The 107060-nt window shown below is 37.7% G+C and overlaps 15 protein-coding genes and 4 long non-coding RNA genes across 37 annotated transcripts; 14 read left to right on the top strand and 5 right to left on the bottom strand.

Moving 5' to 3' along the window:
- Nucleotides 1–5683: 5683 nt before the first annotated feature.
- LOC113714291 (TMV resistance protein N-like) lies at nt 5684–8085 on the top strand. Its single transcript, XM_072069625.1, has 2 exons — nt 5684–6252; nt 7335–8085. The coding sequence occupies exons 1-2, from the start codon at nt 5684–5686 to the stop codon at nt 8083–8085; spliced, it is 1320 nt and encodes a 439-aa protein (XP_071925726.1).
- A 1964-nt stretch (nt 8086–10049) lies between these two features.
- Nucleotides 10050–14809, top strand: LOC113714491 (SUN domain-containing protein 4-like). 9 transcript variants are annotated; one of them, XM_072069183.1, is made up of 7 exons: nt 10051–10502; nt 10647–10741; nt 11495–11547; nt 11626–11860; nt 12644–13932; nt 14025–14110; nt 14491–14809. In XM_072069183.1, exons 4-7 carry the CDS (start codon nt 11683–11685, stop codon nt 14720–14722), a joined length of 1785 nt encoding a protein of 594 aa, XP_071925284.1. In that variant the 5' UTR covers nt 10051–10502; nt 10647–10741; nt 11495–11547; nt 11626–11682; the 3' UTR covers nt 14723–14809. The 9 variants fall into 9 exon arrangements, with proteins under 9 accessions (XP_027094148.2, XP_027094151.2, XP_027094149.2 ...); XM_027238347.2 differs by having other exon boundaries at nt 10050–10741; nt 11664–11860; XM_027238350.2 differs by having other exon boundaries at nt 10050–10741; nt 11667–11860.
- A 566-nt stretch (nt 14810–15375) lies between these two features.
- On the bottom strand, nt 15376–18231 carry LOC113715142 (uncharacterized). 8 transcript variants are annotated; one of them, XM_027239354.2, is made up of 5 exons: nt 17881–18231; nt 17183–17266; nt 16861–16988; nt 16562–16759; nt 15376–16154 (listed from the first exon to the last, which is right to left on the bottom strand). In XM_027239354.2, exons 1-5 carry the CDS (start codon nt 17891–17893, stop codon nt 15783–15785), a joined length of 795 nt encoding a protein of 264 aa, XP_027095155.2. In that variant the 5' UTR covers nt 17894–18231; the 3' UTR covers nt 15376–15782. The 8 variants fall into 8 exon arrangements, with proteins under 8 accessions (XP_027095155.2, XP_027095159.2, XP_027095158.2 ...); XM_027239358.2 differs by having other exon boundaries at nt 17946–18220; XM_027239357.2 differs by having other exon boundaries at nt 17183–17269; nt 17946–18087.
- A 2573-nt stretch (nt 18232–20804) lies between these two features.
- Nucleotides 20805–22843, top strand: LOC113715134 (berberine bridge enzyme-like D-2). Its single transcript, XM_027239332.2, has one exon. The coding sequence runs from the start codon at nt 20988–20990 to the stop codon at nt 22755–22757; it is 1770 nt and encodes a 589-aa protein (XP_027095133.1). The 5' UTR covers nt 20805–20987; the 3' UTR covers nt 22758–22843.
- A 1384-nt stretch (nt 22844–24227) lies between these two features.
- LOC113715133 (uncharacterized) lies at nt 24228–32130 on the top strand. The gene is made up of 8 exons (XM_027239329.2): nt 24228–24570; nt 26766–26877; nt 27716–27906; nt 28001–28095; nt 28167–28589; nt 29357–29465; nt 30346–30994; nt 31696–32130. The coding sequence occupies exons 1-8, from the start codon at nt 24436–24438 to the stop codon at nt 31815–31817; spliced, it is 1836 nt and encodes a 611-aa protein (XP_027095130.1). The 5' UTR covers nt 24228–24435; the 3' UTR covers nt 31818–32130.
- A 1422-nt stretch (nt 32131–33552) lies between these two features.
- LOC113715118 (sucrose-phosphate synthase 4-like) lies at nt 33553–40804 on the top strand. Its single transcript, XM_072069354.1, has 15 exons — nt 33553–33701; nt 34112–34503; nt 34908–34997; nt 35544–35764; nt 35982–36045; nt 36321–36520; nt 36718–37198; nt 37735–37863; nt 38045–38176; nt 38272–38448; nt 38745–38798; nt 38908–38970; nt 39212–40030; nt 40122–40249; nt 40353–40804. Exons 2-15 carry the CDS (start codon nt 34228–34230, stop codon nt 40618–40620), a joined length of 3102 nt encoding a protein of 1033 aa, XP_071925455.1. The 5' UTR covers nt 33553–33701; nt 34112–34227; the 3' UTR covers nt 40621–40804.
- LOC113715119 (uncharacterized) lies at nt 35838–36349 on the bottom strand. Its single transcript, XR_003453841.2, has 2 exons — nt 36209–36349; nt 35838–36116 (listed from the first exon to the last, which is right to left on the bottom strand). It is a non-coding gene; the product is annotated as an uncharacterized lncRNA (long non-coding RNA).
- Nucleotides 40805–40991: 187 nt separating the features above from the next.
- On the bottom strand, nt 40992–49491 carry LOC113715120 (uncharacterized). The gene is made up of 11 exons (XM_072069355.1): nt 49333–49491; nt 49127–49186; nt 48833–48919; nt 47461–47594; nt 45923–45981; nt 45735–45789; nt 45600–45650; nt 44434–44473; nt 43665–43774; nt 41989–42036; nt 40992–41660 (listed from the first exon to the last, which is right to left on the bottom strand). Exons 2-11 carry the CDS (start codon nt 49173–49175, stop codon nt 41469–41471), a joined length of 825 nt encoding a protein of 274 aa, XP_071925456.1. The 5' UTR covers nt 49176–49186; nt 49333–49491; the 3' UTR covers nt 40992–41468.
- LOC140016124 (uncharacterized) lies at nt 42405–43533 on the top strand. The gene is made up of 2 exons (XR_011822464.1): nt 42405–42787; nt 43067–43533. It is a non-coding gene; the product is annotated as an uncharacterized lncRNA (long non-coding RNA).
- Nucleotides 49492–52459: 2968 nt separating the features above from the next.
- On the top strand, nt 52460–60421 carry LOC113713181 (glycerophosphodiester phosphodiesterase GDPD4-like). 2 transcript variants are annotated; one of them, XM_027236825.2, is made up of 9 exons: nt 52460–52930; nt 55290–55376; nt 55978–56075; nt 57289–57349; nt 57816–57896; nt 58147–58239; nt 58796–58885; nt 59537–59664; nt 59894–60421. In XM_027236825.2, exons 1-9 carry the CDS (start codon nt 52718–52720, stop codon nt 60060–60062), a joined length of 1020 nt encoding a protein of 339 aa, XP_027092626.1. In that variant the 5' UTR covers nt 52460–52717; the 3' UTR covers nt 60063–60421. The 2 variants fall into 2 exon arrangements, with proteins under 2 accessions (XP_027092626.1, XP_027092627.1); XM_027236826.2 differs by lacking the exon at nt 58147–58239.
- Nucleotides 60422–60641: 220 nt separating this feature from the next.
- LOC113713183 (uncharacterized) lies at nt 60642–65565 on the top strand. Its single transcript, XM_027236829.2, has 5 exons — nt 60642–61320; nt 61570–61640; nt 62324–62429; nt 63550–63682; nt 65092–65565. Exons 1-5 carry the CDS (start codon nt 61217–61219, stop codon nt 65254–65256), a joined length of 579 nt encoding a protein of 192 aa, XP_027092630.1. The 5' UTR covers nt 60642–61216; the 3' UTR covers nt 65257–65565.
- A 982-nt stretch (nt 65566–66547) lies between these two features.
- Nucleotides 66548–70076, top strand: LOC113713182 (RING-H2 finger protein ATL7). Its single transcript, XM_027236828.2, has 3 exons — nt 66548–67329; nt 67511–67596; nt 69367–70076. Exons 1-3 carry the CDS (start codon nt 67018–67020, stop codon nt 69755–69757), a joined length of 789 nt encoding a protein of 262 aa, XP_027092629.2. The 5' UTR covers nt 66548–67017; the 3' UTR covers nt 69758–70076.
- Nucleotides 70077–70691: 615 nt separating this feature from the next.
- On the top strand, nt 70692–72624 carry LOC113713195 (phytolongin Phyl1.1). 2 transcript variants are annotated; one of them, XM_027236853.2, is made up of 2 exons: nt 70692–71007; nt 71158–72624. In XM_027236853.2, the coding sequence occupies exon 2, from the start codon at nt 71415–71417 to the stop codon at nt 72258–72260; it is 846 nt and encodes a 281-aa protein (XP_027092654.1). In that variant the 5' UTR covers nt 70692–71007; nt 71158–71414; the 3' UTR covers nt 72261–72624. The 2 variants fall into 2 exon arrangements, with proteins under 2 accessions (XP_027092654.1, XP_027092653.1); XM_027236852.2 differs by having other exon boundaries at nt 71164–72624.
- A 2629-nt stretch (nt 72625–75253) lies between these two features.
- LOC113713266 (single-stranded DNA-binding protein WHY2, mitochondrial-like) lies at nt 75254–80338 on the bottom strand. 2 transcript variants are annotated; one of them, XM_027236946.2, is made up of 8 exons: nt 80140–80338; nt 78985–79097; nt 78763–78860; nt 78578–78670; nt 77957–78051; nt 77777–77850; nt 76504–76592; nt 75254–75681 (listed from the first exon to the last, which is right to left on the bottom strand). In XM_027236946.2, exons 1-8 carry the CDS (start codon nt 80187–80189, stop codon nt 75565–75567), a joined length of 729 nt encoding a protein of 242 aa, XP_027092747.2. In that variant the 5' UTR covers nt 80190–80338; the 3' UTR covers nt 75254–75564. The 2 variants fall into 2 exon arrangements, with proteins under 2 accessions (XP_027092747.2, XP_071925622.1); XM_072069521.1 differs by having other exon boundaries at nt 75469–75681; nt 76470–76592.
- A 63-nt stretch (nt 80339–80401) lies between these two features.
- On the top strand, nt 80402–81936 carry LOC140016148 (uncharacterized). Its single transcript, XR_011822503.1, has 2 exons — nt 80402–80534; nt 81206–81936. It is a non-coding gene; the product is annotated as an uncharacterized lncRNA (long non-coding RNA).
- A 248-nt stretch (nt 81937–82184) lies between these two features.
- On the bottom strand, nt 82185–86211 carry LOC113713826 (protein NRT1/ PTR FAMILY 4.4-like). Its single transcript, XM_027237615.2, has 5 exons — nt 85792–86211; nt 85157–85374; nt 84557–85006; nt 83930–84072; nt 82185–83509 (listed from the first exon to the last, which is right to left on the bottom strand). Exons 1-5 carry the CDS (start codon nt 85970–85972, stop codon nt 82690–82692), a joined length of 1812 nt encoding a protein of 603 aa, XP_027093416.1. The 5' UTR covers nt 85973–86211; the 3' UTR covers nt 82185–82689.
- Nucleotides 86212–95527: 9316 nt separating this feature from the next.
- Nucleotides 95528–97346, top strand: LOC113713201 (GDSL esterase/lipase At1g71250). The gene is made up of 4 exons (XM_027236861.2): nt 95528–95930; nt 96140–96270; nt 96369–96870; nt 96986–97346. The coding sequence occupies exons 1-4, from the start codon at nt 95648–95650 to the stop codon at nt 97210–97212; spliced, it is 1143 nt and encodes a 380-aa protein (XP_027092662.1). The 5' UTR covers nt 95528–95647; the 3' UTR covers nt 97213–97346.
- A 4856-nt stretch (nt 97347–102202) lies between these two features.
- On the top strand, nt 102203–106075 carry LOC113714907 (DNA repair RAD52-like protein 1, mitochondrial). Its single transcript, XM_027239044.2, has 4 exons — nt 102203–102713; nt 103699–103736; nt 103833–103927; nt 105656–106075. The coding sequence occupies exons 1-4, from the start codon at nt 102334–102336 to the stop codon at nt 105797–105799; spliced, it is 657 nt and encodes a 218-aa protein (XP_027094845.2). The 5' UTR covers nt 102203–102333; the 3' UTR covers nt 105800–106075.
- On the top strand, nt 104212–104978 carry LOC140016102 (uncharacterized). The gene is made up of 2 exons (XR_011822444.1): nt 104212–104350; nt 104882–104978. It is a non-coding gene; the product is annotated as an uncharacterized lncRNA (long non-coding RNA).
- Nucleotides 106076–107060: the final 985 nt, after the last annotated feature.

Genomic DNA, 107060 nt, shown 5'->3' on the forward strand with positions numbered 1-107060 from the left:
CCGCCAGTTAAACTTCCATTTTTATTGACCACGTCGAATCATCCACTCACCATGCTCCACGTGGCAGCCAACACGTCAACCCTTGCCACCAGCTCCGACCATCGGACCATCATCTCTCAGGTGAGTTTTATCAATCAAAAAAAATTCTTCTTAACCTTTTTATGTTGCCCCTGCACTCCTCGAAATCCTAGACCCTTTTTTTTAATATTATTTAAGCACTGAAAATCCTTCTTGTTAGTAAGTACCAGTAGGAGTACATTTCTTCTTTACCACTTTGGTATTCTTGTCGGGGTAATACTTTCATAATACAGCTAATGTGTCTCTCATCAGCCTTCTTGACTTGAGAACATGGCGGGATTTCAGGTGGCTTTTGTCTTTTGCCTTTCTTTTCGGAAACCTTTCTTTTCATATGATAAAAAAAAACCTAGCAGCCAACGATTTGCTTGCTCTGCCAATAAATGGAACTAAATTCATGGGTTTTAGCCAATGTTTTTAAACTCGGACCGGTCAGTGAACCGGAGAGGTGGCCGGTTCGCGGTTCGACCGGTCCGACCGGTCCAACAGGCCGGTTCAAAGGTTCACTGTTTTTTTTTTTTTTAAATGTTAAGTACTAAGCAGGTTTCATTCTACACTTGAACTTTACCAACATAACTTAATTTAAGTTATGATAATAATAAATTTTCTAAAAGTTATACATAAAACATGGAATGATAAATATAATTAAAATATCATAATTCACCATAAGTTTTCATAAATTCATTATAAACATAAATAGATACAATCCAAATGTTCACCAATTATCACAAATAAAAACACAAAAAATAAATAAATTAAATATTGAAATTCTTTTACAACCCTTAAAAAAATCCATAAAAGAGTTCAAATTAAGACAAACTATTTGAATAGCAAACTTTTATCAGTGGCATGATAAGCAACCACACCACCTTCACAATTTCATCAACTTAAGCTGAAAAAGTTAAAATTTTATTATAAAAATATAAATCTAATTGCTCAAACTAAAAAAAACTAAAAATTTTTGAAAAACAAATATACAGTTAAACACATAAAAAATTAATTGCTACTAAACATTACTAATTAACATGTTATATTAAATTCAATGATCCTATACCATTAATTATTTTAAATTCAATTATCAATAGCTTCGATTATGTGCCAACTACCATATTTTTGACCAGCCCAATGTTATTATTTGTAATTCCTACCCAATTCCTACACGGATGTGCACTACTTTTGCAAAAATTCATCCTTAATTAATCGAATAAAAATAAAACAAAAATGAGGGAAACATATGAAAATTGAGGGGAAAAAGAAGAAAATGCAAAAAATCAACTAAAGATAATAATATAGAAAAAAAAACCTTGAAAAGAAAAAAATTAAACTTACTAAGATGTTGGAAAACAAGAAAAGTTGAAATTTTCAACTTGTTTACAATTTGCTAAAGATAATAACCTGATAATAATGGTGAAGACTTGAGAAAATTTTGTTGTGGATATTTGGGTTAAAAATGGTTAAGAAGAAAAAATTGAAAAAAAAAAGAGAAGAACTTGATGTTTTAATATATTTTTTAGTCAAGTAAAATTCTCAACAAACTTAATTATAGTCTAGTGGTGAGATTGTTATATCCAAACTTGGAGACCCATGTTCGAATCTTAACTACACCATTCTTGATATTTTGTTGAAAAATTTAAAAAACCGCCGGTTCACGGTTCGCACGGTTCGTCCGGTTCGTCCGGATTTCAACGGTTCTCCATGAACTTCCGGCTTTAGCATTAGACCGGACCGGTGACATGGCCGGTTCGCGGTCCAACCGGTCGAACCGGCCGGTCCGGTCCGGTTCTGAAAACATTGGTTTTAGCAGTATGAAGAAACGTTTTGCAAAATGTAATGAGTGCATTTGTTTGTTTTGCGACGGACCAAAATTGTGTACAACCAGCGGCAAAGTGGTAAAAAAATTGCTCCTTTCTAGGCTTGGACAGCAGCGGCTCCTCTGTCCGTTTCCTCTGCAAAAATTGCCGTTACTTCCATAACTAAAATTCAATCCACCATCTATTGTTGGGACCTTTTTCTGGGCAAAAATAATGAGTACCTTCCTAGATCTATCATTATTGTTTTTCTCTTTTTTTTTCCCTTTTTTGGCCAGCATTTAGGAAAAGCACTACTACTACTGCTACTTTCACTGGCTGTATACTTCCCATTTTATTGCACTTGCGTTGCGAGGCTTTTAACCGATTTTGGGGGCGGGGGGTAAAACTTTTATTCACTATTCAATTCTTTTTCAAAACAGTAACACACAAGCTAGGCGTCACCGCAGTGTACGTTCTTGACTTGTCAACAAGTGACACACAAGCTAGTAGCAATAAATGGAGGTGAATGAATAAAGACCTAGACACGACTCAAGACTCAGAATATAGTTGGACAATAACTAACGACTTAAAAGAAAGTAAGACAATTAACTTGAATGCTGAAATTTTGAAAATCCTAGAAAAACTCTGCCCGAAACCCAATTTTCTGGAATTTGTTGAGCTGCTGGTCCGTGGTCTTTTTAGTAAGGGTTTTGGAGTATTTTGGGTGGCCTTAGGCTGCTCAAATAATGGGCAATCTATTACCCAAAACTTAGCTCAATCGGGTGTCATAATTGCTCCAACGGTTTTAGGAAAATTCAAGAATTCAAGATTCGGAAATTGAAAAGTTTGATCTGATTCGGACACTTGGGGTTGCCAAAGGATTGGAAATCTTGGAGTTTGGTCAGATTTGGGAGTCCCAAGTGGTTCAAATTCGAAATTTTGGGGCTGGTCAAGAATTGAAGGTTGTTCAGATTTGGAAGTCCAAGTTTGAATCAGATTTGGTGGCTTGAAGGCTGACCAAAACTAGGGCTGTTCAGATTTGGAAGTTCAAGTTTGAATCAGATTTGGTAAAACTTGGAGGCTGGTCAAGAATTGGAAACTAGAGCCGTCTTTCTTCAATTTTTTTTGACTTCTGTTGGGGTGTTTTCACACAATAGCCAGCCAGTTTAGACCACAATCTCACAGCAATTAATGTAAACAACTTGGACAGATTTGGTTTCAAAATCAAAGTTCCATGAAAACAAGAACACGGTTGATGGTTTATTTCATGTTTCAAGACTGCCAAGATTAACCTCTGGTGATCCAAGAAGCTCAAGACTTCCCCAATAAGGTTTTGATGTTCGAGTTTTGCAAAGCAACAACACAAAGGTTCAAGAAACAAGTGCAAACAGATTCGGCATCCCAGCAAATTAATTCTAGCAACGACTCAAGGGAATGACAATAAGGTATGGAACACAATAGATTTTTGGATTTAAACAGAACATAAACACAAGACAAAACTGGACAGAAATTTTCGGACAACAACTAAACAACAAAGACAGATTTGTAACAAGGAAACAACCAAGACAGATTTCGGACTTGACAAACCCGAGCACTTGAGCTACGAATTTAGAAGACTAAAACAAATCTAAAAACAATAAAAAGGGATATACGTGATACCTCTAACCAACTCTGATCCCAGTTGATACGAGACGCGGAAGCTACTTCGGATCTAGAGGAACACGTTGACGATTTGATGGAGTTGAACCCGAACTTGGACCACTCAAGAACAGATTCAACGGTAAAGGACGCCACAATCAAATATGTGTTCTTGATTGATATGTCAAGAACAGCCTAGGATCAACTCTAGGATGTTCAACTTAGCTTTCACAACCTAAGGGAATTTGCGAGGGTACTTAACTGCGGCTCAGCCCGTCGTTTGGAACTTGAACACTTGCATCTTCAATTGTAAGCAGCATTTTAGTAGTCGTGCAGCATTTTAGTAGTCGTGCAAGGATATTCCAACTCAATTCCTTCAATGGCCGGTTTCCCTTGGACTTAGACGGCACGGACCAAGGTTTGGAGGGACTCCTTGAATTTCTTAACTCGTGCTCGTGTCACTGGACCTTGGGGCACCTTCACAGGGTGTACTTGAACACTTTGGGTCTCGTGCTCAACCGCATCATCTAGTATAGAGTAGGAATATATGTAATATAAAATCTATCGTATTCAACCAAAAAAAAAAGAAGAACTAGCAAACGTCCAATAATTTCCTTAACAAGAAATTACTAGGAAAGCACCGATCAAGGAATTTGCTGCAACTGCAACCCATAATTCCCTAGCGAGCTAGAGATGAAAGATAGTTCACCAGATTTGCGCTCATTCCACAGCATGCAAACCTCTCACAAGTCGCAATATGATAGTTATTGGATCTTAAGAAAACAAAAAAAAAATTAAAACATGATGTTTATGTAGGAGAAATAATAATATAATAAAAAGTGAGATAAAGAGTAACATAGGGTATGTGACAGAAGATCCGTTGCAAGGTTTTTGCAACGTTTAAACCAGTTGGTTTCTTCTTGTACGGTTGTTTCGTCACTGCCCAATTGATAGGGTTCATTACTGTTGCTAAGGGTGTGAATCGAAATAGAAATCGGTAATTCGGAACTTTGAAATTGGAATTTTTTGAAATTTTGATGTCAGAATTTTCCACCGATTTCGATTTCGAATTCACTAATTCTGATTTCACCGAATTCTTGAATATAAAAATTATTATTATTATTATATTACATATATATATAAAAATATTATATATATGTGTGCAAACGAAATTGAAATCGAAATAGGAATTTCGATTTCACCGAATTCATGAATATAAATATTATTATTATAATATAAATATTATATTATATTATATATATATATATATGGAAAAATAGATTTGAAATCAAAATAAGAATTCCGATTTCCGATTTCGATTTCAATTTCGAATTGTAAATTCGAAATTGGAATTTTTTATTTGAAAAATCCCATTACCGAATTCCTGTCGTAAATTATGTGCTATGCCAAAATTAATTTGACTAGACAATTTACACGCACGATCGAGGACCGTACCAAGGATGAAGCTACATGTATGCACAACAACACGGCTTGAACACGGTATAACCTTTTTTTTTTTTTTTGATAATGAAAACGGAGCTTCGTTAAAGTAAATCTGCTTTTGCAGCGTACATAATCTTCTTTGGGAAGTTTACAAACCAGACGTGGCTTTCCTCAATTGACAGAGACAAATGAGACAATAAATGAGTAGGAACACTGTCCTTTCTTCTTACATGTGAAACGCGTATGTAGCAAAAATCCTTCAGCATATCTCTAATGCCTCTGATCAAGTTACCTAACACCAATAAGTCAAGACTTGTACTATTGATTCTCTGGACAATACCCAAGGCATCCCCTTCTAGGGTGAGATGAGAAATACCAAAATCTTTGGCAAATTGTAAAGCTTTAAGAAAAGTCAAGCATTCCACATGCTCTGCATTAAGGGCCTCCAAAACTCTTTCAGCCATTAAAGCTTCCACTTGTCCTTGATGGTCTCTCACCACAACTCCAATTCCAGCCCCAGTATCAGAGAAGGTCTCTCACCACAACTCCAATTCCAGCCCCAGTATCAGAGAAGGCTCCATCAACATTTATTTTCAAAATACCTTCTTCAGGAGCTACCCACTTGGTCGAACACGGTATAACTAAAGATCTCTTCCACCTGACCCTGATTTTATGACTTCTTGTGTTGCATTTCAAAATACCACTATCTTTCACGACCGCTAATGCACCGATAGATGATGGATGCAGTAAACGATAGAGAGAGCGAGATTGCACTGTTGGTCTCTAGCGCCTCAAATCATCATGATAATAGCTGGATTGACATCCCATCATCATCATCTTCATCGACCCCAACATGGACTTACGACGTCTCTCTAAGTTTCAGAGGCGAAGATACTCGCAGAAGTTTTGTAGCCCATCTCTTCCGAGCTCTTCGCAGCAAAGGCATCTATACTTACAAAGATGATCAGAGATTGGAGAAGGGCAAGTCGATTTCACCCGAACGCTTGCAAGCAATCCAAGAATCGTTGTTTTCAATCGTAATATTCTCCAAGGGCTATGCATCCTCGACGTGGTGCTTGGAGGAACTTGTAAAGATCACCGAATGTCACGAGATCATTGGACAATCTGTGTTGCCAATATTCTACGACGTCGATCCGTCAGACGTACGCAAGCAGAGGAATAGCTTCGCCGATGCTTTTGCCAAACACGAGAGAGACCATAGCCCGGAGAAGGTGCAGAAGTGGAAGGAAGCTATGTCTCAAGCAGCCGGCATATCAGGCTGGCACTCTTGTGATTTCGCAGATGAGTAAGTACTACCACCCAGCTTCATGGTTGCCCACTTGCCTTGCCTAGCTAGCACGTGTATGATTTTTTAATTACACAAGTTATACTAAAAAGACTTGTAATTTACTTAGTTGAAATAATAAATTGATTAACATAATAAACCAATATTTTGAGAACCAAAACATTTTCTATTTTTTTGCAAAAGAAAAAAAAAGTGTCCTAGGAAGCCTTACTAACACAACGCAACGTTCTATCTTTGGATATATGTTTAATTGATCAATGCATATATAGGAGGTGACAAACAAATAAGTGTAACGCAAATCGTTAAATTGAAATCCCGTTTGCCAAGTGAGTTTTTTTTGTGTTTATTTAAAACTTTACTGTAGTTTACTTTAGAAGTTGTAGAAAAAAATTTTGAAGTGCGTAAAGTTTCGGATATTTTGAAGTTTTCTGTATAGTTTAAAAACTTTGATAAGTTTTTGAAAGTTACTATAATTAAAGTTTTTAAAAAAACTTGTGGCAGACAAAATTGTCCAAAAACTTGTTTGACAAACAAGGCCTAAAGTATGCGATAAGTTTAAATACGTATCATTACAAGAAAGCGTTCTGGTAGTATAGTAAAAAAACTTCTTTATCAACTTAAGAACGGGAACTCATCAACTGGGAGCAAATTATATATTTTTACAAGTATTAGAGAACCAAATACTACTTAATTACCTACCTATTGAGATGAAGAGTTAAGCTATATTATGTATTTGAGACATAGTATTTGGCCTGTTTTTGTTTTTTTTTTTTGAATAAGCTCAACTCCTCAAAGCTGTGTTGCGGTCGTACCGGTGCCGTTACTTTCTGGTTTCAGCTTGTTATAGATTGAAAAAATATTTCGTAGTGAAGGACAGTTCTCAGACCTACAAAATCATTTTGCTATGCATTAACTTGGATGTTAGTGTTACTTAACGGTCGCTTCGATGGTGTGATATCCACCATGTATATTGTGATTGTATAAGACTAATAGCACGTTTGTTTGCAGTAATAACTAATACTTACTCAAGTCGTATTACTAATTAATGTCGTGCTTGGACATTTTGATGGATCAATCAACAGCGATGAGTTCATCGAGAAATTTGTTCAAGACCTGCATAGTCGGTTGCACCAGTTTGAACAACCACCTGGCGAACATAATCTGGTGGGAGTAGGATCTCATACGGAGGAAGTCATTTCGTTGATGGATTTGAGAAGTCCCGAAGTCCGCATAGTGGGACTCCACGGGAAGGTGGGAATAGGCAAGACAACTGTTGCCAGAGCCCTTTTTGACAGATTATCTGACAAGTATGAAGCTGCTTGTTTTCTGGATGATGTTGGCCAAATTTCCCAGAAACACGGAGTGGATTATTTACAAGAAATCCTACTCTCCGAGATGCTCAAGCTAAGAAATGTCAAGATAAGAAGCACGAGCGAAGGGCTGAGTATGATGGCTCGCCGGTTTCGATACCTGAGGACCCTAATCGTTCTTGATGCTGTGGACCATGCAAACCAGTTGGAGGCCTTGGCGGGAAAACGCAACTGGTTTGGTGGCGGGAGTAGAATTGTCATAACAGCAAGAGATGAAGAGTTGCTGTCTAAATATGGAGCTGATGGTACGTATAAGGTGTACGGATTGTCCTACAACCAAGCTAAACAGCTCTTCAGTCTCCACGCATTTGGGAACAGAACTCCTGGAGCTTTCAGAAAGAGCTTGGGTGGTCCAATTTGTAGTATTTGCAGACTTCCCTCGTCTATTAAGGTCTGGGCTTCTTTGGTCCGCGGTCGAGATATAGCCTGGAGGGAGGTTTTTGCAACGTTCAAACCAAACTGATATGGGTCATTACTGTTGCCACAATAGTCGCCAAGGGGTTCGCTAGTGGACCTGGTTTTCCCGACTTTCCTGGATTTCCACCATTTCCTAAGAATCCCTAAGGCGATTGCAGGAGCTCCCTAGTTTCCACCATTACTTTTCAAACTGAACTGCGCAACTCTTATGTAACATATTTGTTGATTGATTGTTTTGCATCGCAGAGTTTGGCCGTCTTTTTGGTGTTTGTTTATTTGGATTTTGGTGCAACAGTCATTGGTACTACTAACTAAATTGCTTCTGGAATTCGTTGTATCAAGAATTCAGCAGTAGCAAGAATGTCCGTTTTCTGAAACTCATTGTTTTGTCGCTCTCTATCTGAATGACTACCCCCCCTCCCCTACCGCGGGGGAAGAGAAGAAAAGAAAAGAGAAACAAAGAGTTTGGATTTGGAATAGGTAATTCTGCAGAGAACTGTTTATAAACTATCCACTGTACTCCAACATCATTTTGTGCACATTATCCACTAAATACCAAGACGATCATCTGTCCATAGACATGCGTCAAGAATTCATGATACGCCGTTCAAGAAAAGGCAGGCAATTCAATCAAGTTAAATAACTTATCCACGATGCTATTATATAATATTTTCCAAAAAAAAAAAAAATTTTGAATTGATTCACAAGTTACTGAGATTTGCAATGACCTGGACCAATGCCAAGTTGATGAGTTGAAGAAAGATCTGACGTGACAAAGCCATATAATGGAGCGATATAATTAATTAAGACTAGCATGAATCAGGTTATTTTTTTTGTTGGGAAGGTAGTTTTCAAGCCATTTAATTAAGGTTTTTTTTTTTTTTAGAGAATAAGTGAAGAGGTATCAAGTTCTTAATCTCTCATTTATATTTTCTCTTCTTGTATCAAATCCGATTCATCTGCATTATTATTATTATTATTTTTTGTACTTAGAAATTGCTCCCCATCTCCCCACGTTGACTTGCTGGAATCCAGCTCAGCTCAGCTCCCAACAAGACGCAAAACAACACGCATTTGAATTTGCTGAATTGGTTCAGATTTATTTATGACTCAGCTGTGTCTGCCGTCATCGTGGAGTGCGACGTCTGCCGGACGGCCCACAAAAGCCAACACGTGGATCTTTACAGTTTACACCGCCAGTTAAACTTCCATTTTTATTGACCACGTCGGATCATCCACTCACCATGCTCCACGTGGCAGCCAACACGTCAACCCTTGCCACCACCTCCGACCATTGGACCATCATCATCATCATCTTTCAGGTGAGTTTTATCAAAAAAAAAAAAAAAATTCTTCTTAACCTTTTTATGCTGCCCCTGCAGGCCTGCACTCCTCGGAATCCTAGACCCTTTTTTTTTTTAAATTTTATTTAAGCACTGAAAATCCTTCCTGTTAGTAAGTACCAGTAGGAGTACATTTCTTCTTTACCACTTTGGTATTACTCACTCGCCGGGGTAATACTTTCAGAATACAGCTAATGTGTCTCTCATGAGCCTTCTTGACTTGAGAACATGGCGGGATTTCAGGTGGCTTTTGTCTTTTGCCTTTCTTTTCGGAATTCTTTCTTTTCATATGATTAAAAAAAAACCTAGCAGCCAACGATTTGCTTGCTCTGCCAATAAATGGAACTAAATTCATGGGTTTTAGCAGTATGAAGAAACGTTTTGCAAAATGTAATGAGGGCATTTGTTTGTTTTGCAACGACCAAAATTGTGTACAACCAGCGGCAAAGTGGTAGAAAAATTGCTCCTTTCTAGGCTTGGACAGCAGCGGCTCCTCTGTCCGTTTCCTCTGCAAAAATTGCCATTACTTCCATGACTAAAATTCAATCCAGCATCTATTGTTGGGGCCTTTTACCGGGCAAAAATAAAGAGCACCTTCCTAGATCTATCATTATTGTTTTCCTCTCTTTTTTTTTTCTCCTTTTTTGGCCAGCATTTAGGAAAAGCACTACTACTACTGCTACTTTCACTGGCTGTATGCTTCCCATTTTATTGCACTTGCGTGGCGAGGCTTTTAACCGATTTTGGGGGTAAAACTTTTATTCGCTATTCAATTCTTTTTCAAAAAAGTCTCCCTTCAAGAATCATCCGAGAGAGAGAGAGAGATCCCACTAGACTAGAGTTTAAAAAAATGCACAGAAGAAGCGACAATCGGCGCTGGCCAGCACACAAAACCGTTATACACTCTTTTCCCTTCCAGGTTAAGATTAAACAAAGAAGAGAAGAAGAATAAGATTAAACCATCACCAGCGGATGGTGGTATAAATGCGAAAGATAGAATTTTTTTTTTTAACAAGATTACTGCGGGACTAGTGGTAGCATTTCTATAAGCTTAAGCTAAGGCTTTGCCCCTCCAAATTCGTGGGATTTTGATTCCCCCTTTATTTCACCGACAATTCAGGTGATTATACTTCTTATCAATTTGCTCTTCTTGGACCAATGAGTTCCGCTTTCCAATGTTCGCTCTTTATTGGGAATGCTTATTTTTTATTGATCCAATTACGGAATTGGATTTCTTCAAGAAATTTTCTCTTTTTTCTTCTAGCTAATCACACCAGATAAAGATCTCTGCTTCATGCCGTCTGGTGTGCTGATCGATTAGTTTCCGTTTCTTATTCAGTTCTGGAAGAGAATTGAGAGGTCTGATAAGATCTGGGATTTTTCTGCTCATTTAAATTCTGGTGCATTCAATTGTTTTGAATTTGTGGTCGTTTGAGTTGTTGCGAAACTCTGCCATCAGCATCTGGTGAAATTTCGTTTCTTTCTTGTATGTAAAGTGTGACTATACTTGACTTCACTCCTACGGTTATGTTTCCCCCTTTTGATTTCCACTTTCTCTTTTATTTTTTGTTCTTTCACTTTCTCAGACACAAACCGTTGGCTTTTACATCAACGTTGTTCTTTAGCCTCAAGCCAAGATGAATCCATATGGTTTTCTTACCTGAGTCATGTGCTTCTGCATATTCAATCATGTTGAGAGTATAAAAGTTCATTTCTTTTCCTACTACTGCAACGATCATGTGCTTTACAGTGTATAGATAGCATTTCATCCGTTACATTAGTATGTTAAAGAATAATTCTTGTGAAATCAAAGCTCCATGATTTATTTGGCATGCGCGATCTTACGCGCTCTTGCTTCTCTTACCTGGCCATTGATGCTCTTTTTTATTCAATCTCACAATTAGACTACATGTTTAGCGTTTGACTGCTTGGTGGAATTGGAGGGTTTAACACAGGCAGTTCTGATTGATACTTATAAGTAGTTGATGTAACGTCTTTTCACTTTGTTGGAGTCATCTTAACTTGTTAGTTGTATGGATGCATAGTATCTGTTACTTAAAGGCTGCCTTTTGTTTGACTTTTTAATTGGTTGACGTTGCTCTTTTCTATCAGCTATGATGGCAAAGTGACTCATGTGATCTGGACATTAAGCTTAGTAAATACAGGTGCTTTTGCTTCTATTAGAGTTGACAAATGTATTTGCATTATGGAATTAAGGGAAAGATCTTTTCTTTCTTGTGTAGGTGCTATTGCATCTGTAGCTTATATTCGTAATCTGCAGCAGATAAGATTGATGTGCAATGCAGAGATCACGTAGAGCTCTTCTACAACGAAGAGCTTTGGAAAGGGCTATTTGTGGGAGGAATCGCTTGTGCAAGGTTTCTGTTTCTGTTTCTGTTTCTGTTTCTGCCGTAGTTGTTCTCTGGGGACTCGTGTTCTTTTTGAACATATGGTTTGGGCAAAGTGATAATTATAAAGGTTAGTTATGATCAGACTTTCTGTTTAAAAATTTCTTCTCTCTCTTTCTTTTTCATTCAATCAAGGGAAAGTTTTTCTATCAATTTCCAAGGGAGAGCAGTTGTAGGGCTCTCAAGAATATGTAATCTCGGTGGTTTATCACCATGGCTCTGGTTATAGAATTTTGACACAGCCATGGTGATCTCCATTTTCATGATTCATGATCAATCTTGTTCCTTAGACCTTGTCTCCTAGTTATTTGCCTGTTTTTGAGTTTGCAGTGATTAGCCTGTGTGAATAAACATTCAATTGCATCAGTAGACTAATCCTTTTCCTTTATATTAAGGGGCGGCAATTCCCGGGTAAAAGTGATGTACTATTGTTGCATCGTGTGTTAGAGTTCTTGTTAATGCCTGAATAAATTGTTGGGAGATGTTGGTTCATCCCTCTTCCCTGTGTTCATCAACAAGTTCTTTCATACTGCTCTCCTCTCCTTAACTAAAATGAACCATCTTGTTTTCTGGTTTGAGTGAGTCAAAGAGATTCTAGTAACCTAAACAGACGCAACACAAGGACAAAGCTAGGGAATCCGTGTTTTAAAGAGGAGGAATATCCTGTAACAAAATTGAGATAGCATAAATTGGTTTGTATGAAAATTGCACTTGCCTATGCGGTTGGGGGCTTAAGTTCTGGTCCCGCAGATCACTGTTTCCAGTTATATGGTTTTTGCCTGCTCGCTTTACTAGCTGCTACCTCTAATCTCTTTACTCGTTGTGTTTAACTTGTTCCTTTTGGTGGGTGTAGATGGATCCACAGATTTTCCTGTTAGTGTAAGAATCTGGGATGGTGACAAAAGAGAACCTGATGTGGGGCAAAGTTCTGCTTCACCTGATGGCAGGAGTTCGTTAACGGAAACTCCTTCTGTGGACTCTACTGAGGCTTCATGTTCAGAAGCAGGTGGAACTGAAAATGTAAATGGTAAATTAGAAGATTTGTCGAATGATGCGAGTCCAGATTCACGTTTTCAGGAGCAAGGGTTGGGTGGAAAATCAGATATTGCCACAACTTCAGTAAGAGAAGATTCAATATCAGATAGATTTTCTCTTGCAGTACCTTTAGGACTTGATGAATTCAAAAACAGAGCAATCAGTTCCAGGAGTAGATACATGAGCAGCCATGCTGGGAGCATTAAACATAGAGTTGAGCCTGGAGGGGCCGAGCACAACTATGCTTCCTCATCAAAAGGAGCTAAGGTCTTAGCATCCAACAAGGATGCCTATGGTGCTTCTAATATCTTAAGCAAAGACAAGGACAAGTACCTTCGAAATCCATGCTCTGCTGAGGAAAAATTTGTTGTAATCGAACTCTCAGAAGAAACATTGGTTGACACAGTTGAAATAGCAAATTTTGAGCATCACTCATCCAATTTAAAAGAATTTGAGTTGCTAGGAAGTCAAGTTTATCCAACTGATACATGGACTAAACTCGGAAATTTTACTGCTGGAAACACAAAGCATGCTCACAGTTTTGTTCTTCCAGAGCCAAAATGGGTTAGATACCTAAAATTGAATTTGCTCAGTCATTATGGTTCAGAGTTTTACTGTACGCTCAGTGTTTTCGAAGTGTATGGCATGGATGCTGTTGAGAGGATGCTTGAGGATCTAATATCTGTTCAAGATAAGGTGATTGTGTCTGATGAATCACTTAGCCGAGAGACGCATATGCCCCATCGTCCAGTACCAGCTGAAGGTGACAGTTATCATAACGTTGATAGTGAAGTGGAACCTGAACTTGCTGTTGGGCACTCTGACACGAAACGAGTGGTAACAACAATTGATGTTCCAGATCCTGTTGAAGAAATTCGTCAGCATCAGGTTAACAGGATGCCCGGGGACAGTGTTCTCAAGATTCTTATGCAAAAAGTACGCACACTGGATTTGAATTTATCAGTTCTAGAGAGATATCTTGAGGAGCTCAATTTCAGATACAACAAGATCTTTAGAGAATTTGATAGAGAAATGGGAGAAAAAAATGTACTTCTGGAGAACATAAAATCAGACATAAGGGGTTTGCAGGACAGCAAAGAGGCTATGGTTGGTTTTTTTTTTTTTTTTTTTTTAATTCTTTCTTCTCTTTATGCGTGATTTTAATTGTTGGTAGATATTGACATTTATAAATCTTGCAGAGTAAAGAGGTCAATGATCTTGTGGCTTGGAAATCTTTTGTTTCCATGCAGCTGGATGATATAGTCAGAAGTAATGCTGTCCTCAGGTGGCTTTCTTTCCTTCAGAGTGGGTATTTTGTTTGCACTTACATGGTTCTGTGGTTAGTTGTCTTTGTCATGCAGTAGGTTTCTCATTCTATAACATGATTGTGTAGTACATTTGCATCAAAGTTCTATGGGTGTTAGACTTGGTCCGAGAAAATCAGTTGACATTCTAATAACAATGATTCAGGACAGAGAGTGAGAGATTTGAATGGTTTAGTCGTAAGCATTGGGAACTGAATCATCTGTATGCCTTCTTCACTCTCTGTCAGTGGTGTTGTGCTCAACTTCTCAGACTTCTGTCTGTGGACTGTCAATAAATGTTCTTCTACTCTTTTATACGTGCCATTTTTGGCTGTGATTCTAAGTGTGCATGTGATTGTAGGTTGGAGGTGGAAAAAGTCCGGAGGAATCAAGTACATATGGAGAACAAGGGCATTGTTATTTTTCTTGTATGCTTAACTTTTGGGTTCTTTGCACTTGTGAGGCTGCTGTTTGTAGATATGGCGTTGAGCATGTATAGGTCGCAGAATTCCGGGAAATTTTGGTCATTAGGTTCTTCCTGGTTTCTTCTACTACTGAGCTGCAGCATTACCATTATCATTCTGTCGTTGTAATCCATATAAAGCACCACCTAATTTTTTTCTAAAGAGTGTATATATTAATTATGACACCTCATGCCTGAAGGAAATATTTATTTGTTACGAGATTTGCCCCCAATTTGTTCTTTCGTTGTCTAAGCATCCAAGAATAATGATAAGGAACATAATAGTATCATTTTCTGGAACAAATTGTCAGGAAATCCGCATGTAACTGAGGGCAAGAGGCTTAATTAGTGGAATAGATTCTCACTTTCCAAGTGGACCAGAGAGACAATTATATCATTTTACTGTTTTCATGCATTTTATTTTTCAGATTATAAATTATATTTGACGTGGGATCATAAAATTCTGAGCACCGATTTGTCGCATAGCAAATTAACAAGAAACAGGCAATTGTTTAATGAGTAATCACAGGCGAAATTGCAGAAAATTTTCTGGCACTAAGACTTCACATGTACTAACTAGTGTATGTTGACAAAAAGGGTTCACGGAAGAATGCTTTGAAGATGATTGAAAATCATTCTCAGATAAGACGGTTGCCTTGTAGGACTTTTGTGCATCTCACCCGGTTGAAGATTAGCTGCCTCCACAAACCAATTGAAAAGCAGGGGAAGACTATAAACACCATGACAAATCAAAGTACCCAAAAAAAAAAAAAAAAAAAAAGATGTTGCAAGGTATCCTGAACCCATCATTATTAAAACTTGGCTTCTGTCTTTATGGGAAACAAATATATTGTTTCGCTTACGCTACAACAGGCCTAAACCGCCGGCAGGACATGATACATCATAAAGAGCAAGGCCAAATTTGAAAAACTAAACCAGGCCTAGGTTCTTTGATCCATAACATACTTATCAGTAAATTAAGGTTCAGTGGATCAAAGACAAGAAATCTATTTGCCTTGTATACAATGGGATGGTACACAGGGTCCATCAGTTCCCAGAAAAACGCAGAACCCTGATAGTGCAATAATCATCTCTGATTATTGCAGGAAATAAATAGCCTTTTCCTGCATCCTCAACTCTGATTTCAAACTAACCTTTGGGTCCACCCACTCCGAAGGAATTTCAGGCTATCAAAAGTCCTCTCGCATATCTGCCTTCCTCTTGGCCTGCATGGCAAGTCGAGCATCTCTCTCCCGCTCAAATTCCCGGTAATCAGTACGTTGCAAGAAAGATACCTTATCCAAATACTGATTCGAACTCTTTTTGTACGTTTCAAGCTCTTCTTCCAATCCTTTATTTTCTTCCTTGAACTCTCCCCAATCTTTCTTTGTCTTGTCAAGCACGCTGAGCTTTTGCTTCTTTTTTATTTGTTCAAGAACAGCATCAACAGCAGAAGCAGGGCCAGTTGAGGCTTTGCCTTTATCAAATGCTTCTTTTGAGCTGCTATCAACGAGTTTCTTGAATTCAATCTCTTCACCAGCAAAGTCTCGAAATTCAGTAACCTGCAGATGCAACGGAGTCTTCATAAAGAATGGCAGTACATAAGCTAAGAATTTGACAGAAGAACCATAACTCTGACAATACAGCTACTCTATTAAAGAGCCAATTCAGTCCACTCCAGTCCAGGATAACTGAAACCCAGAAATGTGATAGAGCTAAATCTTCAACCAGAATTTAGCCAAAAAGCAGCACTACCCAGATTGAGTTTACAGTATACAGTAATCAAGAAAAATCTTAGAAAAGATGATCAATGACACCCATCGTGAGGGTACAGAGCTCGGTCAATTAGTTGTAATCAGTGTAGATAAACATGAGCAAAGCATAACATTTTCCCCGCACACATAGCAAGAATCCTCAAAGACAGAAAACTCCACCCAGTAAAGCATTGTGAACAAAATAATCAGTGTACCTCCACTTTCCCTCGGCTCAAAGCTGCTGCTGCTGCTGCTGCTGCTGCAGCATCTTTAACTGCTGAGAGAGCGGCAGCAGCAAGCTTTTTTGCATCATCACTACTACCATTTTGAGCTACAATAGGACGCTTCCCTGGTGCACCTTCTGCAGCTGATGATGTCTTCTTTGGTGCCAATCCAAGGACTTTCATCCAATTCTGGAATACCAAAAGCAAAATAACTGTATTTGGCTCCCAAGAGTTATGGTATATAATTTTTTGAAAAAAAAAAAAAAAAGGATCCTCAGATCGGATGAGACCTGTGAAGAAGGCTTTGGAGAAATTTTGTTAATACTTGAGCTCTGGTATTTAAAGGTGGATTTGAGAGCCTTCCCAGACAGTCCTTTATTCATCTGCTGCCAGACAGCATCTACCCTAGCTTTCCTTTCTGCTACGGAAACACATTTGTTTTTTAACATTTTGCATCAGACAAGGTCAATACCCCCATTTTGGCCAGTCAAAGGAGAACAGTGGAGGGAAAAAAAGAGAGAAAAAGCGGGCAGGGAATAAAAGGGGATTCCGCACAGAAGATTGGTTTATACAGAAACTTGGCATTGATGGAAAGGCATACAAGTCTCTTACCAGCTTCTTCTTCAGGCAGTGTGTGTGATGGAGGAGGAACAGGTGCAACATCTTGATTCGACTCCACTTTCATACCATCCATTACTTCTAGATTAACAGGCAGACAATAATTTCCATAAATAAGGATACCAAATTGCCACAACATGTTATACGAAATCCAATACGCAGATAAATTACAAGAACTAAAGAACGTGAGCTATAAACAATGTATCCAGCTAGTAGATCGAAATTGAATCTGTACATTAACATATTCACACACACATAAACAAGAAAAAATGGAAATCCAAACGAAAGTGGGGATCTTTGCAATATTAAACAACAAGCTACATATAAACAACAAGAAAGTGGGGGGAGAGTATTTGGGGGATAGTTTCTAATTCTTGTATCCAACTCAAAGACATATAGTACATAAATATTTTTTGATCATTGCGGCGGGCTCACTACTCGGCTGTTGGCCCTTTTTTTTTTTTCGTAATTTATCAGAAGCATCCCATCGTCAATGGGTATAGCAACTAATTCGAGTTTAACAGAAGGCACAAAAGATTAATTGAAGAATATAAAAAAAAAAGGCACCAAGAATTAATTGTAAATCCATCTTTCGATAATCCCACAGGAAGGAACGATACATTAAGTTGAGAACTTCTCTTCTAAAGAACAATTTTAGAGAACGAACAAAATAAATAAATAAATAAACTTACGAAAATTTTTCATGGGCTACCGGAGACCAATGGAGAGAGATGTGGAGAGGGTTATCGGCTTTTACCTTCGGAGTTTGGAGAGGGTTCGGTGACTGGTGGGCAGTGATAAGGGTGGTGGGGATCTTGGGTTACGGAATTTGGCTGGTTTGGAGATTTCTTCTGACAGCTCCTTTCCTTGTTTTTTTTGTATTATTTCGCTTTTATTTTTTATTCCCTCCTTCTGAGTTTTGTGAAGGGGTTTGTTATTTATGGGTAGCGTGAAGAATTGTGCTGTGAAAAGAATCTGTCAGCCACCGGGGAGATATGGTAGGACGCAGCCGGAGGACTTAGCAGCTGCTTCTTCTTCTTCTTCTTCTTCTTCTGTGTCTTCTATATATTTTTTTTTAATATTTTTTTTCCCCTGTACAGAAATTGGGTTACTTTACTTAGCAGCTGCAGAGGAGGAGGAGCACAAGGAGTCCTCTTTGTGTTGGATGATCCATATATTTTCTGTCTTCTGTTTCTTGCCCGTTTATAGTGAATAAGGCAATCTAGCCCACACCCACTTTCCAGCCCAAGCCTGCTTTTTAAATGATGTCTGGAGAAGCTAAAAAATATTACCATGGGTAGGTTCCATTGGCCAGGCTGCAAAAACAAACCGAGCAGTTGGATTGGATTGGATTGGATTGGATGCTGACCATTAGGTGCGTTCGATACATAAAATTGAAGTCAGAATTCATTAAATTATTTTGTTATTAAGTATTAAATTTAATATATTTAAATATATGTATATCACATCCAGTGATAAATGAATAATTTATTACTTAATTTTGAGAGCAAGTTTTGTTTAGAAAATTCAGTGTCACTTTATTAATTCAGATGTTTAATTTTTTATTATCAAAAGGTCTGAATATGTTAAGATCTGAATCTATTAAACTTAAGTGTCTTATCCGCAAACTCTGATTATAAAAATCATTCATGGCATTAGCGGTCGTGGAAGATGACGGTAGCATTTGAAATGCCACACAAGATCTCAAGTTATACCAACACAACAAGTATTTGACCATAAGTTAATATTACATCATTATTTATTATTATTCCACAAGTGTAAGCGGGCGGAATCCGCGCGCCCAGGCTGGGGATAACAGAGAGTTTGTTTGGACAAGCCAAATTTGGTTTGCTTAATTTATTTTCACAAATCCCAATCACCTTTTTACAATGTTTTAAAACCCGGACCGTTAATCGAACCGGTGAAGTGAAAGGGTCGAGGTTCAACCGGTCGGACCGGTTCAACCTCGGTTCAATGAATTTTTTAAAAAATAATTTATATAAATATATATGTGCACAAAATAAGACATGTAATGGATAATTTAATACTTTATATGATGAAAAGTTTACTATTTTTGAATAACTTGGATTTTTAAAAATAAGTTTTTTAAATTATAAGTTAAAACAAATAAATTTCATCTCAATTTCAATTATATCTACCAAAAAAATCTTAAATATAATCCAAAAATATCACAATATTTGAAATTATACAAAATTCACGTCTATGAGAATTTAGACATTGTGAACTTAAATTTTAATTTACATTTTGGAATTTAAATTTACAATTTAAAAAAGAAAATTTGGAGTTCGAAGAAAATCAAGAGAATTGAAAATAGAAATGCAAATTTGATAAGATACAAAAAATTAGATAAAAGTGAGTGGTTGTGGTATTAAATAAATTGGGTTAAAGAAAAATAATTCTTTTTTAACTTTTTTAAATTTAATGGACAAAAACAAAATTAAAATATGGAAGAAAACATCAATAAATTAAAAATAAAGAGGTTTGATTAAAAAATGAGTGGCAAAAGAAAAGATGATAGAGAGAGAGTGTGTGTGTGTGTGTTGAAAATTAAAAAGAAAGAGTCATGAAAGGATGATATTTTGTGAAAAAAATGGAACAAAAGAAATATGAGTGTTTGTTTTATATAAATAAGTTATCAAAAAAAACTAATAAGATGTGATAGTGCAACGGTTACTACATTGGTCTTCTATTACAAAGGTCTTGAGTTCGAATCTTGATAACTACATTTTGCAAAAAAAAAAAAAAAAAAAGGAAAACTCAAAAACCGGAAATAACCGGTTCAAATCCGGTTCAGCAGTTTAGCGGTCCGACCGGTTTTTGACCGGTTTCTTGACAAAGTCAAACCTGACATTGAACCGGACCGGAGCCATGGCCGGTTCGCGGTTCAACCGGTCGAACCGGCCGGTCCGGTCCGGTTTTCAAAACACTGCCTTTTTATCTTCCCAATCACCTTTTTATCTCACATACATCACATCACAAAAAGTGCTACAGTAAATATCTCAAATAAATCATCCAAATAAACTCTTATCCAAACAAACTCAGAGTGTTGTCGTGAGAATTTTGGATGCTATTTTCCATTGCGTGTATTGTTTAGTGCGTATTTCCATTGAACGTTACATGGCAAACGGATCTTCTGTCTCATATTCTGTGCCACTCTCTGTCTCACTTTTTATTATATTGCTATTTCTCATTCATAAACATCATGTTTTAGTTCTTTTTTGCTTCCTTATGATCCAATAACTATTAATTAAGTAAAAAATAAATACAATACCTTCAAAAAAGCAATATATAATAGAAAATTAAAAAATACAGCAGAAAATTCATAAAAAATCTCATTTTTTATGCATTTTGATTTTTTGAGTTTGTTAAATTTTGTGTATTACTCAATTAATAGTTATTGGATCATAAGGAAGCAAAAAAGAACTAAAACATGATGTTTATGAATGAAAAATAGCAATATAATAAAAAGTGGGACAGAAAGTGACACACGGTGCGAGACAGAAGATCCGTTGCGACATTACATGGTATGTATAAAAAAACTTCCTTGCTTCTAGAGGGCTGAGGGACTGTTTTTCAAGAATAGTACAAGTAGGATTATCATCTTCCACGTACGTACTAATTGTGGTGTAATTGAATAGTCAATGTGCGTCCTCTTCATGCTTGCGTCCTTGTTCCATGACCGACCGGAGATTCGCTTTCATACAAATATTAACAAAGCAGTCTTGATCATTAAGTAAAACTAGCTAGCGTGCTCCAGTATGCTGGTTGGTTAATTACCATGAAGAAGCTGATGAATATGGTGGTTTTTGATGAACCACTAACATTTGTTATCCTGCGTCTACTTATTAGCATCATCCTCATCACGTCATTTGCCGTCCACCCTTCCTTGTGTACTGCTACTGCTACCGCTACTGATCATGAAGACATGAAGAACAGCACCAGCAGCAACAGTACTCGTAGCAGCTGGATTCTTGCTACTTGTTTAGCTGATTATGGGGTCAACAATTTCACCCTCTTCCCAAGTTATCATCATCATCTTGGTCAAGACGCCAAGCTTTATTACACCTTCCTCGATTTCTCCATAAGCAACCTTAGGTTCGCCCAACCCTCCGTACCTAAGCCCGCTGCAATTATCATGCCCCAGACCAAAGACCAACTAGTCAACACCCTCCTGTGCTGTAGGGGCAACTTAGGAGGAGGATCTTTTGAGATCAGGGTCAGGTCCGGGGGACACAGCTACGAGGGCACTTCCTCAGTTGCTACTGATGGCTCTCCCTTCGTCATCATCGACCTCATGAATCTGAACCGGATTTCTGTGGATTTGGAGTCCCAAACGGCGTGGGTGGGAGGAGGTGCCACCCTGGGCCAAACTTACTATGCTATTTCCGAGGCCAGCAGAGATCGTGGCTTCTCAGCTGGGTCTTGCCCGACGGTGGGGGTTGGAGGGCACATCTCAGGAGGGGGTTTCGGTTTCCTGTCCAGGAAATACGGGGTGGCAGCTGATAACGTGGAGGATGCGCTGCTGGTGGATGCAGCTGGACGGGTTTTGGACAGGGAAGCCATGGGAGAGGAAGTGTTCTGGGCCATTCGGGGAGGCGGTGGAGGGATTTGGGGGATCATTTACGCCTGGAAGATCAAGTTAGTCGAGGTCCCTCGAACCGTGACGGCTTTCACATTGTCCCGACCTGGCACCAAAAACTACGTGGGGAGGCTTGTGGAGAAGTGGCAGCACGTTGCACCAAAGCTGAGTGATGATTTTTACCTATCAGTTTCCCTAGCTTCGGATTCGTCGGAAGGGCTTCCGCCAACTATCCAAGTATCAGCGACATTTGATGGGCTTTTCCTGGGTACTAAAAGGGAAGCTTTGTCCGCATTGATCAAGGTTTTTCCGGAGCTACGTCTCCGAGAAGGAGACTGCAAGGAAATGAGCTGGATCGAGTCCGTAATTTATTTCTCTGGGTTGGAGCCCGCCGGAAACAGCAGCACCGTGGAAGCCCCTCAGCTGAGAGATCGTTACTCGCCAAACAAATCATTTTTTAAGGCTAAATCAGACTACGTGAGGGCCCCGATTTCCAGCACCGGAATAAGGACAGCCCTTGACATGCTACAGAAAGAACCAAAAGGGTACGTGATCTTAGATCCTTATGGGGGATTCATGGAAAGGACCAGCAGCGAATCCATCGCTTTCCCTCACAGACGTGGCAACCTTTTCTCCATCCAATACATGGTGGACTGGGAGGAAAAGGACGACCACGGGAGCAACGGGTACATCCACTGGATAAGAGGATTCTACAGTGCAATGGCGCCTTTTGTTTCCTCCGCTCCCAGAGCCGCCTACGTCAATTACCTGGATCTTGACCTCGGAGTCATGAACACCAGCAACAACGACAAAGAAACTGCAGATGGCGCCGTGGAAAGGGCCAGAGCTTGGGGTGAGAAGTATTTCTTGGGTAACTATGATAGGCTAGTGAAAGCGAAAACTCGCATTGATCCCCTCAACGTCTTTAGGAATCAACAGGGCATTCCTCCATTGCCCGCTGCCAATTGACTATCCAAGACTGCTGCCATGTATAAATAATGATACAGAGTGCATTAACAACACGATTAATTAATAATGTGTTTCTGCTGGATTAATTTTGTCCTTATTCCCTACCTATCTATCTATCTCATCGCTTCTTTGCTTTTTCAATTATCTTTTCTTTTGTATTTCACACATATTACATCACCAAATATGCTATAGCCAAAAATTTTAAAAAAAATGAAAGAAATAGTTTAACTTTGAGGAGATATTTTCAGATTTTGTGACGTCTACTTGTATTTCTCATTCAAGACATAATTGTTTATGATAATTGTAGATACTACGTGACTAAAAATTGTAAATTTAATAAATTTCAATTTATTAAGTGCTGAATTAGAAACGGACAATTTCAAACATGCAAGATTTTTTTAATTAAATATTGAATTAAGTTATCAAACAACGCCTAATTATCAAATAGGAGTTTTTGGCTAAAATAATCTATTTTTCAAAAAATAATCCCAAAATAACGCTCTTTCAGTTTTTATTCCCTTATGAATCTAGTTATTGCCATGTAGACTCCCCATCAAAGGAAAAAAATAACTTACAAATCTTTTGTTTATATATTACACATTTTTTCTTTATTTCGTGCCTTAAGGACATTCTGTAAACAAATTAAAAAAGGAAAGTGGATCCATAATTAGTGTTTTAAAATTGTTGATCACCCTCCAAATTTTTTCCTGCCATTATTCCTCCCCAGCTTTGTTCTTGATTATTATATCACAAGTTCCTTTCTTTTTTTTTTTCTTCTTACTTGCAATTATATATATGGTAGTCTCCTAACTTTGTAAATTTTAAGAAGTTTTGCAAAAACTCAAATTGTTTGAAGTACGAGTAAACATTTCAAGATACATAATAATCATATAGTTTACGTGAACTATAAAAATTTCACTGTAAGGGGAAAGAAAATTTGAAAAAAATTCTCTTGCATTTTTTGACTTATCAAAAGAGAATACATTCCAAAAAAATAGGAGAGAGAAAATATAACTAGATCAGTGTTAGTATCAAAATTAACACGCTATATGAGCCAATCTAATTTGAGAAATACTAATTAACTCAATAATAGATAGAGAAATATTTTTATTTATCTTTAAGATTCTACATAAGTAGCAAAATTTGAACTATTGAAAGGTTATTAAAAATCTATTTATGTGGATTGTATCTCTTAATATAAGATGGAAATGTGAATACTTTCCATACTCAAAGTCCACATGACAACAAGTAGGTTAACAAGGGAATATATTTTGAAAGTGCATTAGTTTGGGATAAGGTTATTGTGGAAATAAACTCCATCAAATAGGATCAATTTATTAAATACTAAATTAAACTATCAAATAGGTCAAATTTATTAAATATTAAATTAAGCTATCAGCCACCGGCCAGTTCCTTTGCATCCTTAGCCGTAACCCCGTGACATGCTTCGATAAACCAAAGGTTTTGATGCTCCGATAGTACTTTACTTTTAACAGCATAAGTACAAGAAGAGTCTCCAAAACTCAGGACAGGAAGCAATCGCCTCATCCACCGCCTCTGCATTCCAGAACTTTCTTTCGCCCCTCTAACATCGTACCATCTTAGACGACAGCAGGCAGCGGCACACTCATTCGTCCATCCAAGGTAGCGGAGACCCCAGAAGAGGAAAGAGAAAGAAATGTTCAAGAAGGCAGCGGAAGTGAAGTCACAACAGCGTCTATCTGGCGCCGACCGGAAGAAGCTAAGGCGAACTGTTGCAGCCCGCTTTCCCAATGCCTCCGATGCCGATATCGATTCCTTACTTCCTCCTAAGGTACTAAATGGATAGATTACTTCATGATGAGTGAGTTTTATGGACCATGATCAAGGATGGATGAGGGAAATGTTGCAAAATTTATGATGACTACTTGCGCAAAATAATTGTCGCATTTCACCAAATGCTGCCTTTGCTTTAAGGGTTTTCTTATCATCAGTTGGGCTGTGGAATTTGAGGATGATAGGTGGTTCAAGATTGCATTTTTTTTTCTTCTTTTCTTTGTTTGCACCACCACCCTCGGTGCTTTCACTAATTGGAAGAGGAAGAAAGAAGAAAAGGAATTCTGATGGCTAGTCTTTTTTGTTTTTTGGCTTGTGGAAACTAAAATTGTATTAATCACTTATAAATTACCATGAATCTTCTTTTGGTTCATCGATATATCATGGCTCGCTCAGGCTATGTAGCGATGACTACTGCAAAATCTCATGGTGAAAAGTGATGTTCTTCTTTGTTCTGTCAGTCTAAATAGAGTAAAAAGCAGCTTCTTGATGATTACTATGCGGCTTAAATGTTCTGTAATTGTTTATGGCTCATTCGAACAAACGTGTATCTTAATAAACTGGTTACTGAGTACTCCTTTTTCTGTCATCTGGATGCCAAAAATGTGTGTGTGTGTGTGTTTTTTTTGGATTTTGTGTTAGGTTTAAACTCGGATGAGGAATCCAATGGGGTTCGCGTATGAGGTTTTGCTGTTGAAAGCTTCTGCCTGATAGGATCGCTTTGGTTGCTTTGAGGATAAGAAGAGCAATTGTTGCATAACAGATTTAGAAAGTTCATTTATTTTCCACTAAATTGCTAATTTCCAAATGTGTAGAAGTTAAATTTGGGGATTTTAACTTTTTATACCCTGGATGCAGAATTTCTTTCGAAATGAGAATTTGTTGCCTGAGAGCGAGCTAGAATGAAGTTGCTAAACCTTATAGAGGGCATACCTGTTGGAAAATCCTGTTACTCTCTGCAACTCTGCTCATTTAGTTTTCCTTTATTGTGCAGAGAATAGGACTATATGCTGCACTTCACTGTATAAGGTCTTGTGTCTGGTGAGATAAGAGCCCTAATAGGACTAGATAGAATGACAAAAGTAAAATCTCGCACCATTTGGAGGATTTTTCTTAACAGGCTGTTGATGGGACCTGGGCTTTGGAATCATGACATCACCGAAATATATTTTCTTTTCCTAAATGGAAGTATGCCTAAGTTAGGCTCACAAGTCTTACTGAATAAACATATTGCTGGTTTTTCCAAGCTCATATATCCATGCAACGCCCTATTTTGGAATTCCTAAAACGATACATTCTGATGTGTTGTGCTGATTCTTGATGAATAAAGTATCAAGTAGTTATTTTGCCCGTCATATGTTTAACTCCGCTTGACCTGATTCGAATTATGACTTGTCTGGAAATTTAGGATTATAAATGAATTCAAGTACCATTTTGCTACTGAACTACTATGAGCCATCTGAACTTCAACTTCTATTTGTTTTTTGGTGGTGCAAACAAGTGTAGAGTTCCCCTTTCTCCTTCTAATATTAGATCAACAGCTTTCCTGTTCTGCCTTCATTAACTTATAGGATTTTATTCTCTCGCGTAAAGTCTTTTTGGTTCTTGAGAATGATGACCGTCCATAATCATATGGCAATGTCCCTCCTGCCTTCAACTACTCATTCGACTTTTCTCTCTCACCTCAGTCTTTTTGGTCCATGAGAATGGTGACAGCCCATGTTTGCATCTGCATTTGGCATGCCATATAAAAAAGAGAGGCCTTGTACAACTTAATTGTGCTCTTCCATCTGCGGTTTATCAATGATTAATAATCTATAAATGGCGAATCTCTAGTCTTGGTTTTAGTACTCAAGCGGATTTTGTTTAGGTACTTCATTTGTATTCTTCAGGTTTCAACTTTTTCAAAATCTGTGGTGCTCTATGCATTATCGATGTTTGTGACCATTTGAAGTTCTAGGCCAGATAGTCGTGCAACTTGTATTTGTCTGCATAAGATGCTTTGTATTTCAACCTTTTCAAGGTGCCAAAATTGCTTGATGTGTTGTTGTTTTCCTGATAGTCTCTCAGCTTTGGTGCTTGTTTAGCAAGTTATCTGACAATTGGAAGAAAAATTCTTTCTATTTGCCTATCCAGGAAGTTTTGATATTTCTGTTATCAATTTTAACTGAATCTATTGCTGTTGTAAATCAGGCAGAGATAACTGTTTCCAAGTATCCAAATCGAATTCTTGTATATTGTGTGGAGGGTGCCCATCCCATGTTTTTCGATATTGATGGGCGTGGCACAGAAATATTGCCCACAGGTACTTATTATGGAAAATCTGGCGCGTATTAAACTCTATCGTGTGCTTCTGTTCTTGAAGATGCTTAAACTAATTATGACCTTCATTTGTTTTTCTTAATTCATGTTGGCATTATCCATAGATTTTTTTAAGTAGTTACCTTTAGGTTACAAACAGTAATTAAATGTATGTTTTCAGTAGGAGACGAGAAAATCAGTATGTAGTGAACATTCCTTTATAGATCAAGTGTTGTTGTTCCCTGCTAGTGTTAATATATGTGGCAACAATTCATTTGACTCTCGTTCAACAAAGCTCACAGTTCAGGACAACACTTTCTCCTTATGTGAGGTGCAGTTGCCATTTCAGGATCAATACTATCTTTCATTTAGTACATATGACTGATCTAGCAAATACTTATGTTTTGTGAACCTTATTTTCTCAATGAATTTGTTGGTGTTATTTTACGTAGTTCTTTCGGGTGATTAGTCTTGTAGGGATGGAATATCACGTTCCAAGAAAGATGGTATTGTACAATACGTAAAAGGTCAGATGGGTTGGCTGTTTATTCTTTTCTAAACCACCACTAACGGGCATAACTTAAGATTTGGTCTGACAGAGTACAAATATTTTTGTGCTTGATTTGTTCTTTTTTCTCTCTCTTTTCATTTTATGTCACCCCACGCATATCAGGTGGCAATTTTGTCAGTTGTGCTTGATCTGTTTCTGTGTGCTTTAGGTTGAAATTTTTTGTGGCAATTTCTCAGTTGTGCTTGATCTGTTTCTGTGTGCTTTAGGTTGAAATTTTTTGCATTTTGGCCCTTTACATCAAGCTAACGTTTTCTGTATATAACCTTCGCAGTTTATGCTCTTTGGAAGGTCCCAGAACTTTTGCCTGCATTTTGGCTGAAAGGGGGTGAAGTTTCTCGGTATGTACTTGGGGGGGCAGATTTGATGTTCCCTGGCGTTTACATACCTGCTGAAGGTCTTCCAAATTTTTTAGCCGGGGAGCCATGGGCAGTGAAAGTTCCTGGCAATCCTGCTCCAATAGCTGTAGGCTCTTCGAACTTTGGCTGTCTTGTCATTCAGATCAATTGAATTGTCTAGAAGTTTTGTGTTTTATTGACACGGAATCAATTTTAATTAGGTTGGATTGACCATGATGAGTGCCACTGAAGCTTCAAAAGCTGGTTTACGTGGAAAGGCCTTAAAAATTAGTCATTACTATGGAGACACACTTTGGTAAGACTTGGAACTCGACAGGATTTCTGTTGATCAAGAATAAGATACATAATTTCTCCTCTCATCTGCAGGGAATCAGTAGAAAATCCTTATGTTCCAAATGCTGGTTTTTTTGAAGATGTTGTCTTCGAGGATCCTGCTTTTGTATCGGCTTGTGAGGCTTCGGATTCATGTGAAGGTGATGTTTCAGTTGATGATGGAAATGCAGTCAACAATGAAGAAATTGGAGATGTGGTGGATGTTAAAGATGATCAGTCCGCTGGTGCTGCTTCTACAGCTCTAACTGATGAGGCAAATGAAATTACTGAGCAGTTAGTCTCGGGTCTGGGTGATTTGAAGATGAATGAAACTGATGCAACAGATGAATTGAATGCTGTGGACCAACATTCATTATCTATTGAGGATGTTGATGCATTACTGGACAAGTGCCTTTTGCAGGCCTTGCACACAACAGTCAAGGAGAATGACCTTCCCATGTCTGGAAGTTCTTTATGGTATGATAACCACATTCTTTAGATTTCTGGATGTTGAATACATGATTATTTTATTTTCCCTCTTGATTATAAAAGCCATCATATGCAGAAAAAAACTGTTCCTATATCTAATATGACATCATGTTTCTTGCTTTAAACTGTTATTTATTTATGTCATCATGTTGGTTTGGAAACAGTCCCTGTGCCTGAAGAGTGGACAAATGCAAATTTTTGGATAAATGCTACTGAACTTTGTCTGATAGTATGACAATGTAGGTTGTTTGACTTGAAGCAACATAGTTGGTTCCAGTATGGCTTGTTGGACTGGTTTTATGTAATTTTAATTTTTTAGGTTGTAAATCTCATACAGCAAGCCCATCTATGGAAAAACCTCTTTTCTTCATTAGGGATCCGAAGATCTTTAAGCTTCTTGTAGTTAAAATGAGTAATTTTAAGTGTTTGAAATCGTTTAAGCTTCTTGTAGTCAAATGAAATAAGCTTGTTCCCTGGATTTTTGAAAACTGCTAAGTTAGCTTTATGTGTACCAAATTGGGGAAGTCATAATGGCTTTTGCTCTCAGAGAAGTACTATGCTAACTTGGACAACAAGTAGCCAGAAAAGGCTCAAGCATGCTTGTCAGTGATAAAATGTTATGATGGTTCATTTTTCCCCACTCATTCCAAGGCAGCAATTTCTTAGTGTTTGTTTAGACATTGTTCTAATCGCTTCTGACTTTCAATTTACGGCTTTGTCTGTAATGGTTTTGCTGATTGTTTGTTGTGGTATAGGTCAGGTCATGTGCTACCTTGCAGGCCTTCAGGTGTTACATTAGATATAAAGAAATCCTCTTACAAGAAACTGTCAAAGTGGCTACAAGCTAAAGCCTCTGCAGGACTTGTAAGTTTTGTCATTCTATGAACTTTTTCCCTCGGATTAACAATGTGCAGCTTGTTCCGTAATGTTGTCAATTTTTAATTGCCAATAGTGATGGTGGTTTTTGATGGTTACAGTATGATACTATATCAGAACAGTTTACTTAGAAAGGACTGAAGGCTTATCTACCTCCAACTTCTTATTCGTTTTACTGAAAATTTTAATTCCCTTTTTCTGAATATCTCTTATCAAGGAAAAGAAAAACAATGAGGTTGAGAATCCCTCGAGCAAAATATGCTGGCTGTTATAAGCAACAACCTTCAGTACCTCTGAAAACAACCTGTAAGATGTGTTTGGAAACACTATTTGGCAATTCCGAAGAAAAGAAAGGCATTTGACTCTATACAAAATGAACTTCAGTGGCATAAATTATATCTCAATGCAAAAATCCAGTATTCTGCTCCTTTAACTTAGAAAGTTGTAAATATTAGCACATTGCATGAAGTTTTCCTCTCTTACTGTTGCTAATGTCACAAAGTTTAATTTGCAAGTAAGCTGTCATGGTTCTTAGGGAAACTTATGACTAGGAGAAAGCTAGACAAATTATTGTAAGGCTTCCTGAAGGACAGGTGATTATTCGGTAATTACTAGACTTGCACATATAGCAGACATCTGAATTGAAGCCTTTACTATGCTCGATAATGAGGTTTGTATTTGCTCTACACTTGCACATATAGCGGTCATCTGAATTGAAGCCTTTACGACGCTCTATAATGAGGTCTGTGTTTGCGCTGCAGCTTACATATAGCTGTTCTTGTTCATATGGAATAGGCTTCACAGCTTACAAGTACTTGTTCTTGCTTATTTCTTGATACACTTGCTGTAATTTTGTCAAATTGGACAGATTTCAGTAAAAGAAGATAAACATAAAAAGGAGGTGACATTGTTTTCGGTTAATCGTAGTCATCCAGACTATGAATCCTTCAGGCCTGAGAAAAAGAAAGCAGTGAAGGGCGGACAATCAACTGTGACACAAGGTATCCATGACGGGCAGGCACCTAAAGTATTTGAACTGTCTGAGGTTTACAAACCAAGTGTTCATGTGAACCCTATTTTTATCTCTGTTGGTGTGGAGCTGGGGAAATTTTTTAGTGCTCCTGAAGCCTCTGATATTGTCTTCCAGTATGTTGAAAAACAAAGTCTTGTCAAGCCAACAGACAGATCCATGGTGACTTTAGATGCAACTCTTTGTGATGCTTTATACAAAGGGGCCATAAAGAAAGGATCAACCTATCCAACAGAAATTCATAAGAAAGATTTAGGATCAACTTTTATTAGTCGGATGCAAGCCCATCACAGAGTAACAAGGGGCAGTGAAACTGTCATTCGCAAAGGTGGTTTAAAGCCAATTCAGATAATGACTGAACGGAGGCAGGGGAACAAGAAAGTTACGAAACTTTCAGGATTAGAATCGTTTTTAATAGATGCTGAGGCATTATCTTCAGAGCTGCAGAAGAAGTTTGCTTGTAGTACCACTGTGGCAGAACTCCCTGGTAGGTCATCCTATTAAGCTTTAAGCTTCTACTAGCAATTCTTGGTTATTATTTGCTCGAGTAACCTGAGAGAAGAAAAAGAGAGAAAAAAAATCTGTCATGGTCATCATGCTAGATTTTTCTGTGATGGAGTTGTTGATGTTAATTTTTTGTGGTTTACCAGCTTATACTTCAAGATGCATCTCCTTGGTGGTTTTATGATAACGCTAATCATGGGTTTCAGTTATTCTTGTTTATTCATCTCATGTTTTGGTGTTAAGTGTTTTTAGATGGACGTTAGATACAACTTCAAGGTCAATGATTTTGTGCTTTTTCTTTCTAACTTGAAATCTTCTCTCCTTATCTGATCGTGATGGCGAAGACATTCTCTATAGCTTAGTCCCAGGGAAAAAATCTGGAGGGTAGACTATAGCTTTGTTTGCCAATGGGGGATGACTAAGGCATTTGCTCATGTACCATGCTGTTAGGGTTACTGCCCTCTTCATTTTAATACCTAGCTGACAATTCATGTCTGCTTAACGCTTTCACATCTATTTTGGTGATGCCTTGCACTTTTCATTTTTGTTTGGGGGAATGACTAAGGCATTTGCTCATGTACCATGCTGTTAGGTTGATGCCTTTTCATTTTAGTACCATGCTGTTAGGGTATCTGCTTAAGTTGACCATTTCTTACACACTCTCTCCATTCTTTAATTTTATAGGAAAGAAGGGACTCGAAGTTTTGGTTCAAGGGGGTGTGATTGATGATCTTGCGAAACACCTGATTGAGCAATACAGAATACCTAAGAGATATATCGAAGTTCTTGATAAAACAAAGAAATGAGATTGCAGGTTAGTTTTCAAAAGTTTTCAGGGATGGAAGATTTTGGAGCAGCATGACACTTTTGTAATTCAAGTTTCGCGGGCGACATGGTTTGCATCTGGCGAGATTTGGCACTTTTGTAAATTCCTTAATTAAAATGATGGGTTGATTACAGTAACCCTTCAAGGTTTAGCCCTGGGTTAATTTTGTCCTCATTTTTATGTTGTCTCCATAATCCCCACGAAAGGGGAGAAAAAAAAGTAAAAAATAAAAAGACAAAGCTGTTTGATCATGTAACAAAAGTCAATCAACGGAGGATGTGTTTAATGGTTAATGTTGAGGCTCCATAACTTTTTAAAGAAACAATTTAAAGTACAATACACACTCTTATATAATCCTCTTAGCACTTGCACCGTTGCATTCCTAAAGATGCTAGAACTTGAGCACTTATAATATGTGTTGTGTTGTGTTGTGATATAACAAGAAGTGGAAAAGTAGGCCGGATCGCATGCTTGGGGGTCCATATATCTCAATAATTTGACCTTGTGGAATCTATTCTATTACTTGCTGAAGCATATCTCAAGAATCTATACCTCGTGTGTCCATGAATTTGTATGTATACGTATTATTACACCATCGTGATCATGATGACACATCGTTGAATTGAATTAACCTTTTGTTAAGCTCAACTAGGTCTATATATGTAGTGACTGTCATAGATCACAAGTGGGATACATGTGTGCGTATTGTTGTTGTTGTTTGTTCTTTTAGGGGGAGAGGTTAGAATTCTGAAACAAGATAGAAAGAATTGAATGGCCACAAATGTGACAAGAGTCTTAACCAATTGGATATTCCCACAAATATCCCCTTCCTTCACTGCATGTTTCCTGACATTTTCTTACGAAAGTAAAAATTTCGGCAAATAAACTTAGGTCCCCGAGCTATCTTCAAAAGCCGGCAACTTTTGAAGACGCTCAGGACACTTATCTACCCAGACCTTTCCCCCCCAAGACCGATGTGGGATTGAAACCCCGACAAGGGCCAAGCCTCCACGGGCTGTTGCTGCTAAGAAGTAACTACCCCCACAAACCCGAGCTAGACGACCCAGTGGAATGTTTCTTCACTGCATGTTTCTGCTCTCTCTTTTTGCTTTTCCCCTACGTGTTATGTACGTTATATTTGTATATGGTTCCAAGTGGTAATGGCTGTTGAATTTGATGCCTTTGTTCTTGACGTTGCCTTCCCAAATCCCCATGTCCGTTCACCACTTACCTTTCTCTTGATCATATATATATATAAAAGAAAATGGTCTTGGAGGCTTTTCCCTTTCTCCTTTGCAAGATTCTTTTCTTGGTTTATGTCTTCAACAATCCTAGTATTGTTCCCCGATGCATGTTTGATTCTTGCGGGAATCTGATACCAGGAAAATGTTTAGTTTATTCGATCTCTGGAGGCAGACGAGTTGAAAAGTTTTCTTCTAGCAGCTGTCAGCAGGACTTCCAATTACCTTTTTGCTAGCAGTTGTCATGTTGCTAACGCTGATCAATTTTTGTTGTTAATAACTCCAAATAATGAGAAAGATGAACTGTAAATGAATTTGATAGATTTCATACCATTCAACCACACGAACCACATTGAACAAGGCGTGCGTGCAAAATTGAAAGATATTCTTCTTCGGTTCGGGGTATATTCCCAGTTTATTTCGGAGGCGAACATGAGTATAAACCACATAAACATGACTCAATAAGAAAAGGAGAAGACACCCAATCCCATAAATATATTCAAGTGAATGTTGGAGTTCCTTCCAAGCTGCGTGTAACTGAGAATGAAAGCTTACGAAACCAATCGAAACCAAAGCCTCCACCCCCCTTTGCCTAGGCCGCACTAGAAAAAACCTCCGTCCTTGTACGTAGCTAGCTGCTATAATAATAATAGCCTGCCTGCCAGCTCGTTTTGTTTTTTGTTTTTTTTTGGGTTGTAGAGATACTTCTAGTTCTAGTTAGTCTGTATTAGGTATAGTATCTCAGATTAAAATAAACAAACAAATATAATCTCGTATGCCTTTAAAAGGCCAGCCGCTGCTTCTTCTTCTTCTTCCATTCTAAGTCGGTTTCGAACCAATCAATATTCATATTCTTCAAAAAAAAAAAAAAAAACAGAATTCCCGACGCTTTAATTAGCTCCTTTCCACCTGCATCATACTACAGTTGGTTTTATTTATCCATATTCTGCACAAAAGCATGCTTAGATAGATCATCTATGCACATGCGGTTTTGTGTACGTACATGTGATCGATGCAAGTTTAATAATTGCAGGTTTTGTTTCTTTACTTCACTCCCACTCTCTCTCTAGTCTACACACAAGCTCCCCATTCGTACATAAATTTTGTATAAGAAACAAAGCAGAAAGTAGAAGAAATTCAGACAGAGAAATGGCCGGGAATGAATGGCTAAACGGGTATTTGGAGGCGATATTGGATGCGGGAAGTGGGAGAAATAGTGATGGCTCGAGAGAGGAAGAGAAGATCAAGAATCACAAATCCACGAGTCCTAGTTTGAGGAAGAGGTTTGATGAGAAGTTGAAGTTTGAGAAGTTTGAGGCTTGGAAAGAGAAGGAAGCTGGGAAGCTGTTTAGTCCCACCAAGTACTTTGTAGAAGAAGTCGTGAACAGCTTTGATGAGTCTGACCTCTACAGGACTTGGATCAAGGTCTCTCTCTCTCTCTCTCTCTTCTTCTTCCTCTATCACTCTCGCCCTTACCAACCAACCACACACACACACACACACACACAGAAGGAAAGAAACTGACAATTAATCCCAGCTTCGAAGACTTCCTTGTATACAAGTGTTTTCGAGTTTTTTATGCAGTTACTGTTGGCAGCTGCATGATGAGACGTGTGAAAAAGGAATATAAACAAGAAACGTAAAACGAAAGCTCAAGTCCCAAGTTAACCATGAAATTTCAACTTGAAATCATCATGCATGCGAAGTTGATAACAACTGAAATGAAGCTGAACAAGTAATGAAACATTTTACATGATGATAATATTCAAGAAAGACAGAATTGGTAGTCGAGAGTTGAATGAACTTGGATGGAATGTGGTTGCATGCAGGTAGTGGCGACAAGGAATTCTCGCGAACGCAACAACAGGCTCGAGAATATGTGCTGGCGAATTTGGCATCTTGCCCGCAAAAAGAAACAGGTCCCTCTCCAATCTCTCACACTACTTTAACAGTTAACACACAGACTACTTGGATATACACACTCTCACACATGTGTAATTTTCACAAGACATCCATAATCCCTACATACGGTTCGAAGGTGACAATAAAACCATGTAGACGACTTTGCAGTTTTACACGGCAATTCAGCAGATTAAGCTTGACAACTTTTTCTCCATGCACGATTTTGATGCCGCAGAAGAAATTGTAACAGCGCATGCAATCGCCATTTGGGAATCCTAATCCTTAATGGCGAAAGATAATCAACTACTGTACCATGAACAATGGCTCTCTCTAATGCACAAAAGTAGCAAATTAATCTGAGAAACAGAAAACGTGATAGCTACTATTAACAATTTCTGACAGACAAAAGGATATCACCCCTTTTCTTCCCAGTAATGGCCTCCCCTCCATTTATCTTTTTAATATCATTTGTATATGAAATCTAGCGAAGGGCAATACAAGAACTCAGAATTGGTAACACTTGTGCTCAAGACTAGATTGTCAGACTTACATATTACCTGCAGATAGCTTGGGATGATGCACAGAAACTAGTAAAACGTAGACTCGAGCGTGAAAAAGGTCGAAGTGATGCAGCTGATGACCTCTCAGAAATTTCCGAAGGTGAGAAGGAGAAAGGCGATTTAGCTCAAACAGATTTCCCTACTCACATTTCAAGGATCAACTCTGATACTCAGATATGGTCAGAGGAAGATAAATCACGACAACTGTACATCGTATTGATTAGGTATTTTTGTGCTCTGATTCCATATATTGATGCAAGCGGAAAAGGCCAAACAAGAAATTGTTCACAGAAAGCATTGATAAGTAACAGGATAAGCACAACACCTGTTGCTATTTTCAGGCCTCTCTTGACAACCAAATTAACAAAATTCTCAAACTGGACAGAACTTGGAGTAATTTATCAGCTGAGTTTTATGCACTGTTGACTGTTTACCATGCAGCCTTCATGGGTTGGTGCGTGGAGAAAACATGGAACTTGGCCGAGACTCTGACACTGGCGGTCAGGTAGTAAACGTTTAACAATTTCCTTTGCTACACGCAAGTTTAAAATCAGTCTTCATCTTCATTCTCCACTGCTGAAATTGAACAATAGGGAATGGAGGAAATGATAACATGTATACTAAAGACTCAACAATATCAAGGCCTTAAGATCTAATGAGAAGCAGACCTGAGAGACTGTAAACCACTTTAGTCAATGATTCCAGAGCAAGTTTCCATGCACGGCACACTAATTGTTCTTACTAACGCATCTGATATGTGAATTTTATGAAAATACTCAGGTGAAATATGTCGTGGAACTTGCCCGAGCACTTGCAAGTACAAAAGGAATATATCGAGTAGATCTCCTGACTCGACAAATCACATCCCCAGAAGTTGACTCCAGCTACGGAGAGCCAATTGAGATGCTATCATGCCCGTCTGATGGTTTTGGTAGCTGTGGTGCCTACATAGTCCGAATCCCCTGTGGACCTCGTGAAAAGTAATACACATTATCTTCGTCTGAAATAGAACACACATATTTTTGCCTTCTTATGCTAATTAAAATTATCTCACAAATTGTTACAGTTAGCATTCACCCTTGCTGCTGCACTGCTGCATCGTCCTTTTACACTCCAATCCTGTTAAGATATTCCAAAATTGGCAAATTGATTGTATTCCCTTTGCTATGTACCACAGATACATTCTAAAAGAATCACTCTGGCCTTACATACCTGAATTTGTAGACGGAGCATTGGGCCACATTGTCAACATGGCAAGAGCTATTGGTGACCAGGTAAATGCTGGAAAACCAACATGGCCTTATGTGATCCACGGCCACTATGCCGATGCAGGAGAGGTAGCTGCACGATTGTCTGGAGCTTTGAATGTGCCGATGGTATTAACAGGTCATTCTTTGGGTAGGAACAAGTTTGAACAATTACTCAAGCAAGGAAGACTCTCCAGGGAGGACATTAATACCACCTACAAGATCATGAGGAGAATTGAAGCTGAAGAGTTGGGGCTGGATGCTGCAGATATGGTGGTGACTAGCACAAGACAAGAAATTGAAGAGCAGTGGGGTTTGTATGATGGGTTTGACATCCAGTTGGAGAGGAAACTAAGGGTTCGTAGACGTAGAGGAGTTAGCTGTCTGGGACGATATATGCCGAGAATGGTGGTAAGTCAAATCTCTAATTGCTATTGTTTGTTTATTTGACTCAAATGTTGAGTTCTATCTAACAATGAAACGAACAAGTTCAGAACATCTAAAAGTCACACTTACTTACCTCAAAATGCAACAGCATTCTACAGCTTGTCAATGTTTTTTAGCGCAGCTGGCAGTCCTTGTCTTTTTTAGAGACACTAGTCTATTTTTTTAAGATTTCTGCAGTCAACATAAGTAGAAATCTCATAGCATTACAAACAGTAGCTCTGGATTTCAACTGTTGCATGTTCTTATCTCTATGCAGCATTAATCAGTTTGAGAACATGAGTTGAAGAGTATATAAACTACATTAATATCTGATGAACCACTTTTTAAAGTAAGCATCCATTATGCATTGCAGTCCTAGAAGAATATTCAGTTAGATCACATTGTCTGAAACATGTATACCTGCATCATCTTGGCAACCAATTTTCTTTGGCATTGCGTCTCCCTTTTGGCACACCTGTTACTAGTGAAAAGCTTGTTTCTTGATCATTATGTGGAAATAGGTAATACCACCAGGCATGGATTTCAGCAGTGTTACGACTCCAGATTCATTAGACAGTGATGGAGATCTGAATTCATTGATTGGACCTGACAGAACTCAGAAAAAACCTATGCCTCCTATTTGGTCTGAGGTTAGACACTCCTCTCTTTTGCACTGTAAACATGTTGGAAAAGATTCTCTTTTGTATGACAGATTTCCTTTCATATACATGTTGTTGGACCGAGTTCAGATTACACCAATAGTGAAACTTAAAATCCTTAACATCTCTAAATTTTTTATCTAATGTGATGTTTTGACTTCCCTGAATCCAGGTAATGCGGTTTTTTACAAACCCTCACAAGCCCATGATACTTGCATTGTCTCGTCCAGATCCCAAGAAAAATGTTACTACCTTAGTCAAGGCTTTTGGAGAATGTCAGCCCCTACGGGAACTAGCCAATTTGGTAATCCTGCATTTTACTCACCTCCAGCCAACATATTATTATGCTCTATCGGAGTGTATGATGATGCTAATATGACTTCCACAATGTCATTATAGACACTCATACTGGGGAACAGAGAAGATCTTGAAGAAATGTCCAACAGCAGCTCAGCTGTCCTAACAGCAGTACTTAAGCTCATCGATAAGTATGATTTGTATGGTCAAGTGGCATATCCAAAGCATCACAAGCAACCAGAAGTTCCTCAGATATATAGTCTGGCAGCAAAAACAAAGGTAAATCACTCACCAAATGTCAGTGAAATAAGTTAACTAACATAGTCAGGTATTAGGCCCAGTAAGCACTGTAAGGATTTAATTATCCACAGTCAAACTGCAATTATTCAGCCACTTCACTAGTTCTACTGGTCCAGCCGAAGAGTTAGTGTCTACCAACACTTGACTGTCATGAAGGCATCATCCACTTGAGAATATCTTAGAAGGGAAAGATAACAAGCCAAATTAATTTTCAACAGCCCATTGTGAACTGCTACAAGTAACACTTTCTTGACAACTGATTTCTCTTTCTGAAGGGAGTATTCATCAATCCAGCTCTTGTGGAACCATTCGGTCTGACTCTTATTGAGGTAAGTTAACACTTGCTGGTTTCTGAAATACAGTCTGCTATAATCATCCATACCTTTCAAGGCATGTTTGACCATGTGACCTTTGTAAGAAATCCGTTTTTGTTTGCAGGCAGCAGCTTATGGTTTACCTGTTGTTGCCACAAAAAATGGTGGGCCTGTAGATATTCTCAAGGTGAATTTCAACTGTACTTAGGTCTCAAGTGTAAATCCATACAACATGGACACCCAACTAGAATATATTCTCCTGCTAAATCACCGTGACTCTTAGCAAAATGAAATCTTGCCATCTGTCCTGTTCAAAGATGAACTTTATGTTAGGTCCTTATCAACAACACCAAATGGTAACATAGAAAATACACCCTGGTAGGTTTCTTTGACCAATTAGATTGATATGAGCAATGTCTTTCTTTCAGGCACTTAACAATGGCCTACTTATCGACCCCCATGACCAGAAAGCAATAGCAGATGCTCTTCTGAAGCTTGTAGCAGACAAGAACCTCTGGCTTGAATGCCGGAAAAGTGGACTAAAGAATATCCATCGCTTCTCATGGCCAGAGCACTGCCGTAATTACCTTTTCTATGTTGAGCACTGTCGCAGTCGTCATCCTACCAATCGTCTTGAGGTTGTGCCAGCAACTGAAGAACCTATGAGTGAATCGCTAAGGGGTGTTGAAGATCTTTCTTTGAAATTCTCTGTTGATGGAGAACTTGATGCAGCGGCAAGACAGCAGGATCTTATTGAAACACTAACACGAAAGGCTACCTTAAATGGCAAACCCATCATAAACTACTGTCCAGGGAGAAGAGAAGGGCTTTATGTTGTAGCGACTGATTGTTACAACAACGTGGGAATTGCTACAGAAACCTTACCTCTAGTAATCAAGAATCTAATGCAAGTTATGCATCCAAGATCAAGCCAGATAGGTTTTGTACTCTTGACAGGCTTAACTTTATCGGAGATGATAGAAGCATTTAAAAGTTCCCAGATAAAGTTAGAAGATTTTGATGCACTGGTCTGTAGCAGTGGCAGTGAAATTTATTACCCATGGAGAGATATGTTGGCAGATGAAGACTATGAAGCTCACATTGACTACAGGTGGCCTGGTGAGCATGTGAAATCTATCGTGATGAGGCTTGCCAAGCTAGAAAATGGAGCTGACAATGACATTGAACCATGCAAAAGTGCATGCAACCCCCGATGCTACTCATATACAGTTAGACCAGGATCAGAGGTAAGATTCCTTAACTACTCTGTGTGAAGATGAAAGATTTACATCCCGGGTTATCACAGCAGATATAATCATTTAAATTATCATGTCACAGACTAGGAAAATTGATGAAATACGGCAGAGGTTGCGCATGAGAGGCTTTCGCTGCAACCTCGTTTATACACATGCAGCAGCCAGGTTAATTGTGCTACCACTTTTTGCATCAAGAACTCATGCACTGAGGTCAGTCCTTATCATTCTGGTACTATCTGTGAACTAATAAATACAGATGAAACTAAAGAAGAAGAAGAAGAATCCTAAGTGCATTGTTGCCATGTCAATACAGGTACCTATCAGTTAGGTGGGGCATTGATATGTCAAAAATGTTTGTGTTTCTTGGGGAAAGAGGGGACACAGATTATGAGGATCTGCTTGTAGGCCTCCACAAGACTGTGATCCTGAAAGGTTCAGTGGAATATGGCAGTGAGATGCTTCTACATACCGAAGATAGTTTCAGAAGGGATGATGCAGCGCCCCAGGAGAGCGCCAACATATTCAGAGCAGAGGGATATGAAATCCCTGATATCTCCAAAGCTCTGGAGACATTGAAATGACTTCAAAATTGAACCTTTTCTAAGTTTTATTACTTTAACCTTTTATTTTTAGGGGTTGGGGGTTTGCCATGGCTAGTTTATGTCTGTGGCAATACTTTGTTAGATAAACAAATAACACGTGTAGTTTGTCGTATAAGAAAGCTGTATCTCATCATCAAATCAAGCACTTCATATGCTTAATGAATCCATTGAGTACCCTTACACGTAATTGATATCAGTAGAATATCCAAGACAAACGAATGTGCTCTAACTCAATTATGCACGTACGGGTCAAAAGCAGTGACAGCATGCAAAATAAATCATATAAAAATTACTTCTCAGTGAAGGCATATGTGATGATTTTTTCCTCATTGACTGATCAACTCTTAACCGTTGCAAATGTAAAAGTAATGACTCATGATTAAATAGCAATACATCGTACTTATTCAAATAGTAATTCATAAACTAGTAAAACCAAACAGATACTAGAAAAAGAAATTGCTGTTGTCATCTGATCAATGCATGGCAACTTCATCATGGTATGTCCTGCTGCTATTCCTAAACAATTTGCAGCTTTTTATTCACAACATGTTCAATGACTATGGAAGAAAGAGCATTTGATAAGTTTGTAGCCAGCATTTTTTCTAAGCCTCTCCATAAGCACCCAGTTCTACCCTGTATTCTTCTCCACAAGAACACTTGACAGGATGTGAAATTTCTTGGATAACAGAATAAAAAAATTGATGCTCAGTGTATTGCACTAGAGAAAATATGTCTAGCCATTCTACAATGCAAGTGATTATTATACAACATGCACCAATTTTAACAGATTACTTAATTTAGGAGGTTAGCAACATTCCTGAATTAACTTAAGGGCTAGCAGATATAACAGTGAACTGTAACTCTAAAACCATTGCGAATAGTTGCCGAATTCTTTCTACCTTTAAGGTCATTATCTGAAGTTGCAGAGCCTGTAAAAACTCGGCTTCCCCAGATTTGTCTGATAAAAGCACTTGAAGTTCCTCATCCAACAATTCAATATTCATTTCCCGAAGTTCTGGCTGAAATTACACATCCACCATTGAAACCTTTAACAGCTATTGTTAGACAGCCTATAGAAACTCAATATATAATCACGAGGTCAAATATTGTTCCCAATATGGTACTTTCCGCAGCTTTACAGCTGCATTATGAAACTACTAACCTGTGAACAGAATTTGCCAAGACAGGAATCCATTTTCAGAAAGAAATAACAGAAAACAATAATTTCCAGAAATGAGCTATTTGGACCACAAGATCTTTTAGAAGCTGCTGGAATCAATTTAATGCATATTACGTGCTAAAAAAAATTAGTCGAGAAAAAGTTACAGAGAATGCATAGTGACTCACCTTATATTCATTTAACTTCCCCTTTACTAGCTCCATAGCATGCTTTATCTGCAGCACAATAGCTTACATTTGAATTGCGGAATTTAATACAAAATACAGTAAGGATAATCTAATCATTATATGCTAGTCACAATCTAACACCTTATGTAAGAACTGTAAGTCTGTCAACATAGTTATGGTTTTCTCCTTAAAATGGGAGCAGGGATAATTCATTTCAGTATTGCAGTGTCTGGAAAAAAATCCATTTTCTGAATGTGCAAATGGACTACCATGTAGAAGCAAAAATAATCCACAACAAAAAGTCAACAGACACATCATGGAAGGATTATAATCCACTTTCAGTACCAAAAGGATAAAGGTAAAGACAGCAAGAAAATAAAACAACAGGAAGAATTGTAGTAGACATACAAAGACAGACATCTCTACATAAACCTGTTCCACAACAAAAAGGTAACCACTAAACTAGTAAGAGTGAGTAATAAAATGACATAGAATGATACAAAATAGGACAATTTTTATTTTCTTTTTGGGAGAATAAGGAATATGGCAAGGAGAAGAAACAAAATTCAAAAGGAGGGCATAAGTTTGAGCAAAATGGGGAATTAAGTACCATTTCCATAATTAAATAGCAATAAATTAATGCTAAATTACCCAGTACCCCTCCTTCTTTTCCTTTTGTTACCTTCCCAACTAATTTCCCAACGAACTAATTTTTCAAACACCAAGCAGATGTGAATGGCAGGGTGGCTTGCAATGCTACTCTGCACCGCTGCCACTACCTACTGCCAACTTTCTGATGGTAAAAATTCTTGAAATTTACTCTCTCTCCACTCGAATTTTTCAATAGGATGTGATTCCAGTATTCAATTTAACCAAAAGTGGATAATTTCCCTCAAATGGTGAATTATCAGCAGCTCTGATAATTTTTTTATTACATTCAAATCAAGTTCAAGTCATAGAAATCTGTATGACGGTACTGTTATCTAGTCTAGGCTTCTATCAATTTCCTTTTTCATCTCTAAATTGAGAGTTTACTAATCCCGTTTCCTCAAAATCCTAATCTTTTGGGTTCCAAAAGATACCTATCCTGAAGGAAATCAATTAGTTTCACCCATGTCGACCTTGAGTAGATTTTATGCCGAGATCGGATGCTGGGAGTAGTTTCAGTGACAACGTATTTGGCAGCGTGAGAAGTGCCACTCTCATATCATGTACACTTACAGGTAGGCCAGCAACGAATCTGGAAGCAAAGAACATGTGTGTCCTTATGCTATTTAACACTTTTGGTAGGCTCGGCTACAATGAAATGAGCAAGTGCATGAGGTTCCTCCATCTGATTTGATTAAGTGCTTGTGGTCCTTGTATTAAGCGGAAGAAGGCATCTGTGTTCTGATGATTTAGTTTGTGACTGTGAAATTGGTGGAGAGAGGGGAAGGACTTATGGATAATATCATAGATCATGTAATATTTTTAGATTAAATAAAATGTATTCAACTCCCCAATCTTGAATTTATCTAAACACCTGCCCTACTTATGAATTTTAAATCCTTCTCTAACCATATTCCCAATTCTTCCTTTTCTTTTTAAGCATAATACTCCATAGATGAAACAAATTTATAACAAAGCTAAAAGAACTAGTTACAGCCTTACTTGTATCCAAAATTACATATATTCACCTTGCTATTCTCCAAAACAAGATTGTATTTCATCTGCACCATCTGGTCTAACTCAGCTTTTGCAGCATCAAACTTCATCAGTAGGCTTTTCATTATGTTTCCCTGAGACTCTGAAGATCACCGAGCTCTTATTATAGTACATAAGAAGAAATTTTACATCATCCAGGGTAGACATGGTATTTGTCTACTGCTTCAAGTAAGATTAAGTTCAAGAAGGTGAAACATAAGACCTTGGCTATCCAAAAGTAATTGAAGAAGAAGTTCCATGATAGAATATTTTTTGTACCAGTACTCTTTGCTTTTTCATATTGTTTTCATGCTTGACTGAACCAATCCTTTCGACTGCATTCTACTTGATGAAAAATATGTGCATATCAAAGTGTCAAAGCAAATTCATGTTGCTTCCGCAATAATTCTGTCAATCTAGCAGTGTATAATTCAGCTGCGGTACCAGATGCTTAGTCTCTATTGTGCCACAAACATATTCACCTCTCAATGTAAATTATCTCTTCTACATTTTCTATGTTCACCAGGATCATATATTAGTCATTAAGGATTGCCTCTTAATAACCAATTCAACGAATTCCAAGATATCTGCTTCTAATATATTGAAGTGGCATGTCTCAGCAATATGTATTCTTACTTTAGATGATAATTCTCTAAGGTAGACCATTTTGATCTGCAAAAGAAAACATTCTGTATCCATCTAATGCATATGTAAAGAAAGAGAACATGATATTAAAACTTACACACCATCCATTAGGCTTACCTTCAGTCTCACAAATTTCCCGGGTGATGTTATTTCCCACCTGTGTATTTAAGTTATTAATGAAGTAAGAAGGGCCTGATCCGAAAAGGAATAATGATAACATAGGACAAAAGTGCAAATGACATTGAAGTTGTTTTAGAAGACTAGCTAATGCATCTTTCACAAGACATGAGTAGAGAAGAGCACAAATTAATTCAAAATAAACCTTCTGAAACAAAAACCAACATATACTTGTTTTTCCTGGAAAGTAAAATATCACTTAAGACCACCAAATCAAAAGGCCTCAATCAAAACCTCGAAGGATCAATTATTGATAAGCATGCAAGGATCAATCATTGATAGAAATTTATATTTTAGAGAATCATAGAAATTGTTAAGAGAATCATAAAATTATTTTATAGAAGCTTGCACTTTAGTGAATTAGATTCCTCTATACAGGATCTTACATTGACAGGAATTGCACAGTTCTGTTACCTAAAGCCTGGGTGCTGAGAAACAATGTGGAAATCCAACATCCTTAATTTTGACAGCAGCTATCCTCAGATTTGGACAAATAACTACCTTTTCTAGCTCCAAATTTTCAACAATGGACAAAGAAATGGCAAAATGTAATCAACAAGGAGAAATTCCTGAATTGAAATAAGCAAGCTGACTTCCTTTTTAAAAATGCTCTAGTTACTAGAATGTCTTTGACTGTAAAGTCCAAATTGTCACCAATGCACCCAGTTGAAAGTCCATTTTAAGGTCAATGAAATGTTAAACTTTCAATATTTGCTTTAGAGTATCACTTTACACATCGAATCAGTCTGCCCATGAGTGAGCTTTGCAAACCATTAAAATTGTTATATGCATGCATCTGCACAAAGTGTTTGTTGTTCCATCCATTTGATTGTCTTCCTTTTACTTTTAGACATCCCAAAGCATTAGCTGATTCATAAAGCAGGAAGAGATGGTCCAGAGATATCGTGGCCTTCACATATAGGGACTTTTACTTCTATAAGAGTGTCGTCCTGTTAGTGACAATTCAGAGGCATGCAGCTAATCGTGTCTTGCTCCATTTCATTCAAGTTTCATTCAGCTGAAACACATCCTTAAAAAGTAAAAACGGACCCAAAATGGGCTACAGGTGACAACTAACAACAAGATGAATGAGTTCCAGAAATTACCAAACCATTCTCTGTATCAAGAAAGCTGCACTTGTTAGCAATTATCCAGCCCTATATAGGAAAAGTATTCAATCAGGGATCAGAATAATAAATACAGCATGCCAACTCTGGATGACATATGCAGAGGTGTCAAACCTGTTGATCTTTGAGTTCTGTAATAATATCATCAGCAACCTTTGTGTAATATGAGCTGTCATGAAAACTAAATTCATTCAAAATCATGTTTCCTTTGTACACTATGATCTGTTATCATAATCAAATTGATCTAGAACTTTATAAAATTAACCACCCGCGCTTTATAAAAAAGAACTCTTTAAAATTACCTTTTCTCAAGCAATTTTGTTGACTGGGTGACTCTTTCATGTTGCATCAGGTCCAGTGTCTGTAAAAAACACCATGAAGCTATCAAAAGGATATAATAATTAAATTTGCTCAAATACCTTATATTGAAGATTGCTTGTTTTATTCTGTATATAATAACTTTTAATGTCTAGGCTGACAAGGTAATCATTTGGTGATTATCTAGAAATAGTATTAGGAAAAGGCAAGGTTCCTCTAGTCTGTGTAGTATCTGGTCAGGAATAAGACTTGCTTTCATGTGAGAGAAAAGTTAGTTAAAATAATTCTACTCTGTATCTTCAAACTACTATTTTTGTGTTGCATCCAAGGTACTAGTACTAAAATTTGCTCTTAAGGTTATAGTGGCAATAAATTTGATTTAATCTCAACTACCTGGTCAAATCAGGAATATGCAAAGCCAGATTATCATGTGCAGTAATATAAACAAAACTACAGAAATTGTCCCACATAAACAAAATAATTAGGTACAACCTATTTGCTTAAACATTAGTCATCTGTTTCGAATTGGCCTCAAAGTTGAACAGTAAAATACTTTGGGGCAAAACAAACTCTTAAAAATTCTAGCTCAATCTTTTACTTAATACTACTACAAGCACAACTTGACAAATTATCTTCCGTCACCCATTGTGTTGTCTATCATGACAAAATCAATTCCTTCTAAAGTGAAGAGAATTGACCAAGTAGATCCATCCTCATAACGTTCCCCACCTTTTCACTAGCCGCTTCTTTCTAATTAACAGTTTCTGCCTACAACATATGATAGAATAAGAAACACTACATATTCAAAGGTATCATTATAAAGGACACAGCCATATTCTTCACAGTGAACTTCACTATGTACATGCATGTTGCGTGCAAGGATATAGTATCCAGACTTTTGACTGCATCTAACAGGTTGATTTTAAGGGCAGGTATATCACTAGTCATAGGAGTAAGCATTTTCCAGAAAACAAATATAATGGCATAATTTTATTACTCCCAATGAATTTCCTATAAAAAAACAAGGTTTGGAAAGGGGATACACATAAAATGAAAGAACTACTAAATGATCAACCAGGCTGATATCCAAGAGACCAATTTGCTATGAAAACAGAAAATTAGCTAAGTGGTAGTTTGGAACAGAATATAGAGAAAGTGATTTTGGATCTTAAGAGGAACGAAAGGTACAAGGAAATAAAGGGTGTCAATTTAAAAACATGACAGATCCATTTGTAATGGAATAGCAAGGCAACGTATTACACTGCATCCTGCTATCTCCAAATCAACTAACATCATCACCATTGGTTCATCACAGAAATAGGGGTGCCAGAAAGCAGCAACATTCTCAAGCATGGAGTACTGTTTTATTTTATTCTTTAATCAGGTAGCCTGTACCCTTTTACCTTTTTTTTCCCTTTTTATATTTGATGGCAGGGGGTCTTTAAACAGGAGGGCTATACACAGATTTTAGCACCACTTCAACCTAATAAGCTCAGCATACATGCCACAAGAGATAACTAACCTGGTTCAGTGTAGATGAATCTAGTTCCAGTGAAGTTATTTTCCTCTGCTTTTCCAGAATCTGGGAACAGATTAGTCCCTTCTCCTTCATTATGCGATCTTTTTCCTCTTTAACTCGCTTTGTCTCATTTTTCACTGCAGTAAGTAGTCAAAGAGTCAATTGAGAAAGAAAATTTTTGTGGTGCCTTACATAATCTCCAAGATTAACAGGAACTAAAATATTATAAAATAATAGACAGAATTTTAAGCTCGCTGTGATACTGATATAAGAATAAATTATATCCAGAACCAACTTCATTTCTATCAGAATCTGGAACAGAAACAGAAACTAGTATCTCCACAACCCGCAATGCATGTAAAGAAAATGCATAATTAGAATCACGTAGCTCCCATCAGATGCGGATACACGTTCTACTATTTTAAAAACAAAAAATCTAATGGAAAATACTGGAAGCCGTCATTCTATCTAAGTTTGAAAAAAGTAAAGTGAACTTCGCCCAGAAGTTATAGCAGAAGAGTTAGCAACAAGTTGAGAAATTTAATTAAAAAGAAGGACGCAATAAAAAAGTAAATCAGTAGATTTGCCTGTTCGTGTAACTTCTGAAAACCTTGAATATCTTACTTTAGACATTATACAAAGTTCCATTCGAACTCAATTCACTAGCCCCTCCATGGTCTTTGGTTACGTTCTTTTTATTGATGCTAATTTTTCCAGACTAGGACCTCAGATGTCTTTTACCAAAGTTGAAATTTACGAGCAAAAGTTCATTAATGATGTAGCCATTTAAATCTCTTTTTTTCCCCAGTTTTTCGTTTTGCCATGTTTATCATGACTTGTGAGGCATCCTGGAGAAGATGAGCACTGAGGCCCATCCTATGAAGCTAAAAGTATATGGTGCACCTACAACCCTCAAACGGATACATGTTAGACACAACTAGAGTCAATGCAACCCAACCAATAGGAGGATTCATTACCTCAATGATAGTGTGAGCGTAACTTGAGCTGCTATAGTTTAGTATCAATAATCAATGTAGACTCAAGTAACTACATTGGTCCCGAACAGCCTCTAGTAACAATACTATGAATAACTAATAAAAGAGACAACAAGCATGAGCAGATCTTTTACTGCAATTAAAAAAAAAAATCTTGCTGCAATACAAGCACTTGTGCAACATAAGTACGATTTACGAATCCTAATTTTGTGGCAGCTATTCGATTTTGCCCACCAGTACCACTTCAAACAATACGAACTTGACAAAATACTGAAAGTTGGCCAAAAAAAAAATTTCATCCAATATGTTTCTTCAAAAATTTATGAGCTTCTTCTACAGAGTGAAGAGGAAGACAAGGCCAGAGACAGAGACAGAGTTACCAAAATCGAGGTCTCTTTCGAGATTCCGAATAGTAGTGAGGTGGATTTGCTGTTGTGCCGATAGCTTAGCCGCTTGATCTTCCACCTCTGAAGTTGTTAAATCCAGAAATTACGTAACGATAACTAAAGAAGTAACATTTACGCATCCAAATTTGCAATCAACACAACATCGCAATGAAAGTTGATTTAGCTTCATACAGTAGTCCGAAATTTGGGAATGATTGAAAATTTCTGGAGGAAAGTCAGAGTAAAAAAAAAAAGTTAATTAAAAAGAAAACACAGTAGGAAGAGAACCGGTCATTTGAGTGCGTAGAGTCCTCATATACTGCAAATAATCCTCCATTTTTTCGATGCCTGATACAATCGAATCCATACAACCAAAAAAATAAAGTGAGGAAAGTGTGGAGGGAGTAAAAATAGAAAGTTTAATTATGGATAAGAATCTGTAAGCTTTTCAATCTGGAATCAAAGACGAAATTAATCGGGCGTAAGACAGTTACCAGAGAGGAATGGGTGAACTCTTGGAATTATGAAGCGAATAAAGGAAAGCACAAAGAAGGAATTCTGTAGCTCTGCAAGGGTTGTCTGTGTCTGTGTGAGAGAGAATGAGACTGAATTTGGAGGGAAAAAAAGGGCAGAGGAAGTTGGTTCAAGTTGGTTCCGTTGTGAGACACTGGTGCATGCTAGTGAGATAATGCTCAGCTTGTATTGGTCATTTTTTTTAACAAGTTTTTCAAATAAATACAATGTTATAATAATATATAATAATTCAAAAAACATCTCATCCATAAAATATATAAAAAATTTTAAAAACTTTTATAATAAAAAATTTTCATATACATTGTTACAATAAAATTTTTTAATAACACCCTCAAAAATAACTAAATCCAAACGAATATATAAATCAACGGCCAACATGAGATTTATACTGGTATACCATCCTACTGGTTTCGAATCTTCTGTCCCCAAATTAATCTCTATCCCCTCTGTCCTTTCTTTGTATAACTGTCACGTGTCTCTAACTTTTTGATAACCCAAACTTTTTGTCCATTTTTGTATTAGGAAATAGTGAATAGTTAATTGTATTACGAAAACCTCAATCACTTCAGGATTCAGTTTTATGAATATCTATAAGTTATGATAAATCACATCTTGAATATCTTTATGGCAAATTTGGACTAGTTAAATCAAGAAAGGGAAAAATAATTAAATGGTAAATCACTCCATTACTATTAAGTAATTAATTTTAAAGCATCGCATTTACATAATTATGAGATGTAAAGAAATTAGAAAGAGCTAAATAAGTTGATATAAACACACACATAGTTTTGGTTATTAAAAAGTTAGAAACACGTGACAGCTATACAAAGAATGCACAAATAGCATAGAAACTAATTTAGGGATAGAAGATTCAAAACCCACACTACCATTAGGCATTAGCATGGGCAGATGGAGGAGTTTCTGGCTTTCATTTCCCCCCCTCCCCCCCTCCCCCTCAAATTTTTGACACCATATTCTCCGATTTGTTAGGTGGTCAATACTCATATGGTTAATACAAATTATGAAATTATGGAAAGTAACGAGGTCTACTAATGAATTAATTAATGGAGCTCAAAAAAATCTTGTTTAAACTTGACTTAAATGTTATAGTAGTAGTATTACTTAGCTTGAGAAAAGTCAATCAATTGAGAAAATTAGTGAGTAGAGACGAGACGTGTGTGAAGTACTACATTGCTATGGATTGTGTGAATGAATTTGCATTGTGCTACGAGCATTGCCAATTTGCCATAGTTTATTTCGGAGATGATTTGTTCAAAATTTAGCATGATAGATTGAGATTCTATTTCCAAATTTTGTCAAAGTAACAATAATGTTTCCATCAATGTTTTGAAAATCAGATCGGATCGATTGAATCATAAATCCGTCATGTCTTTGGTCCGATTCAATTAAAAATTCAAAAAAATAAATTGAACTAGTCAATAATCGATTGAATCGATAAAAATCGGGAGGTTCAAATAATTTTTATTAAATACTTATTTTAAAGTAAGTATTTTGATATTATTCAAAATTCTTAATACTAAAATAAATAAAAAATTATTAAACATTTGAATCAAAGTTGAATCGATTGAACCGAAAGGTTTTCCAATTCACTTAAATGCTTTTTCCTCTTTGGATGCACTTCTACATGCCCAATAGCCATAGCAAGATATAAGACCTTTTGATAAGAAATAATTTGCTTGGCTGTGAGATACTACTATGTCTAACAGTAGCATAATTTGCCAAAAAAAAAGTTGCATACTACGCATCAAAAACACAATTTTAATCACGTTTTTATTTTGCATACTAGGGGGGAATGCCCGCGCATCGCGCGAATGTTTGGTGCTTATAGTTAAAGAAGATTTTACGGTAGTTCAAGCGAATATAAAAAAACTCACGCACATTGAATAGCAAAATGAAGTAACAAAATATCTAATGTATACTGGAAAATGAAGAAGGAAATTATGCATGCTATCTTACTCAGTTCAGATATTTTGAAACAAACATTTGTATATGAGTTTTTTATTAACAAGACTAAATGAACTTTAAACAGATACCCAAACGATTCAGAGAATGACAAACAAACAAAATGATTATCTACTTAAAGATGCATCTACACAATATTCTTGTTGATGAAAATAGCCAACTATGGAGGAGGCTTTTTTATCAAAGTAGCCAACATTCTTTTTGATCGAAACCTATTCCAACAAAACCACACCGTTTAAATTGTATATAACAACCAACTTTGTAGGGAAACAATAATATCAACATTAAATTGCACTAAAAGAGTATCCAATTTTGGAATGAAAGCATTTAGCTAACAATAGAAATTACGATTTTACAAAGCAAATCATACCTTTAAAAAAAAAGAATGAAACCTCACCTCAAGTTGAACTATCAAGAATAACTTCATTAGAGAACCATATTGAAATCTAAAGTACAATAACAATTCAAATAAGTATTTACCGCAAGATGAAAGGAACGTAACAGAAGAATGTGAAGGGACAAACATTTGAAGAATTGAAGTTGAAACTAATGCTCAATCATAAATTCCTTAATAAACCACATTGTCCTTGCTTTAATTGAAATGAAAATGACGTTTGAAGTTCTTCAAGTTATAATAGCAAAGTAATAGTAATAATTTTGATTCAAACCAAAATGAATGTCTCTGCAAGGATATTTAAGTAATTACACCAATAAAGAAGCAATTATGGATTGTATCAATTGTAGACAAGATGACCAAATAATCTCACATTCTCAAATTACCCACACCTTTGAACAAATCATTACTGCATCTTTTAGAATACAAGAACATTTTAGTAAATACAATAATGCACATGCTATCTAAAGTAGTACCCAATACTATAACTACATTTAAAACCGCCTCACAATCCCAAAATACCCCTACTCTTGCAGTTGAAATTCAAAGTCATTCTTTAATCAAAACTCATTCTTATATAGTATAAGGATATCATATCAAAAAAAATATTAAACTCTTAGGAAGTGTTATTCTAAATAATTTTTTTTAAATATATATCCAAACACAATATGACCTTTTGGTAAATAAAAAACAATTTCCTTGGCCATGCGGTAGCACTCTGTCCAGCAGCAGTTCACTTGCAATTAGCCGCAGCTCCCCCAAACCCCCCCAATCCAAAAAAAAGGGAGGAAAGAAAAAGTTGGAGCAAAATTCGACTAGAAAGACGTTATAGTGTGGCCCAAGCATATATAATTTGGTTTTGTTGTTAATTTAGGCCCTCATCACGTTTGCATATGAGTGCAATATTGGAAACGATTACTAGTAATAATAATGAGGAGTGAGCAGTAGTGCGGTAGCAGAAGTAGATTATGGCGATCTCAGCATCCTCATCAAGATGGAATAGGCAGCGTCCGCAGCTGCTGCTAGGAGTCCGGAGGACTCATCGCAGATGGCCCCCCTTCCTCCCCTTCCCCTCCACCATCAGAAGAAACATCGTCTTCCGATGGCTGCTCATTGCCCTAGCATTTATCGCCATCTTACCGCCTCTTTTCTTCCATTTCAAGCTCCGACGCTTCCATCAGGTAACCGCGTCCTTCATTTTCACTAGCATTTGTTTTCAAGATCCAAACTTTGACCAACTCTATCTCTCTCTCTCTCTTTTCAATGGCAAGATGTTTCGGTTAGTCGCATTTTTATTTCTGGAAGATTAAGCAAATCAAATTGATAATTGATCTGGAAAAAATTGGTGCTTTGCGAAAAAGAAACAAGAGGGAAAAAAAAAAGTTACTGTAGTTTTTAGGAGCACTATATGTTGCTTTGTACTACTATCAATTACTAAGCAGAGCATCATAATCTGATCACATGCATCTCCAAAAACTAATTCTTGGTATCATCAGACAATTATTATTACCTATTATTTTTGTGGTGGTTGTTTTTGTACTGGAGTTCATAAGGCACAACAATAATTATGGAAGGATACGTCTTACTGTTGTTGATTCTCCACCTTGAATAATAGATTTAAAGTAGTACCAAATGCGAAGCATTTGTCATTATGTTAAAGTCCTTGATTGTGTTGTATTGAAGCTAACACTAAAAGGCAAAAGGACTATGTTAATATTGGTCTTCGATTCCAAAATTTCACCACTTCTTTGCATTAACTAAATCTGCAGACTAAATTTGCTCTTGGAAATATAACTCGTGAATTTTTTTTTAACAGACAGTTGAGTAAATTCTTATGGCATCATCTTTATAAGAGATGAGATTGTAAAAGACAGACTTGGCTAGGGGCTGTTTTATATAATTACTTAAAATTAATGTATTAAGTGCTTTTTTCTATTAAGCTTGTGTATTATTAAGAACCACCTAATTTGTATACAAAATTTTTAAGTGAAAGTTGTATCACTTAATTGGCTGAATTGTTGAACAACTATAATAAATTCATCCAAAAAAATTATTGCACGCACTCTTAGACCCACACACACTCTCTCACATGTGACGCCCCGAAAGAATGAGTGTGAGAACCCGAAAATTTTTATATATTTTCTAGACATTATTTTATTTTCTTGTCTATAATTTTGTACCTTTCTTCAATATATTAATTTTCTATGCATTTTTATAAAGGAATATAGTTTTCAAATCATTTCCTTGATACAAGTTAGTCCACGTTAAGTTTGAGATTTATATTGTAATCTATTTGAGGTCTGTAGTGAACGACTGAATCCCGACGAGAGTTGGGCAGACGGTCCGCTAAACTCTTTGATTCGCCTTAGGGGAAGGTGTCCACGTTAAGTTTGAGATTTATATTGTAATCTATTTGAGGACTGTAGTGAACGACTGAGTCCCGGCGAGAGCTGGACAGGCGGTCTGTTAAACCCTTTGGTTCGCCTTGGGGGAAGGTGGGGTCATCACAGGTGGTATTAGAGTTTAGGTTTCAAATCTCTGTAGTGTATCCTAGACTTGAAGTTTCGGATGCCGGACTGTGGGTTTGATTTGAAATATCAGTGATTCTTGTAGGACTGAAAGGCGGACAAGTAGGTGTTATTGACTCTTAGTGTTTGCTTGGAACGCTTGAGTGATTCTTGCGGGATGTCTTGACTTGATTGGTACAAGATGGAATGTCGAGGACGACATTCTTTTAAGGAGGGGAGTTTGTGACGCCCCGAAAGAATGAGTGTGAGAACCCGAAAATTTTTATATATTTTCTAGACATTATTTTATTTTCTTGTCCATAATTTTGTATCTTTCTTCAATATATTAATTTTCTATACATTTTTATAAAGGAATATAGTTTTCAAATCATTTTCTTGATACAAGTTAGTCCACGTTAAGTTTGAGATTTATATTGTAATCTATTTGAGGACTGTAGTGAACGACTGAGTCTCGGCGAGAGTTGGGCATGCGGTCCGCTAAACCCTTTGGTTCGTCTTAGGGGAAGGTGGGGCCGTCACATCACACACCGACACTCTCTCTCCTGCCTCCGCACACTTTCACACATATTAAATACTCTCTCTATTTAATGGACGCACTTCACACATACACACACTCTCTCTCTCTCTCACACACACACTCTTTCTCCTACATGTACTTTTTTCAGTAACGCACACTTTGAAACGTAATCTCTCCATCAAATACACACTCTCTTATACACACACAAAATACACTTTCTATATTTGCAAGCAGTTTATTGGGTTCAAAAAGTCATATTAAAGAAATTGATAAAATATAGACTTAAAAGCATAATATTACTATTCAACCATATAATACACATGAAATAAAATATTTCAATTTGGCCTTCGCATTTAGCTGGTTAGCAAACAGATTTGGCGTTGTGGATTCAGCAAATTAAGACTTTAGTAATTGAGTTTCAGTCTTTAGATATCAGACTTCAGTTATGTTGATGGTTACTATTGTTGGTCTTTACTGTTGACCTCCTTTATGCAGATGCAATTTCGCAGGTGCCGTTGGCTTAGAAATCCTCCTCTTGTATGTGCTCATGGTGGTGACTCCTCCAAGGCCTTCCCTAATACAGTAAGCATAACTCCACCCCCATCTAATCACAATTTTTCCATGGTCCCAAGAAGTTGGTGTCTATATAATGTTTAGACAATATGACCATCTCCATTTTATCCCCTAATTTGGTCAATATGAAAGGAATTCTTGTGCTGATCCAAATGACAAACATTGTGGATGAAAAATAAGGAAGGAAGAAGAGGAGGTTTTTTATTGTATAACCTAGTAGCTGTAGTCGGAATCATGTCTCACTCCAAACTGCTGGAAACCTGCACTCTTCTGTAGCACGTAAAAATTGCCATACCATAGAAGCCAGCATTATGTGCCTTTTCCTAACCATGTCGCAGGACACCTCCAAAAAATGTTTCCTTTTGTTATTATTCATTTTCAATTTATCAGAAACTTCCAAAATGCGATATGGCGTTTTTCCTCCTTTTAATTAATTCAGTACATTATTTATTTTTGGCTTTCTATTTGAATTAGATTCAGAGAAGGTCTTGAATTGTGTGCTTCACATATAAGGACAAGAGAGGAGAAAATATATGGATTTCAAATTGAAAAAAGAGACAAAAAGAGATTTGTGTTTTGAGCTTGAGTCTTTATTTTTATCTTTGATTAGATGGATGCATATCAAACTGCTCTTCGTTCTCAAGTCGATTGCATTGAAATTGATGTCTCTCGTTCTTTGGATGGGGGATTGTTTGCTCTTCATGACAGGTATCTATGAGCTTTGATTCTTTGAAAATGGTTAAACTGTTCTCAATTTCATGGTGGATGTATGTTTGAATTCATTGGTGATCACTATGTTGCTATTTCCTCAATTCATAGATTTTCTGGTTACCTGTTTCAGGCAGATTTATTGTATGGCACATCTTTTAGCATTAGGTATTAGTTTTTATTTTCCTTCTTTGGTAAGCTACGGAATGATAACATGAAGAAATGAAATGGTACAACTCTCTGAGACAGGACTTAGTACATTTGCATGGTAATAAAGAAGATGCTGGAAGGAACTTCTATCACAGTTCTGTTCATGGTGTAGGATATGTTCTCCCAGATTTTGATAAGCTCTGCTTACAACAGTTTTTTTTTTTCTTTTAAGGTGGATAGACAATTCTGTGGGGTCAAAGGCGAATGTGAAAACCCAAACTAATTCATGATCATTAAAATAAACATGCATGGTTCTGAGCTACTTAAAAGGTTTCACTCGGAATGATGAATAGGTACTTGAAGAAAAGTTGAAGTTATATCATTATCGAAGAAAGAAAAGTTGAAGACATTATCATTGAAAATTTTAAGAAAAGTTGAAGATATATCATCATTGAAGAAAAAAATATCGTGGCAAAGTCTATTAGCATTTCAAATTGCTTTTTGGCTTACTAACAGGGCAAAGTGCATTTGCATGTGTTACTTCTTCTTGCACTGTTGTTAACAGTATTCTCATTTTCATTTTATGAATCTGAGAATCAAAACATCGGAATAGTAGGTTTCTTATGTTCTAGCATACTGGGCACATGCTGCTAAATAAGAAGTCTTTCATTTTAAGCAGTTTGAAAGGTTAAAAAAATCCCTCCCCAGCTTTCTTACTGATTTATTAGTGTTGAATCTGTTTCTTATATACTTTGATGTTTTGGACCAGAAGCTTAGATAGAGAGAGATGCAAGTTGCAAACTCAGAAAGGATTGGTTATTTTCACTGGAAAAATGCATCAAAATGGTAGAACGTAGATGAACTATTTATTACCACTGATGCTAGCAGCTATATTCTTTCTGTCACATGTGAATGGACAGAAGAATTTGCGGATACATGAGTTGTTTTTACTGTGATTTAACAATAACAGATTGGGTAATTATTTGGGATCATCTATTTATCCACATCCTAGTTTTTTCACTCAAAACTGTATGGGAAGTTGATTCTCACATATTACAGGCAGGGATTTGCAGCGAATATTGGGGAACAGTACATCTAGAGTTGGATACTTGAGTACCAAAGAGGTGTGAAATGTTCTTTTTGATTAATTTAAAATTTTCTAATATCAATAAGAATTTACAGTCTCTGGGTATTTTTTTATCGTCAAAACATACTTGCATTCTCATTCTTTTGGGTTCTTTGGAATTGAACCTTTGTGATATCTTTGGAATTTATGATGATTTGGAACTTCAAATTACCATACTGTATCTGCTGCAAGCTTACATAGTTTGAGCATGGTTTCAAATGTTTGCTTGTTTTTACTAATTACTTGCTCTAATAACGAGGTGTTTGGAATATAACTTCTCTCTGTCTAACATGTTTCTTCAGAATTCCTTACCATGTACAAAATGTTTGAAGTTTGTGATAGATATGTAGAAGCTCACTTTCCAACTCTGAGATTGCATGTTTCCTTTCCAATTTGTATTTGTCAGTCAAGATGCCAAGCGACTGCATATACAAACCAGATCATGTTTTAGTTTGTGATTGTAGATTCAAGAACTGGTTCCGAACCAGCATCTTGCAATGAAGTTTCATGATCTATCCATTCCTACAATTGAAGATGCATTGAAGGTAATATGAAAATTTGCTTCTCCTCCTGCCGCTCTCTCTCTCTCTATCCCCTTTCTTTTTCTGCTATGAAGTTTGGGAAGTAGTTCAGGAAGAGGAAATGTTTCCATTTTCTCAGCTGCTATTAAAGAGGAAAAATTTTGCTACCTAGTATGGCTACTGTCATTACAATCAGTTGGACGTCATAAGACTCTTGCTAATCAGAGGAGAGTCCTGGAATATCTTCATAAGTTTGGCTTCTTATGATCTTTAGTTTGTATCTGGATCGGTCCGAGAAGTAATTCTTGATGCAAAAGTTGGGCCTCCATCATACGAAAAAGGACTGGCACAGGATATTATTTCTCTGGTATGTTTAATATCAAAACATGCATAATATGTTATTCGTGATGCTTGATATAGTTCTGATAGAGTATGTTCATTTTTGCTGGTAATATTACCTAGATATAGTAGCTGAAATTGCGAGTTATAGCAGTTGCTAAGCAGTTGGAATTGTTGGTGTTGGGGCATTCTGCGGCGTTTGAACAGAAATAGATCATTAAATGAATGTATGTGGTCTGAAGACCATCTGCCTTTGGCATTCAGGCAACATGGTTTTTGGCTGTTATTTCCTTTTGCACTATCGACATGATGAGATATTACTGAAATTATGAAATTGGTTTCTTATGCATCAAGCAAGACTTTCACTGACCGGTCTTGACTAAAGCTAAGTTTACTGCAAATAGCTAAATTAAGATATTTTGCTGTCCTAGGGACTGGAAACATGAAACAAATTCTTCCATTCTTTCAGCAAACTTGAGATTGCATCCCGTTACATTCATGTCATTTCGTTTAAATATATTGTTTTTTATTGCAAACATGTCTTTTGTTGATCTTTCCTCTGCAATTGTGTTAACATTCTGCAGCTGGAAAAGACAGTGTGTAAAAGTTGCCTTGTATGGGCCAAAAGTGACACTCTAGCAAGGGACTTGATCAAGCTATCATCTGATGTTACGGTATAAGCTCGTTTAACTGATTTACTTTTTCAATTTTCTTTGTTTAATTTCATAAGTTTAATGGAGACTGCTTTCGTGCAATTGGTGGAACTAACAACCATACATTTTTACTGAGACTAACAAACCAATCAAAAGGGTACCCAGTCTAATAGTTTCCTGCTCTTCTTTCTGATCTTCAATGCTTACTGGCCCCTTTTCTTGTTTCTATAGCTTACCGCCTTTCGCTGTCCTGGCTGTGAATGAACTTTTAATCCCTCATTCTGATATTTCCAGTTACCTGTTGAAGTTGGGTATGACCATGCGAAAGTGTAATGACATTCTATGTTGCCTGACTTGCCCGTTCCTGCCAAACACACATAATTTTGCAAACCCTAACCAGGCTGTTGCCTTGCTAGTTCCCATCTAAAATTCCCATTGATGTCTCAGAGAATATCTATATGCAGTGGTTTGGGAGTGGGGTGCTTTTAGGCAAAAGATTATCTCATATTGTCCTTACTAGTACAGAGAATTCGGCGCTTTTGCTCTTGAAGCACTTCTTCTTAAGGCTAAAAAGCTAAGCACGTTTTGCTGTGGTTATAATTACGTAGAGTCCACAATACATGTTGTGCTGAATGATGAAAATTGGGATCATGATATACGGTGGTTTGACAGGTGGGCTACATTGTGATGATCAACCCGTCAACTGGAACTAGAATGAACTTACTGAGGATGAGGGGCGCTGAAGTGGTTGGCGTTTACCACCCTTTGGTTGATGAGAAGCTTGTAAAAATTCTGCATGGGTATGTTTAGCTACAGCGGATAGTTGGCATCTTTACCTTTTGATTTCTTTTTTTTACTGCAGATTCGGATGCGGCTAGTCTCAAAGTTCGCAGAGGTCGATTTTTGTGGGATTAGTCATAATTATGTGACCTTAGATATACTTGTTCTGTTGTATGTGCGTGCTGGTCCTGTCCTTGTGAAAATGTTGGAAGACTCTTTGAATGTACTAATACCTACTTATTGTAACAGGAGGAAAAAGAAGGTTTACGCATGGACAGTGGATGATGAGATCTCCATGCAAAAAATGTTATTTGAGCACGTTGATGCAGTGGTTACTAGCAATCCCACATTGTTTCAGAGAGTTATGCAGAACATGAGAACAGAGTGTCTCGAGGAAGGGTTTTCTTTGTCATCCTGAAAGTCGCAATAGCTGAATGCATGTACTCTGCGTGTTGCAGATGTGTAACTCTTATTATGCAGACATGGATGCAGAGTATAAAGAGAGACCGAAGTAGGAAGTCATCTGCACAAAAATGCTAGTAGGAGTTGTTGAATCATTTTTTTCGTACCTGCTGAACCACGTTAGGTTGTGAATTCCCTGAAGCAGGTTACAGGAGGAGGTTTGCCATCCTAAGTTGTTGCGAACTTGGGACTGGTGATGCCTCCTCCTCGCATGAACACGAACTTTTAAATTTTTGAGTGTGGCGTGATCCAAATGAAACTTGTGGGTAGACATACAAATAATACATTTTCTTGATAAGAAGTTTGTCGAAAGAATGTGAGGGGAGAGCAACAAATGATGAATGATGATGGGATGAAAACGTGATTATGTTGACAGAATGCTAACCAACTGCAGAAAAAGAATTGTTGTTGGTCCATTCAGTGTTAGAATCGGTGAGGTGCTCGCCGCTCACTCACGGCGTCGTTTAGTTGATTCTGTGTGTCCGCTAAGTTCTTCTCTTCCTTTCCTTGCCTTTCCTGCAAGCTACGTTTCGCCCGCGGTGGAGGTTTGGTTGCTGCTGTTGCTGCGGTGGAGGTCTTGATTCTTGAATTGGAATGCTCCCTGACTCCTCTGTCGACTCAAAAACTGATTGATTCCCCAAAAAAAAAACAACAAACAACAAAATCTCAGCTTTTCTTAGCTCCAACATCACACGCACTGCCTCTCTCTCTCTTCCCCCCCAGCAGCCTAAACATTTCTGGGATTTCAGACACATTAATAATAGAAACTCCATCCTCTATATATATATATATATATGTATGTATATTCCCCACCCAAATTGTTCCCACAAATCTCCATAGAAACTTTTATTTGTTCATTTCATGCGGCTTTCTGATTCATCCTCGGGATCTGCCAAACTCGATATAAATTCATAACCTCATCCTCTGCCATTTCTGATTTGTAATCTCTTCTTCCCTGCTCAAGCCTACACCCCCACACACTTGTATCTCTCTCTCTCTCTCTCTCTCTAACTATGTGTATTATATACTGAAAAGAAGAAGAAGAAGAAGTAATACTAGTTAGTTGTACATCTACTAATCATTTTAAAACCATAAAAGAAAAAAAAAATTATGGTGAGCGACACCAGCACCAACATCTTCAAGCGATTCAGAATCGGATTGCTTCCTTGGTTCCGTAAAAAGCTACTCGATCCTCTCCTCCACATTCTCCGCATGTAATTCCACTTTTCCATTTCTATTTCCCATCTGTTTTTTTCCTCAAAGAGCCTACCTTGCATAGCTTTTCTTTCTTTTTACTAATCCATTGCTCTAATGAATCGATTGTGCGTGTGCACCAAAAAAAAAAAAAAAAAAGAGAATAATCCCGTTTTGCAATCAATTAGAGTAGTAGTTTTGTGTTTTCCTTTCCTTTTCTGTTGGTTGGAGTAGTAATAATTGGCTGTTACCTGGTGTTTATGTATTAGGGGAGCAGAGCCTAAGCAATTGGCCTTCTCCGCCGCACTAGGCATTACCCTTGGTGTCTTTCCCATCTGCGGTATGTTTCCTCACCTCCTCCTACCCTACTTGTTTGCTCACTTTAATTTTGATTCATCCTGCTCCAACATGATTTTTTTTCAAGGGATGATCATGTATTACCTGCATCCCCCTTTACAATCAATACTCGAAGCCTTTAATTGTCCTTATATACTGCATCATGTATCTCATTGTTGCGGCCATCAAAACATCAAGGATCTCCACCACACAGCATGTTCTCTGGTTCACAGTTCCTTGCTTCTTCCCTTCCCACTTTTACTCGAAGTAATTATCCTCCGGAGGACCCTCAAACTTTCAACGTTTCAAAATTTCGCTGTTGAGCAAGCTAGTGAATGAAAAATTTTGCATCTTCCTGGAATGTATATGGTTTGTTTGCTGCTGCGGTTTAATCCGACCACATTACCTTGTGCACGTGCTGTTTTTATATTCCATAATCTCAAACTGGATTTTCTGCATTTCTTTCCTTTTCGGCATTGCTCTCTTTTTAAATATAGTTTATTCGTAATACTCGAGAGCACTTTCTTCTTAGTGAGGAACTTGGTTGCATTTTTGACTGATTCGCATGTGTTTTAATTCGTTTCATGTGCCCTGCCATGACTTCTGCTGTTGTCTATGTTAGAGAATAGGTAAATTTTCATTCCTCGGGTTAGCAACTCAATTCTTGGATTTAATCTTCTTTTGCAGGAGTCACTTTTTTCCTTTGTGGATTGGCTATCGCATTACTCAGATCCTCATGTCATGCGCCAACTGTAATGCTGGCTAATTTTGTTGCTACTCCAATCGAGCTGAGGTTTAATTATTCTTTTCTACTTGAGTAATTTTTTATTTCACCCCCTTGCACTATATGGATTGAAGAATATACAGATTCCCTGCCCCCTTTGCCCTTTCCTGTTTAATGTATTTTCGCAGGAGGCCTGTGGATTATGCAGTGTATTTTTTATTTATTGTTTTTTAGATTTCCCATTTTTTAAATCTTCCTGGACTGAACCATGTAACTTCCTATTCAAATTTCACATCCTTTCTGATGAATTTGCTGCGATTGCCTGTGTGCCCAGTTTCTGGTAATGTGCTAGATTGACTTGAATAGCATTTTAGGTGGCAGAATCATGTTATTGAACTTTGTCTTGTTTAATGCATTTTTGGGACTATTGCATGCACTGATGATACCTCTGTTTTCTTTAACTGTCAGACATCTAAATTACATGTATTTGAGCAGAATTGTGCTTGACCCAAAAATAGAACACGACTCAGCAGGAGTGACTTAATCTTTACTATCTTTATGTTTTGCCATTCTTCAAAAACAGTCACTTTTGCCTTTCTTTTTTAGTTTCTTTTCTAAATGGCTGCTTTTTCCTACAAATATGTATCTCATAAGTTTGAGATGTTGTGCCCTTTTGAAGTTGAAAGCAACAATTAGTAAGTAACTTCATGCAGATTAGCCCTTGTAGATAATTTTTAAAAAAGGAGCAAAGGAGATTCAGAGGACTGGAAAGAAGAACAAGGATGGGAATAAAAGCTAGAGAAATTGTGAAAACTATAGAATCCTAAGAGGGTCATTTGGAAGGAGATAATTGAGTCATTTTGGCAATGGTAAGAAATGGCAGAGAAGCTTTATTCAACTCCATCAAAAAATCATAGCAAAAATTTGCAAAGATGAGCATGACTTGGAAGACTCCAAGCACTTCTTGACAGGGGATTGCATAACGCATTCATTGTGTATGTTGACAACATAAGGACTTAATACGTATGGACCTTACTAATCTAAAAGCTGAAATAAATAATGGAGTACTGCAGGTGCTGTTAAGAATCTTTTCATCAAATACATTATGGATCCCTAACATTTAGTTTAGAGTTAGCCATTTACCATACTTTCTGTGATCTCTTGACAGTCACCTTTCTGTGTTTTGCAGTCTGATAATTTTTTTCTTGCGCTTTGGTGAATTCATCACTGGAGGACCTCACTTTCCTCTAACTTCTGATGCATTGAAGAAGGTCTTGACTGGTCAAGCTTCAAGAGAAATCTTGCGGGGCATCTTCAATGCGGTGGGTAACTGACTCGGCATTTCCAAGCTCATCTTTTATGTCAGCTTGTGGATATGTTGTTTGTGTATGTAGTCTGTTCATTTTATCTGCCTAGCTTTATCTATCTGTGTATGTTGGGTTATGGATTGATAAATAGATACAAATAAGTGGAAGTTTTTCTTAGCCTCTTCCTTTGCCCCATATTTTGATGGTAGTACATATGGTTAATGTCCTTCGTTAGGCATCTGTTTGAAAGCCCTCCAATTTTGACAAGTGCAACGACCTCTACCAAGTGAAAAAGTGGGGTCTAAATTTAAGGTGCCGGCATTTCCTATTATTAGCCTTAATCTCTGATCATTGATAGGAAGTGGTGCTTCAGTCTAGTGGTACATGTGCCTAATCAGGCGCACGTAATTTCTTCACTGGACCTTTCTTAGACAAAGCAAGAATTTCTCACATGTTTGACTGCTGAGCTAGTTGGAGATACATCAAGTAAGACGACCTCATGTAATTCTTCTTTTCCAACATATTCAAAGTTTAGTTGAAGAAACCAATTGCTTTTGAGCTAGGCCCTTTTCTCATGATTGATCATTGAACTTTCTAAATTTGTTCCATGTCCTTGTTAGTGATCTATGTATCAAGGGAAAAATCACAAGGAGTAAACAAGAAAAGTACTAAGAAATTGCTGTCTCACACTATGCAAAGAAATTGCACTTTTATTTGCAATGGCTTAGGCTTTTCATTGTAACATCACGCTCTTTAACAAATGGTGTGTGCAATAGATAATAGTTCTGTCCCAGAAAGTTCCATTTGGATCACATCTTTGATCGGTCTTGACTCATCTGAGAGTGCCAAATACCTGGGGGCTGGTTTAGTCGATATTTTATAAACCCAAGACTTGAGACTTTTCTGAATGGGCTCCCCATCACCTTCTCTTTTGAGGAACGTTGACCTCGGTTCTCTTGAGGTATCTCTTAAAGAGTGTCTGGCTTGACATCATGCTAAAGTACTTGATTCATTTTAAAAGCTGAATCAAGTGCTTTGCATTGTTGTCGTTTTTTGGCCAATATTCAAGCGCACTTTGTATGCAGGCTGAAGACTGAAATTGGTGGAGCCAAAAAAGGGGGTGGTTTCGCACTGATAGGAGGATTATTGATGTTTCTAGTGGGAGTATTGCCAGTGTTATGTGGACATCTTATGCCCTGGGCAATCCAAATCGATAACCTTATCCAAACAAACTTAGCTCTTAGATTAGCTAATCTTTTTTTTTTTGCGATCAAAGCTGATGCAAAAATTGAATACTGAAAGGCCAAGAAAATTTGTTTGCTCAGACTTGTGATCGAGTCTGATGATATTATTGTTATTGTGTTGCTGCATTGCTCACATTGCTTACAGTTTCTATATCGTTGTACCGGTGATGATTGTTTCAGCTGTTAGGCTGGCTTGTGGCCGCGCCCTTCATCTTGGGGACCCTCTATGTATTGTTCTTGCCATGCTTTGCCTTCTTGGTGCGCAAATTCAGCGGTGTTCCTACCAGCCCGAAGCTACCTCTCCATTCCAATACAGAAGCCAGGCTTAAGGTAAGGGATGTATGACGGTATCAAGGCAGAAGATAAAGTTGCTGACTGCAAGGAGTGGTGCATCGGCAACTCCAGTCGCGGTGTTGTACATACAACTAGGAATTTAACCTCTTTGTGCACTAGTATTACTACTGATTGTAGCTGTTAAATTATGTATTTTGTTAAAAAAGCATTTGTGCAGGTAAACACACAGTTTACTTTTTCAAGAAAAAAAAAACGCGCACACACACACACAGTTTACTGTTGATGAAGAGGCGAATTAATAATAATTAATGTTTAAACAAAACAAACTTTCTCAAAGAAGTTTGGATAAGGTTGACTGTATCTAGCTTTTTGCTTTTGGCTTTTTGCTTTTATAAATATGCTCCTACTACTGTTAGCTAAGAAGGAAGGTTCAAAGGGGCGGGGGGAATAAATACCAAACCCAAAAAGAAAAACAAAAATAAAAATGATTTTGGTTCCACAGAATTATATATTATTATTATGTTGACTCTTCTTGGGTTGTTTGTCCTCCAGCTTCGCCTCCGCATCATCAATACTGATACGTGCATTTTCCAAGCGAATATTGCTAATGATAGAAATGTAGAACTAACTCACTCCATATGACAAAAGCTTGAAAGTGATTGGCATGCCAAAGCATTAGCTGCCCAACAAAATTATTACTCCATTGCTTTTCTTTTTCCGAAAAGAAAAAAACACTTGCACAATTAAGCAAACAAAATATGCTGAGCCCCAGAGAAAGCAACACACTACCGACACTACTGAGTGTGTTTGGATTACACGTTATTTTTACTTTATCTACATGTACTGATTTGCTTGTATCATTAACATATTTTTCAATCACCTATATATTTCACTTGCATTACATTAAAAAAATATTATAATATTTTTTCATAAAATTATCTCAAATAATTTACTATCCAAACACACTCACTCCATGACGGGTATGAATAATTGAATACCTTTTGTGTTGTGGAATACTGGAGCCAACCCCCCTCCCCCCCCCCCCCCCCCCCTAGTATAATCTGATCCATAACATAACATAACAGATAAGTTTGTGACTGTAGCAATTGTTTATTAAACTAGTTGTTTGGACAGCCATTTTTTGTCAGAAAATTATGTCATTTTTTGCGATCACATTTTCTTACATACTTCAAATCGTTACAGTAATTTTTCTACAAAAAAAATCCTAGAAAATACAATCCAAACACACAAGTGGCTAATAAGTTTGCTGATTTGTTTAGGTAAATTGGAGACTCCATGCAAGCCAAAACAGGCATGTAGATGCAGTTGGCACTTGTACCATACCATCTATCCATCCATCCATCATAAATTCATAACCCCCTCCTCCCCTTACTCGGTTGTCTGGTGTGCAACAAAGTCAAACAAGAAAAAGGCCGGCGTAATTCGTTTTGTACTTTTTGCGGACACACAGTACAGACTAGAGGGAGGAGTTGGCTGCTAAGAAATAGTACGGTGTCGTAACACAGCAGAGAACCGTTGGTACCCAGATCTGTTTCTATCATCAGCTCCACCGCTCACCCCTCCTCCCATCTTCGCTTTACCTGCAAACTAAACACACACACACACACACTCTCTCTCTAATATAGCACAGAAAGCATTTGGTCCCCCGGGAAGGGGCATAGGGGCACAGTGGGTGTAACCGACTCACTAAATTCAGCATTCTACTATTGACAATATGTGAACGAGAGGTTGGATTTCCAAACCAAGAACCAGGGAAATTGGTTGCTGATACAGCTCATAGTAGTAATTATTATGTCTCACAGTGGACGAGGTGGCGGCATAGGTGGAGGTGGTAAGACTAGTATTAGTAGATATTCAGACCCACAAGAAACAGCTACATCTGCTGCTGCTGCTGCTGTCGTCGGAGGTGGTGGAAATGCTTCTTCTTCTTCTTCGGCTGAGTTGAGACTCTATCAAGCTTTCATTTTTTCTGTCCCAATCTTCTTCACTTTCGTCCTCCTTTCCTTGTTCTACTTGTTCTGTCTCCGCCGTCGCAGGCTTGATTGGCCCTCTCTCACAATGCCCGCCTCTTCTTCTTCTTCTTTCCGCTCCTCCTCCTCCAGGGTATTTTGTTCATCTCTAGATCTCTATCTCTATCTCTACCTACCTGCCTGCCCCACTCACTAGTACTACTATTTTCTTTCTTCCTATCCTATGGGCTGGAGCTTGCTTGATTTATTAATTCATTTCACACACACACACACACACATTGTAGTAAGCGTTGGAATATCAATTAATTTTGCAGGCTGAAACTGGGGGACTAAAGAAGGAGGTCAGGGAGATGCTGCCCGTGATTGTATTCAAGGAAAGTTTTTCCGTCAAAGACACGCAGTAAGTGCTCCATGGACTTATATAATTTTTTTTTATTCCTCCGTCAACCAAATTGCCAATTATCAATTACTAGCACAAACACAAAGTACAAGATGCCGTTCAATTTCTGGCCGTTAGTCATTGAGACCACTCTATGTATAGCTTGTCTTCCACTCTATAAAAAAAAAAAAAAAAAAGGTTAATAACACAAAATCAACAGTAGAATCTGCTACTATTGGTTAGTGAGCTGCTATGACGACGTAATTGTTCTTGTTATTGGGATGGTGGTAAGAGGAGGTGACTGAATGGTTATAGGTAGAGATTGAGTTCGATAAGGCTCAGTGGTCATGTATTAATCTTATTACATTCTTGCAAAAGCTTAATAAGTTTGCAAGCTTCAACTACAATAATGTTTCTATCTCAAGCTCAACAAAATTGAGGGCGTGGGCTTGTATGAAGTTGGTTGCCCACCAATACTCACAGTTCTATCTATGTGACTTTTGTCCTGTGCAAAAAGTAAGGAACTTTGACCGCTCGTTTCATTTGAGGACTGCAGCATCACGCGAATTGCTAGGTATAAAAGAGGACAGAATTTTTACCTACTCTTGATTTGGAAATCAGGCTTTGGATAGCATTTTAGATTAAAAGTGTAGAGCCTTAAAATTACACTACTTCAGAATGTAGACAGACCACTTCTTTGGAACATCATCCAAAAGTTTTGTGATGCATAGTTCCGCAGGCATCTAATATCTAAACAGAGAGCTTTTAGTGTCGTCATTCCGCAGTTGTCTGAGTCTAGGCATCATCCTTGGTATGTATGACTTATAGGTCTTTGGCTTAAAGAGCTGCTATGCCTATACCCCATGTAATGCAGGAGCAACAGAGTAGCGTATTTTTGTTGCGATTCGACTTCTCTTTTCAAAGTGTTGGCCCTGAAATACTCTTTGAAGATGACTGTAATGTACTATTGAGAGGTGTGTTTATTAAGCTCATCCTTGGATTTGGTGGATAAAGGTTATTTTCGGTTATCATAAATATCTCTACGCGATGATGCTGATGAATTGGCCTTAAAAGCTGGATATTTGACATTTAAGGTGGTTGCGTCGTGTTGACTGTCCATGCTAAATCATTTTTCAGTCCAAGAAAAATTTTGGTTGCTAGTAACTAGAGAGGAGAGAGAATTTAGTTACGAAACCTAGCAAAGGAAAGTAAATTAGTTTTAGCCTTGAGAACTATATGATGGTCTACAGGTTTGTTTCCTGAAGAGGAGGAGATGTAAATAGTTTCTTCAGTCGACAATTTTGCAGGATTCTCAAATTTTGAGTTATAATATCTCTTGTTGTTCGTTTCTGTCGAGCATACTATTACTTGCAGAGGTTGTATTGTCTTGGGTTTATTGCAGCGAGCAGTCCGCTTGATTCATAGATGTCCGGATGCAATCGTGCTCAAAACGACACCAAATTCACTGCAGACATAATATAGGAATGTTGCTTTTATCTAGGAAGGTTGAAATTCACTAGTACTGTAGAGTACATTCATTGCTTGAACAAAATTTAAGAGAAATGAAAGTAGTAACGATAAGGCAGATCTACCTGTCCTAAGATGACTGATAAGCACATCATGGTAGTGCCAAAGCCGTGTAACGAAATGCTCCAAAAAAACAAAAGGCTCCAGGACTGCATGCCTAGAAAGTACAGTACGACCTTTTCAGGTTGGTGAGAACTACATCACATATCGCACCAGTACCAACTAGCGAAACTCGTTGAAAAGTTGTCTTGTTTTGTGTGACAGATGTTCGGTGTGCCTCGGGGATTATCAAGCAGAGGAACGGCTTCAACAGATACCTGCTTGTGGACATACATTTCACAGGGATTGCATTGATAGCTGGTTGTCGACTCACACTACGTGTCCGCTATGCCGCCAATCCCTCCTCGTGTCTGCTAAAGCATCAATTGAAGCACCTGATATGCAGTTAGCAAGCCACGACGTATCTTCTAATATTGCAGTTGGTGGTGAATTGTCTCCTGAAAATGGCTCCCGCCCCTGTGAAGACAGCGGCCAAGAGAATGATTCCTGCAACACTGGTGAGAGAATTCTGACCAGACGCAGTGAAGAAGAGGAAAGGGGCGTGCATAACATAGATGATGATACAGAAATGATGAGGAGTGGTAGTGAACGCTAGAAAGGCGAATTGTGGGATTGTGGAAGAAGTCACAGGGGTTGTTTCTGCTGAAGCAGTTCAGATGCGTGGATCCAGGGATGAAGAGGCTAGTAGCCATCCCTCCAGTCCATACAGACTTTGACAGACCCACCCTAGAAACGGAAATGCGAAGATGAAAAGAAGCAGTAATTTATATGTTACTCCTACAACATAGCTGGTTTACGAGCCTTAAAAATCTGAAGCAATTATCTCCCTTTCACAGCAGCTTCTTCTAAGGCAGGACGGCTGAATTCTTATGGATGCAACAAAAAGAGAATGAAAAAGAAAGACATTATTGTTATGATTGAATCCATCGAGAAATTGCATGCCAAGGTTTAAATCAAAATATGGGGTGTCTGAGTCCTCGATTGACCCATTTTAAAAAATAGAAACAAGAACTTGTCCTTGGATTTATATTTGGCTGAAATTGGCACTCCAGAGTCAAGAGCTTTTTTTTTTTTGCTTTTGTCCCAGTCAGAATTAACCTTTCTAAGTTAGTAGTTAGAAGTTGAGACTAGAATGCAAGCAAGTACCGGTGCACAATTATGACGTAATCATCCCAGAGTCACGGTCCAGTAAATGGATTAAGAAATTGATAATGGCAGGCTAGATAAATATAAACATTAAACGTAAATATTATATCCATGTTCCGATAGCTATTCTCCAAGGAAAAAATTTTAACGTATTTCATGAACATATTTTTCAATTATTTCTTTTTTCACGTACGTCAAAATTGCTATAATATGTGTATACATATATTTATAAAATTTCAAAAAATAGTAATCCAGACGGGACAAACGTGCAAAAGAAAACTTTCGCTTTAAAATTTGTTTTAAAAAATTATTTCAGTGTCTTAATGTAATTTAATTTAGTAATGTCTATATTGCAGGGTGCAATTCCGCAATTGCACAGTCGGCGATCCATCGCATGTAAAAGAGGCAAATTTTTTTTTGGGGAGCTGGGGGGCGGGGGGGGTCATCATTGGTCCCGGGCTGGGTTAATGATGAACCGATACGATAATCTACTGAAAGTGGGGTCCGGGACCGAGATTTAAACAGTCAGAGAGATATGCGTGCGGGTACCGACTACCTTCTCTGCCTGCTACTGTTATTTTCATCCAATTATTGGCTTTGTTAGATACATACGCGATTCTCATCACCTCTTCAGCTCTCAAGCAACTCTCAGGAGGTCACGGGGAGGCTGTTGCCGTTTTGCCAAAAACTAGTTCTGAGGTAGGTGTTCTCAAAGACTCGAGAACTTTTTTTTACCTCTTTTTTCTTTAATCGAGTTTTGTTGAATCATCGTTTGGATAATCCCAACTATTTCTTAAGCTAGTTTCGTAATTTGGGTTTTTTTTTTTAATCGGTTGTGGTTGTTATAAGTTGCAGGGATATAAGTTTCGGGAATCCAGATCCCTTGAATGGGTTTTCGGTTGTATTCTTGCGTGCCACCTCCTGTTGACAATTTGTGGGCTACTATTTCTCTCTCGAAATCTTGACTGCTTTGTATCCTTCCGTACTTCAAAAAGCTGAGCTTTGTGGCGGGCTAAACTGGAGTTCGATTTTGGCCCTCCTCCCTTACATTATTCTTCTTTTTGAGTATATAGGGCAATGCTGAGAAATAGTTTAATTTTGTTCTAATGGGATCACTTCACACCACTGTTCAATACTGCTGCGTGTCAAAGGGTGATCGAGTTGTCTACTCTTATAATGGCGGAAACCCTGAAATTGACAACTTGGCGGCATTATGCTTGGAGAGAACCCCTTCTTACCACAGATGGTATTTTCAAACCATGGCTAAAAAGACTTTTGGGTTTTTCATGGAAGACGGCTATGTGTATTTTGCCATTGCTGATGAGGGTTTAACTAAAATTGGGGTTCTTAAGTTCCTCCAACATTTGAGGGATGAATTCAAGAAGGCAACTAAGAAGGGTTCGACTAGGAACCTCTCAAATCTCAACTCAACCTGTTTACAAGATCAACTAGTCCCAGTTATTCGTCATTTAATTGCTGTGTTGGAAAATGTCTCTAGGACCGGTGCCGCTGAGCAGCAGCTAGGAGAGACTCCTCCCTATCATGCCGCTGAGCTCTCTCCTTCACCTAGTAACCACGGACCTGGCACATCCGAAGCTGGGGCTTCGACAAAAGCCCCTTTATTGGGCAAGTCTAGCAAACAAGAGAATAAGAAGATGAAGGAACATGTAATTGGTGTCAGGGATATTGAGTTGGAGGAACACCGTAAATCCACAGAAAGAGGAGCTAGGGTTGATTTGGGAGCTTTGGACGCTAACAACCAGGGTACATCAGTTTCTCCAGTATCATTGCAGAAGGATTTTGGTTCAATGAGGTTCAGGTCAAATTCTCTAAATTTCCGGAAAAGATGGTGCCGTCAAGTGAGGATTGTCCTTGCAATTGACATAGTGGTGTGTCTTGTGCTATTTGGGATTTGGTTAGTGATATGCGGGGGTGTTGAGTGCATACATTGAAATTCTCTTTCATGTTTTTGTGCTGAAATCAGAATGTGCTGAAATCAAAATGTCCCCACTCAGAATGGATGATAATGAGAGAGTTTAATTTGTTTGTCAAAAGTGCTTGTCAACTACTCGGTCCACTATTGTTGGCTATATCGCTACAGCTAATCTAAGGGCGTCGATACTTAAGGTACAAATTGGATTGTAGCTCTTTGCATCTGAGTAAGAATCTCCCTTGTATATAGCATACACTGAATATCTAGAAATGCTAGTGCTGGCTGCTGTATATGGTAGGAAGTAATTGTTGTTGGGATGTGTTCCAAATTTGTTGGGGTCACACACCAGTTTTCTCAATGAACTCTTGGACTTTCTTCCAAAATGGCCCATGCTTCTTTTATATTTGTAAAAATGCATTCCACTTTATTTGGTTCTTGCCTTTCAGTTGAGAACAAATGCTGCATGTCATCTGGCTATATTTTTGCGATGATATTTGTGTCTGTTGTAGTAAATAACTCAAGAGAAGAGGAAGAGGAAGATTAGGAATTAAGCCTCATGCGCCCCCCCCTTCCCCCACCTGTTCGTGACCCTTACCCGAGGAATACTCACCCCACTCTCTTAGCTCGTTCAGGAGCCCCACCTAGGACTTCTTCACTAAAGGGACACTAAGAGAGTGTTAGGGAATTAGAAATCTTGGCACTGGTATTCAGTATCTGAATGAGTATCAACTTCAAAATTGAGCTACCTTTTGTAAGAAGATGAACCAAAAATACTTTGATCATTTTTAGACATCACAGTTCCCTTAAAAGCAAAAGAGAAATGCTATCAATGTTAAGTCAATATCATTGCTATTAAGTTAGGCATGTGAACGTTTTTTGAAGGAAAATGGGAAATGAGAGGCACGAACATCATATTCTTTCTTTGTTGGGGTGAGAGAGTGAGAGATCCAGGTGGGGGGGGGGGGGCATGGGTAGAAATATTCAAATAGAAGTTGCAGCATAGGCCATATAAGAAGATTGCATGTCAGTTGGATGCTGCAGAAAACTCAAGTAAACAGATGACGTTGAGATTTAGTGGAGAGGCAGAGTAGACGGATGAGAGAAATTTCATATGTATATGCTTGACTACCTTTTTGGGGCGCAAATTGATTTTAGGATACTGTCTAATTATTTGGCTTAAGCATTTGAACTATGCAATTCATTCGCTCTCCAGTTTAGACGGGTTAGTAGCATCTTCCATTTTCGCGAGACAGGAGAAAGTGGGTGGGGGCAGTTGAGAAAGAACTTCTTCCCTATCAATTATCGTTGTGAAGCAGTTTGAATGAGCTGATCCAAATCTGGATGCGGAGATGCCCCCAGTATAGGACCACTGGTTAGTATCTGCATAGAGAGTTTAATGGTGGGCAACCTTAGCCCTTACCGTTCCTTCCTTGTGTAAAAGGTACATAAGTTGGGAATTTAGCCATCAGGAAAACAACAACGGTCTGTGGCTTGAAAAATCTTGTCGGCAAAGGGAAGTACTATGACCTGAGCATTGAAAGCTTAGTTAAAGTTCTACTAGCAGAAGCAGATCTTATGTAGAATCTTCTCTATAAAACTATTTTGCCAATGCTCACTTTGAAGCGAGAAGGGATACCACTCTGCAGTTAGTTCTTTAAGATTCTCTCATCTCCATTTCATTTCTTACCATAAGAGATACCTGGATTAGTTGCCAAGCTCTTCCTGCTGCTGCTTTCTTCTCATGGTTGATCAAGGCAACGGGTTGCTTGTCCAGAAAGAGCATCAGAAGAGGTAATACTTATTTACAGCATTCAACTCGCCGTGGTAGTTTGTAATTCATAGCGGCAACGCATTTGTATGCACTGTGCACCATCGTGGTCTCTCTCTCCAAACAAAACTGCTATTGAGTTATAGTATTACCTTATCATCTGACGGACCCTAAAACTTTTTAAACTTTTATTTTTGTTTTGTTAGTATACAGCACGTTTCATTGACTTCATATTCAGATGTGTTCATATTAAATTTAAAATTACCGGAGCAACCGCAGATCAGGCTTATAGCGAAAGCAGTCACTAGGCTAGATGATACAAAATGGTAGGAGAGTTTTGTAGTAAGACAAAAATTTGGTTCTTGGATGACCGCCTTCCAAGTATGCCAGTTTGTTATAGTACGCAACGGGAAAACCATTTTTTTTTTAAGTTGTAATAGTATAAGTGCTCCCAGATTCCGTAATTTTACTTAAGGTGGATATACTCACTGTAGAGTTGCTGGCAGGTTCAGTTGTGTTGAGAGTAGGACTGCAAATGAATCGAGTCAAGTCGAATTTTGGACTTATCGAGTCGAACTCGATTTAATAACAAGTAGGCTTGAGTTCGAGTTCGAACGAGTCAAAAAAATTGAGCTCAAGTTCGACTCAATCAAGGAAAAGCCAGGCTCGAGCTCAAGTCGTCAAGACGCGCGAGTTGTAGCTCGATTTCTGGCTTGCTAGCAGCTCGTAATGTAGCTCGAATTTTTTACTCGTGAGCAGCTCGTTAGCTCGAGTTTTTTGGAAAATAATCTAATAAAAACAACCAATAATTATTTTTTCTTAATAAATAATAAAATATTAAAAATATATATGTAATTTTACTATATATATATATATTTATATACTCAAACTTGCGAACCGATTTTGATTCAAACCGCTCGATTCGTCTACAACCCTAGTTGAGAGGAACTCAATACAATTAGTTTCATATATTCTTGGCCCAGGGAGGGTAACGCACCAATCGAGCCAACTGCCCCTATGAACGGGATCACACAGAGCAAACAATAATGCCAAAAGTGATATTGTGAAAGAACTGATCATTTTGCTGCGAATTAGGCTAAATTGATGATCACCTTGATGGTTATTGTCCTTCCGATAATTCCATTACCAATCCTCGATAAAGTTGCCGAAAACTGGATTTTATGGAAACAAACTTTTATGCATCGCATCGATTTGGAGTGCGTTAAGGGGGAATTTCGGGCTCATTAGACTGGAATTGTCTTTCATTCCATTGAAGGATGTCCATCCACTCAGGAGTTAAAAGACAGTTTTTAGAACCGTCCATTAGAACTGTTGCCGCATTCCCTCCTGATATACAAAATAGGGGAACAACAATCTCCAGCCAACCTCAGCATTCACTCAGTCGGCCACATATAATTAATCACTAGTGCACCAAATCCACAAAAGTAACAACACGGCAACACCCAGACAAACTTCGTCTTTCTTCTATCGGCCAAATAAGCGGAGGTGCTGCCAAAACTCACACTAATTACATACAGATCACCTGCACAGACCTTCATTTATCCCATTCCGAGTCCGTTAGGTGAGGAAGCACCTTTGATGGGTTCTTATGTGCGGTCCCAAGTGGCTGGTTACTGTATTGGTCCCATCCCATTATGCGCGGCAGAGCAAACTGCAAATTAGGGTAAGGAAACAGTCATATAAAAATATAAGAAAATGAATGTGCAATTAACTTAAACTAAGGGCTGAAACACCTCTTAGAAAGCTAATAGAATAGTGGGAGGGAGGAGAGTGCTGACTCATAAAGTTCTTAAACCTCAATACAATTGAAATTCTAGATCAACATATTCTTGCAAGTAATTTTAAGTCTCAATGTATCATAACTTTATTGGAGAACAAAACAAATGCCATGCACATACCAACTCACTCCTCTTTTCACCCCCTATGCCCCTCATGTGAAATGTGTATTTAGAGTGCGTTTGTGTGCGCACCCGTTCTGCTTCCAACAGTATGATGATGCATCAGCAAGAAGATTTTCAGTGACTAGATTTTAGAAGGTTAAGCATTTTGCCTAATTGAGTGTCTTGTTACTTAGCTTCTCTCTCAGTGACATTCTAATTAGCTTCTCTCTCAGTGACATTCTAATTGAGTTTCAATAGTCACGAAACCTTAAACCTAACAAAATAAACATCACCCTAACTATGGGATTTATACTATCCACTTCTGTTTTGACGTTGATTTGAAAGATTGGAGGTTATTGCCACTAAATTATTGTCGAAACTCAAACCCATAATGCAGATTCTTGATTTTTTGGCTTTTCCCTTTTAAGCAATCCTTTCCAAGCCACAGTTTCTTTTTTTTTTTTTGGGGTGCAAGTCACAGTTACATTTTTCTGTGTTGTTCTATACCGGTGTGCTCTATTCCAGTTTAATCAGAACTAACATAACAAAATAACATTACATGGTTAAATAAACAGAGATGTGTTGTGCCATACACTAACAGCTGTTCTCATAACTGCAAATTCAGCAGCAGTCACAGGAACCACGAGTCGCTCATTGGTTTTCAGAATATTGTTAACAACATCTGCAATCATACAAGAAAAGGATTAGTAGCTAAATTACACAGTAAGCAGTCAATATATGTTTAGTGCTCCAAAGTGCACACGCAATAAAACAAGTATAAAGCAAATACGAAAAAGTGAGCGTGTATTGTGATGCATCAAGCAGTTAATATATGTTTAGTAGTTTGGGTTTCAGATAGCTTAACTTATCATAGAGAGGGCCAAATTATGTCAATTTTGTTTAGCAGGTGAAATTTTGGAAATGAACCAAATCTTGCTGATTAATTAAACCTTTTTCACCCTTTGATATTGATGCATCAAGCTAAGTTGCAGTACATTCAGGCAGCTACCATATACTCTCTATTGTTAATTTTTCTTAATTTATCATATCATTTTCCTCCTTGACAGCATATTTGTCCACGGCATTAGTCTCTCTCTCTCTCTCTCTCTCTCTCTCTCAAAAGGGATCAACAACAACTACAACTAAGGCACAGACATGCATGCCTTTCAACCTTTATAACCATTGTCGTCATCAAGACCAATTGGAGAGTTTGACATGAAATAAAGAAAATGGACCTAACGTCATAGTCAAGTTTTGTCAACATAAAACATCCATAGATAACATTGTTGAACAGAAAAGGGAAAAGGGATGCCCATGCATATGATAGAACCACTGCAGAACAACAGCGAGCTCTATGAAGTTAACCAATTGGAGAATTTGATGTGAAATGGAGAAAAAGGTCCTAAAGTCATAATCAAGTTTTTTCAACATAAAGCATCCATAGATAACACTGTTGAATAGAAGAGAGAAAAGGGATGCCAATGTATATGATAGAATCACTGCAGGGCAACAGTGAGCTCTACGAAGTTTAACCAACCTGATAAAGCTCCTATCTAACTAACAACCCCAACTGCTGCCTCCCATCACACCCAAGGAATACGAAAAGAAAAACACAAAGGCAGCTACCGTATGAAGTTTTATAGTTTACAAAGATAGATGTCAAATAGCCAACCACTAGGATTCAGCATTAACCACTACAATCATTTTGATGAAACCTCCACTAGATGTTGAATGTGCATCATTTTACTTGTAATTGAATATTTTGAATGGGGAATATATATCTTCATTACATAAACATCATTTGGAGAAAAGTAGCAAAATAGATTATCATTTTTTGGGTTTGTATGCATAATCTAGAGGACTTACTCAATGAGAAGAAATAGCCACTACCATCAGCATGCGGCTTGATTGATAAGCTCTTCCGGACTTGACCAGCATTGCTGAATAATTATTTACAAGTAAAAAGGGAAAACATATTACTGAATCCTTACTCCCTGATTGAATCAATTGGTACTAATAAAACAACATATTACTAGAAATAACAACCTTGACAGCATAGCAGGGTCATGGAAGAATTCACGAGTGTCTTGAGGACCCATATTTATCATCGATCCAACCTCCGTCGCAGATAAGGCAAAACACTGATTGAGTCAAACAAACAAGTCAGTCAGCCAGAGATCTCCTTTAGACAATTAGTTATCAGATTACAAATTTCAGAAGAGCTATCAGCAGGCATCTTTATTCACATTTAATTTCCGGGCAACTGTTGATGGTTGTATCAATTTTAGAGCAACTGGTGCGCAACTGCAAAATTTCTGGGGCAACTAAATCTTATCTAAGCTCAACTAGAATATAAGCAAACTTCCACTTTAATGGTTGGAAAGAAAAGAATCTAGGAGACCAATTTCTGAAGCCGAATTAGACTCAGGGCAGGAATAACCTGTACAGCAGCTGATAAGTTGTAAAGTTATCTGTTAAACATCACAGTTTACATTTTCTTCCCTTTTGATTCCACATGCATATACTCTATGTAGATACAATCTCAGTACAATCTTTACATTAACTGCCACATGTTTTGAGGTGATTTTCCTACCATAGCTAGCACTATAAAGTAACTTAGAACAAAACATAAATAAATCGCCACCGTAGAAAACATGGCCAACTTGCCTGCTTCTTTTCCCAATCATACTTGCGCTCACCAACCGCAGGCCAGAATGTCAGCATGATTGATCCCTTGCGATCAAGTTTGACACCACCGGACTACAAAGAGGACAGATGGTAAAGACATAGCTGAACAGACAAGAATATCACTGCCAAGGGCTAATAAAAGAAAAGATGGAGACATATCGCACATCCAGTTTTCTGAATGTTGGGAGCATTGGTGAGGTGGACAATGCAGCTTTGCCTTTGTATACAGAATAAGAAGCAAATATTTTATCCGTCATGCTCCCTGATTACAACAAACATAAGGCCAGAAATCAGAATAATAGCTTCTGCTCTCCTATCATTTGATAAGATACGTGATATTAAAGCAGAAAGGAAACCAAAGAATTCATTTTGGTACAGTATAATACCATCTGCCACGAAACTTTGTCTAGCAGTAGATGTTCCAGATTGCGTGGCAAAGGAACAGGACCACAGAGAAGTTCCGTCATTTGGAGAGAACCGCTTTTGAAAGAGTAAGTTCCTGAAGTAGTGAATAAAAGAAGAAGAATTAATCTTGAAAATCATTGAGTAAGCAACAAAAAAGAATTTCCTGAACTATTATGAAGTGACAGAAGATAGAATGCTGGGGATAAAACAGGTTAATTCATGATTGACAGCTAAGTTTAAAATGAAGGTGATTAAGGCAGGAAACTTACCAACAAATCCATACGGAACATAGAAACTATATGAGGAAAAAATGGACAGGAATAAGTCATTCCTTAATTTTCCTTCATTTGCCTTATGGTTTCTTTGTCTATACAAAACAGCCTAAGGACTCATATCGTTGTACAATGTAAATACTGGGAACGTGGAGCGGTGTCGCTTGACAATGGAACAAAAGTTTACTCTAGGGGGGAAACAGGTGAGCATACAAAGAGCTCACACGAAACATCTATGCCAATAATTAAAGAAAAAAAAAAGAAGAAAGAAAAGAAAATCATCAAAAGTTTTAAACAGCCCACCAGATTTGCAAGCTCAAGAAACAAGTTTCAGAGAAGTGAGTGGAATAAATTGCAGTAGGTAGATTTTAAGCTCCCCAAGTCAGTAAATTTGAGCATTAGCCGCCCAGTCCTTACTTGACACCGTTCACTCCGAAAAAGGAAAAGGAAAAAGCTAATCACAAAAAAAAAAAAAAAAGAGAGACTCCGACACCTTTCCACTGTGTAATGTAGGGCTCGAAAAATAGCACACATGAAAAAGAGTCGAAGAAAAACCTTTTCTTTGTAATAGATGCCAGTCTTAAGAAAGAAAAAATTAGTCTTTTGAAGACATAAAGATGTAGCGAAATGCTAGTAGCATATGAATTATGATGCCCATTGAACTGACTCTGTATAAATTCTTGCAATGGGTAAGGTATAAACTGGCTGGCGGAACCCGAGCACTGATAAACAAATCACGAGACGGAAATTTAAAGAAGGGAGAAGCCGGCAGGGGTTTAGGGTTTAAGAAGTTCCAAAGAAGAAGGTACTACTCCATTTAAGTTTGATGGTATTCTTGTAACAGCAGCAGTAGTAGCAAAGCACCTGGAAGTGGAAGCGGACAGCGAAAGCTGCTTGGAAAGCCTGGACAACATTGCCGACCCGACCCGCTAACTTCAGCCGGAGCGATAGGATAGGATAGGAGTCGCCTTGCTCTTGCTCTTGCTCTTGAATGGATGGAGAGTGGAGACAGCAATCAAAGTGCTCCGGAGGAACGGAACGAAACGAAAACGAAACGGAACGCTCTGCCCCTGTTCACTCCCTAAATGGATTTGGAAATTTGGAAGAGGAAGACCAAACCACCCCCCGGCCCAATACACCCATTCAGCGGCCCGTTCTTCTAGTCCACCATAATGGGTCACATGATCCACCTGGACCCCGTCTTTCACCATTGATCCACAAAAGGCTGGGCCGTCATTCCCCTCCACCCTTATTCACATGTATGTACACTTTGATCCCATTTTCTCCATCGACCTTATTTGATAACCCTGATCTAATATTTAAATTTAATGAATTTAAATCTTAATATTTTTAAACATGTTTGATAACCAAAACTAGAATACTTGAATTAATTAAAAAGTATTGAATTTGCTCCAAAAAAATGTGAATTAATTAAGTAGTACTGTATCCGCTCCAAAACAATAAGTGATAAAATATTCACTCAACACTGGTATACACTCAAATAATATTTAACAATTTATTAACCTAATGGATTAAGATTTCAGTTTTCAAACTTCAATTTTATGAAATTCATTCAAAGTTTCACTTAAACAAATTTAATATATATATATATATATATATATATTGCCACCTTTTGTCTTTTTGCTTTCTCTTTTGTAAATTCTCTCTCTTTTTTTCAATATTTAGAAATTGATCTAATATTATATCTATCAGCCAAATCATTTTAGTAAACTACCAGATTAGTAGTCGTAGATTTTAGGACTATTGGGACTTATAATTCTTCATATTTTTCCAAATAATGTCTTTCACATAATAACTGAAAACTATATGTGAAGACAACTCAGGCATGGTTTATAATGATGGCGCAATTACATGCACTTTCCTCTCAATTTGGTAAACAAATACATTCTTACGCACCGTGCCAAATTAGCCATATAGGAATCCTGGAAGAGCTGGAGTAGGAGGTCTCATGCGGGATGCGACAGGGATATGGCTAGGAGGTTTTGCAGAAAGCATAGGGAAAGCAAGCAACGTAGCAGCTGAGCTATGGGGAATTCTTAAAGGAATGCAGTTGGCTTGGGAAAAAGGATACAAAGATGTAATCGTAGAGTCGGATTCGAAAGTGGGATTGGAGCTGATAGAAGATGCAGTGGCCACATTGCCTTACCACAATTTGGTGAAGCAGATTAGAAACATGAAGAGCAGAGACTGGTCATGCAAATTGCAACACATCTAGAGGAAAGGAAATCGATGTGCTGACTGGCTAGCAAAGGAAGCAATCCAGTTACAGTTATCTGGCGGACTAATAGAAGAGTCACCGGACGGACTAAGGGAATTACTAAGAGCTGATAACTGTAACTGGATTGCTTCCTTTGCTAGCCAGTCAGCACATCGATTTCCTTTCCTCTAGCTGTGTTGCAAAATTGTTCTTTGTATTCAAAAAAAAATAAATTAGCCATATAGAGTATTCGCTTAGCCCCTGCCCCGTCTTCTAAAGTCGACACTTTAGAACTGCTGAACCAAAATATAAAAGAGTGCATGCTTTGACCCAAACACTCGATTGCTCAGCCTTCTCTTTTTCTTAGTTCACGTTTCAATTTGACATGCAACAATTGTAATTTGGTTCAACCTGTAAAAAATATATATATATCCTTTGATCCAGTCTTCTTTGCAAACAAACAGTGGAGCACTATGGACAAAATGATGCGAGACGGCATAAGCAATGGCAACCATCTCACCCAACCAAAAACATGTTTAAGACATGTTTCACTGTTAAAGATAAGAAAAAGCTAGTGACTGAACAAGATTAAGGGGACATTTTCGCATTATCTGGCCCATTCATGTTCCATTTCTAAGTCTAGTGGGAGTTTCAAATTTTGTTCAAGGCTAAGTAGGGGGGAAAAAAAGAAGAAGAAGGGAACAATTGAAGGTTACTCTTAATAAAAAGATAAACAATCGAGAGCCCCACCACTTAGTTTCTTCTTTCCACCCAAAAAGGAAAACTGAGGAGGAGGCTAGGTCCCAGAATCATGCCCAACATTCAAGTCTGTCTAGGAGGTACATTGAATGATCTTTAGCTTTATTGACACTTCACTTTTAGGCCTATAACCTACTACGGATCCTGGATTGGATGCAATCTCTTCTTTCATCTTTTGGGGTACAACTTTACAGGATTAATGAAATTCCAAATGGAAACAATATGATAGCAGTACTAGTAGTATTAGTTTACCACCGAACTTTTTGTTGCTCGCATTGCTCAAAGTTGGTGGAAGTGAAATTATTATTATTATTATTATTCTACCAAATTAACTTCTTCTACTAGCTAGTATAGCTTAATTAGGTACAGGAGGGTCAAAACCAAAATGGAAGTGAAGTCATACGAATGTACGGTGCCGGCCGTCGTTGTTCTTGTCATCAACATCGTCCCGTCTCTGATTCTCCTGCAGTTGGGGGTAAAGATGGACTATATGAAAACCAATTTGACCAGAAAAGATAGTTGAAGAAGTTGACGAGGCTAAGAGCAGCTAGGAGCCAATAAAACAGGTCTAGTCTATCTTTGTTGAGGTCATTATCACTGAGCCAGCCCCCTCCTGAAGGACCAGACGAGGTAATTTTGTTTACTGACGAAACTAGGAGGGAACTCAAATAGAACCCAAATGAATATGAACAGTAAGTCATTGCGGTAAGAAAGGATTGCATCCCTTCCAAAGACTGTTTGTAGAAGAACTCAACCAGCCCCACAGCAGTGAACATCTCTGACAGCCCAAATATCAGGAACTGCGGGGCTATCCAGAAAATTGAGAGGCTTTTGTTGAATTCTAAGGCAAAGTTTCTTCTTTTGTTCTCAATTATTGCAGCTGAAACCATTGAGAAAGATGCAATAAAGAGGCCGATGCCAACCCTTTGCAGAGGGGATATTCCTGATTCCTTTCCTGTAACTTTTCGGGCTATCGGGACGAATGCAGTCTCATAGAGGGGAACCACAAATATGAGCATGATATAAGGAATAGACTGGAGAGATGCTGGAGGGATCCTGAAATTCTTGGCGATGCGCGTATTCATTGTAGTTCCTTGTTGGACGGAGAATGTTTGGAGCTGAGCTAATATGGTGTTAAAGATGATCGTGCACGCAAATATGGGGACAACAGAGATAAGTATCTTCACTTGCTCCGCTTGTGAAGCACTGCATAATCTCCATCGACTTTCACTCGTCCCAGTTCTATTCTGTATATTCCTGATGCAGCCATTTTCAACAAACAGCCATGCTTATTTAGTCCAAATCACTTCATTTTATGTTAAAAGAAAGCTCCCTCAAGAATCTGTAACTTCGAGTGCACTAACGACTAGAACAATATGTGCGAAGATACCATCATAAAGTCGAATTACACTGGCTAACTCTGTGTTCAACATTTTCAGCAGATTGGTTGCAAATCTATTCATTGTTCAGAATAACCAAGCAGGGAGAGTGACACAATACACTATCTATTCACTTTTTTATTCAGAACTGTACATGGATAATATTATATTAACCACTAAGAGCCCTTAAACCATAAACTAATTCATTAGCACTAATCAGATTGATTTTCCAACTTTGTTTTATCTTTTTTCTTTCGGGCAGAACATTGCATTTGATCAATTAAACATTATATTATACCTGAGCTTTTCTGTATGCCGGAGACCGATGGCGCTTGCTGACGGGCTAGAAAAGCCTTGGGGCCCTGTGTCTTGGCTTCCATGGGACATCTCTAACTGGGAAGGGCAAATTTGTTTTCTCTTTGTGATTGCAGCAACAAGAACCTTAAAGAACATGAGTGAGAGAGGGAGAGAGAGAGAGAGAGAGCACCATGAGTACAGATCCATCGAAACCGCTGTCGGAAGTGACCATTATATAAGTTGTAATTCTTTCCTTGTATAAATTTCCGGCCCTAACTAGTCATAACCATCTTGTCACAAGATTGACTACAATCTAGAGACAAGCCTGAGAATCTATCCATTCATGAAACACCAGCACCAGAAATCAAGGCGTGGTGACGTAAGAAGATTTTATAGGTCATATGAGGTATGCTGATGAAAAACTGAAAAACCAACGGTACCCCGTACTTTCGTGTTGGATCAATGTTAAACTGCATCAAAAAAAAAAAATGATCTCGAAAATACAAATCTAATGTGCTCAACGAAACTGATAAGTAACAGGCCAGAAACATGGAAGCTGCCAAAGAAACTACTCCTGCATTAAATAGAACCAAGGACATAATTACTAGACGAGGATCAATTAAATTACCTGGGCAATAGAAGTGAAAATGCTTCCACGGGGTGGCTTGTTCACGTAAAAAGCAGACCCAGAAATCAAGCAAAGCAATCCCACGGCCATAACAGCTGCAGAAACTCCAAAGCCTACATCCATCCCTGAATGCGTCTGAACCCAAACTAGAACTGTCAGGGCAACAAGCTCCCCGGAGCAAAAGGCGAAATATGCACAGTTGAAATAAGTCGACAGCCTCCTGAATTGCTTGGAATCGTTCTTGCTGAACTGGTCAGCTCCATGGGATATGATGTTTGGCTTTAGACAACCGCTTCCTAAGGCTACCAGGTGGAGAGCCAAGAAGAATATCCAGGCCTCGAAGCCTTTTGCTCCCAAACAGTGATGGCCTCCAGCAGTGGATGCCATCATGTCACATTTGGGTGGACGCAGTTGCGGTAGATGGGCTTGGACGGCTAATAAGATGAACCCCTGCACCAAAACAAATCAAAATCAAAACCAGCACATAATACAAGTAGCAACAGAAAATCATGCATGCCCTTATCAGGCCCCCACGAAATGCATATGTGTGTACGATATATAATTTTTTTTGGATACGTTGATATTGGCCGGGGAACTTACAGAAAGCTCTACGACGCCGAAAATTAACATGGTCCTAAAACTGCCAAGATAAGAATCAGACAGGTATCCTCCGAAAAGGGACAACAGGAAAACAGTTCCTACGAAGTTTGTTACGATGTTAGCCGACTTGGACAGAGGGAAGTGCATCTCGTTGAATACATAGGTAATCAGATTGTTCCCAACAGCAGCAATTGCCATCATTTCGAAAGCTTGAAGGCCTGCAGAATGATTCGACGACAAAAAATGTGAAAGGAAACGTGTCAAGAGCTGCAGAATGATAAAGGTTGGGGACAGGTGCAAAATGGGAAAGCACTATTGATTAGAAAAGGCATCGTTGCTAATGCTTCACATAGATACATGTACGTAGTACTAGCTTCCATCCTAGCAACCGGTCCAACCAGCATACGATGACGATGATATGCTGGAGTATGTATAAATTAGCAAGCAGGTGAAGATTACGGTCGAAAAAAGACCGGAAGATTAGTAACCGGCGGGAAGAAGCGTTTAACATAAGTTATGCATGGATGGTGATGATGATGCTTGAACATACTAAGATGATAGGGTGGGGAGAAGATGTTGCAAGTAAAAGTGATGAGTTGAGATGATGAGTGAGAAGAGTGGAGGAGTAGAAAGACCTAGTACAAAAGCAGCAGCAGTCATTCCGCCATGCTGGTTAGGTTGGCAAGTAGGTCTGCCTCTCCAATCAACTAAAATCTCCTCAAAACTACATGGCGACTCATGTCGTCGATCATGGGACACACCAGCTTCTTCTTTGAAATTCTCTCCTGCAGCTGTCTCCACCTTGTTACCCGCCATCGACCCTCTTAATTTCCTGCGCGGCCTTATAAGCTAGTAATTTCTTATTAATTCCTTTCCCTGCGTTGAGTGAGTCCAGGTCGTGTATATATATACACATGCATAGTAAAGGGCGAAGAGAAAATTAGCCTCTCATGCTCTGTTTCAATTTCAATCGATGCTGCTAGAAGAATCAAGGATCTTTGACTGCTACCTAAAAAAAAAAAAAAAAAAATTAACATACAAAACTCTAGGCATACACTCCTACGTGAGAAATGAATACTTACTTGTAGTGGAGTATTAATAGAGTGGTGCGTAAAAAGAAGCAAAATTAGCTTTTATTTGTAGTGTTTGATCACTTAATTTGTTTTTTTTTTTTAAAAAAAAAAAAGCATTCTTTTTGTCCTTAAAGTTACTTAGAGACAAATCGCATTTATATATATATTTTTTTGTTTTTTTGCTTCCACAGCAACACTTGGTCATTGCAGTAATGATCGATCCTCAACATTCATCTCATTATTATTATTAGTATTAGTATTATTTTACTTTTCAGGGTTAGTAGCAGTATCATTTTGCTTTTGCAGTGAGTGAGTAACGCACTGCAGTTGACTGTTGTGCAATTGTGGCGTGGCCCCACGAGGCACCAAGTTCTCAATTCAGCGCCATACGATGATACCAAGGATACGAATGGAAGGGGTCAATTCGCCGCGATAAAGTGACTCTCTGTTTAAAAAATTTAAGATAAATATAAAATACATTTATCTAATTCAACAGTGATTCAATTTTTTTTAATTATTTTTAAATTTTTTCAGGCCTTCTCCTCCGTTTAGCACTTTAGCGTATCGTATCGATAAAAAAAAAAAAAAAATTATTATTAAAGGAGGGGAAGGATCCATTCAATCAGGATCGGTCCATCATACGACCCGACCCGACCCGACGCGCATGTGTAATCGAACGGGACTTTGGGATCATATATCATATTCGTGCGGCTAGCAGCCTAGCATTTAAAGTGCTCTACGGTCTACGTACGTGTTGCCCACCACCACAAGAAATGGGTATTCTTTTCTGACAAAAGTAAAATTTCCACCCCAAAATACAACAATAATGTTAGAAGCATGCAGAAGATATATACATTTATCAATAATACCCACCCGGCGGCGCCTCATACTCATACGGGTACGTACTCGGTTGTGGTTTTGGTACGTCCTCTCTCGGCATCGCGGTTGGTGAGGGGCGGGCCGGGAGGCAAAAGCCATTTGTGATGATAATTTGCATTAATGGAGCATGCATGATTAAATGGATGGATGAATCACAAACCAACTTTTAATTTCAACCAACAGTTTCCTCCTAATTAATTACTACTACTACTTTACTCGTGATGATTTGCTACTATTACTACTGCTGCTTCCTAATTAATTACCAATTTGGTTAATGTTTTGTGGTAATTGCGCGTCAAACGACGGGCCGTCACCAACTCCATCCACCATTTTATACGCGCGCGCGCACACATATATATATATATATACACACACCGCACCAAGTCATGGAATATATATAATTAAGTGAATAGCTAGCTAGATGGCATGCATGGCAACAGCAGAACAATGAACCTTGACAATAATTTCTTTCCTTTTAGCCAGCGTCCTTATTATCATTGTATCTATGTAGGAAACCAATAATAATAATAAAGGAGTACATACGATCGCTAGTGATCTTTTCATTGATTAAGTAAACTTTGTGTTGGGGATAATATATAGTTTGTAAGCCCTCTAAGCTAGTCAGAGACTTGCTAACCTGCTATTAATAGTCCCAAGCTATATATCCATGAAGAACATTTTGTTCTCCCTTGTGCCTCCCTCCATCTCTATTATTGTCGTCTTTCTTGATGAAATGGTGAGTTACGTACGACTGCTAGTCAGGTTCTAAATATCACACGGTATCAAGTTTCTAGCAACTTAAGGCTGGCAACTCACTTGGAGGATATAAAAGGTCTTTGCTCAATGTTTAGGAAATGCTCATTTGATAGATTGCCCGTTGATATGGATAGACTCAGTGCTAAACTGAGCAGATTAGCTATGCTTATACTTTGATGATGAACTTTAAGTTCATTAGTGGCCTAGTCCACTTTTGTAAAGTCAAATTTGAGCCCTTGTTCAAAAAATATAGTTTTACTTTTTTATTATGATAAAATTTCTATTGTTTTCGAAAAAAAAAAAAAAAAAGACGTACGCCTGCTGGTATTCCGCCTAGGGTGGAAAGTGAGCGAGCCCTGTGCGTAGCTTCCAATTGCTAGCAAATGAAAGCAACTTTTCTTTTTATTATTAATTAGTATTATTCTTCTACTTCCACACATTGACTGCGCCCAAACAATTTCGTTGAATACTACTAATACACAGTGAGTTATTGATTACTTTTGTCTCCTCACCGCAAACTTAAAACGTTGACCACCCAGACATGCATGTGGTACCCTATGCTCGCTGGTAAGATTTTCCATCATAATTATCAATCCATACCATACAGTTATATATATATATATGAATGCAAATAAATAATGCACAATTTGAGATCTCAGACGTATGATATTGGATTTGTGGCTGCTAATACTTCTGTATGGGTCACTCACTCAGAGGAGAGGAGTACAAGGAGGAGTGGCTCGGTGCCCCATATTCGTTGACCAAAAGGATCAAACCCTATTATATTGCCCGTTCATGATATGATTCATGTGGCATCTAGGATATTTTTGGATTACATAATGGGATTTAGAAGTTTTGAAATTACTTGATTCCCTCACCCAAAGTGGCCAACAAAATCTTCGATCTTCATGATTTTTTTTTCCCTCTCTTGCTCACGGCCATAATGGTAAGTGGTTTAGCTTTTAGCAAAGAGTACACAGTTTTTATTTATTTTCATCCCAAACTTTCGTAATGTACGTGGAGATTGTGCTTGATTGTACGTAGGAGAGTCAAATGCTTTCTTGTTTTCAAGGTACGCAAAACTATTACGAATTAATTTGGTTTCCATGCACTCAGTTTCAATCTATTTAATCGTATATATATCTCTGTTTTTAGGCGTTGGAGTTAGCCTTGGACTGTATATGCAACTTTCGTCCTGATCAACTCTTTCTTGCCACATTCTTCTTCAAGTTTTAAATTTAATAGCTTAGCTTTATGTAGGATAGATTAAAAATAGCGTGGGAAAATATTCAGTGAGTTTCATGATTTTGAAACGTCAATAGTTCAATGATTAATATACGGCTCGTAAATTTCAATAGAAACTTGATTTCTCTTTTTGTTTTTTCAAAGATATGATCCTGCAGTTTAGTTTGTGATGTCTAATCAAAGAGATTAGATGCAGAATATGATGTTACAACTGTCTTAAACACCAATATTTCCCTCATGTGAATCAGTATTAATGGAGAGTAAATTTAATTATTGCATGTAATTCATTGCCTTTGAGTGGTAAGCATTTCAATAAATTGCTGGTTATTATGAGTATATGCATTTGAATCCCTCCTCCTCTCACTTTCTATGTTTATAAAGTTCTAAATTCTTTTCATTTGAATCCACAATATATATATATATATATATATTGGCAAAAAAAAAAAAAAACAAAGCTGATGAAAACCTAGCTATTATATATTCTGCCTTTTTATTGAGCACAAAAGTCTATCAAGGGTCGTATGGAAGGTAATCTCATTCTCACAAGACCAGCTAATGTAATGGTAATTGGGTGAAGAATTCATAATCGATCTTAGGCTGCCTCAAAAATATACTATGCATAATCCCGTCCGACCGCACTTGTGTACTTGAAACCAAGAAAGCAAGAAAAAAGAGACATTAATTATAAGTATCCAACAATTAATGCAGTTACATAAAAAATGAGGAGGCCTGAAATCGCAAATTAAAGGCTTCTTCCCTTCCCACACTTAATTGATACAAATTGAGTATATATATATATATATATATATATTATATATATATATGTGTGTGTGTGTGTGCAGTCAGGCCCGTAAGGATTGATCCGGACACCCCTGTGTCAACAAAAAAAAAAGTGTGTGTGTATATATATATATATATATATATACATACATACCAAATATATATATATATATATGTATGTATAAGTATGTATGTATTGGGCGGGCGGCATGTTAGGTCAAGCAGATATATATAGTGGCGAAAATAGAGGGTGGTGTCCGGTGTGGCTCCGTGAACCTCGCTTTACCAGCCATCAAAAATCGCCAATTTGGAGTGGAGGATCTAGAGAGGCCAACGTCCCTAATTATCCTCCACATGTGAATATACAAGCCCTTGTTTGGTATCCAAGACTTTCTCCGTTCCATTTCATATTTGGTACTTTAGACCTTTTTATGTTTCAAAGCCCTTTCTCCTTATAAAGCTCATTTTTATTTAATTTTTTACTTTTTTGAAAGCCTCATTTGTCATAAAATTCTAAAGAAATCTCTTTACATCTTTATTCTAGTGATTTCATGTCATTTAGTTTTGTTTTATAAACTAGTGATTTTACTACCGATGAGAACAAAAGGTTAAAATAAAGATTCACATTCCAAAATTAATAAAATAGAATAATTGAGTTATTTCAATAAATACATAAGTTGTTGTTGAATTTAAAACAAAGAAAGTCAAAATTTCCTATATAAGTTAAATAACTAACAAAGCACAAATATATAAAACAAAATGTAAAAGATGCAATATCTTAGATATATTTTAGGGTAATTAAGTCAAATTTGTATAGATTTCATTCCATTTTGACATCTAAAAATTAATTACCCTAAACATTAAAAACATAATGAACATTCCATTTGGAGTTACCAGACACTAAGGCTTCCATTAATAATTCAATTTAGCACTTAAACATAGTACGTTCAAACCTTAATACATTCAAACATGTTTGATAACAAAAAAAATAGAATGCCTTAATTAATTAAGTCGCTCTGAATTGTTTAGTCAGAACTTACTCAAAACAATAAGGTCCCATTTGATAAAACTAAACCTAAATTCTGAGTTCTAAATTCTAAACATGGAAACAATTAATTTGCTAAATTTTAAGCGCTAAAAATAAATATATAATGTCTGAACCTTAATACTGAATCTATCTATAGCGTTTGATAAATATCTAAAATTTAATGCTTAATAAGCTAAATTATATAATTTTGCTTTGCTATCTTTTCATTCGAAAAAAGAGCACATGATTTAATTAGCTTGAAATTGTTAGGTATGAAAAATACAATAATTATTTTTAGATTATTTTGAGTGTAAAGGCATCTTGGATGAAAAGATTTTTTCATTTTGGGCATTTTGAGATGTACCAAAAATGAGGTTATATTGACGATAGTATCTATCAAGATTTTTTTTTTTTTTTGAAAGTGTAAGTGAGAGATCTTAAACACTCTCTTCCCGTGCCATCCAATTTATTCCTCCCCTATCTATCAAGACTCACACTTTCTAGCAACATGAATCAAATAATCAAACAATTATATTCATCCAAAAAGCATTGTCCATATTTATTGATACTAAGAATATTTATTTGTGTCTTAACATCGTACCAAATTTCTTGTCTTCGATATTTTTTTATTAACCCTTTTTGGCCTTTCCTGAAACAATATGCAGCGAGGTGCGTCACTCGAAGATAAAAGCAATTCGATAATGCAACGTCCTGTATCTTACACCCGACAAGGCACATGACGCCCATATTCAGCACTTTTATGGCCAACTCAAACTTTAAATCGTTTGTGCGTTTGAAATTAATGGTAACCTCCGCCGATTAGGATTAAGAAATACTTTTTAAGTGATGAGCACAAGAGCTGATCATTAAATCTGTTTGTTTGGTGTCTGCCTTTAGTGAGACAGCTACTGTGCCCAAAGCCATTGAAGATTTGTTGGCCTTGCTTGAGCCATCGTCGATTCATAGTGGAAAGATAAAATTCATACACAAGATTCGATGCATAATTAATCTACCGGCAAGTCTCGATGTGTAAAACATCCAAAGAAAGGTACCCAAATCTTATACAGTACGATTTCTTGTCACAGGAAGAGGAAGAAAAAAAAAAAAAAAAAGAACTGAACAATACAAATCAGGAAGACATTTCATTCGAATCTGCCAAAGTTTTTCTTCTTGTTCAGAACTTTAAAAGAATAAAAAGTTCTTAATCTGAAGAGGGGATAACAGGTATTAGCTTTTTTGGGGTACAAGAACTACGGCCAAAGTTCCCACGATCAGGTGTAAGCATTCCTGATTTTGTTTACCGACAATATACCCTTCGGAAACACCCCCAAAAAAAAAAAAAAAAAGGACTTTCGGAAACCGATTGTAGTAAATACGCAGGGAATGCATGAATAAATTAGTATGATATTACTTTAGAAAGGTTTGGTTCCAATAGCTAGCTTGGGCAGGTATCGGAGCCCCAATTAAAGCCTAGAATTGAATACACAGGATCACGTAGGTAGTTAAAAAGTGTTACTACTTAAAACAATTGAAACTTGAGCTCTTTCTGCTTTTGGCAATGGTTCTTAGACAGGGAGTGGTACATGCTTATGAAGTTCTCTTTAGAAACAGAAGCTTTGTGGTATGAGTATAACCTTACCTAACCCGGCCGGGCTGTACGTGTACGTACGTATATTCTTCGCCATGATACGGTATGTATATACAGGGTAAGGACTCAAGTGTCTGCGTCAGTCGACCACGACGATAAATATATGCGGACTGCCTTTTTTAACTAGCACCATAATGAAGAAAAGCTAGCATCATAATGAAGACGAGTAAGTGGTAAGGTCAACTCCACCAATGTCCCTCAACTACTGCATTTCGAAATGCTTATAATTTCAGGTTTCAATACACAGACAGGCGACAGCGTCTCGTCTCATATATCTGAAGGAAATTGATAAACAGGTGCGGAGTGCAGGCAAACGGACGCACGAAACTCTTGTTTGTAGCACAACCAAAAAGGCAGCCGAACCTAGGGGTATATTCGAGCCGAGTCGAGTTCGAGTACCGCTATACTCGAGCTCGACTCGACTATAATATAATTATACTCGATCTCGATCGAGTCGGAGAATCACAGTTCGAGTTCGAGCTCGATCGAGTCCTTAAAAAGCTCGAGCTCGACTCGATAAGAGTACTCACCGGTAATTTCTCAGAATTTATTTACCTATATTAGTAATTTTATATATAATTTTTTTTTAATTTTTTATGTGATACTCGATAGAGCTCGTCGAGCTCTGGAGTATCAAATTTCTGAGTTCGAACTAGACTCGATAGCTCTAACGAGCAGCTCGAAATCGAGCTCGAGCTCGATGAAGCGAGTTCGAGCTCAAGTCGAGCAACTTGAATCAGCTCCACCCCTAGCCCAACCCCTCTCCATGTATATATATATATATATATATATGTACACTTCGCACGCAGCCCACCAAGCGATCACCATATCTTTCCAACACTGACTATTGTACGAGTTAATGATGCTCCTTGTTGGATTTTTATATAAGAAAGAAAAGACATCAGCACCTCAGATGAAGCAGCAAAAATTACTACTTGGGTTTATCAATGCATGCGTTACTGTTGATTACACCAACAACTCCCCTTTTCCAATGCTTTTCTCCATTCGTTTTGAGACTTGTGGCCGGGCACAAGCTTAGCACTTTCAAACAAATTAAAGTCGAACACCATTTTTTTTTTTTGTTTCCAAAAGCCATCATATTCATGCCTTTGCGTAGCATATAAAACATGTTGGTTACTCCATGATTAATTGGGAAACTTTAGTGAACCACAACAAAAGAGAGGTCCTCCCTCGTAGTCGTAGGTTGATCTTTCTTTGGGCAAAATGCTTTGATTATATATATATATATATATATATATATATATGGAACCGAACCTTGCCACTGTAACCCAAGTGTCTCTTCCACGTTCCAAGTCCATATAGGGACTTAAAGATCCCCGCTCATCTTTATCCATCGTATCTGTGGACATATGAGTGTGTTACGTGAATGCTATTGTTTCTTAATTTTGGTAGAAATTCTACAAATCTGAGTGGTTTCTTGGTCCTCCGCCGGTACTTGTGGATTCAGAGGGACACCATTTGCTGCTCAAACCGCAGCGGCAAATGCTATTCGTACAATAGTAGGAGTGGGCTGGTCATTCTTAAAAATTTAATTTAAGGTTAACATATTATTGTCTACACTATTTCTTAAAAATTTTGTTTATACAGGTAGATTTAGATTCACCGCAATCTCTATCTATATTTGAAAATTTTTTTTGTACCTACGTACGTGTTATGTATGAATCTAGCTACACCTACTTATGCGAAAGGAGGGGAAAAAAAAAAACATTGTCACGATGTGATTGTAGGGAACATCAACATTAACCGTTTAATTTAACTAGTATTATAATTTTTGTCTTCTCTTAATGCTGCGGGCTTTCGTTATAGTTAATCTTGTCGCCTTGTCTCGAGGCAACCGTTGATCAATGCTCCTTACCAGTGGACGGGTAAAGGCTCACTACATAACATGCATGCAACTGCATGTATGTAAATTTTACAAAGAAATAATGGTTAATTATCATATTAATTACATTTGGCTCTCTTGAGGGTTGACCAAATTTTGGAACGAAGCATGTGATTTGATCGGCTTACATGTATCCCACTTCCCCTCTATGAGTGAGGGTGTTCAAAGCAAATTAATCTGAGTACTGCAATGACAAAAGCGTACTTACTCTGCAAGAAAGTATATATGTTGAGTTTCTCATCTTCTAAATTTTTAACAGTACTGAGGGTGTCCAGAGCACATTCTCGCCCCTATCTTGCATTTTTTCCCCTACCCATTTGTACTCCTCACCATCCCTAGGAAATTATGATGTTAGATGGATAGGATATAGTATGTGAAAGGCTTTTAAAATCTATTAGGATGAACAATACCATGTCTAAAACCTTTGGGTGGAAATAGGCCGCGCCACAAACATGAAACGTCTCAGTCTCAGACAGTGCAATGGCAGTGGGGTTCTAGGAATTTCTTCTTTTGGGTTTTTTTTTTTTGGTGAAAATTAAATTAAATTGGGAAAGCCTCCAAATACAATAGGGGCAGTATATGTGAGGATGTGCATGATGGATGGCAAAGTATGTACTTTTAGCTAGTGCATTTAGAAAAATCCGTCTTAAAGAACTGATGGGATGAGCATGCACTAGCTAATTAAGAGAAAAGAAAAACGAGAAAAATGCATTTGCTTGATCTAAATATAAGGCACTGGTGAAAATATGCGCGGAGCAAATAACTTTGTCAGTGTTCGTGTGGAGAAGTACTATCTCCAAGGAAGACCTGACCAACCTCGTATGGTTCAAGTTCTAATTTTATCGAACAAAAGTTAACTATGACGGAAATCATGAAAGTTTTTGTTTATGATGCAACAGCTTTCACATGATTGCTTCTTCTACGATCCAAACAAACGACAAGAGGGAGGCAATTAAAAAGCAAAACAAACTGGCCGTTGCAAAGGGCATACTAAAACTAGGAAAAAGCCACCTGCAGAAGCCACAATTCATGAGTTTGCTTACATAATACTACATGGGAAGCCGTTCCAGGGGATAAACTTCGAATCGCCAACCTTTTCTTTATATGCATGTTTCCTGATCTAGCAAGAGACTGACTAGCATTAGTGGCACACGACAAAGAAACAAGTGAGCAGGAAGAAATGGTTAACGTAGAGGTACTTGATAGGGGAATGCTGTTGTTGTCTGTCGTGATCAAACTAACGTGTTTGGTGTTGTTAATTGCTGAATATCCAAATGGTGTCAAAGCTGCTTCGCCGCCGCAGGTTTCGGCCATGTTTGTGTTTGGAGATTCATTGGTTGACAATGGCAACAACAATTTCATCAACTCCCTAGCAAAATCCAACTATTACCCTTATGGCTGCGATTACGACAAAGGCCCCAACGGAAGATTTTCTAATGGCAAAAATTTTGCTGATGTTCTAGGTAATTAACCTCCTCTGCCGGCCGATAAATTAAGCTTCAGATAATCTGAGTAACTTGCATATATATATGTGTGTGTGTCATTTAAGACTGATTTGTGAGAATTAATTGAATAAGGGTGATGAATTCCTGATGCGGTCTCATCGTATATTTTGTATTGCTAGGCGCTACCCTGATATAGCTAATAAAATTTTGAAGTTGATGATGATCAGGAGAACTATTGGGTGTGGCAGTAGCTCCACCGCCATTCGCAGACCCAGGCACGTCAGGGGCAAGACTTGTTGGGGGAGTTAACTATGCTTCCGCGGCTGCCGGTATCCTGGATGAATCCGGCCGCCACTACGTACCTTAATTACCACTCTATCATGTCATAACATATATATATATATATAGTAGTAAGTTACTGCTTATAATATAATGTTGTAATAATTTTAATTGCAGGGAGATCGGTATCCCCTGAGCCAACAGGTGATCAATTTCGAGAGCAACTTGAGTCAGTTGCGAAACATGATGTCCGGTCCAGACCTCACCCGATACCTGTCCAGAGCCTTAGCAGTAATGGTGCTTGGGAGCAATGACTACATCAACAACTATCTGATGCCATCCCTTTACACTTCCAGCTACAACTACACCCCTTCCCAGTTCGCCAACCTTCTCCTCAATCACTACGCCCGCCAGCTGGTGGCCCTCTACAGCGCCGGGCTCAGAAAGTTTTTTCTGGCTGGCATTGGCCCCCTGGGATGCATCCCCAATCAGCTGGCGACCGGTCGAGCAGCTCCCGGCAGGTGCGTCGACTACGTCAACCAAATCCTTGGTTCTTTCAACGAAGGACTCCGAAGGCTTGTTGACATTATGAACAACGGCACCCACCCCGGTGCAATGTTTGTCTACGGAAATTCCTACGCCGCCATTGGCGACATTATTAACAATCCTCCCAGATACGGTAAATTTAAAATATATACTTACAATCATCAAACTATATATATATAATATTTTGTTTCATAAACATATGAAATAAGATTTGATGATATGGAATATATATGCACGCACGCATGCAGGTTTTAGCGTTTGGGATAGAGGTTGCTGTGGGATAGGCAGGAATCAGGGGCTGATAACTTGTCTGCCATTTGTGACTCCATGCTCAGATCGAAAGCAATACGTGTTTTGGGATGCATTCCATCCAACTCAAGACGTTGATGCCATCCTCGCACGGAGGGCCTATTCCGGTCCACCTTCCGATTGTCACCCCATCAGCGTCCAACAACTGGCTCTCATTAACTTCTGAAGCACACGCTACTTTATACTGAATGTTATTTCGGATTTTGTCTATCGCACTGCTGATCTATGTTAATTAACCAGCTAGAGGCGCAGGCGTGTGGCAAACAATCATATATGGAATTGTTTTTCTCTCTTCTCTCATCTCATTGCATGTCTGAAGTGATTACTTTGTGGCTAGCTAGTTATGAACCTATCGTGCAACATGGCATTGATGGAGCAATCAAAGGTTTATTCCAGTGATTTCTTGAAAGAAAAATTTCTACCCATAGCCAAAAAAATGTACCAAAACCCACAGCAGCTGAATTTTTGCTGCAACGAATGCTCTTCATTATCAATAGACTTGGCCTGAGCATAGGCCAGCAAAAGAGGATCAGAACGATCCTGAATTACATCAGGACGGATAGTAGTAGATCCAACTATAAAAGAATCAAACACGAAACTAGAATCAGCCAAATTTGGATCAAAAGTAGCACTCTCATCATGCTGTTGCTGCAACAATGCAGAATTAGGAGAAGTCAACTGAATCAAACAATTCGAACAATCACCTTAACCCAAATTCTAATTGACAATAGGCGGGCGACAGCTGCAAGACCGGTTTCCCTATAGGATCAGGCGAAGAATCCATATCATTTTTCACCTGCTTCAGTTTATGATTTATCAATGAATCTTTTTAACAAAACCAAACAAAGCAATGAAACCTTCAAGCATCCAAACTTCCACAAATATTACTGAAATTCGAGGTCGTGCCGTAATACTTTTAAGGGATAATTTCAGAAACCTCCCTTGAGGTTTCTGACAATTTCACATGGCTCCCCTCAGGTTTAAAAAATTACACTTACCTCCCTTAACATAGTAAAATACCTAAAATGCCCTCCACTTGGTAGAAAATTTTAAATTTAAGGCAACAAATTTTCAAAACCTAAAAAAATTTTATTTTTCTGTCCCTTGTCTATTTTTGCTTCTCTCTTTTATAAATTAAACTTCCTCCATTCCATTGAAGTTGTTATACTTTTCTTTTTTATCTGTCCCAAAATAATTGTCACATATTCAAAATAAAAGACTTGTTTACATCCAATTTCAACATTTACCCTCTTAAAATATGGGTCCTACAACTTTAACTCAAAAGTCAAAATAAAACGGAAGCACCACAATTTGGTGTTTGAAAGACACCCCCCAAATATGTGTCATGCGTTATTGATACGTGATCTTTGGTCATGCATTTTTGAGCTAACTAAAATAGATAGGTCTTACAACAACAGATTCCCGACATAACTTTCTTTGTTAGCATTACACGTCAGAGGGCAAAGGTGGAAAGTGAAACAAAATTTGCAAGATTCAGTGCACTGTTGATAAAAATCACAACTTCCCAAGTGTGACAAATTTATCGGGACAGAGGGAGTATAACCTATTTTTTATTTTTTTAGTTTTGTTGATATTAGCAAATTGAAATTACAAAATCAACAGATGGAGTAGATTATGTGTCAAAGTAAAAGCAAATGAAGAGACTCACAGTGGTAAAGAAATAAATAATGAAATTGATAGTTAAAATAGGAAGAAGAACTAAAGATGTGAAATTTGTCATATTTTATTTGTCATAAAAAAAACTTTTAAAAAATGTCAATAATTACATAAGAATTTCTTTTATTGGATTAGGAATTTTTTTATTATGATTTTATTGTGGAGGCAGAATTTATTCTCTAATTTTAAGATATTAATATTTTTAAAACCATAGGAGTGTTGTAATGGTGGTTTTAGGTCAGATTAACTGTATTGAAAAAGTATTTGAGCACTAATATTTAATTTGAGGTATAAAATTGGTTGTCAATGGGGTTTGTGTGTGTTTTTTATTTTTTATTTTTTGCATGACAAGTATTGATATTATATATGCAATTTGGAATCTTTTGGACAATTATTTGATTTTAAAACTTATGTTTGGATGGTTGTTAGTAATTAGACTTGTTGATTTGTGTAAAGTGTAGAAGAAAATGGTTCTTGGTTTTGTATAAAAGGGCAATTTAGGATTTTTGAGAGAAAATTTAGGTTGTTGGACCTATATTGTTACTAAAAAGTAAAAATAGGGAGGTATATATAATTTTTAAAACCTAAGGGAAGCTATCTATAATTGTTAAAAACCTCAGGGGAGGTTTGTGAAATTATCCCTACTTTTGACTATTTTTTTGTAATTAGGCTATACCATCCCCCAAAATCACATAGAATTTAGATAGTTAGCACTAAACTTTTAATGAATACTTTCTGTTCCTCTCTATCTCTCTCTACTCCAACTTCTCTCTCTCTCTCTCTCTATACACACACGCACACATATATATATTCACTTCTCAAAGACCTCCCTCCTAGGGTGGAAGCCATTTTCTCCTAAAGTTTCTTAGATTTTTATGTTTCTTCTAAGAATTTCTAGTCACTTTCGCCTAGGGAATTCCCATGAAAATTTTGTATTTTTTTAATTTTGTTAGATTTGAAATTTTGTTGGATCGTGTATCTATTTCAACACATCTAATCATCATTATTGAAGTTTAAAACTGTTTATTAATAGATCTAGCGCTTCCAACATCCGTTGGAGGAAGTTGCAGTGATTTATCTTATTAGAAGGCAATTTTGAAATTTTTTACACTTTTCAAATTAGTTCATAACTTTCATAATGTTTTATAGGTATTGTAGTTATTGAATTACATATCTAAAATTTCTAGTGCATCTTTAATTTTTCATTATGACAATATTGTCTAATGCATCTTTAATCTGCCATAGAGTAGTATTGTAAATCAAATTATGTTGAATGATTTTTACCAATTCGTAAGTGAAACTTGCTTTTATATATATAAAAAAAGACTATACTCTCACCCTCCCAACCCCCTTCCCCCCCCCCCCGGGTTTCCCATCAATTGCAAAATCAATTGAGAATCGATGCATCTTTTAAAGTAGGCATATCTGTCATGGACCTTAAAAGATTGTCATTTTTCTCCCAAATGACCTTCACCACTATAGGATTTGATAAGGATACAGAAAGAAGAAAGTTCATAAAATTAGGCTTTTACTTGGTAATGAAAATCAGGTGCCGTTCGTGACGAATTAGAGAAAGTTTTACCTATATTAGAATAGGGATGGCAACGGGGCGGGGGACCCCTCCCCCGTCCCCCGCCCCGTTGCCTATTAGTTCCCCCCGTCCCCCGCCCTGTCCCCCGCCTCCCGCTCCCCCCGCCCCGCCCCGCCCCAGCCCCGCTTCCCCCGCGGGGGCACCCGCGGGGTTAATAAAATTTTATTATAATTAAATTTTAATAAATAATCAAGTACTAAAATATCAACACATCACCAAATTATTATTCATTGTAATTTTACAATTGAAACTCATAAAAACAATCAAACAGAAGTTATTTGAATACAATTCAATATGATGAAATAAATATAACTAAAATAGTCAAATTTTCACTTTTAGTACAAATGCAATCACTAATTCATCATTGTGTTTGTGCTTTTTTTTGAGAAAAAAATGTTATTCTATTAAGTGTAATTAGAAATTTAGTATAAATGTATTAGTAAATTTAGTATAACTAATTAATAAATTCTATTAGTAGACATGTATAATTATTCATATAATTGACAATATCAATTATATTACAAAAACTAATATACATTATATAATACATCTAACTAATAATATTATTATCATAAGTTTATAACTAATTAACTTACATATAATATATAGTCATTTATATATATATATATATTTTTTACGGGTGGCGGGGCGGGGGATGGGGCGGGGGAGTATACCCCCGCTCCCCGCCCCGTTTCTAAGAGGGGGAAAAAAATTCCCCCCCGTCCCCGCCCCACCCCCCGCCCCGTGAGCCCCCCGCAGGGCGGGCACCCGCGGGCATCCGCCCCCATTGTCATCCCTATATTAGAACCTAAAATCCAGGTTTACGGTGCCGCACTAGAGTGAAACCATCAAAATGTGTGAGGGAGGCTGACTTGGGCGAATTGTAAGTGAGCCATAAATATGGATACAAATTTCAACAATTGATGCGTCTAATTTAGAAATACTAGTAATTTTCTTAACCTTCTTTCCTCCACAAGAGAGAGATCTTAGCTTCAAGTGTAGATATCTCTTCCTCATCCTTTGTTTTTATTTTATATTTAATAATAAAATCTCTTTTAGGATATTGTAGTGAAAGTTTTCTCTCTCTTTGTATTTATTAGTGAAGGTTATTTTATTGAGAGTTTTGTTTAGTTTTTTTTTTATTTTTTCATATCTAAGAGTTTTTTTTTGGATTTACATGTTAAATTTGGGATTTCTTAGATTTTCTTATCAAATTTAACGTCAATTTTGAACTTAAATCAGTTAGATAATAAATCTAAGGCAATAGGCATATGTACAGATATTTATGATGCACAAGTTATGAAACAACTCGTGTAATTGATCAAATATAATAGTTTGTGATTCACAATTAATATTGGCTTCTGTTTTATAAAAATATTCAACAATTGAAAATTTTATTATGTCTTTTGTTTGTAACTGTATCAACATCTACATTTGCTAGGTTAAATTATTACTCCCTCCGTCCCACTTTGATAGTCCTGATTTTTTTTTCACACAGTTTAATAAAAAGTAGTTAACTTTGTTGGAAGAATCAATTTAGGTAGCTATTTTCCTAAAATACCCTCACATTAATTAGAGTACAACTTTATGGGAACTTGAATTGATGGTAAAAAAAGAATCAACTCTCGTTAAATGGGGTAGGTTTATAGTAACAATAACTTATATTGAATAAGAGTATTTTAGAAAAATTAAAAGAAAAACAGGACTATCAAAGTGAAACGGAGGGAGTGTTATTGTTATTATTATTATTATTTGGCTAGTGGATACACTAAAGGTTATTACTAATTGTGAAGGTGCTTGATCCGATACAAGTGCATTGACCGTCAACCTCATTTACAGCTGATGGGTCGACTGTAATTTCACCTGATAACCTAATAGGACCCAAAACAGAACAGCGACAGCGGTATCGGCGGTGTCCCCATTATTCAGAAATTAAATAGCAGTAGTATTACAGAGAAAACAGAGAGACGAACTAAGCCCACCAGGGAAAGTAGAAGCAGTAGGGAGGAAGGAAGGGAGATGGCGGGGGGGCGTTTGCAAACAACTGCAATAAATTCTCTACTTAAAGGAGGCAGAGGCAGCGACTGCTTCAGTAAACTGCTTGGCAGTGGGCAGCAGCAGCGCTCCATCGCTGCCAAACCTAAAACTTTTGACACTGCTGCTGTTGCTCATACTGATTCATCACCATCAGCTGATGCTGATGCTGCTTATCCAAAGCAATCTGATTTCCCCCACCACCACCACCACCACCACGACGCCGTCGATTCCGGTGGGGTGCCCACTTCAGGAATAAGCAGACCCCTTTCGGAAATCTTGAAAGAGCTCAACAAGAAAGTACCAGATTCTCTCATCAGTGCCCGCACCGAACCCAATGGCTTCTCCGTCAAATACATCCCCTGGTTTTCCTACTCCCACCACTTCGATATATATATATATATATATGGTTTTTTTTTCCTCTCCCACTTTTATGCTTAATGGTTTGTGTCTACTGGAATTAAACTTACTAGTAGTAAGTGTACTACTTTGCACCATTGTTTTCTGTAAAAACTGCAAACTATTGCTTCCCACGTCTCTCACAATGTTTTAGTGTTCCATTATGGTGGCAGAGTTGGATTAGACTATGAATGCAGCTACAATGACTACATAACCCCCCCCCCCCCCCCCCGGGCCACCCCGGGGCCCTAAAACCCCTTTAACCAGAGGAGCATTGGAATGCTTTGATAGCTATTCACCCCAACTTAGTCTCACTATCAAGCACTCACTTCCCACTCATCTCAAGTCTGCCTTGCAAGCACAGTCTTTTATTTAAAATGGAACCTTTTTAGTGTTCATGCCATCTTCAGTTTTAATTTCAAACGACTACCTAGATGCAGTTGAATGGGTCACTTTTTGCCAACAAAGCAATATCTTTTTGTCACGCAGCCCCTGCTTGATGGACTCTCTCAGTGACTCCCCAAAAATTTGAGCTTTCTACCACCAATTGATCAGTGTCTTTTATTTGTAACACCAAGATTGGTATTTTTCCAAGCCACTGCCTGTAATCAATCTTCGAGTATATATTGCTATTATCCAGCTTCCTTAAAAAAAAAAAAAGAAAACAAAAGAAAAAAGACTTGCTATGCATTCCTATGGTAGTTTCCACTTTCATGGCCTGTTTAATGCTTGGTCAAGTTTAAAGTTAACAATACCTTCTTATTCCGGCTTGCAAAGTTGCTACGGTGCTTTAGCAATTACATGGTATGTTCAATGGAGATTGTCTGTCGATGTCTCAGTATACGAGGCACATTGTGCGTTGTAGTTAAGTTTATAGTCTTATTGTTCCCTTAATATTGTGATTTGTGACTTATTAACTTTTATCTCCTTTTTCCCCCCTCCTTCTACAAGGCACATAGTCAATCGGATTTTGAACTTGCATGCTCCAGGTATTGGACATTTTATGTACATCTCTTGTTTCTGAAGTGATCAATTTTCCTTTTAAGCTTCATTCAGAAAGCATCCTAATTCTTTACCTGTTCTAGAGTGGTCTGGTGAAGTTCGGAGCATCACTTATTCAGCTGATGGGAAGTCAGTTTCTGTCATTTATCGTGTAACATTGTATGGAACTGATGCAGAGGTACTACTTTTGCTTTCCATTTTTGAGCATGCTTGTCTAGGTCCTAAAAATTTCAGTCTGCTCAGGGGACTTTGATGGTTCATCTGCTCTCAAAACTTGTTATTTTCATTCTGATAAAATGAGACAAGTGCTAGAAAGTGGATATATGTAAATAGCTGTAACTTTTAAGTGTCTGATACATGCCTGGTAAGTGTAAGATACTGGTCAGTTTTGGAGCATCACTTATTTAGAAAAAACAATTAGTCCTTCCATCCATGTGGATCCAAATTCCTCTCTTGTCTTGGTCTCAAAGAACCACATATCTGTTCTCTGGTGGCGTAACATGCGTTGGGACTGGTAGTTGTTATGGGGATCTTTAAAAGTGTCAATTGCTGCATACCATTACTCTTGAAGGGAAGAGGCCAAAACAACCTGTCAGTGTAGGTAATGAATTTGACTTCTTGTTAATTTTATTCACCTTTCTTTTTATTCTTTCTTTGAGGGGTTGGGGAGAGGGAGAGAGAAAGGGTGGAGGTAATGATGGAAAGTAAGATATAGCGAGCAAAATTTGCTGGTTTGTCAATGTGGCATTTTCATACAGTATAGCCTGATTTGACCTTAAAGGGAAATTGGAGAAGGAAGTGGTTAATCCTTGGATACTTTTTGAATTTTGTGGATTCTGAAATGGAGAAAGCTGCCAAGAAGAGTAATCAATTTGATGTGAGGATTTTGAGTGAACGAAGATGCAAATAAGGGAATAAGGAAGGGATTTGATGTAATCATCTTAATTTTAACTCACAGAACCCAAAAGCAGAGAAACTATCATTGACAATCTTCTCCCCCTTTTGCTTTTGGGCTTACAAAGTTGTATGCCAGACCAGTATCGTGTTTTAACCTTTTACTTCAAACAGCCGAAATCAAACTTCCATTCTTACTAAAGTTTACTCCTGAAAAGTCCAAGATGTTACCCTGTAGGCAGTAGCTGAGTTGTTAACGGCGACTAATCCTTGGAAGAGCTAGGGTCCTTGAGACAGGAAGAATTCAAGTTGTTTGATGACCAGTCTTCTCAAAATAGCGGTGCTGCACTGATATTAAATCTCTTTGGATGCATTTGACGCAGGGTGTTATTTAATGCGCGTTGTAATTTGGCGACCTTCATGATATTTGTCCAGTTCATATGATTCTGCGAGTAACATATGTGTTGAGTACATCTTGTTGCCCTCTTGGTGGGTGGTATTGGTTGAATTTTAGTTTGGGATAAGGGGTTTTAGGTGACTATCCCATAGTTGCCTACTGGGGGATAGTCATATTTAGCTGAATTCAGCACGAGAATGATCATGTTAATTGTTTCCATTGAATCTGTCACATGCAACATGCTGAATGAGTTGATGAGAATTCATTGACCAGACAACTCAAAAAAAAAATCTGAATCAGATGGTGTTCATTATATTTTATAGTAGAAATTGCTCTCCCTTTCCCGGGTTCCTGGCTTCACAAAAGGTGCAGAAAATTGAAACTTGTTGTGATTCTTTGGTAGCTAGCTAGCAGCAGAGTACTAATATTTCTGCTGAGTTGACCGAAAAGTAAAAAAGCAGTATTGTATTGTTGTGTTGCTCTTCCACTTGGGGACTTTTTCCAAAATTAATCCTCCATTGACACAGTAGTGTATGAAAAGGTGTGCAAACCTTTTTTTTTTGTTTTTTCCCGTCTGTCTGTCTAATGGTTTGTCAAACTTGTAATGTTGGTTAGATATATCGGGAGTCAACAGGAACTGCGTCTGTAGGCGAACCGGGTTATGGGGATGCAGTGCAGAAGGCAGAAGCAATGGCATTTCGTCGAGCATGTGCTCGCTTTGGGCTGGGGCTTCATCTTTATCACGAGGACACGCTGTGAGCGGCCATCTTGAATGCGGTTGATCTCTGCCTATTCTTTTCTTGTGTATAGAGCTGGCCTCTTTGCAATGAAATCCTCCCTGAGATGACATAATTGACATAGCGTGCGTGGGATGGGATGATAAACTTGTTTAGAATGTTGCCTGCCCCACCACCGCTCTTGCTATTCTAAGATTTTTTGTCTTTCGCAACAAAAAAAAAAAAAGAAAGAACTGTGACATGATCACCTGCAACTTTCTCAAGTAGTAGTATAACAACAAATAGTGGTTGAATTCAATTTTCCCAAACCTAAACCTGCTACTATTATTTATTTACTGCTATATGGGTACCCGGGGTGGTGGTTATGTGAGGAAAAGGCCAGTCATCTCACCTGGGCTCCGGCCATATGGAGCTTGGAGGTCCAGAAGAATATGCAGTGCCCACTTGCATCCCAAAAAGCTTATTGCAAATGATATTAAAAGTCTCTCTTTTTTTTTTTCTCTTTTGAAAGCCAGTGCTTATATATATATATATATATTTTTTTTTTTTAAAAACTAGTTTCTTGATAATTCAGCAATTAGAAGAATTTTTGCAACGACATATCAGCTCAACCAAATTTGGTTTGGACCACAAATTAGGTGAAATAGAATAGAAATGGATCGAGGGGATTTCGGTTCCTTAGGAGCGCAAAAATTGAGTTCCCATCTACTTATATTTCTTTCAAACATTGTCGAATATCGGCGGGTACCTTCTTTGATACCATATATTATTGGTTTGTTTTGGTTTTTTTTGGGGAGGGGGGTGGTGGTGGTGGGGGTATGCGTATTGTTTATATATGTCTCCTATGTGCTAATTAAAGCTGAGTTAGAAGAAGAACAGTTGGAAGCTGCACGATGATTGAGAAGTCAAAGGGGGGAGTCACAATCAAATTAGGTTGGGTTAAGTCTTGATGTTGAGGGCAGCCCACATGCAAAGAAAAATATGTGGATTTGCAGCAGATGCGATGGAGATGGAATTGATGGACGAAATGAGTTTTGGGATGCTGTAAAAAGCAAATGTTGGATATTAGTACATTTATTATTTTTTTTTATTAGAGAAAGTAGAAAGAATTGGAAAGTGGAGTAGAGGAGGGACGGAATGACATATAATCGACTAGAGTACTCCCCTCCCTCCAATATATATATATATATATGTATATATACATAGAGAGAGAGAGAGAGACACGCAACATCAGGCTCGGCCACCCTTCGAACACTCCTCAGCGCGCACGTGTGTGTGCGCTT

The sequence above is a fragment of the Coffea arabica genome, chromosome 10c, assembly GCF_036785885.1.
Source record: "Coffea arabica cultivar ET-39 chromosome 10c, Coffea Arabica ET-39 HiFi, whole genome shotgun sequence".
NCBI classification, from domain to species: Eukaryota; Viridiplantae; Streptophyta; class Magnoliopsida; order Gentianales; family Rubiaceae; genus Coffea; species Coffea arabica.

Coding starts and splice junctions, on each gene's coding strand:
- LOC113715118 (XM_072069354.1), top strand. CDS start 34,228: ATGGCCGGGAATGAATGGCTAAACGGGTATTTGGAGGCGATATTGGAT. Junction 34,504..34,907: donor TCTACAGGACTTGGATCAAG/GTCTCTCTCTCT, acceptor GGTTGCATGCAG/GTAGTGGCGACAAGGAATTC. Junction 40,031..40,121: donor CAGTTAGACCAGGATCAGAG/GTAAGATTCCTT, acceptor ATCATGTCACAG/ACTAGGAAAATTGATGAAAT.
- LOC113714907 (XM_027239044.2), top strand. CDS start 102,334: ATGGCGGGGGGGCGTTTGCAAACAACTGCAATAAATTCTCTACTTAAA. Junction 102,714..103,698: donor TCCGTCAAATACATCCCCTG/GTTTTCCTACTC, acceptor TCCTTCTACAAG/GCACATAGTCAATCGGATTT. Junction 103,928..105,655: donor TGTATGGAACTGATGCAGAG/GTACTACTTTTG, acceptor AATGTTGGTTAG/ATATATCGGGAGTCAACAGG.
- LOC113713201 (XM_027236861.2), top strand. CDS start 95,648: ATGGTTAACGTAGAGGTACTTGATAGGGGAATGCTGTTGTTGTCTGTC. Junction 95,931..96,139: donor AAATTTTGCTGATGTTCTAG/GTAATTAACCTC, acceptor GATGATGATCAG/GAGAACTATTGGGTGTGGCA. Junction 96,871..96,985: donor TAACAATCCTCCCAGATACG/GTAAATTTAAAA, acceptor GCACGCATGCAG/GTTTTAGCGTTTGGGATAGA.
- LOC113713826 (XM_027237615.2), bottom strand. CDS start 85,972: ATGGCGGGTAACAAGGTGGAGACAGCTGCAGGAGAGAATTTCAAAGAA. Junction 85,375..85,791: donor TGCTGCTGCTTTTGTACTAG/GTCTTTCTACTC, acceptor ATCATTCTGCAG/GCCTTCAAGCTTTCGAAATG. Junction 83,510..83,929: donor CGGCATACAGAAAAGCTCAG/GTATAATATAAT, acceptor TGGCTGCATCAG/GAATATACAGAATAGAACTG.
- LOC113713182 (XM_027236828.2), top strand. CDS start 67,018: ATGTCTCACAGTGGACGAGGTGGCGGCATAGGTGGAGGTGGTAAGACT. Junction 67,330..67,510: donor TCCGCTCCTCCTCCTCCAGG/GTATTTTGTTCA, acceptor TTAATTTTGCAG/GCTGAAACTGGGGGACTAAA. Junction 67,597..69,366: donor TTTTCCGTCAAAGACACGCA/GTAAGTGCTCCA, acceptor TTTGTGTGACAG/ATGTTCGGTGTGCCTCGGGG.
- LOC113714491 (XM_027238347.2), top strand. CDS start 11,683: ATGCAGAGATCACGTAGAGCTCTTCTACAACGAAGAGCTTTGGAAAGG. Junction 11,861..12,643: donor GCAAAGTGATAATTATAAAG/GTTAGTTATGAT, acceptor TGGTGGGTGTAG/ATGGATCCACAGATTTTCCT. Junction 13,933..14,024: donor AGGACAGCAAAGAGGCTATG/GTTGGTTTTTTT, acceptor TAAATCTTGCAG/AGTAAAGAGGTCAATGATCT.
- LOC113715142 (XM_027239351.2), bottom strand. Junction 16,760..16,860: donor CTCCAAAGCCTTCTTCACAG/GTCTCATCCGAT, acceptor TTGGTATTCCAG/AATTGGATGAAAGTCCTTGG. Junction 16,155..16,561: donor TGAGCCGAGGGAAAGTGGAG/GTACACTGATTA, acceptor TTGCATCTGCAG/GTTACTGAATTTCGAGACTT.
- LOC113715133 (XM_027239329.2), top strand. CDS start 24,436: ATGTTCAAGAAGGCAGCGGAAGTGAAGTCACAACAGCGTCTATCTGGC. Junction 29,466..30,345: donor CTAAAGCCTCTGCAGGACTT/GTAAGTTTTGTC, acceptor CAAATTGGACAG/ATTTCAGTAAAAGAAGATAA. Junction 30,995..31,695: donor CACTGTGGCAGAACTCCCTG/GTAGGTCATCCT, acceptor TTAATTTTATAG/GAAAGAAGGGACTCGAAGTT.
- LOC113713266 (XM_027236946.2), bottom strand. CDS start 80,189: ATGTTGTCCAGGCTTTCCAAGCAGCTTTCGCTGTCCGCTTCCACTTCC. Junction 78,052..78,577: donor ATGATTGGGAAAAGAAGCAG/GCAAGTTGGCCA, acceptor TGACTCAATCAG/TGTTTTGCCTTATCTGCGAC. Junction 77,851..77,956: donor GACCCTGCTATGCTGTCAAG/GTTGTTATTTCT, acceptor ATAATTATTCAG/CAATGCTGGTCAAGTCCGGA.
- LOC113714291 (XM_072069625.1), top strand. CDS start 5,684: ATGGATGCAGTAAACGATAGAGAGAGCGAGATTGCACTGTTGGTCTCT. Junction 6,253..7,334: donor TCTTGTGATTTCGCAGATGA/GTAAGTACTACC, acceptor ATCAATCAACAG/CGATGAGTTCATCGAGAAAT.
- LOC113713183 (XM_027236829.2), top strand. CDS start 61,217: ATGGTGAGCGACACCAGCACCAACATCTTCAAGCGATTCAGAATCGGA. Junction 61,321..61,569: donor CTCCTCCACATTCTCCGCAT/GTAATTCCACTT, acceptor TTTATGTATTAG/GGGAGCAGAGCCTAAGCAAT. Junction 61,641..62,323: donor TGGTGTCTTTCCCATCTGCG/GTATGTTTCCTC, acceptor CTTCTTTTGCAG/GAGTCACTTTTTTCCTTTGT.
- LOC113715134 (XM_027239332.2), top strand. CDS start 20,988: ATGAAGAAGCTGATGAATATGGTGGTTTTTGATGAACCACTAACATTT.
- LOC113713181 (XM_027236825.2), top strand. CDS start 52,718: ATGGCGATCTCAGCATCCTCATCAAGATGGAATAGGCAGCGTCCGCAG. Junction 58,886..59,536: donor AGCTATCATCTGATGTTACG/GTATAAGCTCGT, acceptor GTGGTTTGACAG/GTGGGCTACATTGTGATGAT. Junction 59,665..59,893: donor CTTGTAAAAATTCTGCATGG/GTATGTTTAGCT, acceptor TTATTGTAACAG/GAGGAAAAAGAAGGTTTACG.
- LOC113713195 (XM_027236853.2), top strand. CDS start 71,415: ATGGGATCACTTCACACCACTGTTCAATACTGCTGCGTGTCAAAGGGT.
- LOC113715120 (XM_072069355.1), bottom strand. CDS start 49,175: ATGGAGGATTATTTGCAGTATATGAGGACTCTACGCACTCAAATGACC. Junction 47,595..48,832: donor CGAAAGAGACCTCGATTTTG/GTAACTCTGTCT, acceptor TACTTACTGCAG/TGAAAAATGAGACAAAGCGA. Junction 44,474..45,599: donor TTGATACAGAGAATGGTTTG/GTAATTTCTGGA, acceptor TTAAATACACAG/GTGGGAAATAACATCACCCG.